This window comes from Cannabis sativa, chromosome 6 (genome assembly GCF_029168945.1).
Source record: "Cannabis sativa cultivar Pink pepper isolate KNU-18-1 chromosome 6, ASM2916894v1, whole genome shotgun sequence".
Lineage (NCBI taxonomy): Eukaryota > Viridiplantae > Streptophyta > Magnoliopsida > Rosales > Cannabaceae > Cannabis > Cannabis sativa.
Genome location: NC_083606.1, coordinates 66,035,621 through 66,179,799, shown reverse-complemented (window position 1 = coordinate 66,179,799; position 144,179 = coordinate 66,035,621). Strand labels below are relative to the sequence as shown.

Below are 144,179 nucleotides of genomic sequence, written 5' to 3'. Positions count from 1 at the left end.
TTCTGAAAATAGCAAAAAAAATATATGCTTCCCACATCTTGAAATGTTCACGTTGAAAAGTAGATCGCAACAGTATTTTGTAGGCTCATTCCAATAACGACCTGATCATAAATTATTTTTAAAATTTTAGAGAAGAGAGAAAAATAAGAAAGAGGGAAAGAAGAAGGAAAAAAAGATAGTAACGTAAGATAAGGAAAAAAATGGGAAAAAAAAAAAAAAGTAAAAAAAAAGAAAAAAAGATATAAATAAGGGTAATGAAACATACCCAACAAATAAAAAGTTGTAGAAATTTGACCAAGTCACTTTTGACAATTAGATCAAAAACAAGTCATTTTAGACAATTTCCCTAATTAATATGAAAAAAGACACCCAGTATCTCTTTATTTATTTTTTTCAAAATCAGATAATACAAAAAAGTTCATCTATTTTAGTTAAATTTCAATTTGGATCATCTGTTTAAAGAAATTATAAAAACGATCTTATATTTATTAAAATAGTAAAGAATAGTCCCTTGAATACAATTTTAGTCAAATTTTGTTTAAACATTTTTTTTTAATTTAACTTTAATTACATTTTAGGTGATTTGAAGAATAAATTATTAAAAATGAACAACACTGTTAGTCTTTTTGAAAAAAATTACCAAAAATATGTTAATGGAACTATTTTTCACCATTTTAATTATGAGAGGGTTATTTTTATTATTTTTTACGATATAGGATCTAAAATAGAATTTAACAATAAATACATAATGAAATGGATCATAAAATGATGGACTGATATTAATTATTTGTTTTGGAAAATTTGAGATTTTTTGTTTAGTATTTTTGGCTCAATAATTTAAAAGATGTCATGATATAATTCCCATATGACAATGATATATTTTTTAGTCCAAAATTTCCCCCATTCATAATTTTTCTTGTCTCTCACTATGTGAGAGATTTGTTTATCTTCCCTCTCTAATCCATCTCCTAAGTTGAAATTCCAAAACAACTCTAAAAAAACTATTAAATTAAAGGTGCTCAAAATTTGGAAAACCCATTGAAGCAACAGAACCATAGATGTTGTTGATGCACTATTGTCAAGATTGTCATTGACAAATCGTTGAAAAGGTACAGACTATTGAAGTTGCCAAAGACAGAATTAGTGATTGGAATGAAGTCATAACAAAATAGTTGTACTGAAAGGCGGGATCACCTCCTTTTTAGGAAGAACTTCGATTTTTTCTTATTTTTTTTATTTAAATTTTGTCTTTGTTAGTACATTTGAGATTTTGGTAATTTGATTCTATTTTGTATATATACATGGCATTGAGTTTTTTTTATTTTTTTTTTTTAATTATGAATTTGGGTAGTGTTTTGAATTGTTAAGAAAAATTTATTTTAATTTTTATTTATTGTATGTGTCTTGAGATTTTGCTCAATAGAGTTCAATAATTATTAAAGAATACACTTAACACTTAACCTCTTGCTCTGTTCTTCTCTGTACTAAGTTTCATTGTATTCTTTATTCTCTTCCCTAATTAGTTAGATTCTTGGCAGTCTTTCTAAGAATATGAAGGTTGTTAGAAAGTTGGTTAAGACCGTTGGTCCTTTCTTTCCCTTTTCAGTTGTAACCGTTTGTAGTTGAGCCTTCACTATTTAAGGCTTTCTTTCTCTTCATTATTTATGTACTATATTTTTCATTAATTGATAATAAAACTCTTTCTTCTTTTCTCAATATGGTATCAGAGCAGGAAAGATAGGCTTTTCCGTCTGATCCTCTTTTCCAGCCTATTGTGTTGTCTTCTCCGGCGAGGCTGTGTCTTCTCGTTTCATCTACGGTTGTTCTTCTCTTCTTTGCGTTCTGTCCTTTGCATTCTTGCAATGGCAAGATATGATAATCAAACCGAAGTTCCAGTTGTCACTACAGATCTTGGGAATCTTCCTAGTCAATTCAACCAAGGTCTTGAAGTCGCTCCAATTAAAAATCCACTCGAGGATCCTGCAAGTCCCTACTTCCTTCACCATGGAGATAATCTAGGGAATGCATTGGTGTCTCAGCTACTTATAGGACAAGACAATTATGTCTCTTAGTGTAGAGCTATACATCTCGCAATTTCTGTGAAAAACAAGATTGATTTTCTTGACGGTTCTATTCCTAAACCTTCTATTTCTGATCAAAGTCTTTATAATGTTTGGTATAGAAATAATAAAATTGTTATTTCCTGGATTTTAAACTCTGTGTTAAAAGAAATTTCTTCAAGTATCCTTTTATGATGAATGTGCTTCTGCTATTTTGAATGATTTAAAGGTTCGGTTTCACCAGAAAAATAGTCCACGTATATACAATCTAAGAAAAGATCTTATGAACCTTAATCAAGAAAATCAAACCATAAGCATGTACTTTACCAAACTCAAAACTATATGGGAAGAACTAACCAATTACAGGCCATCATGTACGTGCAATGGATGCACATGCAGTGGAGTCAAGAAGCTCCAAGATCACTATCACATGGAGTACATTATGGCCTTCCTAATGGGATTCTCAGATTCATATTCACAAGTTCGAAGGAGTATCTAGCTTATGGATCCCTTACCAGAAGTCAATAGAGTGTTTCATCTTGTGACCCAAGAAGAACATCAAAGAGGTACTAGTACTATTTCTAATCCAAATAATTCTAGTCAAGCTATGTCATTTGCTTTTCAAGGTAACAAAAGTGGAAACCAGAAAAATGACAATCAAGCTCCAAAATCTCACCCACCAAGAAGGAATAGGTCGTTTTGCACCCACTGCAACATTCTTGGACACACAATCGAAAAATGCTACAAGATTCATGGCTACCCTCCTGGTTTTAACAAATAGAATAAACCCAAAGATGTTGGTGCAAATCAAGTACAATTTGGGAATGAAGACAACACTGACACTACGAAATCCCATACTTTCCTTCCACAATTGTCTACTGCTCAATACTAGCGATTGTTGAACTTACTTGCCCCCAAAAAACTGGTACTAATATCAAACTTTTCCAATGCATATGTAAGATTCCTTCAACTAAACTCATTCTTCCAAACAATAACTTTCTGATGGTTAATCAAGGTGGAACAGTTAATCTTGGTAACAACATTGTTCTCAACAATGTTCCATATGCTCCAACTTTTAAATACAATATTATATCTGTTAGCTACCTTACCAACAATGCCCCCATTACAGTACACTTTACCTCTAACAGTTTCATTATGAAGGACAGTGCCAGTAAGATGATGATTGGAAGAGGCAGTGCAATTAAAGATCTCAATATCCTTGAAACTGCATCAGAAGCCCCTCCAATCCTCTCTATTTTTGCTAAAACTTGGGACTCACGGCTTGGCCATCTACCTCATAAGCGTTTGGATTTACTCAAGGATATTTTAGATTGTAACATTACTTATTTACACAAAAATGAACCCTGTTATGTCTGTCATGTTGCTAAACAAAAGAAGCAACCTTTTAACAATAAAACCAAGTTTGCTAATAAAATTTTGATCACATTCATTGTGATATTTGGGGGCCATATCACATTGCTTCACACACGAATCACAAGTATTTTCTCACTTTGGTTGATGATCATTCTAGATTTACATGGATTTACTTAATACAACACAAATCTGATATGTCTTTTATCATTCCCCAATTTTTGTCATATGTGCAAACTTAGTTCAATAGTGTGTTCGAGACATTTAGATGTGATAACGCTCCGGAATTAGTTTTCAAAGAACTTTTCTCTAAACATATGATTTCACTTGTGTTGAAACACCCAAACAAAATGCTGTTGCTGAGAGAAAGCATCAGCACTTACTAAATGTTGCACGTGCATTGTATTTTCAAGCCAAAATGCCAATAAAATTCTGGACTAAATGCATACTTACTGCTACCTATCTGATAAATGGAACACCTACTCCTCTTTTGAAAAATTAAACTCCCTAGGAATTTCTCTTCAAGAAATAGCTAGATTACCATCACCTTCGTTCTTTTGGTTGTCTCGCTTTTGCCTCTACTTTGACAGCACATAGGACTAAGTTCTCTCCAAGAGCTCGCACTTGTATTTTTTATGGAATACCCCCAAGGAGTCAAAGGATACAAACTTTACGATTTAAATAACAACCAATGTTTTATTTCCCGTACTGTTGTATTTCATGAGAATATCTTTCCCTTTCAAAAACTAAACACTAATAATTACGATATAGACCCTTTCACTCAAGTAGTTTTACCTCATTCTATGTTAATAACACTCCTATTTGTGAGTACTCTGCATACCATTCAGCCAACATCACTCCTACTCCCCAGGTGCATGAAACGAACGAAGGATACACACAAGAACAAGAGATCCCATGGCTACAATACCTGCAGAAGCTTCTACTACAACTCCACAAAATCCATCACATGATGCACCATGAAGATCTCAAAGACAAACTAAACCTCCACCCTATTTAAAGGATTTTGAGTGTTATTCATTCATCCAAGACATCTCCTCCACCCTCATCATATTGACAAATTTGTTTCTTATTCAAACTTATCTGATACATACAAAGCCTTTATTCTTGTAGTTTCTTCTGTCAAAAAACCAAGAACATACTTAGAAGCCATACAAATTGTAGAATGGTTGAAGGCTATGCAATGCGAACTAAAAGCATTCACAAATAACAAGACCTGGACTATAGTCCCACTACCAACACTACAAGAAATGTCATTTTTACCAGCACAGTTTGCTACTGTGCTGGTAAAAGTTATTCGCAAACTGTGGTGGCAAAGAGGTCAAAGTTTTACCAGCGTACAATTGCAGTGGCTAAAATCTAACTTTTACTAGTGCATTTATGCGCTAGAAAAAGTCATTTTTGCGAGCGCTTTTCATTTTATGCTGGCAAAAGTTCTAATACCAATGTTGATTTGCCAACCCCCTTTTGCACAAGTAAATTCTATTTTACCAGCGCAATACCAACTTTTGCCAGCATAAAAATGTGCTGGCAAAAGTGACATTTCTTGTAGTGCAACAAACAAGAGAGTTATAGGGTGTTGATGGGTCTAGAAGATCAAATACAATAGTGACGGTAGTGTAGAACGGTTAAAAGCCCGTCTTGTTGCACAAGGATATATGCAACAAGAGGGACTAGATTTCTTTGATACCTTTTCCCCTGTTGCAAAAATGGTTACTCTTAAGTTGCTACTTGCTATTTCTACTATCAAGAATTGACATATTTTGCAACTTGATGTCAATAATGCTTTTCTTAATGGGGACCTCAATGAAGAGGTCTACATGTCTATACCTCAAGGACTAACCCTTCCTTCCTCTCTTAATGCAGAAAATAACCTGGTATGCAAGCTACATAAGTCCATATACGACCTCAAGCAATCTTCCAGGCAATGCTATAGGAAACTGTCAGACGCTTTGATGCAAGAAGGCTTCAAACAGTCACAAGCAGATTACACCTTGTTTCCCAGAGGAACCGAAGATACTTTCATTGCTCTTCTTGTATACGTGGACGACATCGTGATCATTGGCCCCAACATCTCTATACTCCACGAGTTACAAAACTCTCTACATCACAAATTCAAGCTCAAGGCCCTTGGCAACTTTAAGTACTTTCTCAGTTTTGATGTTGCCCGTGCCCAAGATGGACTGTTTCTCTCTCAAAGAAAATATACACTTCAATTGCTTGAAGATTCATGGTACATGAGCAACAAACCCATTAAGCATCGATGGATCCCAAGCTCAAACTTGACAATGAACATGGAGAAGCGTTGGATAACCCCTCTCACTATCGACAACTTGTTGGAAAGCTTATGTACCTGACTTTTTCCAGACCTGAAATTACCTTTGTCGTGAATTCCCTCAATCAATTCATGGCTAATCCTCTCACCACACATCTCTAAGTTGTGCACCATCTACTTCGCTACCTCGAAGGCAGCCCTGGACAAGGACTCCTTTATTCGAAGTCATCAACATTACACCTCTGCAGGTTCTCTAATTCAAATTGGTCATCGTGCCCCATTACAAGGCCATCTACCACTAGTTTCTACATCTTTCTAGGAGATTGTCTCATTTCCTAGCGCACGAAGAAGCAGCCTACCATCTCTAAAAGCTCTGTAAAAGCTGAATATCGTGCCTTGGCTACAATCACTAGTGAAATAACATGGCTCCAATACCTTCTACATGATTTTCACACACCACACAACCACATCTTGCCTTCATCTACTGTGACAACAACTCAGCTATCCACATTGCAAACAACCCAACTTTTCATGAAATGACCAAACACATAGAGCTTGAATGTCACTTCATTAGAGACAAGATAACCAACTCTTCCATCAGGCTAATTCCCATATCCAGCACACTCCAATTGGTCGATGCTTTCACCAAGCCACTTACTTCACCAATTTTGACTTCACATGTCTCCAAGATGTTCGTGTTTGACATATACGCTCTCTCTTGAGGAGGGGGTATTAAAGAATACACTTAACACTTAACCTCTTGCTCTGTTCTTCTCTGTACTAAGTGTCATTGTATTCTTTATTCTTTTCCCTAGTTAGTTAGCTTCTTGGAAGTCTTTCCAAGAATAGGAAGGTTGTTAGAAAGTTGGTTAAGACCGTTGGTCCTTTCTTTCCCTTTTTGGTTGTAACTGTCTGTAACTGAGCCTTCACTATTTAAGGCTCTCTTTCTCTTCATTAGTTTTGTACTGTATTTTTCATTAATTGATAATAAAACTCTTTCTTCTTTTCTCAATTATAGTGGTTACTATGGAAGTGTTCGATAGGGCTTAATGGATGCTCAATAATTGGTGATTCACAATTAATTGAGCCATCAGGAGCATTCTTCTTTGGGATGTACGCATATTTGGCCTATCAAAAGCCCGAAAACCAGAGTCGTCTTTAACTTTTATGGAGTAGTTTGGCAATAATTTTCTTAAAAAAAATGTCTTTTATTTTAAAATTAAATAAAATTCAAATTAAACCTCTCAACAACATATTTATTTTAAGAGTTTATTTTTAATATTGTCCCATAAGGTCGGCCAGCCGTCCCATCCTAAAGACAACTCTTTCAACAATATATTATCTATACTTTGATAAAGTTTATTGTTGTTTGATAATTCATAAAACAAAAAAAATGGATTATAACAAATTTACTAAGCAACTGTTATGTGAGTTGGAATACTACAGGTTGGTTCAATAAAATTTGTTTAAAATGCTGTAATATTGTGTTAAATTAGTTAATTAGTGTACCCGGTAGTTAGTTGAGTATTTCTTTTGCCTATTTAAAGGCTTCTAGTCATTCTGGTATTATACACAATTCATGCTGAATTGAGAAAGAGTGAGATCGAGTGGGAGAGAGACACCGAAAGAGAAAGAAACAAAGTGAAGAGAGTTGGGAAAACTAGACCAAGACCAGTGTTCTTGGAGTTGGAACTCGAGTTGAGTTTCAAGAGAAAGTCATCTGTAATTGTTCTCTAGGGTACATTTAACAATTCAAGCTTGTAATTCATCATCTTAATGGAGAAGAGCTTGTAACAAGAAGTAGACCCTTTTTTTGGCACAACCTGTATAATATTGTGTTCTTTACTTTATTTTTCTGTAATTTTTCTTCTGGTTTAATTTTTTGGTTTTAATTGTTCATTATTAATCCAGTTTTGATTTGTTTGTTTGATTGTTGGTTCGAGTTCTATATTGCGAATTAATGTCTCATACTCTAAATTGAAGTTTTGTGTCCACTTATAATTTTGAATTTTTTTATTTTTTTTATTTTTTTATTTTTTATTTTCTAGTTCAATATTACTTGGCATTCAATTAATTTTAAAATTTTTTCTCCTAATTCTTGATGTTCCATTTTTCAGATTATTTGTCAATGGTAATGGAAATTCATTTACAAATCTCTCTAATTTATATTTTACAGTAAAGCGCTATTTGATAATTTTTTTTCTTACTTTAGAAGATTATCACTAAAACTAACTCAATGATAAATATGTGTTTAGATTTAATTTCATTATTCAACTATTTATCTATATATATATATACATGTCTTATGTCTTAATTTCTTTTATATATATCTACTAGTTTTTTATCTCTCCATTATACTCTCTCTTAAGCTTAATTATCATGAGTTTGAATCATCTATTTTGATCATGAAATTTGTCTCAATAATTTTTTACTTAATCTTTCATTTAGGTATATAAATATATAGAGCACATATATATTATTTATATATTTTTACTATTTTAGTGAACAATGCTCATGTATATAATTATTCTCAACTATTTCTTATTTTAATCATGACATTGATTTACATCATTTTATTATAAGTTATATTATATTTGAAATCTTTCAAAAAAATTAGATCATTTGATAAATAATAAAATCTTATATTAAGGTAATTTTTTTTGCAATGCCATAATTTTGTTTCAATTTATTTTTCTTATTGTGATATATTAAAACTTAATGGTCTACTTTTAAAAAAAAAAAAAAAAAAAAAAAAAAAAAAAGCCTTGTGGTCTATGATTATATGCAGAAATTGATTTCGAGCAAGACTCTATGTGTCAAGACAAAAACTACAAGTTTTATGCTGGCAAAGAGAATATTGATGTTCACATATTCTTCTTGTTCTTTTTCTTATTATGAATGAAAATTCTCTTCTCTAATCTATTTATTATTGTTATTATTATTCAATTTGGAATATTGTTTTATTTTTTGATGAATCCTTTTTTTTCTATCTCAATTTTACTATATATATTTTAATATTTAGGTTATATATTTATATTATCAACAATAGTGATAAGAATCACTGTAAAAAAAGAATAATAATAATAATAATATTTCATAGTGTTATACTTATGTAAAAAAAAGTTTTTCTTTTCATTCTTTATTTCCTTTTTTTTTAAAAAAAAAAAAATATAGAAAATAAGAGTTTAGACTTTTAGACTTTCAAGTAGTAATTAAATTAAATTTCATTAAAAAATGAAAAAAAAAATCAATAATAACATATATTTATAGACTTTGGTTGTATTCTTTTATACATTTTTTTAGAGACATGTAATTAATAATTCAATAATCCTAAGAAAATACAAAATAAAAATTAATAAAAAAATAAATCATGTATTTTAAAGTTAAATATTATTCAAATAATGCCTTTAATTTTTTTAAAAAGATAAAAAAAATTAATATGAAAAGTAAAAAAATAAATCTACCGTGAAATTATTTAAATTTTAAAAATAATAGAGAAAAATATTATCCCAAACCCAGAATTCATTGAAAATGGAGTTCTTGGTACCGGTCAAGCAGAAATAATATGAATAGCGCACTATATTTATTGATTGGAAAGAAAAAACTCTCCAAAGAGACGCCCGAGCGGAATGAAGTAGTGCTAAATGAACGCACCATTTAAACTTATAAAATGAATACTATGATCAATTAAAAAAAAAAAATTCAATCAATTAATGAGACTTAATTTGTATTTTAATATACTAAAATTATAGTTTTTACTATCTTTAATTGTACATTAATATAATTAATTAAACTAATTTTTCTTTTAATATATTAAATATAATTTTCTTATAAAATAAAAAAAAAAGTATCAAGATTGGTTGAGTTAGTTGTGAGTTAGTTGGGATTCGGTTAGGATGTTAGTTAGCTTAGCTGTCACTTTTCTGTTAATTGCTGTATCATTTTGCTTCTTTGTTACTTGGTATAAGTAGCAAACATTGGTGTCTTGTAATGGATTTGATCATTCAATACAATTGCTCTGATTTCTCTGTTTTGCTTTCTTCTTGTTCTAGCTCACTGGAGCTGTTATGGTATCAGAGCAGGATTCATGTGCTCTTGTCATTCTTCATCTTGTTTCTCTTTGATCTGTGATTATCTGTTTTGTGGAAATGGCTCGAGGAGGTGGAGCTCAAGGTCGTGGCAATGGAGTCCATACTCGAGCGAATCGTGAAGCTGAAGACAACTCTCTTAACTCGAATATGTTCTCAGTTCTTAGAGAAAATTCGAGATTAACAACTGCTAATGATTTGTTGAATCCCTACTTCCTTTCGAATGGAGATAATCCAGGTGCTGTTCTTGTTCCTAAAATTCTCAAAGGCAGTGAGAATTATAGCACCTAGAGAAGATCGATGCTGATTGCCTTGGTTGCTAGGAACAAATTTAAGTTCGTCAATGGAAGGTTACCACAGCCTGATGAAGATCACGATGACTACGCTAGCTGGTGTCGATGCAATAGCACCGTGATTTCATGGATCTTGCACGCGATTTTCTGATGAGATCGCTGACAGTATCATGTATCATGATAATGCAGCAGAAATTTGGGCTGAGCTGCACGAACGATTCAATGAGAAGAACGCTCCTCGCATCTTTGAAGCCAAGAAGACGATGCAAAGTCTTACTCAAGGATCCAATACTGTTACGACGTATTATACTCACTTGAAATCTCTTTGGGATCAGATAAGAGAGTTTCGTCCACCACCTGTTTGTTCTTGTGGCGCAATGAAGGTGATACAAGAGTATCAAGAAGAGGACATATTACTTGAATTTCTGGTTGGATTAAATGATTCATACAGTCTGGTTAGGTCACAGATTCTAATGCGTGATCCTCTTCCAAGCGTTAACAAGGCGTATGCTGCTGTTATACAAGAAGAAAGACAGAGAAATTTGACTAGTGGATTCAGCAATTCCACTGAGTCAGATAAAGGAGCATCAGGAAGTAATGGACAGTTTGTTGGAGTTGTTCAACCTTTCAGATCTAAGTACAATTGTACTCATTTTGGAATGAATGGTCACTCGATTGAGAGATGCTACAAGCTGAATGGATATCCTCCTGTACATAAGTACCATGGAAAATTTCCTAATCGTGATGCAAAAGGAAATGCTGGAAAACCAGCAGGAGTTAACTTTTCAGGTGCTGATGAAGGAAAGACTGAGGAGCCTTCAATGGAAAGAGATCTTATCTCTAGTTTGTCGAGTGTCCAGTGCCAAAAGTTGATGGCTATTCTTGCTCAAAAGGCCACTGAGAACAACACTCAAAATGCCTCTGAAGATTAGCCTGTTGTCTCCCACTTTTCTGGTATGAAAAACTCTACTCATAGCTCTTATTGGATAGTTGACACAGGATCAACACATCATGTGTGTTATGATTTTCATTTGTTCAAAAATACCACTATCAATACCAAATTAAAAATTGTTTTGATGCCTAATGGATTGCATGCAGAGATTTCTTGCATAGGAACAGTTCACTTGAGTCCTGAACTTATTCTTGAAAATGTTCTATATGTGCCTACCTTTAAGTGTAATTTGTTGTCTGTCAATTCATTAACAGCCACAACTAATTGCACTTTCTTGTTTTCTGATGATGATTGTGTCATTCAGGACACTTCCAAGACTAAGGTGATTGGGATGGGTAGAAAACTTGACAATCTATACTACTTGAATTGTGATCAAAGCTGTAATAAAAATCTTGTTTTTGTTTCTCCATCCTTTTCAGATTCTAAGATGTCTAATGAAACCGTTTGGCACTATAGATTGGGCCATCCATCTTGTGTAAAAACTCATCCATTGAATAAAGCTTTGAAATTTCATGTTGATTCTAATTCTTTGTTTCATTGCTCTATTTGTCATTATGCCAAACAAAAGAAACTTCCTTTCATTTCAAATCATAATATTGCTGAAAAGTGCTTTGATCTTATTCATGTTGACATTTGGGGCCCTTATAATACTTGTACCATTGAAGGGTATAAGTACTTCATTACCATTGTTGATGATTGTTCCAGATATACATGGATCAAGCTCATCAAACAAAAGTCTGATGCTCAGCATGCTATACCCCAATTCATTACTCTTGTTCAAAATCAGTTTGGTAAGACCATTAAGGGTATGAGGTCTGATAATGCCAAAGAATTACAGTTCAAAGACTTGTTCAATGAACTTGGGATTATGCATTATCATTCTTGTGTGCAAAGACCTCAACAAACTCTGTTGTTGAGAGAAAGCACCAGCATTTACTCTTTCAATCCTACATTCCTTTGGTGTATTGGGGAGATTGTGTGGCTACTGCAGCCTATTTAATCAATAGAACACCTACACCTAATCTAAAAAATAAGACACCTTATGCTATTCTTCATTCTAAAGAACCAGCTTATGACCATTTAAAAGCCTTTAAGTGTCTAGCTTATGCCTCTACTTTGAGTCAATCAAGGTCAAAATTCTCACCTAGGTCTGCCCCTTGCATTTTTTTTAGGATATCCTCCAGGTGTCAAAGGTTACAAATTGCCTGATTTGAACAAAAATCTCACTATTATCTCTCGAGATGTTTATTTTTATGAGCATATTTTTCCATTTGTTTCCACTGGAGGTATCCCCCCTGCCTATGAGAATTTTTTTGCTCACTCACCACACACTGCACCAGAAATGGCAGATTATTCGACTGTTCTTGCACCAGGTGTTGCACCAGATGTTACAGAACCTTCGAATTCTTCTGCACCAGGTATTGTATCAGGGGAAGTCTCTCCACTCAACTCTTCTAATCATTTTTCTGATTAGTTTTTGTCTCAATCTTCTCCTGTTCCTACATCAGGTGAGTTGTCTCAACCTGATTTTGTTGAGCCGATTGTTCCTACTGATCTGAATGTTACACCAGATTTGTCATCTAATATTTTTTCTCATACCAGATCAGGAAGAGCAGTCAATAAACCATCATATTTGAATGAGTATCATTGCTATCTTGCTTCTACCAATTTATCTAAGTTTGCTAAAGTCTCTTTTGTCACCACTCATCCTTTGTCTCAGGTCATTGGCTACAACAAGTTGTCTTCAGCATTTCGAGCTGCTGTTCTGGCCATTTCAAATCATTTTGAGCCTGAGTTCTTTCACCAAGCTCATGGAATCCCTGTTTGGGATAATGCAATGGACACCGAGATAGAGGCTCTTGAAAAGAATCATACATGGATTATTGTCTCTTTACTTGAAGGACACCATGTCATTGGTTCTAAATGGGTTTATAAAATTAAACTCAATGCAAATGGGAGTGTAGAAAGGTTCAAAGCTCGGTTGGTAGCTAAGGGATACAATCAACAAGAAGGGATTGACTACAAAGACACTTTTGCCCCGGTTACTAAGCTTGTTACTGTGAAGTTAGTTCTCTCTCTTGCTTCCATTCAAGGATGGCATTTACATTAATTGGATGTAAATAATGCCTTTCTACATGGTGACCTCCATGAAGATGTGTATATGTCTATACTTCATGGGCCCGTTTGGTACGCAGGATTGGACTGGATTGGACTGAAAAGGATTAGACTAGACTGGACAAGATTGGATTATGCTGAAAGTAATCCTATGTTTGGTTTAAGAATAGACTGGACTATTTTATTTATTTCTTTTTAGAAAAAAAAACTTAAATGAAAATAAAAATATATAATATTAAATTAAAATTAACATATAATAATAAACAAATAAAAAATGAATGATCCACAACAAAAAAAAATAATAAAAATAATTAAATTATAAAATTAAATAAAATAATATATCCTATATAATCAAGTATATATCATAAATATATAATAAAATAGTTTAGCATATTTTTTATTTAATAAATAAATAAAATAAGAAAATAAATTACTTGAATAATATAAAATTGTTTATGTTAAACACTAATTTAATCACTAATTTAATAAAAATATTAATTTTTAAAATATTTATATAAATTTTCTAGTCATTTAAAAATAATATATAATTTTATTGTCATATTGTTTCTCTTAGAATCAATTTAAGTAACAATTGTTTAATTAACAATATTTTAAATTTTGAAAACTTATGTATAATAATTTAAAATTATACATTTTCACTAATTTTAATGAATAAGTTTTTCATAAAAAAATTTATAAATAAATGTATGATAATTCTTGCATTTAAATTCTTATTAAATTTAAAATATATTAATAAAATCAAAATTAAAAAAACGATTAAAAAAATCTCATATGCATGGGATTATTTATCCCACCTTACTGAATGGGATAAATAATCCCAGACAGATGAGATTAGCTGGATTAATTATCCAGACTTCTGCCATGCCCAAACACTGGATTGGACAAATTAGCCTGGCTAATCCAATCCAGTCCTGCGTACCAAACGGGCCCCAAGGGTATAGACCTAAGGGGGAGTTACCACCAAATGTAGTCTGCAAGTTGCAAAAATCATTGTATGGACTGAAGCAAGCTTCAAGACAATGGTTTGCCAAGTTCTCAAGTGCCTTAACTGATGAAGGATTTCATCATTCAGCAACTGATCACTCCTTGTTCATCAAACATTTCAATGGAAATTTCATATTTCTATTGGTTTATGTTGATGATGTGATTCTTGCTAGCAACAATCTAGTGGAACTTGAAGCTCTCAAAGCAAGGCTACATACAATATTTCAGCTAAAGGACTTAGGAAATTTGAGATATTTCCTAGGACTTGAAGTTGCTAGATTTGAGAAAGGAATCTTTGTTTCACAAAGACCTTATGCACTTCAATTGTTGGAAGATCTAGGCTATCTAGGTTCCAAACCAGTGAGTACACCAATGGAAGCAAATCTCAAACTTGGGCTAGATGAGAAAGAGAAGTTGGCTGATCCAACATTATATAGAAGAATAGTGGGAAAGCTACAATATTTGACTACCACAAGGCCTGATATTTCCTACTCAGTGAACAAGCTAAGTCAGTTCTTATGCACACCTAGAGTCATTCATCTACATGCAGCACAAAGAGTTCTTCAATATGTTAAGGGAACTCCTGGACAAGGAATTTTCTTTGCTGCCGATTCTGAAGTGAAGTTACATGCCTATACTGATTCAGATTGGGCAGCATGTCCAGATACAAGGAGGTCAACAATTGGCTTTTGCATTTTTGTTGGAACATCCATCATCTCTTGGAAAAGCAAGAAACAATACACGGTTTCAAGGTCCTCTGCAGAGGCTGAGTACAGAGCCATGGCTAACACCACTTGTGAAGTGGTTTGGCTTCTTTCTATCCTCAAAGAGCTACAGATTGAACATGAAGGACCTGCTTTATTCTACTGTGATAACAAGTCAGCCCAACACATTGCAGCAAATCCAGTTTTTCATGAGAGAACCAAACATATAGAGATTGACTGTCATCTAGTTAGAGAAAAGGTGCAACAAGGTGTGATAAAGACAGTCCATGTTTCCACAAGAGATCAAGTGGCAGACATCTTAACTAAGCCTCTTTTTCCCAATCAATTCAACAACTTGAAAGACAAGATGGGATTGAAGAACATATTTTCTCCATCTTGAGGGGGAGTATCAAGATTGGTTGAGTTAGTTGTGAGTTAGTTGGGATTCGGTTAGGATGTTAGTTAGCTTAGCTGTCACTTTTCTGTTATTTGCTGTATCATTTTGCTTCTTTGTTACTTGGTATAAGTAGCAAACATTGGTGTCTTGTAATGGATTTGATCATTCAATACAATTGCTCTGTTTTTCTCTGTTTTGCTTTCTTCTTGTTCTAGCTCACTGGAGCTGTTAAAAGAGAATTACCTCATATACTGTCTTTTTAACTTTTTTTCAAAAAAATTTACGGTTTGAGTTTCTAAAGTGGTTGCAGCACTAGTTGCAATAGGGGTTTCTATGTAGAATTTCGTAAAAATGCAAAAAAAAAAAAAAAAAAAAAAAAAAAAAAAACTGTTTTGAAGTGAAAATGAAAAAACCAAAAAAAAAAAAAAAAAAAAAAATCAAAACAACTGTGTTATAATAAAAAATCTAAACAATTGCGCGTCACGCAGTATCGTTGCCTTATATAGATAGATAGATATATAGATTGGATATTCAAGTACAATGGATTAGATTGTATGTTAAAAGTTAGATTTTAATTGAATTTAATTGATTATTAGATGTTAATCTCAAAATCTAATTAAAAATTAATTCAATCCAATTAGATATGTAAATATATTAAAATTGTGTAATTAGATATCTAATTGAACAACTAATGGATCAGATGATGCTTTTATAAATCGAATTACTAACAATATTTGATCAAATTATGAGCAAAATATTAAATTAAGTCGAATATTAATGTGGAGGTAGCCTAACTTTATTAAAGAAGAAATTATAATCCCCGTAGTTAATGAGCAACAATGATAGTCGTTTCAAGAGGGTTTGGTAAAACCCAACACACTAGACCTTGGGCATCCTACCAAATCTTGTTCGCCTATGCCACTGCCAAGTAACTAGATTCTAGTCGCCTAGATATGATTGTTGCACCAAACACCAAACATGGCAATGAAATCCCAATTACAAGATTGCACTTCAATGAAGCTTGTTCACCAACTCTTTTGCTTAAGAACCATTCGTAGGTTCTCCCAAAGAAAGTGTTAAATCCTAGTTATCCTAATTACACTACAAAAAATCTTATGTTTAGTCACAACAAAACTTGTGACTAAATGTAAAAAAGTTGTAACTAATTATAAATTTTTATTCTTACATTGTCACTAAAAGGTCCGTGGCTAAAAGTATTAGTCACAAAAATTACTTTGTTATGACTAAATGTGTTTTTAGTCACAATACTTGTTGTGTTTTTAGTCACAAGAAACTTTTTTGTTGTGACTAAAAGTCACATTTTGTCACAAAATTTTTTTGTTGTGACTAAAAGTTTGTCACTAAAGGCAGTCTTTTTCTGTAGTGTCACTAATTTCCAAGAACAGATCATAGTATCCATAGCTCCTCACAAACCCATGGATGGATGAAACTTGCTAGTCGCGGAAGGTGAAGCACCAACTCTATCGGGCATGCAATTGTGTTAGTGTAGTCATAATATTGTAGGCTCGTTTGGTATGCCATATTGTATTGTATTGAGTTGGATTGTATTATATTAATATTATTTAATACAATGCTATGTTTCGTATTGACTTATATTAATAGATTGTGTAAAGTTATATATTTTCAATAAACTCAACCCCAACACTGACTACGTGTTGGGTCTGGATCCAGGTTTTGAGTCTAAGTACGAGTCCAGGTCTAGGTCCGGGTCGGATCTTGGGTCAGGGTCAGGGTCAGGTCGGGTCCCCGATCCAATTATGGTTTGTGTCCGGGTCCGGTTTGGGTCTAATCCGTGTCCAGTCTAGGTCTAAGTCCCTAGATCTGGGACCGAGATTGGAGTTGACCCTGAATGCTTTGTAAATATTTTAATACAAGCTAATACATATCATTTGTTATGTATTAATTAATACAACTTATATTGTATTAAAAAATTTAGCTATAATAATTAATACAATAATTATTTTATTCAAACATAATATTATTTATTATTCAATATAATACAATTTTTATACAGCGTAACCAAACGAGCCATATGTATGTAATATTCTTTAGCAAACGTTAGCTTTAAGCCCACAACCATAATGTAATCCAAACTCTTAAATATAAATAAAAAGAAAATGGAACCGAAAAATGGAGAGACAGCTCTTAGTGCGAAACATTCAAAAGCTCCATTATTTAGAGAGCTCTTATGTATGATAGTGTAATCAAAACTTAAAAGCTTATATGTTAATACAAGTGGTTATTTAACGTATGAGTTTTATTTATTTATTATTTTGTTTATGGCATTAAGTGAACTTATAATTTTTAATAAAATGAAATGGGTTAATCTCTAGTTTTATATTTGTGGTATAGTTTCTCCGGATAAAAAAAATCTCCAAAAGTTGTTTTAGTTATGAAAAGTTAAATATCATTCAGAAGGGTGTTCTCAGAAGTCTAATTTGTCCACCCGAAAGGAGTCTTGTAGAAAGATAGATGTCATCCAAAAAGGAGTTCCCAGAAGTCTATCTTGTCCACTCTAGAAGATTCTTCAGGAAAGCTAGTCTTCCTCCGTAAATGAGTTCCGAATGGCTAGCTGTTACCTCTTGGAAGGGAGTTCCGGATAATCGACTCTAGTTGTTGCTTTTCCTATCTAGAAAGTCCCTTCAGTGTAAGCTTTGGTCTTTCTTCTAGGAAGCGCAAGTCCATTCAGAAGCACTTTAACTTAAGCTAACATAGAGATATTGTTACGAGGAGTTTGTTATGTTTGTTAAATCGTAACTAACTTAACAGCTTTAAATTCGCAACCACCGACTTTGAGATCTATATCCTTAATCTATAAATATCACCTACCTTATCATTTTGATGCAAGTGATCAAAAGTTTTGTGAGATGATTTTGAAGAGAGGGATTGAGAGGTAGAGAGAGAGAGAGGTACAAAGAAAAGAGAGAGATTAGGCTTGAATTTTGTATGTAGAATCTTCTCTTGATGAAGACGATTTTTGGATAAGAGTGTGAGAGATAAAATACTTTTAGAGGATCCAACAGAGAATCGATCTCGACTGTATTGTCGCTACTATTGCTTAATCAATAAAGAAGAATTGGTGGTGTTCAAGAGCTGGAGTAGAGCCATAGATCATATCAATTTAGAGGACTTGAACCAATATATATCTTAGTGTTGATTTTATTACTTTATTGTTTGTGGTTTTAATACTCTGTTCATTCATATTTTTTTTATTTCCTAGTATTGTTTGTGTATTGTTAATCTTGTCATTGCTAATTGTTTGTTGTTGATTAAGTTTTAGTTGTTTTGATTCCGCACATTAGTTGTAATTTTCCCATAAATCAAAGCTTGGCAGTCGATTAAGAATGCAAAATCAAGATTCTTTTTTACTGCAATTCCTAAGATCTTCGTCAATGGCGAGATTCAAAGTTCGATGGAACAAGAAATTTTGCGCTATGGAGAGAAAGATTTAAAGGAATACTAGTGCACCAGAAGATCTCCAATAACTAAGAAAATAAAATTTCTATTCTATTCTATTTCATTCTAACTTTTATTACTATCCTATTTTTATTTTGTAACCAAACACCAAGTCCAAATATTTTATTTTATTTAAGAGTATAACGTGAGCAAACATCCTGAGAGAGAAATTGAGAATCCAACACAGCCTCACATAAAGAATAATATTATATTTTTTTTTTGATTGAAAATTAAAAATAAAAATAAGTAAAGAAATGAAAGAAATAAAATGATTGAACTCATCTTGCCTCTTCTCCTCTCCTCTCCTCAAAATACACACAAAATAGCAATTGATTTTTCCGTTGCTTTCTCTGGGGAGCTCCGCTCCTACTAACTACTCACTTAACACTCAGCCATTATAATTTGCAGAAAAACCCTTTCTTTTTCTCAAATTCTCACTCACAGTCCCTTCTGAGTCATTTCTTTTTCTTCCAAGTCCAACCATGGGGAGTTTCGCTCTTCACTCTCTCTCCTCTTCCACTTCTACCTACTCTCTCACTTCCCGCTCCACCTTGCTTCGTAATCATCGTTCTCCTCGACCCGCCATCTCCAAATCCCAACTCTCCATTTCCTCTTCTCCTTCGATCTTGACCCTCCGATCATCCACTCTCTTCTCCCCAACCAAACCCATTGTCTTCTCTCCCCTCCGCAAAACTCATCTTCAGATCCAAGCTGCTGCTGCTGCGGCTGCTTCCTCTTCTTCTTCTTCAGCCGCACAGCCGTCGCCGCCGGTGCCTGTTCAAGGTGCGAAGATTGTTCCCCTGATTCTTTCCGTTGCCATTGGAGTCGTTGTTCGATTCTTTATTCCCAAACCCGTCGAAGTGACCCCTCAGGCATGGCAGTTGCTCGCGATTTTTCTCTCGACGGTGGCCGGTCTGGTTCTGAACCCCTTGCCGGTCGGGGCTTGGGCGTTTCTAGGAATGACTACGTGTATTGCGACAAAGACTCTGCCTTTCACGGCGGCCTTCGGCGCCTTCACCAGTGAGGTAATGTGGCTGATTGTGATTTCGTTCTTCTTCGCTAGAGGGTTTGTCAAGACCGGGTTGGGCGATCGAGTTGCGACTTTTTTGGTCAAATGTTTTGGGAAGAGTACGTTGGGATTGTCGTATGGATTGACGATTGGAGAGGCCTTGATTGCGCCGGCAATGCCGAGCACGACGGCAAGAGCTGGTGGGGTCTTCTTGCCTATAATTCAGTCGTTGGCACTATCGGCTGGGAGTAAACCTGATGATCCTTCGAAGAAGAAGCTTGGTTCTTATCTGATTCAGTCCCAGTTTCAGGTTAGTGTTCTCTCTCTCTCTCTCTCTCTTGAACTATTGTCATAGGATTTTTTGTTTTCTTCATTGGTTTAGTTCATGAAGTTCATGCTTTGCTGAAATGGGTGTTAGGAACACTTTGTGTCAAGACACTATCATAAAAAACCCAATTGAAAGTTGAAAAATGAAGAATTGAAATACCATTAAATAGATTCAACTTGGTTTTAGCCAAGTGGTTTGTTTTCATGAGTTTGGGGTTAGTTTACTTATGGGAACTTCTGCTAGTGTTCTACTGTTCTTTTCTCTGTCAAATAGTACAGTGTTTAGTTGAGGATCTGCCGTATTGATAATATATTTGCACTAAATGTATCACATTTCACTGCATGGTTGCTTATGATGTGAATGAATTTGACAATGTAAGGAACCACGAATCTGTTAAAAGTTGAATGTTTTCTGTCTTATTAGCATATAGGTATGAAACTATAATATGCCGGCATTATCTAATGATTGTGTTACATGTATTGATGTTGTTATGATTTTTGATAGGCTGCCGGTAGCTCTAGTGCGCTTTACTTCACCGCTGCAGCTCAAAATTTGTTAGGCATTAAATTGGCTGAGAAAGTTGGGGTGGTAATTCCCAACATTTGGATGACTTGGTTCAAGGTTGCCAGTGTACCTGCCATTTGTTCACTTCTAGTTACGCCACTAGTTTTATACTTAATTTATCCTCCAGAAACCAAGGACACTCCTGATGCCCCTGCTATGGCTGCCAAGAGACTGGAAAGCATGGGTGCTGTTACCAGAAATCAATGGATTATGGTTGGTACAATGCTTCTTGCGGTATCCTTGTGGGTCTTTGGGTATGTTCTATCATTTTTAACCAACTTATCTCTGTTCATTAGATGATTATGTAAATATACCATCAATCTGTTTTGTGTATTCTGTGCGTGCATTATAGTTATTTACCTCTTACCAGTGAATTTCATTTCCCCTTTTCATTTCCCACCTTAATGGTGGTTGGCATATTTTATTATTATAGGCATGAATTGACTACTTAAATCTCTCAATATATGCTCTTAGATGACAAAATGCTTTATATTCTTTCCCTTTTAGTTTCTGATTCATGAAGCTTATCTGTTATTCTTGCAGAGAAGCTATTGGCGTACCAAGTGTTGTGGCTGCAATGATTGGTTTATCTATACTTCTTTTGACAGGAGTCCTTGATTGGGGTGACTGCTTAAATGAAAAATCGGCATGGGATACCTTGCTTTGGTTTGCTGCTGTAGTGGGTATGGCTAGCCAGTTGACAGACCTTGGTATTGTATCTTGGATGTCTAACTCCGTCGCCAAGTTACTTACCTCCTATTCATTGAGCTGGCCAGCCGCATTTGGTGTTCTTCAAGCAACATATTTCTTAGTCCATTACATCTTTGCAAGTCAAACCGGTCATGTAGGTGCTTTATATGCTGCTTTCCTTGCGATGCAAATTGCAGCCGGGGTGCCTAGCGTGATGGCAGCATTGACTTTATCTTACAGTACAAATCTTTTTGGTGCTCTAACACATTATAGTAGTGGGCAAGCGGCTGTCTACTATGGAGGTATGCCCCTCATTCCCCATTTTAAGCATAAGTAAATCAAGTTAATTTCCAGCTTTAGGCTAATCTCGAAATTGTCTTTATTCTGATGGGTAGTGACTAATGTCATTCCTTTTGTTTCAACAGCCGGTTATGTAGATCTTCCCGACGTATTCAAAATAGGGTTCGTGATGGCTGTGATTAATGCCGTCATCTGGGTGGTTGTTGCATCTTTCTGGTGGAAATTCTTGGGACTCTATTGATTGATTCCAAAGTTGTATAATAATGTCATTTTTCAGGTCAGTGCTGAGATCATCAATTTGTCTCACAGAAAGTTTTTTTTTTGAGTTTTAGCCTTCATTTATTGCCTTTTTCATAGTTGCATTGGTTGCAATGACATTATTCAATTATGAATTTTTCAATGAAAAGCCAAAAAGTAATAATAGATGAATTTTTACATATTTTTTCTTTGGTTCTCTTACATGAATCTAATATTTTGTACCCTTAGAGCCGTTTCTGGCTAATTTTTCATTTCTGTTGTGAAACTCTTCCGCTATTTATTACGTGGCACTACGTGATCAATCCAAATAATTGAATAAATAAAAATACTTTGTTGTAGAAGTTGTGAAAAAACGAATGTTTAACCTGCTCAAACTGTTATAATTTTCTTTTAAAAAAATTATTATGGTTAGTTTTTAGTGTCCAAAATAATTAGATTTGACTTCATAAAAATACATCATTTAAATATTAGATTCTAAACTATTATTAAAAATTAAAAAATGAGAAATATTATTTGAGTTGACATCAACATAAAGTATTAAACAAACACGCATCCTTCAATATTCAATATAATTAAAATCAATAACTATAAAATTTAAATTTTAAATAAGAAATAGTTTAATTATCAAACATATTATGTAATGTATTTTATAACTAAAAAAGAATATATAAATTGGTTGACTCGGTTTAAATTGGGCGGGTTGAATTAATATTAGACCCAACCAATATATTAATTTGGTTGTTTGGGTTAGCATTCGCTTCGCTATAAACTAAATACTAATTTTACACGAATATAATCCTGGATTTAGTAGCAAAAGGAAAATGATAAAGTAAAAGGTTTAAAGGAGTAGTTATTTGATTTGAATTCTTGGGGTGAAGGAGTAGTTATTGATGTTCATTTCCAAACAATGATTCTTCAAAGCATTTTTTAGTCAGCTTTAATTGGAATATTATAATACCAGAAATATGAAGGTGTTATTCTATATTTTGTTGAAGAGATGCTTATTTATATTTTAACTTTGTAATCTAGAAAAACAAGTGCTAATTATAACTTTTTTATTCGTAGTGACAATATTATCTGTAGTTTATCTGTACCACTCGTGTTTAAAAAATTCAGATCTATTTTCAGATATAATATTGTGACTATAAAAAACACCGCCATAAATAAAAAATTAGAAATAAATATTGTGAAATTTTTTCTTCCTAGTTTGGGTAAATCTCTAAAGGAGGCTATTATTGGATTCAAAACCTTGGAAGTGATGCTCACTTTTTTTTATGGTAAGTTCTTAAGTGGGTCAGCACCCAGCACCAACTAGTTATTGAGCTTGGACTTAAGCTCTCCTATGTTGTCTGTAAATTGATATTAATAAGTCAATCTCACAACATCATTTTCCTGGCAATTCAAGTCATAAATGAGTCGTTTGGAAAACGGAATCAGCATGGGAAGACTTGTAAGGTTGACTGACCCAAATAAAAAGTTTCAATCTTTCTGTGATATAATTGCTACTAAAAGTTCTTTATCTGTTTGCCAATTGAAGAGCCACACCATTCATTTTCTTGCACCCAAAATGGGGTTTTCTAACTTTTGTTTGGCCTTCTTGATTCTTGTTCTTTCTTTCAAGGTTAGTATTCTAACAAGTCAAAATCTTTCATGCAATATGAATGACTTGGAAGCTTTGAGTGGTTTTCAAAGTTGTTTAGGGTCAGCCATTGAAGGATGGGACAAATCCACTTCCTCGGATTGCTGCACTTGGACAGGAGTTACATGTTCGGATGATCATTTGCCTATAGGCAGAAGGATAGTTGGCTTGGAACTTGACAACAAAAGACTCACTGGGAAAGTTTGTGAGTCCTTATCTGGTTTGGATCAGTTAAAAATCTTGAATCTTTCTCACAACTATCTCAGTGGAAGTCTGGAAGACGAGGATTTCCGTTTTTATAATTTGGAGATTCTCGACTTGAGCAACAATGAGTTCACTGGAACTATAGCTGCAAGTATCTTTGAAGTTTCGACCCTCAAAATTCTCGATCTCTCACAGAACCATTTCTATGGAGAAATACCAAACATCTTTGGCAATAGTACCTCTCTTCAGGTCCTTTCTCTTCAAGGGAACGACCTATCTGGAAATTTGCCCGAAAGTGTTTTCCAGCTCCATAATCTAACTGAGCTTCAACTTGGAGATAATAGCTTTTCAGGAAAACTTAGTGATGGAATTGGAAACCTTTCTAACTTGGTCAAATTAGATATTTCGTTTAATCTCTTTTCAGGTAGTCTTCCAGATATTTTTAACAGCCTTGGTAAGCTTGAGCATCTTTATGCTGCTTCAAACAACTTCACTGGCCACTTACCTCCTTCTCTGATCAACTCAAAATCTCTAATGATTCTCAATATCAACAACAACTCGCTCGATGGTCTGATCAATCTCAACTGCACTGCCATGGTTAATCTGATCTCCATTGATCTTGGCTCCAATTTCTTTCAGGGTCCCCTCCCCGAACAACTATTCACTTGCTGGAAACTGATTAGTATTAATCTTAGTCGTAACAAGTTTAATAGTGTGATTCCAAGTAGCTATAAGAATTTCCAGTCATTGTCATATTTCTCTATATCAAATGCAAGCATCTATAATATATCCACAGCCCTTGAAGTCCTTCAACATTGCAAGAATTTGAGTATGGTTTTTCTCACAATGAATTTCGCTGAGGAGGAGATACCATATCAGGTGAATTTTCAGTTCAAGAGCCTTGAGGTGTTTGTCATGGCCAATTCTCAACTAAGAGGTAAGATTCCAGATTGGTTGAGTGGCTGCACCAAGTTGCAGCTATTGGATCTATCATGGAACAACTTGTGGGGAACCATTCCTCCATGGATTGGTAAGCTTGATTTCCTTTTCTACTTAGATTTGTCAAACAACTCTTTGAGCGAAGAAATACCAGAGACCTTAACCGAATTAAAGGAATTTAAGAAAGAGTTTAACTTCTCAGTAGTGCCTATTCTAACCTTCCCAGTTTATACTTATCGAGAAGGTTCAAAGGGTTTCAAGTACAAAAAGATGTCAAATCTTAGACCATCTTTGGTTCTAAGTGACAACAATCTATCTGGACCAATCTGGCCAACCTTTGGGAACTTGAAAATGCTTCATGTGATGGATTTGAAGAGGAATAGTCTTTCCGGGATCATTCCTAAAAGCTTTTCGGGTTTGAAGAACTTGGAAAAATTGGATTTATCTGAGAACAAGCTCAGTGGCTCTATCCCTGATTCATTGTTAGAACTTCATTTTTTGTCCAATTTTAATGTGTCATACAATATGTTATCTGGAAAAATCCCTTCTGGGGGTCAGTTTGATACCTTTCCATTTTCAAGTTTTATTGGTAATAAGGGTCTTTGGGGTTTTAACTTTTTCTCTTCTGGTGTTCCAAAACAACATCACTCTACTTCTCAAGTTTATCCCAATATCAATGGGCAAATTATAGATTTTGGTTTGGTATTTCATTTGGGGACTGTAACTGGTTTTGTCATTAGTGTAACGATTTGTTTTATATCTGGATGGGTGTTTCAAAATGCAGGAAAAAAAAAAAAGGAAAGATAAATGAGGAATGGTTAAATTGATTGAATATGGATGAGATAAAGTCTTGGGTTTGTGTTCATATTATGTAAATGTGATGTATTCACAATGTTCATTCAACATAATTGTTATGTTATATTTAATTTAGTTTTTAGATGAAATATTTATGTCAAAAGGAGAATTATGAATATATGTAAATGTATACTTCTATATTTTTTTTTAATAAACTAATGGAATTCAATGACAGTTTCTTTTCTTGCATGATTTTTTTATTGTGTCATACATGCTTCATTCTAGTTAAGAGAATATATAACCTAATAAATAAATGAAAATGAATCTCAATTCTGATTTGTTAATTATCATTAATAAAAATAAATATATTGTTTGGAAAAATAATAAATAAATATAGATGTCCAAGAAGAATAGGAAAATTGCATTTATTTTATATTTTAAAAAAAGATATGAGAAAAATCATGTATTTTCATTTTAGGCCATACATATAATTGTGGCTGAAAAGGTTGAGTATATCCTAGGTGTAGTTGTATTATTTTTGTCCTACTTCAACGAAGGGATAATTATATCATGAATTTTTTGTGCCCTTCATGCATGCACAGCATGGTAGAGATTTTCTTATATTTTTTTTTTTTTTAATTTAAGCGTTTATATATTACAATCATGTTTTAACTGGGACTCAAACTCAGAACCTCCAAGACACACACCCACCTACGGTGGTTGAGATTTTCTTATATTATAACCTTATAATCCTACTTTAAAATGTGAAATCATTTTTAATAGAGAAATGCTTAAGAGCATACCATGCATAATATCCTATATCGTTATATGAATAAATAATGGTATTGCATAATAATTATTGGTTTTTGTTGAAAGACTTTAACTTAGTTTTGTTTTTCTTTTTACACCAGGTTTCTCATACTTTAAATTTTTTTTATTTATTTTAAATGTATTGTAAAATAATGAATTTTAATTAGTTTCTAAAATTTAAAATTAATTAAAATAGTTTTTAAAAAATAATTATGAATTGACCCAACAATTAGATTGTGACACTTGTTATATTAGTCATCAGCTAACAGATCTTAACAGAATTACATTTTAGAAATTTTGGGTACTGATTTTTATATGCAAAGAAGAGTAGTCAATATAAATTTCAAAATATTGTATAATATATAATTGAAATTACTGTTCTTTCAACTTCTTTCTAGAATTTCTGAAAGACAACAATGTAATTCAAGAATATAAATTTGCGACCATGGAAAAATAGAATGAAAATTAATAATGCATGAGTAATGTCCCTCTGTTTTGAAAGCTATATTGAGATTAACTATGCCTTCATAATTTTTTGAGAACAAAAAATAAAACACTGTAAAGACTGTGTTAAAGCGTATCTATAAAATTTTTTTAATTGTTGATGTATTTGCAATTCAATATCTTCTATAAATATAATAAGAGAACAATAGATTAAATGATCCGATTTGATTTAGTAGGAGTAACTGATCCAATTAGATCAAAAGTTGATAACTTAAAAAACTTTTTATTTATTCTTCTTTAAGAAAATAATAACACTAATTAATATCTTTCTAAGAATAAGAAATAGAATGTCCTGTAAGTGTAGAATCTTTAAGATTGGCTACAACTTAAACCACATCAATTTTGTTATGAAAAAGTGATGAATAAATTGAACACTTTTTTAAATTTATATACACGAATAAAATTTACAATATTACTGATCACTTGAATCACTTCGTTATTAGTTAAGGATTGAAGCAACAATTTCTTATATTTTATGAAAACCAATATCTTATTAAAATACATCTATAAAAAAAGGCAAAAAAGTAAAATATTACAAAGTCGTCATAGAAAATTGAAATAGAATACCATCAAATTAATTAGAGAACATTATGTTCATGATCTCTATTTGGAGAAGAAACACCCCAAGGAAGCTAAGATTACAAAAAAAAAAAAAAAATAGCTCTACACAATATCGATTCCATCACTCGACCTTAAAAAATAAATATAATATTGTAACTAACTGGAACAAGAACAAAAACATTGTACATAGACCAAAACAAAATGGCCTTGAATCCCAAACACAATAACAATACACTAAATCCTTAACAAATCTTACACATACTTTAGATTCACAATTTTACGAAAAATACAATTACCTCTTTCTTGTTGATCTCAAGCACATTCGATTAAATATGTAGAAACATTGAGGTACATATCCACTTTCTTAGTTCTGCATTTTGAATAACATGATCGTGTTAACATGATTGATAGTGAGTCGTGCAAAAAATTTACATCCAAACATACTCTTCTACAAGTTCCTTAAAAATTAGAGCTATATCACATGGGAAATAGAACAAACAAGAATAAAACATGCCAACACCGGTTTTTCCTCATCTCTGTCCAAAAAAAAAATGAAAGAAAAGAAGTAAAAGATTGTATAGATCTAATATATAATAATATCAAAACACCATTCAATCAAAGTGTAGATGTTTAGTTAGCTTATTAACTTTTTCCCATATAGATTTTCTTCTGCTTGCCTCTGTCTATTACTATAAAACAACATTAAATCATCATCAAGTAATTAAAGAAACTTTTAAGTTCTGTTTGATAATTGGATAGGCCTTCTGCAGCATATTGGTTGTAGTAAATACTTGAGCTAGTATTACGGATCAAGGGACTCATCAACATAGTCTTTGTGATAACGCTGGAGCAAAACTACATCATTTTTATTTCGGCTTTCAATAGCATGAATTAGCCAGAGATAATGTGCTCCAAGTGACCAGGTTAAATCCTAAGAGCTGACAGACTTAATTTTGTCTAAAAAGTATCTAATACAACACCAGAAACTTAATAATAACATATTATATTAGATTTTTCGATCAAAATTTGTAGATAGCACCAAAAAAATAAAATCTAATTGGAGTAATATCTCTAATGGAAAGAGCTAAAAATATATTTACATCCAAAACTCCAAATAAATATATATATAACAAATCACATAGTTTGATTAATTGATTCAAACAAGAATTATTCAAACATATATACTTATTTGTATAAAGTCAATGAAATAATTTGTTTGCATGATAGCCTTTAAGCTTAAGCAAATACAAGGATGTATAATTGAGACATATTAAATATTCAAAGTCAAATAGAGTGGTGTCTCCTAAAAAAATTTATTCATGAAACAGGATATATGGTAAACTTTTATTTGTAATAACATTTTTACAAGTGCAATGCATGACCAAAACATATAATTTGATGAGTTTTGAGTAAGAAAAGACTTGTCCATGGGCTGCACCTATTTCATTAAATCATTTCAAGAAAGAAACTAAAGATCACATGCATATACAAGGAAACCAAACGGAATAACACACAAAAATATTAAATTAAAGGGTTACATGGTATTGCAAATATGGTTTTCATATAAATCAATGTCAATGACATTAATAGAACTCTTATATTTATATAAACACAGAAAATATAATTATAGAACTTATATATATAATTGTGTTGTACAAGTATTTTTACATGCTATATATCATCATAAATTTATAGAAGAATTCAAAGACATAAATTAAATCACATTTCGTTTGCAATTGAACTATTAAGTAGAACAAAATGCCAAATCATTGAACGAAGTATAAGAAATTAAAAAAAAAAATACACAAATTTGGGTAAATAGAGAAAATAAGGTAAATGATAGTAAGAAGAAAACACTAAACAATGTAAACCTGGTTTTTCATACAAGCTAAGTGAAAAGAATTTTTCAGAAAAATATTCAACTAATAGAAATCTGTAGAGTTGAATTAATTTGAAATTTTAGGTCTAATAATAAATATAAACTAATTACCATTGAATCAGCATGGCCCAAACAACTTTTAATTCTTATAAAACCCTAAACTCAGATCAAAGATACTCTACACAATAAATAAAATTAAACATGACTTTGAAAAATAAATAAATCAATATAAATGAAAGTAAAAGAAAAAATATCAGAACCTTTTGATATCCATGATCAAAGTAAGCATTAAGGTAGCACAGATAGCTAGCGTGAGATTTGAGAACAAGAGACTTTGGGTTCGAATGCGTGTCAATTTTTTAGAGAAAAGTGGCAATGAAGTAGGTGAAGCAGGATTGGGGATAAGTGAGGAGAAGATAGGCGGTGAACAAAAAAAATATATAATTGTATGAAAAATACAATAAACCCACTTCAACCAGCTGCAATAGAAGGGCATTATTGTCCTTTAAGCAGGACGTGAAGATGAGTCTTATTATATATAAGAAATACTTTAGCTGCTAAAACAATTATTGAATTTATGATAGTTATAAACTTAAAATTAAGTACTTATGTCATTATTTACTTATGAATTTAATAATATAAGAGAAAATTTATAAAGCATGCATTACAATTTACCCCATATCAAAAAAGCGCTTAATAATATTATACTAATATATACTTAAGATTTACCAAAATATCTATTATACCCCTCTAGAATAAAAATAAATCTCTCTCTCTCCCTCTCTCTCCTCACCTAAGTTCAAAAGTCATCACCTTATCAATCGTCAAACCCACCATTCCAGTCACCACAAGATTGGAGGATCACACCATCCCAAATGTAACCCCATCCGCCGCTATCGCACCCCAACTGCTGTCGCAGCTCCTCCACCGTCAATCAAAGGTCGAACCACGTGGAATAATGGGATAAGTATTTTTCAAAGCATTTTATTATAAAATTGTAAAAGTATAGTTCATTTTCATTAGATCTGTGTGGTTGTTATTGTATTGGTTTGACTTTGATATTTTTTTCGTTAAAATCATGAGATCTAGTTCTGGTGTGTTCTAGATTTTCGTATTGTTTTCGATGTTTTTTTGATATAGTGTCGACGAGTTCTTAATTTTAATGAAGTAATGTCAGGGAAGATCTTTATCGATAGTTTACAATATGTTTTCGATGGTTTTTTGAGCTTATGCATACTTTTGCTTTTTAATTTTTCTTGGCCATGTTATCGATGATTTATCGATTATCTGTCAATACTATCTCGATAGATGTATGTAACTTGATCTATATTATACTTCATAATGGTTTATTGATAGGTCTTCGATATTTTCTCGATTGTTTTGCCTATTTTCAGTTTTTGTTATTCTGATTCAGTTGATTTTGGTTTGTATTGAATTGCAGTACAACTATATTTTCGATTGTTGAATGATGGTGTTTGGAGTGTTGAAAATTTTAATTGGGTTTATAAAAGTGAAGAAAGTATGACTTGATGGTTGAAATTGAGACAACCTTATCGAAAAATTGTGACATTTTATTCGAAGAATTAGAGGTTGACAAAATATATAAATATCAAATGTATATAAATAAAATTACAGATAATATACACAAAAAAATTAAAAATATTTACATGAGAAGAGAAAGAGAGCAAAAAAATTATACTTACCGGTGATACAGGATTCGGTGGTCCGGGAACTTCGCGAGCGACTTTAGTTGGTGGTCCGAGTCGGAGCTTCGGATGGTGGTCTTACGAAGAGGGGGTAGAATTTCAAAGAGAATGTGAAAAAAAAAATGAAATGATATGGTAAGAGGATCGATTTGGGAATGGATTAGAGAGGATGGTGGTTTCTTCTTACAAAGAAAAAAAAATAAATGAAATGAAACAAGGAAGATAAAATGAAGAAATGGATCGGGCTTTAAAATTGATTCTACCCCAACATCAGTGATGATAAAGTCGTCACTAATGGACTGTTCACTGACGACCTGTCAGACCATCAGTGATGAATTTGTCGTCAGTGATGCTTTTAGACGAAAAAATTCTAGCCCAACTCCATTGGTCATTTTCTTAAAAATGCAATTACTAACAACAATGTCGTCATTGAAAATGGTATGTCGCAACTAATTTTTAATTTATAAAAAAAATTGCTTTATTAGTATCGACTCATCAATTTCGTCACTGATATCCTCATCATGAGTGAGGACTTTCGTGTGACACTAATAGTGTCGTCACTAAAAACTATGATTCTTGTAGTAATCATTTAAATTTAAAATATTTTTTTTTATTTTTGATGAAATTTTATGTAAAAAAATGTAGATCTTCATACAAGAAATAACATTTATATTCATACTACCAAAAAAAATATTTATATTAATACCAAAATAAAAAAAATGTATATATTATAGTTATTCATAGTGTTAACTTAGAAACTTTCTTTGGTGACGTGGACATTAATATTTGACACGTGGCAAGAAAAATAATATATCGGAGTTGAGTAGTCTCGAGTTATAGCGGTTGACTTCGGAGGGGTCCCTAGCCCTACGCCAAGTTGACTCCGGGAACTCTAGAATGAGTGTTCATATTTCGATAAGTCATTTCCAACTCACTATCTTTTAGTATTAGTACCATGAAAACATGCAGCAACCAAGTCCAGACGTCGAGCTAAAAATACATGAAGCAGCATATCCAAAATCAACCTGGGTACCTAGAGTTTCACGTAGCGCCCAAGTTGACAACCCCAACTAGGGTTTCAGTTTATGGGACCGTCTAGTGAAAATGAGTCAAACTTTGTATTGGGACATGAACTAGACATATCACAAACATATTTGAGGCATTAGAATCAAATTCAGAGAACTTTTATTTTTGAGCACACGGACACTTGGTGCCCGAGCACCCTAGCGCCCAAATTAACAATCAGTCAATTTGTGCTACTTACAAGCATCAAATAAAATATATGACTCGTTCATCTTCTTTGTCTTCATCAAAAATGGGAGAGTAAGTGCTTTTGGGGAAGAATCAGCTCATCTTGGGTGCCAGAACAAGGGACTAGCGCCTAGGTTGACACCTGGTGCTGGCCTAGCGCCTAGGTTGACATTTTGTCAACCTGTGCCAATTTTCAATGAGTTTTTTCAAAAATTCTTTCGAGCATATTCTCCGTTTTCAGCAAAGATGAAGATTCAACTATTTTCGAGGACCAAAAGAGAACTTCCAAGTGGCCTGAAACTGGACCAGCACCCAGGTTGACACCTGACACTCGGCCTAGCGCCTAGGTTGACATATTGTCAACATGGGCCATTTTCAATCCATATCTCGAAAAAGTATTCTGGGCATTTTTTCCATCATAAAAAATAACAAAGATACAAGAAAACTTGGGGAGAAAACCACAATCCGAAGGGCATCAAAACTGAGCCCAGTGCCCAGGTTGACCTGGTGCTGGGTCTAACGGCCCCCAGGCTGACAATCAACCTGGTGTGCTGGTTTTGATCTCTCAAATGTAAATTTTACTCCAAGCATTCTCTCTGAAATAGTCAAAAATGGGGTAGGAGACCTCGCCCTAAAGTTTAAGAACCTTGGAAGTGCCAAAACAACATCACAAAAGCTCCAAAATAAGCACCTAGCGCCCATGTTGACAAATGGCTTGGTGTGTTTGGTTCTGCTAATCCGATTCTGATTCTGTCTCGATTGTTCATTTATTTTTTCATAGTAACTGAGATCCATGAACTTAAAAGAGTCAAATTCACAACTTCATATTTTCATTTTTTCGACAAGGTGATTTACTCAAAAACCAGATAGTTTTGAGTTTCCTGTTTCTGCAAAATAATATCTTCGAGAACTAGTAACCAGCTTCGCTAGAACACAAAAATGGACTAAGTGATGTCAAAATATTACTTAGGCATCAAAAAATACATCTCGGTGCGTTTTCTCACTCACCCAACGTCTAGGTTGACATCACGTGTAGTTAAGTACGTTAAAATTAAATCCTTACTTCTATTTGGCTATATAAATTTTAAGAAAAATTTAAAACTAGGAAACACTAAATACAGTGAAAGTAAGAAGCATGTAAATTAATAAAAGAAGTGATAGTGAATAAAAGTTAGAGCTTTCAATTTCAATTGTATCTATTGTTTATGGCTTAATATGATTATCTTCCTATTACCGATTTCTATGCAATAGCAGGTTTACTAAGGTAATTTATAGTCTTCTTAGATATATAAATAATTAACCTCAATTACATGAAAATTTTCTACTCTCGTGATAAATTAAACATGTAACAGGCATTAAACACAGAAACTCTATAAGCTATCCAAACCATATAGGTACTCTTGTTCTATATCAAAATTTAGTTTTATTTCACTATAGCATAATCGACACTCAATTCTCAGATCTCGCATCAAAATCATAGACATTTAATTGGTGATCAGGCAATTAAAAGTAATTAACTACGAATGAAATAGAATATATAAAAATTGAGAGAAAATTAAATCATATTAAAACCACATATCAATAACAAACAATCTCCATCTAGACCTTAAAGAATTGTTTAGCTACTCATGTTCATTGTAGCAAATTCTCACATATTAATTTCAGAAAAGAGAAGAAAAGAATGCTGAAAATCCTCTGAAAAATACCTACAGTATTGAATTCAATCTCCCAAATTCGTACTCCGTTGACTGCTTTTGATTTCCTTTTTAATTGCTTGTCGAAATTAACTGAAGTTCACTTCTTATAATGAGGAATGAAAAAGATAGCATAAGATAGCACATGCAGAAAACCTATTCAGCTTCGAATTAGATAGGAAAGATAAGCCCGCGCTAAAAGTCCTATTTCTCTTTGAATTAGGAGGGCAGGTCGCGGCATGCTCTCCTTATGCTGCGACCCGTGTTGAGTTTTCACACGCGGATTCAAGCTTAATTTGACACGAGCCGTGGCATGCTCTTTTTCATGCTGCGGCATGGTCCTCATCTTGTGGACACTTATTCTTTATTTGATCTTTTTATCTTCTTTTTTTCATTTTTTTTTTCGATATTTTTTATGCTTCTTTTATTTTAAATCTGCAAAAATAAAAAATAAAAAGCGTAAAATTACTCTAAACACGAGTAAAAATAAATTAAAAATACATTAAAATCAATCTAAAAATAATACTAGAAACAACCTAACACATTATTATAAGACATTAGTGGTGTCTAATATATACTTTCATGGGGTAGGACCTTACAAATAGTTAACGATAGTATTCCATAAATATTATTATTTTAAATTATATGGAATTTAATACTGGTAAAACATCTTAAGTGGTGTTAGGCCATATTAGTGTCTTATTATTGCATTTTGTAGGATTCCCATATTTTATACTTTCTTAGAGATACAATAGTTTGTAAATATAAGATTTATATCCATAATTTAGAAATAAGTATTTTGAGTTTTCAAGGAGCTAGTGTTTAAATTTTTTTGTTTATTAATCACATAAGTTGTGACATTGTAGTGTTTCACACAGTAAAAATACCTTATAATATTTTTTTTGACATATACTGATTAGAATCACTCATGAATTTACGATACAAATATCTACATACAGTGCAGAAACCTCCTTGAACCTGAATAGCTTATCGTCTAATCGAAGAGCATACTTTATCAAACCAAAAATTAATACCTTAATTTCAATATTAATTTCTCATATAATCTAGCCAATTATAGAATTATTAATATATAAAATGTATGTGGTTGAGGCAACTACATGGAGAGAAAATATTAATTTGTCATGCACGCCCCTTGCTTTTGTCCAACTCGGTACTTCCCATGCTGTCCAGGTCTTCGTTTCTAGTTGAGATTTAGACTATAAAACTAGGTTAATTAACCTCTTTTCATTATGTCAATACACACTATCACGTAAACTATTCATCAACTAATTATTCCCTATTGACAAATATGGAGCTCTCTCTCCAAATATTAACACCTCTTTCTCTATTCACATCTTTACTAGTGGTTTTTCTCTACTACGTTTACACTCTACTCAGATTTAAGACACAAAAAAAGAGCCCAACAACTAAACATCATGAGGCCCCAGAGCCATCCGGAGCATGGCCAATCATAGGCCACCTTCACCTTCTCGGTGGGGAGGACCAACTTCTCTACCGAACCCTTGGTGCCATGGCCGAGAAACACGGTCCGGCCTTCAACATCCGGCTAGGCACTCGTCGTGCATTCGTGGTCAGCAGTTGGGAAGTGGCGAAAGAGTGCTTCACCATCAACGACAAGGCGCTGGCCTCGCGCCCTACAACCGTGGCAGCCAAGCACATGGGCTACAACTACGCAGTCTTTGGTTTCGCACCTTATAGCCCTTTTTGGCGCGAAATGAGGAAGATCGCCACGTTAGAACTCCTCTCTAACCGCCGTCTAGAGATGTTGAAGCAAGTGAGGATTTCAGAGGTTGAAGTAGGGATTAGAGAGCTCTACAAGTCGTGTGAAGTTGTAGTTGAGTTGAGTCGTTGGTTAGAAGATTTAACTCTTAACATGGTGGTGAGAATGGTGGCTGGAAAGCGTTATTTCGGTGCACCGGGTAGCGATGATCAGAGCGGAGATGAAGCAAGACGGTGTCATAAGGCAATAAGTGAGTTCTTTCGTTTGATTGGGATATTTGTTGTTTCGGATGCGGTGCCATTTTTATGGTGGTTGGATTTGAATGGCCATGAGAAGGCAATGAAGAAAACGGCTAAGGAATTGGATACAATACTTGAAGGGTGGGTTGAGGAGCATCGTAAGAAGAGGGCTTCTCTTAGTAAGGCCACCAAGGAAGAAGAAGAGGAGGATTTCATTGATGTTATGCTCTCTCTTCAAGACCAAGGAGCCTTATCAAATTTTCAGTATGATCCCTCTACCAGTATCAAGTCTACCTGTCTGGTACGTATAACGTTTCTTAATTTTACAGAAATTTTAAAATTAAAAATATGATGGGCCACGTTGCATGCCATTTATTAAAGAAGTATCATGTTTCATGCTAGCTATTTAATGTTAACATTGTTTAATTAATATATATATCTTTATTATAAAAAATAATTTGTTTTTTTAGTCTTCGTATAAGTGATTATTTATAAGTTTGCGTTTATCTTTTGTTTTTATTATTTTTATAAAAAAAATATAGGGTGATTCTATAATAAACCCATCAAAATGGGTGTACGAATGCAACCGATCGTGACTGTTTCAGTATCTATAAGAATTTTTTAGTCTAAATTTTTTTATACTCGTGTACTTTCAGAAATTTAAAATAATTTACAATATTGAAATTATTGTTTAAACCGTCTATTTCACACGCATATAAAATAAAAAAGTCATGCGTCCAATAAACTCTTTGAATACTATATTCGACGTGTTAAATTTTTCTGAATTTCTCAAAATTTTATTAGATATCTTAAATAAATATAATACATACGTACGACTATAAAAAAAAATGAACCAAAGTAATTTTTTAGATATCGAAATAGATAAAGGTAAATCAACACTCATTTTTAGGGGATGTATTGTAGAATTTTCCAAAAATATATATTATTTTTTAGGGGCGTTCATCCAATCCAATCCGCACTATTTTGCTCATAGTGCATCTCATCCGCACTAAGTGCAGATTTCATTTTTCGGATCCAATCCAATCCGCAAAAGTGTGGATTGGATCGATAATTTTGGATTGATTACTTTTTAATATTAAATTATTTAATATTTATGAAAAAAAATTATTTTTTTTCATATAACTAGTAACAAAATAAAACAAATTATGGTTATTTTATGTCTTCAACAACACATTAAAACAAATAAAATAGTAAATAATAAAAGGAAGAAAAAAAATTGTATGTATAAAAAAATGTTTAATTTTATTTTAAATTGTATATAAAAGAATGATATGTAAGAATAGAATATACATTTGATTTATTAAGTTTTGACATATAATTGTATTATATGTATTATATTTTTAAATTACTATTTTCTTTACATTAAAATGTTATTTGTATATATAATTTTTAATATTTTATAAATATGTGTGGATTAAATTGGATCGGTTACTTTTACATATCAATCAATATTCAATCCGCGCAAGTGCGGATTTTGAATTTTCCAATCCAATCTAATCCGCACAAATGCGAATATCCACACTTTGCGGATTGGATTGGATTAGATCGTGCGGATTGGATTAGATTATCATATTTAGCATGTTATATTTTCGTTTATTTAGATGAGTCTCAATGATATATAGAGTAGGGTAAATAGTTTAGTGATATTTTATAAAAGATATTAAATTAAATTATTTAATATTTAATTATTCTAATAACGAAATAGAAATAACGATATAATACCATAAGTAATACTAAGTACTAAAATACCTTTTAGTGATCTTATAGTAATTTAATAAGGACCCTATTTTAAGGGAAATTTACAATATTAATATTTTTGAGAGTAATTTATATTAATTAAAATTTGCTATAATATATACATAGGCACTTATACTAGGAGGGGGCGACACGACAGCAGGGACTATAACATGGGCAATCTCATTACTCCTCAACAATCCTCAAGTTTTGAAAAAAGTACAAGAAGAGCTAGACCTCCACGTAGGTAGGGATAGACAAGTTGATGATTCCGACATTAAAAACCTCGTCTACCTTCAAGCCATTGTAAAAGAAACCCTCCGTCTATACCCAGCTGGGCCCCTCCTTGGCCCCAGAGAAGCCTTGGAAGACTGCACCGTAGCAGGTTACCATGTTCCAGCTGGCACGCGCTTAGTGGTTAATGTGTGGAAGATTCAAAGAGACCCAAGAGTCTGGTCAAACCCTGAGAAATTTGAACCTGAAAGGTTTCTCACAAGCCATGCACATGTGGACATGAGAGGCCAACAATTTGAACTCATTCCATTCGGGTCGGGTCGTCGGTCTTGCCCTGGCGCATCTTTTGCAATCCAAGTGCTCCACCTTACACTCGCCCGTTTACTTCAAGGGTTTGAGTTCAAAAACTCGGTTGATGGGCCTATTGACATGAGTGAAAGCCCGGGTTTGACTATTCCTAAGGCAACCCCACTAGAGGTTCTTTTGACACCTCGTCTCTCTTCTGAGGTCTATGGACTTTAGTAATTGAGCATTGCAATTTGGTAGTGCTCAATACCACATTCACTAGGCATCTTATAATTAGTTAACGGTTTCCTATATTATTTATTAAATTGAAATGTGTGGAACCTCATATTAATATACACCAACAACGATGTGTCATGTCTTGTGGTATTGGCACCCCCTTAGCTATTAAGTAAGGGTTGGAAATGAACTCCATTTAATAATACTTATCATTTTGGTTATTTAGTTACTTATCAATTACTGTTATGCAATAAAACAAATTCTGTTATTTTGGTTGTTGTTAGGGGTTCATTAGGTTCAAGTTAGTTATTCTGTTATGCATACTTCTTGTAACAAGTACATATAGCTATACAAAGGCTAGCTTGATATTCAATAAAGATAAATTTGCTTAGGCAGTTTTCTCTTTGGTTCTACTTTCTCTCTTTTTTTATTTTCCTAGTTTTTAGGTCTTTTAAACTTTGCCTAGATAAGTTTCTACATGGTATCAGATTACTTCAATGGATTCCATATCTTTTGATTTTGTCAGCCTTCATGCTACTGCTAAGTTCCTCCACCAAATGCTCTACTTCGTAATCCATTCTCTAGTTCTCTTACATCCTCACTCATACTCAAGCTTGATCGTGTGAATTTTCTTACATGAAAACCACAAGTGGTTCTCACCGTTATCTCTCATGATCTTGATGAGATCTTGTTCAGTAGTGTTCCTCTACCTAAGAATGTTTTCACCAGTGAAATTAATTTTGCATATACTCAATGGCGCAAATGTGATCAACTAGTTCTCTCTTGACTGAGATCCTCTATTATAGAAGGTGTTGTGACACCTTTGAATCATGATATACCTACAATTAAAAATAAAATAAAATAATATAATATAATATTATTAAAAAATTATATATATCATATTAATAAAATTATATGCAACTATAAAATAACTATACTATACTTATTAAATTATATACCACCTTTATATATAATAAAATATAAACTAAACATGATCTAAAATAAAATGATATATATTGTACAATAAAACTTATATATTATATAACAAAAAACATACATCTTACAAAGTTACAATAAAAATATATAAATGCACATAATAACAACAAATAAAAATAAAAATATATATAGCATACTAATAAAATTATTTTTCAGTCAACAAAAGTACAATAAAATATAAAACTTAAATATTATTTTAAAAAAATAATATACTGTATAATAAAAAAATATATATATCATTCATCAAAACAAATATATACTAACTATAATAATAAAAAAAAACATATTACTAATATATATTTATATATACCATACTAACTAAATTATATACCATAATTAAAAGATATATCATGACAACAAAATTTTATACCACCATTTTATATAATAAAACAGAAACTAATTAAATATTATTCAAAATAAATAATATATCATACAATTAAAATATATAAAAATAATAATTAAATATAAGTAGCATGTCAATAAAATTATATACCTACATTAAAATATTTGTATTATGCGAACAAAATTATATACTTCTATTATACATGATAAATTAAAAATAAAAAATCATCTAAAAATAATAATATAACATACAGAAATATAATGTACAACAAAATATATATATACCAACAACCCACAATATAACTTATAAAAAATTAAATAAATCAACAATTTTAAAATAAAAAATATTTTAACAAAACTAATATAAATATAATTTTTAAGTAATTTGTTTTTAATTTTAAAAATATATATAAAATAAAACATTAATTTTTTGTAGAAAAAAAAATATAAATAATAAATAGTATAAAAAGGTAATTTCTCTACAAATTTTGAAATGAAAATATTTACTTATATAGTGTTATAATTTAAAATCATTTGCTATAATTTCCGCTTATAATATCTTGACTGGCCAATTTCACTACACAAACTCCACACCATTAAAACATTCTAAAAGCTTCAAAATGCCAACAAATTAAAAGTGAGGTATACTCCCAAATGAATTGCCACTTTCCTCTCCTGAAGCATAGAAACAACAACTTTTGAATCCACCTGAATCATTACCGATTTCCATTCCCTACTTTTCGCAAGAACCAGAGCCAAGCGAGCTTCCCAACCTTTTAACTCTGCTTCAAGCACCGTCCCTCCCCTAGTCACCGCATAACAGCAACACCGAGACCCCCATTTCCCTAAAGTTCTAAATATATCATTGTTGATGAGATCCATCTCATCAGTTTAAGTTGTATGGAAGCCATCTCTTCTTGAGGTCACTTGAGATCCTATGTCAAACTCAAACAACATTATGTTCCTTTGCCCAACAATTATTCAGAAGATTCAGAAAATGATATTAGCTTTTCAAGAATCAGTCTTTCTTGATTGATATATTATCTATAAAGTTAACAACAGTTAAGGAGCTGACCAAGAACATGTAAACTTATGTATAAGATTTTGGTTATCTGTGAAATTCGAGTGTAGAGCATTCCCAACACTGTCTACAATAGCCGAGGTAGCCATGGAAGATTCGATGCATAAAATGGCTGTAATGGCATCTAACCATGTCACCCCATTTCGGAACATTAGTCTTGAAATGTGCTGAAAGAAACATTGACAAAACCAAAAGCTTAGGTACCCTTGTCCTATAGCTGAAACACAAAAATACATATCTTCTGTGTGAGAAAAAAAAGTTAAATTTAGTTTGAACCTGCATTGTGAGTTGCAGATGTTCTTTGAAGCTGGTAATAGTTTGAGATAACTGTTTCAGCTTCTTTTGTTAGGATTGGTGTGAAATGTAAAAACCATGCATATTAGAAAGAGACAGAAAACCATAGAAGACACTATAAGAAATCAAATCAGGGGAGAACACAATTAGAACTCCTATTTTACTTCCCCTCCACCACCGAAAATGAGACTTAGATACACTTTTGTTATGACTATAACCAAGATGGAACACTATCATAGGCTGCAGTTTCAGTTAAAAGTACAATTTATTATCAACTTCAAACAAAATTTCCTAAGAACATGTAGTACTCATAGATCATCAAAGATTGTTACCTTAGCAACACTTGTAGTTTGTTGTTCCATTGCTTCATGTATGGTTGCTCTATCATGTTCTCTCATGCTGTTGAAGAAAGTGATATCAAACTTGATATTTTCGCATGAACAAAATAACTGATAAAATTTATGTAAAGATTAAAATAATATCATAAAATGATATATTCTCTGTTCTATAATGATTTTGAAAATATCTGTTAGAGAGTCTCACATTAATAATGTGTGGAAACTAAATACCATACATAAGATGCATGAGTTATTCCTCTCATTGCCAATTTGTTTTGAGATGGAACCCCATGCACCTTACTGTACACTCTATTCATACTTTCTCAACCATACACTTTTGTAATTCTAACATGATATCAGAGTCAAGCTAAATATGAACCAAAAAGAGCCGCTTCTGATTCGGGGATATAGTGAGCCAAAAAGCGCCACTTGTGATCAAGCCAATTAGTTTTGAGATGGAATCTCGTGCACCTTACCATACACTCACCTATTCCTACTTCCTCAACCATACACTTCCGCAATTCTAACAATATCATTTAGATTGACTGAGGATTATACAATCCAAACTGTTCTGTGACTGGTGACATTTATGAAGACCAGAAAATCACTACTTTCATATCACAACCATCTGATGATCAGATTATTCACAACCATTGGGGAAAAATGGAATTTTATGATGAAATATTTGGTGATCACAACAAAGATGTTCCATAGGTACAAGTTTAGGATGGAGAAATAGGAAACATACCTGTATCCTTGACTGCAGTGATAACAGATCTGTTGCTTAACTTTGCAGCAAATTTGAAGAATTGAAATTTCCCATTACCTGAGAAAAGCCTTAAGAAATCTTACTATTTTTCATATAATAATTTAATGATTACATATAGATTTGAAAATCTGAACTCATGATAACTCCTTGACCAATGATTGCTAATACATATTAATATATATTACTTATATTGAAATAATAAGATAACACTTCTAAATTTCTCTAGTTACAATAAATGTAGAAAATGCATGTGTTACACCAAAGAACTATCCACTATTCTAACCTCCTATACTATGGGTATGATCATATCATATGTCCCAACAAACACAAAAAGAACAAATGAACATGCCAAAAACACCAATACCAATATTTTACAGGGTTTGGCCAATATTGCATTCATCCATGGATCCAACCAGCAAAGAAATATCTTCTATTGAGAAAATAAACCCCTCAACTTCTTTTCTTCAGATTAAAACGATCAACATAACATTTTTCAAAATGACCAAAAAAATATGAAAAAAAAAAAAAGAAGTCACTTTCTCTGTTTATATATAATTCTGATATGAGTGATTTAATAAGGAGGAGGTGGTGGCCGAGGAGGAGAACCCCAAAACATGTCATGAGGCACCTGAGCATTATTAGGCACCAAATTTGGTGGCAAATTGAAAATTGGAACCGATGGCTGATGATCATGGCTACCACTAGGCATAGGATTTACTCCACCTTCTTGCTCTTCCACTACTTGAGTCCCTTCCTCGAGTGGCAACCGCTCAAATGTAGCATTCATAAACGTTGCACCAATCACAATCACTGGCCCAGAAGCCACCAAAGCTCCGGTCACCGTCCCACCAACCACCTGCCCCTGCCCGCCAGCCAAATAAACGGTCAAACCGGTTGCACCAGGTGGAGAAGGACTAGGCAAGAATGCCCCATTAAGCGATAAAATCTCGAACCTCCCTTCCAACGTGACGACGCCACCGGGAGCAGCCGGTTGCCGGAGAGTGACGTTGTTGACGATGCCGCTACCGCTCAAGACAGAAACCCCACGATGTCTTCTTTGAGCAAAAATGGCTATGCTCTCGACTATGTCACTTCCGCTACTGATTTCCAAAACGTGGCTTCTTAGAGCATTGGGGCTCTCTTTTGTTATCACTACCGGAGGCTTTGGCTTGTTCTTGGAACCTGGGGGTCTGCCACGTGGCCTGCGGTTGTTGCTGCTGCTTCCTCCTAGTCCGAAGCTTTCGTGGCCGGTTGAATTGGGGTCGTCGTCGTCGCCGCCGTTGCCACTGTCTTGGTCGTCATCTTTGTTGGGATCTTCATCTGTGTTTCTGAGCTGAAGCAATGGAGGTGGTGGTGGTGGTGAAGATATGGAATCCACTCCTCTCATGGCCACATTACCAGCCCACCATCGATTTGTAGTCATATTGTTCTGAAACAACAAATTCAAAGTAGAGTTGATCTCTTTCTTTAGCTTCTTAATTAGCTTATTCTTTTGTCTTTTGGACTCTTTCTCTCTCTGTCTTAAGAATTTTTTTAGTGAGAATAATGACAAGATACCAAACAAGGAAATAATAATGATAACAATAGAGATTTTCCTAATCTGGCAAGCTATATCTCTCTTTGTTTCCTTTTTTTCATTCTATCTTCTTGTTTGTTTTGTTTGGGTTGATGTTATTTATGATTGAGATACCAAATAAGAACACTCCCCCAAATCTATCATAATATAATAAATCCAAAAAATCTTATCTTTTTTCTAGTACTCTCTTTTCATCAACCAAAACTAGTCAAGAGTCTATCTTCTTATTATGACACAATCTGACATTTAAAACATGGGTTACCTTGTTTTGTCATCAAAACCCTAATCTTCTTTCCCAAAATCCAAATACTCAGATCAAACAACAAAAACGCCGCACTAAACCAAAACAAATAAAAAAGAATTGATATATAGATTAGCCTGTTAGGCACTGTTGGTGCAGTTAAAATTAAAAGTAATTTTAGTATTATATTTATAAAAATTATTATATTAAATTATATATATATATATATAAATTTTAATATTTAATTACACTCCTAATAATAAAATATATATTAAAAGTGTCTTTAATAATAATATATCTCCACATTATATAAAAATATAATATTTTATTTTATCTTTTTTATTAGTTCGAATAAGCTTGAAACAGAATAGGAAAGAAAGAAACAAAGAGAGAAAATAATCAACTAAATTGTACTTCATCAAATCTGAATGTTACAATATGTTGATAGTAGCTGAGATTACAAGAGAAATAAATACAACAACAAACTAACTAACCGTGATTGAGCTAACCATCTAACTAACTTTCTAACTAACTAATCAATGCACTAATCAAGCTTAATACTCCCCCTCAAGATGGAGATGGACTGCAAATGTCTTTCAATCCCATCTTGTCTTTGAAAGTATTGAATTGATTAGGAAAGAGTGGCTTAGTTAGGATGTCAACAATTTGATCTTTTATAGAAACATGAACTGTCTTGATGATGCCTTGTTGTACCTTTTCTCTGACCAAGTGACAGTCAGTTTCTATGTGTTTGGTTCTCTCGTGAAACACTGGATTAGCTGTTATGTGCTAGGCAGATTTGTTATCACAATATAATACTGCAGGCCTTTCATGTTCAACCTTCAATTCCTTCAAAACAGAAAGAAGCCAAACCACTTCACAAGTGGTGTTAGCCATTGCTCTGTATTTTGCTTCTGCAGAAGACCTTGAAATAGTGTGTTGCTTCTTGTTCTCCCATGAGATGATGGATGATCCAACAAAAATACGGAAACCAGTGGTTGATTTCCTTGTATCTGGGCAGGCTGCCCAATCTGAGTCAGTGTAGGCATGTAATTTGACTTCTGTATTTGTAGCAAAAAAGATTCCTTTTCCAGGGCAACTCTTGACATATTGTAGAACCCTTTGAGCAACATGCAAATGTGTGACTCGAGGTGTGGATAGAAAATGACTCAGCTTATTCACTGAGTAGGAATTATCTGGTCTTGTGATTGTTAGGTACTGAAGTTTTTCAACAATCTTCATGTACAATGTTGGATCAGCAAGTTTTTTCTTTCTCATCTTGGCCAAGTTTGAGATTGGCTTCCATTGGTGTATTCATAGGCTTACTTCTTAGATAGCGAAGGTCTTTCTAACACTTGTAGTGCATAAGGTCTTTGAGAAACAAAAATTCCTTTATCTGATTTTGCAACTTCCAACCCCAAGAAATACCTTAATTTTCCCAAATCCTTTAGCTGAAATTGAGCATGCATTCTGACTTTTAATGCTTCAAGTTCATCCAAGTTATTGCTGGCTAGGATGACATCATCCACATAAACTAGTAGGAAAATGAATTTGCCATCAAAATGGTTGATGAATAAGGAGTGGTCTGTGGCTGAATGATGAAATCTTTCTTCAGTTAAGGCACTTGAGAATTTGGCAAACTATTGTCTTGAAGCTTGCTTCAAGCCATACAATAATTTTTGCAATTTGCATACTGCATTTGGAGGTAACTCCCCCTTAGGTCTACCCTTGAGGTAGAGACATATACACATTTTCATGGAGATCACCATGTAGGAAAGCATTGTTGACATTTAATTGATGTAGATGCCAACCTTTGATTGCTGCAAGGGACATAACCAGTTTGACAGTAACCAATTTAGTTACTGGAGCAAATGTGTTTGTATAATCGATCCCCTCCAGTTGGATGTAACCCTTAGAAATCAACCTGGCCTTAAATCTCTCTACACTCCCATCTGTTGGAAATTATTTTACTAGGATCTTAGATCTACTCACAAGTATGTTTATTAACATCCTAAATAAGAACTTTCTAAAACGATAAATTAAACACATATAAAGTTTAAGAAACTTTACATTGAGTGCAGCGGAATTAAATGACTCCTTCCGTTCAGATCTCTAACCCTTGAATCCTTTCTGTAGCAGAGTATTATCAAGATCTGAACCTGGATCTCTTTCTCTGAATCCTTGATGCTGAATCTCCTTTGCTAATGATCTTTCTTCACGATCTTCCTCACTATGATTGAGGTATTGCTTGTTGTGTGTGGGCACTACTCTAATCACTAAGGTAGGTTCGAAATATGAAGGAAGAAGAGAGAGAGAGAGAGAGAGAGAGAGAGAGAGAGAGAGAGAGAGAGAGAGAGTGGCGGCTAGAGAAGAGAGAGGAGGCTCAGGTTTTTCTGATGTAAAGTGTGCAATTTTCCTGAAGCCTTCACTATCTATTTATAGCATTTGATAACTCTTGAGTAAAGAGTTATTTGATATCACTTTAAGCATGTTTTTTATGTAATTGTGTGTCATTTAAATTATGTTTGTCTCTTAATTTGTGAAAATTTCAGTGTTTTATGTCTTTTTGTGTATTTTGAAGTTGTTAGTTAAAATCAATAACTCTTGTGCATAAATTGGAAAAGAAAATAGCAAGTTAGTCATGTTCTTAATTTTGCTGAAATTCTGTGAAGTTTTTGCTGCAAAGAAGCAGATTTGTGGCTGATGTGTTTTATTTTCTTAGAAAAAGGGTGAGTTGGCATTTCATTAAAAGAGGTGGCATTTGTGGAGATGATGTGGCAATATAAGAGTGGTGGCTGGAGCCATTACATGGAGAGGCTATCTACATGACATGTGTAGGGTTTATTTGGGGCAAAAAGGTACAAAACCTAAGGAGAGAGAAGAAAAAAGGGGGCCTCCATTTAGAGAAAAGGGCTAAACGAAATTAGAGTTGGGGGCTGCCATTTTTACACAGAAAAAAGAAGATTGAAAGAAGAAGAAGAAGGAGGAGGAAAGAGGAGAAGCACAACAAGATTCAACATCCATCCTTTTGGAAAAATCCTCCATTATTGTTTGCTATTACTTTCTTCTCTCTTTTAATTTCTTCTCTCTTTTAATTTCTTTAACTTAACATTCAAACTCCATGTCTAAGTTTTATCTTGTAATGGTGGTTCTTGAGTTAGCTATGAGCTAAACTTTTTAATGGTTTGAACTGTTGAAGAACCCTATGTTTAGTTGAGTAATTTTCTTATGCAAATATTTAGTAAAAATTCTCATGTTCATTCAAGTGTGTGTATTGCTAATTTCTTGATATTGTTTGGCCACCAATAGCTTGATTATTGAGTTATATTTAATTCTGGAAAGGTTAAATGTAATGGACTTAGCTTGAATGACACAAGTTCTTAATCTTTTTTAGGTTAGATTTGAAATAACATAGGAATATGTTATATCCTTGTGTAACAATTGAGAACTATGCTTGAAATGGTATTCTTGAGCTTGCTTGGCATAGGAATATGTTTGAACAGGTCCAAGGATTGATTGCATAAAATTTGGAAGAGTTTTGTGCACTTTAATGGAGTTCTTGTTAACCTGGGATTTTTGCTAAAGATTTGCTAACTTTTTGCTGCAGCAAAAACGCACAGTTTTTGCTAAACATAGGGGGATTCAATAGTTCAAGCCTTTCACATTTCAAAAGCTTACCACTAAATTTTATTTTCATCTTGCATCTACTTTTGAGTTAATTTACTTATTTTCTTACTCCTTTAGTTGATTCATTAATCATTTAATTTTAGTTTTTAGGCTTGTTGCTTGGTAATTAATTTTTGCAATAGAAATTTTATTTTCACAGTCCCTGTGGAGACGATACTCATTACTTATCACTGTATTACTTGTTTGTGACTACGTGCACTTGCGTATCTAATTTTTAACACAACAAGTTTTTGGCGCCGTTGCCGGGGACTGTAAATATATTTTATTGTAATTGTCAATTAGCTTGCAATTTAGTCTATTATTTTGTACTCATTTTTGGTGACTCTTGTGCATTGGCAGGTGAAAATTTTTATGAACGAGTACCAAGAATTTGTTAATATTGATCTATATCCTATTGATCCTGAAATTGAGCGCACATTCAGAGAGAGAAGAAGAGCTCAACATAGGGCTCAAGGGGATATAGAAATGATGGATGACCAAGGAAATGGACGACGAGCTCAAGGGGAAATGGCCCCTAATAATGGTCAAAATGCAGTGATTATGGCGGATGATAGAGATCAAATCATCCGACAATACGCAGCACCTCTTTTCAATGAGCTCAATCCGGGCATTGTTAGGCCAGAAATTCAAGCTCCACAGTTTGAGTTGAAGCCAGTTATGTTCCAGATGCTTCAAACTGTGGGACAGTTTAGTGGCATACCCACCGAAGATCCTCACCTTCACCTTCGTCTATTTATGGAGGTGAGTGATTCTTTCAAATTGCCCGGAGTTACGGAGGATGCCTTGAGGTTAAAGTTGTTCCCCTATTCTTTGAGAGATCAAGCCCGAGCTTGGTTGAACTCCTTGCCTTCTGCGTCGGTTACAACTTGGCAAGAATTAGCGGAGCAGTTTTTGATGAAGTATTTTCCTCCCACTAAGAATGCCAAGCTCCGGAAGGAAATAACTTCCTTTCAACAATTTGAAGATGAGTCTTTGTATGAGGCATGGGAGAGGTTCAAGGAGTTGTTGCGGAAATGTCCTCACCATGGTATTCCTCATTGCATCCAAATGGAAACATTTTACAACGGTCTCAATGCTCATACTCGAATGGTGGTTGATGCTTCGGCAAATGGTGCTTTACTTGCCAAGTCCTATAATGAGGCCTATGATATTATTGAGAGAATTTCCAACAACAATTATCAGTGGCCCACTACTAGAGTACCTTTGGGGAAGAAGGTTGTCGGTGTTCTCGAAGTTGATGCCATTACTGCTTTATCTGCCCAAGTTGCTTCTATGTCAAATATGATCAAAAATATGAGCATGGGTCAACAAATGGGTCAACAGAATGTTTCCTCACCTGTGGGACAACTTGAGGAGGTTTCTTGTGTTTTTTGTAGTGAGGCTCATACCTTTGACAATTGCCCATTCAATCCTGCATCTGTGTTTTACATGGGAAGTCAGAATGCCTACAACCAAACATACAAGCAACACCCAAACTTGGCATACAGAAATCAAGGGGCTGGTACTAGTCATTCATCCATGCTTCCTAGATCCAACTTTCCACCTGGTTTTTCTCAACAAGCCTTTCAACAAAGACAACAACAAGGTGTCCAAACAAGTTCTCTTGAGAGTATGATGCGTGATTTCATGGCCAAGACAGAAAATTTCATGACAAGAACTGAGAGTTATATGGCGAAGAATGACACTGCTATCCAAAGTCAAGCAACCTCCATGAGAACTCTAGAAAATCAAGTTGGGCAACTAGCTAATGAGCTTCGAAATATGCCACAAGGTACTTTGCCTAGTGATACTGAAAATCCAAGAAGAGATGGAAAAGAGCATTGCAAGGCGGTAATCTTGAGGAGTGGTAAAGTTCTGGAGTCAAACGAGGAAGAAGCTAAGGATAAAAATGAGCCCACTTCAATCCAAAGTCGAGTAGAGAAAAATGTTGAACCTTCTAATATGGCAAAGGAGCAACCTGAAGAAAATGCTGCAGCAATTCCTCATCAAAATGCAGCAGAAAAGTTACTTAGCAAGCCACCCCCACCATTTCCTCAAAGATTTAAAAAGCAGCAAGAAGATGGTCAATTCCGAAGATTTCTTGATGTTCTAAAGCAGCTCCACATCAACATACCATTAGTGGAAGCTTTAGAGCAAATGCCCAACTATGTAAAGTTTTTGAAGGACATTTTGACAAAGAAAAGGAGGCTAGGTGAGTTTGAAACAGTGGCTTTGACGGAAGGGTGTAGCGCCATGTTGAAGAGCAAAATTCCTCCTAAGTTGAAAGATCCCGGAAGTTTTACAATCCCATGTACCATTGGCGGAAGAGATGTGGGTAGAGCCTTATGTGACTTGGGAGCTAGTATTAATTTAATGCCCATGTCTATTTTCAAGAAGTTGGGAATTGGAGAAGCAAGGCCAACCACCGTCACTTTGCAATTGGCCGATCGTTCCATGGCCCATCCGGAAGGAAAAATTGAAGATGTCTTGGTGCAAGTTGATAAGTTTATTTTTCCGGCCGATTTCATCATTCTTGATTATGAGGCGGATAGAGAAGTTCCTATTATTTTGGGAAGGCCATTCCTTGCTGCCGGGAGGACCTTGATTGATGTGCAAAAAGGGGAACTTACTATGCGGGTGAATGATCAACAAGTGACTTTTAATGTGTTCAATGCCATGAGGTTTCCGGATGAGATTGAGGAATGCTCTCGCATAAGTGTGATTGATTCTATTGTTGCTGAAAAATTTCACAAGGAAGCTTCGAAAGAGGAAAAGATGATAAGTTCTCTTGAAGAGCTTGAAGCTTTAAGTGAAGATGAAGAAACCAAAGTTACTTGGGTAGAGTCAAAGCAGCCTTTCACTAAGTTTAGGAGGCCATTTGAATCTTTGGAGTTGTCAGAGAACAATTCCAAGCCTCCTAAGCCTTCCATTCAAGAACCACCCGAGTTGGAGTTGAAGCCGTTGCCTAGTCACTTGAAGTATGTTTATTTGGGAGATGAAGAGACCTTGCCGGTAATTATTTCTGCTATGTTGGGTGCCCAAAGAGAATGCTTGTTAGTTGATGTCTTGAAGAAATACAAAAGAGCCATTGGTTGGACCATGGCGGACATCAAGGGTATAAGTCCTTCGATTTGCATGCATAAGATTCTATTGGAAGATTTGTGCAACCATTCTGTAGAGCAGCAACGACGGCTAAACCCCATCATGAAGGAAGTGGTTAGAAAGGAGGTAATCAAGTGGTTAGACTTTGGCATCGTTTACCCCATTTCAGACAGTTCTTGGGTAAGCCCAGTTCAATGTGTTCCAAAAAAGGGCGGAGTCACGGTGGTAGCTAATGAAAACAATGAGTTGATCCCTACAAGAACGGTGACAGGATGGCGTGTTTGTATGGACTATCGGAAGTTGAACAAGGCCACGCGGAAAGATCATTTCCCGCTGCCATTTATTGATCAAATGCTTGATCGTTTGGTGGGAAAAGAATTCTATTGTTTCCTTGATGGGTATTCTGGCTATAATCAAATTGCCATAGCTCCGGAAGACCAAGAGAAAACAACATTCACTTGTCCATATGGTACCTTTGCCTTTCGGAGAATGCCATTTGGGTTATGCAATGCTCCCGCCACTTTTCAAAGGTGTATGATGGCGATTTTTTCAGATATGGCGGAAAACATTCTTGAGATCTTCATGGATGACTTCTCGGTATTTGGGGAGTCTTTTGACACTTGTTTAGTTAACTTGGAGAAGGTTCTAGCAAGATGTGAAGACACGAACTTAGTTCTCAATTGGGAGAAATGCCACTTCATGGTTCAAGAAGGAATTGTTTTGGGTCATAAAGTTTCTAACAAGGGCATTGAAGTGGATAGAGCGAAAGTTGAAGTTATTGAGAAGCTGCCACCTCCTACTACTGTCAAAGGAATTCGAAGTTTTTTGGGGCATGCAGGTTTTTATAGGAGGTTTATTAAAGATTTCTCAAAAATCTCCAAGCCCCTTTGCTCTTTACTTGAGCAGAATAGATCTTTTGAGTTCACCAAAGACTGTCATGAAGCTTTTGTGACTTTGAAAAAAGCTCTTGTGTCCGCTCCCATTATTGTAGCTCCCGATTGGTCACTTCCTTTTGAGCTAATGTGTGATGCTAGTGATTTTGCAGTTGGTGCTGTTCTTGGTCAAAGAAGAGAGAAGGTGTTCCACTCAATTTATTATGCAAGCAGAACACTAGCTGACGCCCAATTGAACTACACTACTACAGAGAAGGAGTTATTGGCTGTGGTTTTTGCCTTTGACAAGTTTCGAGCTTACCTTGTTGGAACCAAAGTGGTGGTGTACACGGATCATTCCGCAATCAAGTATCTCATTGCCAAGAAGGACGCCAAACCGAGACTGATTCGTTGGGTGTTGCTTCTTCAAGAATTTGATTTGGAGATTCGGGATAAAAAAGGAGCTGAGAATCAAGTGGCCGATCACCTTTCTAGACTAGAAGGTGATGATGAGATAAAGAAAGTTGAGCAGCCAATTAAAGAGATGTTCCCCGATGAAGCTTTATTGATGGTGAGCTTAGTAAACCAAGACTCCACTCCTTGGTATGCTGATTTTGCCAACTACTTAGTGAGTGGGAGGACTCCATCTGATTTAAAAGGGCAACCGCTCAAGAAGTTCTTCCATGATGTGAGGTCTTATTATTGGGATGAACCTTTTCTTTATAAACAGTGTGCTGATCGTGTAATAAGGCGTTGTGTGCCGCAAGAAGAGGTTCAAAATATTCTTGAGCATTGTCACTCATCACCTTATGGGGGGCATTTTGGAGGCCAAAGAACAGCTGCAAAAGTACTTCAATCGGGGTACTATTGGCCTTCCATGTTCAAGGATGCTTATGAGTTTGCTAGACGGTGTGATAGATGCCAACGGGTTGGTAATATTTCTGCCCGAAATGAGATGCCTTTGCAAGTTATCCTCGAGGTAGAGTTGTTTGATGTTTGGGGCATTGATTTCATGGGACCCTTTCCCCCATCCTTTGGAAATTTATTCATTTTGGTGGCTGTAGATTATGTGTCAAAATGGGTGGAAGCAATTGCAAGTCCCACCAATGACTCAAAGGTGGTGATGAAATTCCTACACAAGAATGTCTTCACTCGTTTTGGGACTCCAAGAGCTCTCATTAGTGATGAGGGAACTCATTTTGTTAACAAAGTGTTGGCGGCTCTTTTGGCTAAGTATAGTGTCAAGCACAAGATAGCTACAGCTTACCATCCTCAAACAAATGGCCAAGCGGAGATTTCCAATCGAGAAATCAAAGGAATTTTGGAGAAAGTGGTGAATCCTACTCGAAAAGATTGGTCTCAACGGTTGGATGATGCTCTTTGGGCCTATAGAACCGCTTTCAAGACTCCTTTGGGCATGTCTCCTTACCGTTTAGTTTATGGTAAAGCTTGTCATTTGCCCGTTGAATTGGAACACAAAGCTTATTGGGCAACGAAGAAGTTGAATATGGATCTCCAAGCGGCGGGGGAAGCTCGAAAGTTACAATTGAATGAGCTTGAGGAAATGAGGTTGTTTTCGTATGAGAATGCCAAACTTTATAAAGAAAATACCAAGAAGTGGCATGACAAAAGAATTCAACCTCGAGTGTTTGAGAAAGGGCAGCGAGTTTTGCTTTTTAACTCGCGGTTGAGGTTATTTCCGGGCAAATTGAAGTCTCGTTGGTCGGGCCCATTCACCATAACCAAAGTTTATCCTCATGGAGCTGTGGATGTTTGTAATGAGCAATCCGGAAAGGAATTCAAAGTGAATGGGCAGCGTCTAAAGCATTATTTTGGTGGTGAGGTCGATCGAGCAAAAACCTCAATCACTTTGGAGGATGCATGAAGCGGAAGGTGGTTGGGTTGCCTTGTGTTCAAATTGTCAATTCTATTTTTAGGCAACCCAATGTTGGAAGAAGAACAAGTATTGTAAATATTTTTGAAAAAAAAAAAAAAAAGTAAAAGAAAAAAAAAATGAATGAATGAAAAAAAAAAAGGAAAAGAAAAGAAAAAAAAAGAAAAAATGAATGAAAAAAAAATGAAAAAAAAAGTATATATTTCTTCATTTTCCTTTATTTTTATTTTATTTTATTTTTTGTTCATTTTTCTTTTAGGTGTTTGGGTGGATTTTACACTTGGTTTGATGTTTCAGGTGGTTTTGGAACACAATTTGGAGCCTTGGAGGTGATTTGGAAGTTTAGAGATTTTGCTAAATTTTTGATGGACTTTTGTCAAAGCATTTACGTGAAGCACAAAAGGAAATTTTCGTTCATGTGGAGAACTTCCGCCTGCTGCAGCATTTTTCTAGCAAAAATTTAGCAAAAGTCATACTTGTTCAAAGAGCACTCAGCAAGATTTTTGCTGAACTTTTGTGGAAATTTTGCTACAGCAGGCGTAATATCACTCACATTACGAGATGAAAGGTCCATCTATTCCATATTACTCCTAGAAATTATTATTATTATTAATTTTTTTTTTATTAATATTATTTTTCTTTTAATCTATCCTATTATAAAAAAAAAAAATTATATATTAACATTGTTTTTATTTTAATATATATTTTATTTTTGCATTTAAAAAAAAAAAAAACGAATTTTTTTTCTTAATATTATATTTATTATATTATATATTATTACATAAAACAAAACAAAAAAAAAAAAAAAAAATTTACTTTCAGCCCTAACCCGTCCACCATTTTACTCGACTTCACCCCTCCACCTTCATCTTCAGCATTCGAACTCCCACGCCCATCAACCCAGAAAAAACCAGAACCCAGTCCGACGAACCCGACCTCCTCCCTGTCCGACGAACTCCCGCGCCCATTCGCCTCTGTCCCCGTCAGAACCCAAATCGACCACCTCCGTCCACCTACATTTCAAGCCGCCTTCAACCTCCATCACCACCACTCTTCCTTCTGCCCAGAAAACCGAACCACTCCATCGCCTCCTCGCCACTCCCCATTCGACCCCACAACCGAACCCAGTAACCCCACCGCACCCCCTTTCGACTCTGCCACCACCAGTCAAACCCAGCCCCTCCCCAGGCCGACGAACTCCTCGCCTACACCCAGGAAAAAAAAAAAAAAAAAAAAAACCACCTTTCACCTCTGCTGTGCTTCGATTCCACATTGTGCCGACTTTGGCATTGCAGTCTTTGGATTTTTGTTGTGGTATGTTTATTTTCTTTTGTTTTGGTTGGTGATATTGTTGGGATAGAATTCTGCTCTAATTTATTGTGACAATAATGTTGAAAGTGCTGCCCAAGTTTGCGTCATGATGATAATTTTAGTGTTGGGTGATTGCATTTTGAGACTCTATGATGTTTAGAGGATTGAATATTCTAGGGCTCGTTGTGCTTAATTCTTATTTTGCGTCTATTGGTGAATATTCAAGCTGAAAGATTGTTATTGTCACTAAAATGTGTTGATAGGATGCTGAACTTGATGTGATTAACTTTCGTTACTAATGTTCTGTTGAGTTGTGCATTGTTTAGCAGATATTTTCGAGCTTATTATTGTGAGATTGAGCCATGGCAACCACCAAATCAAAATCTCGTAAACGTAAAGCTCCGGCCAACACCTTGCCCAAACCGCCACCACAACAACCAACCCACCCAAACCCACCAACCCTTGCCTTGCCTTCCTCCACCACACACTCACCACCCCGTACTCGTCACCGTAAGGCCTCCTCACCTAAACCCAAAGCTCCACCCGCCAAAGCCCCTCCCTCAACCTCCAAGGGCCAACCCAAGCCTAAGCGCACCACTTCCACATCTCCACCACCTAAACAGAACCCCACTACTCGTCCTAGAGCCAGAGCCGACCCCGTCCGTCATCAAGAGCGGTTTGAGATCTTACGAACCCGCAGCCAGTTGGCCGAGCGCGGCTTTCTCCCTGCCCCGGAAGCTTTACCTGCATATATTACCAATTTGATTGCGGAGCACAAGTGGGAGAAATTTTGTGCAGTTCCTAAGCCCGCTGTGGCCTCGGTTGCCCCTGCATTTTATGCTGCTCTTGATCCAAAATATCTTGATGTCGTTAGAGTGAGGGGTCAGAGTGTCCCCTTTTCTCCTGATGTGATTAACGACTTATATGGATTGAGAGCTCCGCTTGAGGATGAGTTTGCTCTTTGGAGGATTAACCCAGCTTCTATTCCATATGACGCCGTGCTTCGTGCTGTTGCTCACCCGGGTTCTGAATGGTCTATCTCGTCTTCCGGCCACCGCACCTTGTTACACTCATCTCTCCGGCCTGAAGCGAGTGTTTGGCTTGCTTTTATTAAGTGCTCTTTGATGCCCACAACACATGACACCACAGTGCGCCAAACACGCCTCTGTTTATTGTATTGCATCCTGGCAGGCAAGAAAATAAATGTGGGCAAGATCATTTATGAGGAAATTTGGAAGTGTATTCAGAAAAAAGGCGGCAAGTTATTTTTCCCCGCTCTCATCACTCAGATTTGCCTAGCGGGTAATGCCGCTATTGGGGACGATGAAGAACTTCTAAGAGAGCGGATCAGCATTGATTTGGTCTCGATTCAGCGTGTTGCCACTCATTGCACACCCTCGACTGCTCCTCCCAAACGTCACCAGCCATCTAGCAGTCAGACGACTTCCGCCAATCTTCCTCGCACTCAGCACGAACAAATCATGGATCGCCTAGCACACCTTGAGGAGAAGCAACTTACCTACTTTCGCTATGTTCAGGCGCGTGACACTGCATTAGCAAAATCTCTAAAGCGAATGGCGCCAAGGCCGATAGTTGACTTCCCAGTGTTCCCACAAGAGGTGTTTGCTCGATGGGCTGATCCAGAAGCTCCGGAAGACTCTAGCGCTTCAGAGGATGACCCCGAGGGATAGACAGAGGGAGTACTTTTTCTTTCAGCTTCAGTATTTATTTTTCACTTGTCTTTTCTATTTGTGTTCTTGTTTTTTCTGTTATAGTTGTTGTTGTTTGTCTTGTTGTTTTATGTTCGGGTTGTATCTTGTCTTTGTTAGTGTGCCTAGGGGGGCTCGATGACGATGTCGTGTTTCCACTTAGTTCTTGAAACTGAATGTTTTTCTTTTTGAGTTTTAAGCTGCCTGTTTTAAGTTAACATGTTGGTTGCCCTTCGTTGTTGAAAGTTTGCCTCTCTTGATTGTGCTCATAGCTTGACTAAATGGTTTGTGTCACTAATTAGTTTGAACTAAACCTTTGTGAGAGTTTAAGTCTCTAGAATTACTTAGCAATTTTTCCTTGAGGCGAAATCCTAGACATCCCTACCCCGAGGAAGTGATATAGGCCATGTTTGGAACGTTTGAACCTTGAAGCCTACCCTTGAATATTTTATCCCTAGTTTTTCCCCTTTGAGCTTGATATTCACATTTTCTTTTCTTCGCCACTACATAGCCTAGCTAGACATAACTTCTCTTTTTCACCTCACCCCAAGACGCATTGGTCTTTATAAGATACTAATTTTTATTGCATATTTGGGAGTTGTGGGGAGCGTAGTGAGTGAGTGTCAATTGGGTGAGTATTTGCCAATTTTCTTTTTCTCTTTTTCTAAACATTGAGGACAATGTTGTTCTTTAAGTTTGGGGGGGGAGTGGTTCTCACCTTTATTGTTATCTTGCCATCTAGCTAGTTTATGTCATCTCTATTTAGTTTATATAAGTTTATTATTCAAAAAAAAAAAATGAAAAAAGTTTGTACTTAGAATTGTCCCCCCTTTCTTGAAAAAAAAAAAAAAAAAGAGAGATCAAAGTCAAAAATAAGTTTGGGGGTACCAAAAAAAAAAAAAAAAAAAAAAAAGAAAAAAAAAATGCATGTAGATATATATATATTAGTAAAGAATTAAAGCTAGTGGCAAGAGTTATATGTGGTTTGTGGGGTTTCTTAAGGGAAAAATTTATTGTGCATTGCTTAGGTCCTATAAAGATCAATGTGTTTAGGGTGGTTCGAACCGAAACTAATTTTCCTTATCTTACCTTCACCCTAGCCTATCATTACAAGCTTGGCACAGTCCTATTGATCCTTGGAGTGGTGTGTGTCTACATTAGTGGAGAGGAAGTTGTTAGGTAACCTATGGAGACATCATTTGAACTTGAGGACCAATGTTTAGTTAACATGTTAGTTGATCGAAATTGTTTAGGAAAAGCTATGTTTAAAAAACAAGAGAGAGGGGCACTTGACACCTATTTTGTGCAGCGACATTTAAACTTAAAGAATTTGGTTTAACACTTGAGCAAGATCTTCATTCAGTTGCCTTTTGCAAAACATTATTCCTGAGAGCTATTTCCCCTAGGTGTGTGCATTGACAAGACAAGTTGCATCCTGTTTTTTTTGTTTTTGGTTGAATATCTTTGTTCAGTTCAGTGACGTTTGTTTTGAAATTCTGTGAGCTGTTTGTTGTTCTAGTTTGTGTGGTTTTGTTCTCATCACTCGAGGACGAGCAATGTCATAAGTTTGGGGGTATTTGATAACTCTTGAGTAAAGAGTTATTTGATATCACTTTAAGCATGTTTTTTATGTAATTGTGTGTCATTTAAATTATGTTTGTCTCTTAATTTGTGAAAATTTCAGTGTTTTATGTCTTTTTGTGTATTTTGAAGTTGTTAGTTAAAATCAATAACTCTTGTGCATAAATTGGAAAAGAAAATAGCAAGTTAGTCATGTTCTTAATTTTGCTGAAATTCTGTGAAGTTTTCTTTGCCGGCAAACAGATTTGTGGCTGATGTGTTTTATTTTCTTAGAAAAAGGGTGAGTTGGCATTTCATTAAAAGAGGTGGCATTTGTGGAGATGATGTGGCAATATAAGAGTGGTGGCTGGAGCCATTACATGGAGAGGCTATCTACATGACATGTGTAGGGTTTATTTGGGGCAAAAAGGTACAAAACCTAAGGAGAGAGAAGAAAAAAGGGGGCCTCCATTTAGAGAAAAGGGCTGAACGAAATTAGAGTTGGGGGCTGCCATTTTTACACAGAAAAAAGAAGATTGAAAGAAGAAGAAGAAGGAGGAGGAAAGAGGAGAAGCACAACAAGATTCAACATCCATCCTTTTGGAAAAATCCTCCATTATTGTTTGCTATTACTTTCTTCTCTCTTTTAATTTCTTCTCTCTTTTAATTTCTTTAACTTAACATTCAAACTCCATGTCTAAGTTTTATCTTGTAATGGTGGTTCTTGAGTTAGCTATGAGCTAAACTTTTTAATGGTTTGAACTGTTGAAGAACCCTATGTTTAGTTGAGTAATTTTCTTATGCAAATATTTAGTAAAAATTCTCATGTTCATTCAAGTGTGTGTATTGCTAATTTCTTGATATTGTTTGGCCACCAATAGCTTGATTATTGAGTTATATTTAATTCTGGAAAGGTTAAATGTAATGGACTTAGCTTGAATGACACAAGTTCTTAATCTTTTTTAGGTTAGATTTGAAATAACATAGGAATATGTTATATCCTTGTGTAACAATTGAGAACTATGCTTGAAATGGTATTCTTGAGCTTGCTTGGCATAAGAATATGTTTGAACAGGTCCAAGGATTGATTGCATAAAATTTGGAAGAGTTTTGTGCACTTTAATGGAGTTCTTGTTAACCTGGGATTTTTGCTAAAGATTTGCTAACTTTTTGCTGCAGCAAAAACGCACAGTTTTTGCTAAACATAGGGGGATTCAATAGTTCAAGCCTTTCACATTTCAAAAGCTTACCACTAAATTTTATTTTCATCTTGCATCTACTTTTGAGTTAATTTACTTATTTTCTTACTCCTTTAGTTGATTCATTAATCATTTAATTTTAGTTTTTAGGCTTGTTGCTTGGTAATTAATTTTTGCAATAGAAATTTTATTTTCACAGTCCCTGTGGAGACGATACTCATTACTTATCACTGTATTACTTATTTGTGACTACGTGCACTTGCGTATCTAATTTTTAACACAACAGCATTCCATTAGGGTTAGGTTTGAATTATTTGGCATTAAAATAATGAAAATATCAACTTAAAAAGCCTACAAAGGTGGCCGGCCATGGCTTAGTGGAGTGGGTCTTGCTTTTTGCAATTTTGCAATTTTAACACCTTTTGTATCTGATTTTCTCAAAAATGCTAATTTCCTAATTCAACCATTTAAATGCCAATTCTAACTATTTAATAACTATAAATAATTATTAAATAATATTATCATTTATCATATTTATTAATTGAACCATATAAAGTATCATAATTAACAAATATGCCCCTATTAACTCTTTCTTTACAATTTCGCCCTTACTTAGTGAAAATTTCACAAATAGACATAGTCTAATTTGTGAATTATAATTGATTAATCAAAACCAATTACACGAGTCTTACAAACAATATTATCTCAACTAGTGGGGGGACCATGGGTCTATATAACCGAGCTTCCAATAAGTAGATCAAGAATTTAGCACTAAAATTCACTAACTTATTAATTCTTCGTTGAATCCACGCATAGAACTTAGAATTGCACTCTCAGTATATAGAATGCTATATATGTTCCACCATATAGACACATCATTAGTTATCCATTGTTATAATCCTAATTTGATCAATGATCCTCTATATGAATGATCTACACTGTAAAGGGATTAGATTACCGTAACACCCTACTATGTATTTTATCCTTAAAACACTTGACCCCGTATAAATGATATTTCAGCTTATGTGAAATGAGATCTCCACCATTTATTTTCGTTTGGTCAAGCTCGAAGGAGATCATCCTTTGCTTACTATTCGCCAGATAGAAGCTATAGATTCCAATGCTAGCGCTCCCACTCAATTGCACTACCGTGTTCCCAAAATGTACGTATCACCCTGACCTAAAAGTAGGCTTAACTAACAAATCAAAGAACACGAATAGCCTTTCAAGATTGAGCCTAATCATAACAGGATTAAGATCATTTGATCTAGGATCAACTTGGCGATATTGACTTGAATAGATTTTACGGTAAATTTAATTAAATCTAAATCAAAGTTCAATATCGGTCCCTTCCGATACATACTCCATGCATCCAACCTGAGCTTTACTTTAACCAATGTTCTGGAAAGAACATAGTATTTCTCCAAATACAAGTAAACTCTTGTTGTAGATTATCATATCAGTAAAACCCTGTGTCTGATAAATCTAGGAAACTTTATTCACATAGTCATGTTTACTTTCCAATGTGATGACAGCACAATAAACATGATCAAGTATGTGAAAAGGGTTTAAGATGAATTTATAAATCAAATAGACAAGCAATTGATAAAGTGAACCAAAACATACACAAACGAATGAAAAATACTTCTGTTTCTTTATTGATGTTGAATAAAATAGATTACATTGAAATGAAGTTTTATTTAGGGCATAAAACCTAACACCATCAGCATTGATTTTGATCTTATAGACCCATTTGCAGCCAAAGACATGCTGATCAGCAGGCAAAAAGACAACTATCCATGTGTGATTTTTCTCCAAAGCTTTTATTTCAGTATCCATAGCTTTGTCCCATTCAGGTATTCCTTGGGCTTGACTGAAGGTTGTTGGTTTAAAATGGCTTGATATAGCTAGAACATTAGCTCTGTGGGCTAAAGACAACCTGTGGTACCCAAGAACCTGAGACAAGGGATGGTTAGTAACAAAAGAGGCCTGAGAAGAAGCAATAGTGTTGTTAGTGGCCATATAACAATGATATTCATTAAGATAAGAGGGTTTAGTGACTTGTCTTCCTAATCTAATATGAGGAGAGACATTATAAGTAGTAAAAACATCAGAAGAACTAGGCATGACAGATTCATTAACAGGTTGGGAAGTACATGCATCCTGGGAATTATTTGACCCTACTATATGAGAAAATTCAGAAAGATGCATAGCCTATAATGTGATGATTCTTCAGGATCTCTTGAAGAATTATAATAGAAAAAATGTTTTTCGTCAGTGTGCCATCAAAATTGATATTAGCAAAGCCTATGACACGGTAAATTAGGACTTCCTTGAAGCTCTATTGAATGCTTTCAATCTTCCTCAAAGGTTTGTTGAATTAGTGATGATATGTGTTAGATCTTCCCATTACTCGGTTATATTGAATGGTAGAATCCAAGACAGTTTTAAAGGAGAAAAAAGGCTTAGACAAGGGAACCCCTTATCCCCTTTGCTTTTTGTTCTAATCATGGATTACTTGACAAGTACTCTCTAGATTGTTGCCCATAATTCCTTATTCAGGTTCCACCCTATGTGTAAAAGCTTAAAAATCATTAATATTTGATTTGCTGGTGATTTAATGGTGTTTAGCAAAGGGTCTAGGCAGCCGATATTGGTTCTTAAAAAGGCTCTTGATGCTTTCAGCTCTTCATCAAGATTTCATATTAATATAGAAATCTCAAATTTACTTTGGTGGTATGGAAACTAATGAGAAGCTCAATATCCTCCAGGTTCTTAAACTGTCTGAAGGAACCTTCCCTCTCAAATATTTGGGAGTTCCTTTAAGACCAACTAAATGCAAGGCTGAAGACTATGATGTTATTATCAAAAAGATAAGATAGAGGTTGCATTCCTGGTCTACTAGATGTTGCTATATTTTTAAGCGCTACGCAAGTATACGCAATCAAGTAGTAAAATCTCACACAGGTGAGGTCGATCCCACAGGAAATTGGATTAAGTACCACTAAATTATACTTATGATTCTATTCGGTAAATCAAAAGTAATTATGGTTTAAAAACAGTAAAATTTGAAAGAAATTCAGAAAACTTAATAACACAGTTTAAAGTTGAGCAAGATGAGACAATAGGGAGGAGAATCCTGTTGTTGTTTACCCAAATTGTTAATGATTAATTACTATCCTATTCTTGGGGTGAATGACAGATTATAAAATAACCTAGCTCCTTTCAGATCTTCTAGATTCTAAATCACATGTTATCTAATTAATTCCTTAATTAAACTAACATGAAATCAGCATTAAGCAATAATCTACTCGTCACATAAGTCATGTAAATACTTTCGTTTCACATAGAACATCGATTATCTTAATTTTAGCATTCTCAATTCTCACTTTTCAGATTTTGAATTGAGATCATAGAGCATGCACAAGGTGATCAATCTTAAACATGAAATTAAACACAAATTAAGATAATTTCACACACACAAGAATTGAGGAATGGTAATTAAACATTAACTAGGAAAAACATTAAACAACAATCATCATCCTCCCTAAATGGGAAATTTAGTCCAGAAATAAATCCATAACCATTCCTATAGCAATATTCAACATAAATAAATTAAAGAGGAATAAAGAAAAGAACTGTTGGAGGATGAATTCTGGATCTTCACTTGAATCTCTATGCTCTTCCTGCCGCTCTCAGCTGTGTTTTAGGGTTCCAAATCGCTCTCCCTGACTTCCAATCGCAGTTTTCTATTTATACTTGAAATTTAGGGTTCGATGGACGAAATTACCCCCGGTCCGTACGGGATCTCGCCGCGGCCACACTTCCTCTCGCCGCGGCGAGAATGTGCCAAATTTTGCCTCTTTCTGTTTCTCGTATCTCGCCGCGGCGAGACTCTTCATCGCCGCGGCCAGATATGCAAAAACTCAAAAAAAATGAAGTTTTTCTTCGGCTCAGCACGTTTTTCAGTGAATTTATGCACCCGAGACCTCTTTTACTCCAAAGAACCTGAAAACATAGAAAACAAGCGTAATTCCGTCCCAACACAGCTAAGAATGCACATAAATCGGATCCATAACATAGGCTAAAAATAGCCTAACACTAGACATCTCTCTTTTGCAGGAAGAGTCCAATTGATTCACTCTATTCTTCTTGGACTTTGCAACTATTGGATGAAACATTTTTGTTCTTCCCCAAAGCATCATTAAGGAGGTAGAGAAATTATACAGAGGGTTTCTTCGGGGCCTAACTGGTAACAAGAAAAAAATTCATGTAGCATCTTAGGAGAAAGTTTGTCTTTCGAAGGCTTAAGAGATCTTGGGTTCAAAGATGGAGCTAAGTGGAATCAAGCCAACCTTGCAAAGTATATTTGGGACATATCAGCAAAGAGATATATTCTTTGAGTTAAATAGATTATTAACATTCATCTGAAGAACATCTCCTTTTGGTCCTATGAATTGAAACAAGACACGAGCTGGTATTGGCGCAAGCTTTGCCGTTTGAGACTTAAATTTTTGGAGGTTGAAATTGCAATATTTGCAGGTAAACTCAAAACAAGAAGACTATATATAATAGCTCTCTTCACCGGCAGCAAGTTCCCTACCATAGAGCTGTTTGGAACTCTTTGACGCTACCCAAGCATCAATTTGTTTTATGGCAAGCTGTGAATCATCAACTTTTAACAAGAGTAAACTTGTTAACATTTTAGGTTGTGATGGACACCATTGATTGTCCGGTGTGTGCTGATGGAATAATAACTCATGAACACCTATTTTTTGAGTGTTCTCTGTCTCACAGGTGGTCAGACTTGTCTTTGATTGGCTAGGCAAAAATGCTTCGCCATTGGATTACTTGGGATGGTTCAATTGGTTATCTCTGTCTTCTTTGAGTTTACTGTAGGCTACAGATATTTCTATATTTGCAGCTACTTATTATAGCATTTGGGTCAACAAAAAATAAATGTACTTTTTAGGGCTTTCTAATAGGGAAATTTGCGGTAAAAGTCCTCAAAAAGTTCAGTTTGATACAAATATATCCCGAACCTCGAAAAATAGCGGTAATAGTCCTCAAGGTCATGTTTTTTATTTGTCCGTTAGTCCTAATTTTAACTGAGCCGTTTATTTTTTCAAAATTGCCACGTGTAGAAATATTATTGGTCCAAATTATTATTTTAATTTTAAAAAATAAAATAAATAATTTAAAAATAAAATTTTTTCTTTTTCTTTTTTTCTTTTTCTTTTTTTTTTTCTTTCTTTTCTTATTCGTCTTCTTCGTCGTCTTTTCACTACCAGACAAGATTCAACCATATATGGTGGATCAATGATTCACCACCCTACAAGTTCAACCATATATAATCAAACAAGATTCAACCATGGAAATTCCCCCCATAGAATAAAACTAGTAATAGCCATTTAGATATATACCAAACATTCAAAGGATTAGTAACCGTAAGCCCGACAGATCTTAACGGCGTGATGAATTCGAGAACGGAGGCGTCGCTAGTGATGAGATCTTCGATGATGAGGCAGATTTGGTCCGATTTGAAGTGTCCGATGGCTTTGGCGGTGCCGTAATCCTTGACCTCCTTGCAGCGCATGAGCATGGGGATGTTATTGGAGATTGAAATGCAGGTAGCGATGGGAAGAGCTATGTAGGGAACACCGCAGACGACGTCGTATTTGGTGGAGGAAGGGATTGAGGGGATTAGGGTTTGGGAGGAACGTCTATGTAGATTGGGGAAGAAATGCCTGATTTGAGCTTGAAGTTATCAAATTTAACGGCTAAGATTTCGTGGAGCTTTAGGATGAGAGATTCCATTGACGGTGGCGATGAAGGTAAAGGAAAAAGCTTTAGGGTCTAGCAGTGGAGAGACGACGAAGAAGACGAAGAAGAAAAGAAAGAAAAAGAAAAATAAAAAAGAAATTATTTTAAAATTATTTATTTATTTTTATTTTTTAAAATTAAAATAATAATTTAGACCAATAATATTTTGACACGTGGTAATTTTGAAAAAATAAACGGCTCAGTTAAAATTAGGACTAATGGACAAATAAAAAACATGATCTTAAAGACTATTACCGCTATTTCTCGTGGTTGGGGACTTATCTGTGTCAAATTGAATTTTTTGAGGACTTTTGCCGCAAATTTCTCTTTTTAATACAGTGTCTCATTTTTTTTTGATGAAATATCAACTTCATTAAATTAACATTCTGAGTGCAAAACATCCAGAATAGCAACTGGAGCATTAGACACAGAAATACTACGACCAGATAAGTACCGTGACATCCTAGCAACAGTATGTGCTAGACGGTTTGCTGATCGTTTAACAAAACGGACTTTTATTAAAGGCATAGAAAGCATAAGAGAATGACAGTCTTGAGCTAGATTTCCAAAAATGGAACAAAGAGGCGAGCGGCTACGAATAGCTTGGATAGAGACTAAACTGTCAGATTCCAGAACAACATGTTGCCAACCTTTTCGTTTGATCCAACTTAGTGGCCTCTTTGATACCCGTGATCTCAACAACCTCTGGTGTGAAGGCACCATTAAAACAATGAGTTGTAGCATCAATAAGAGAACCAGAGTCGTTTCTGGCAACCAATCCATAACCATATTGGTTTTCACTAGCAAAGATCGCAGCATCAACATTAACCTTGATTTTATTTATTTCTGGTTTAGTCCATAGCTCAACTCCGTCATCAGAATTACCATAATAGATATGAGATAGAGAGGTGTTATCCTGAGCTTTACGCTAGTGATCAAGAGCAATGCGGGCTGAAGATAGAACATTTGCAACAGTAAGAACCTTATCTTTCCAAACAATTGAGTTTCTTGCTTTCCATAAAGACCACGCAACCATACCCAGTGAACAGACTCGATCAGTATCAAGAGACTGAAAAAGACTATCCAACCAGCTAGCAAAGGAGAGATCAAGAGAGACCCCGGCTGGTAGACCCATATGGTGCCAACAAGAAGAAGCAAAAGTGCAAGAAAGCAGGATATGTGAGGTTGTTTCAGGAGCAGCTCGGCAGGCAGGGCAGACAGATGGAACATCAACATGCTTGATTCTGAGATTTACACAAGTCGGCAAGCTCCCAGATGTAGCACGCCAAAGGAAATTACGAACCTTCGGTGGGATTTTTAATTGCCATAGGTTTTGTCAAAAACCTGAATTGTTGCTACCAGTTCTGGGATCTTTTGAAGCTTGAAGGATACGATAAGCACTTTTGACAAAGAAATGACCAGAGCTTTCATTAGACCAGGACCAGAAATCAGAAGAAGCTGAGAAGCTAAGAGGGATACTAAAAATTAGATTAGCATCCCTATCATTGAACATATCCCGAACCAAATGAGTATCCCAACTTCTTTCATCAATAGAAAACAGTGAGCTAACATTATGACCAAGAAGGCCAACATGGGAAGAAGTGATATAAGGATGACCAGGGTCAGGGAGCCAAGGATGGTGCAGAATGCTAGTAGAAGAGCCAGTACCGATTATTCTTCTAATCCCTTGGCGAAGAAGATCCATAGAGCTCCAAATACTAAGCCAAACAAAACTAGGATTTCGACCCAACCCCGCAGAGAGAAAGTCATCGTGGGGAAAATAACGAGCTTTATATAGTCTAGATACAAGAGAGTCCGGATAACACAGCAACCTCCAGCCTTGTTTAGCTAGCATAGCCAAGTTAAAATCATGGAGAAGGAGAAAGCCTAAGCCACCTTCATCTTTTGGACGAGAGAGACGATCCCAATTCATCCAAATGATTCCATTGCCCTTACTACTATAGTAGAACCTCTATCCAAGAATACACTTGGGACCAAGAAAATAATATTCTAATTGAGAGGTTATAACTAAATAGAGTTACACTTGAAAAAAAAAATTAAAATATCAAAAAATATCAATGTAATAAAATTACCAATAAATAATTCTTAATACTATATTATATTAGAATTATTTTCGAGTACATATAATATTTATACATGTACTATAATTTGAAATAAAATTATTAATTCTACATAAATAAATTTATAAAATATATGTATATATTTTTTTAAGATGTAATTATTCTTATATAGAGGTATATTTTATTAATACGGGACTTTAAAAATGTATAACTAATTACAATATAGAGGTTATTCTTATTTATAACTGGCCCAAATTGGGACTTCATTTTTTTTTATAACAAATGAGAGGTTATTCTTGAATAAAGTATTTTTAAATAGAGGTTCTACTGTAGTTGTTTTCCACCAGAAACGAGCCATTAACTTCTCAATTTCATCACAAGTACAGAGAGGGATGAGGAAGACACTCATAGCATAAGTAGGGAGAGCTTGAACCACAGTCTTTAAAAGAATTTCCTAACCCGCGCTCGACAACAACTTCCTAGTCCAGCTATTGATTCTATTCAAAATTTTGTTCTTGAGGAAACCAAGAATAGCTTTCTTGCTTCTCCCAATGATGTTGGGGAGTCCCAAGTAAAGGCTATTTTCAAGAGCTTCAGGAATATGAAGGATGGAACAAATGCTGGCCCGAAGATGATCATGGACATTGTGGCTGAAAAAAACTGAAGATTTGGCCAATTTAATTTGTTGTCCCAATGCATTTTCAAATTTCCGAAGGAGAGACAAGACACTACCAGCAGCACCATTATGAGCTTGACAAAAGACATAGCTGTCATCAGCAAACAGCATGTGTGAGACCATTGGTGCACCTTGAGCAACACGACAACCTTGGAGTAAACGCTCCCTCTCAAACCGAGATATAAGAGCTGAGAAGCCTTCAGCACAGATTATAAACAAGTAAGTAGAGAGCGGATCACCTTGACGGATGCCACGAGATGGAGTAATCGGTCCCATGACATGACCATCGTGGAAAATAGAGTACCGGACACTAGTAACACAAGCCATAATCAATTTGACCCATCTGTGATCATCAAAACCCATTTGAAGCATAATAGCTTTTAAGTAACCCCATTCGACACGATCGTAGATTTTACTCAATACAGTGTCTCATATAGTTAAAGAGATTAAAAGTTTAATGATATATAGATTACAAATTATTAAATACAAGAATGTTTCTAGAGTGAAAATATTATACTAACATAATTCATTTGTAATAGGGTGACTGTTAGGCTTGGAGCCGTATTTTTCGTAGTGTTTTAATTGATTGTAATTGTTTATCGATTAAAGAATATTATTCCATTTTTGATAAATAATAATAATTTATTCAAAATAAATAAATAATAATAATAATAAATTTTAATGGGACTATTTTAAGAAATTTTTACATGAAAAATCCATTTTACACAATTTATTACAAAAATACTCCTACACGCCTATATCAACTTATTTACTTACCATGTTTGTTTTATTACACAAATACCACTTAGTCATCATTTCATGCACATACACGTGTGCTATCCCCATCACTCATCAATCAAATCCCACTCTCTTCCCTCTCTTTTTTCATTTTCTTTCCATTTCATTTTTGATTTTTCATTTCTGTTTCTAACTTCATTTGAATACAAGTAACCTCCCTTCATAAGATTAACCACCCATTATTGATCACGTTTTTCCCTCTTCTTTTTTGTTCATCCACGAAATTTCAACTCCCTCTAAGCCCACGATTTATCAACTGTTATTCCGTCTCTGTTTCAGTTTTTTTCAAATTTATTTATAAGATGGCAATCACTCGTTCATCATCATCCCCTTCTCCAGTTCTCAAAAAAAAAAAATCGAAAATGGGCAAGAAAACTTTGGCCAACAAATCCAAGGGTAAACGCCCGATCCTTGAAGATTATGATTCTGATTTTGATGCTACAATGCCCAAGCGTGGGAGACCCCATTCTTCGAAGAAAACGAAGCTCAACTTGGAGGAGCACACGGTTCCAGAAATTTCTAGGAAAAAAACTCTTGCATCTGCTGAAGATCGAACTCAGGTTGGTTTTTAGTTTCATTATCGTTTCCCCCCTTTCCTACATTTACACTTTCCCCAGATTTTGGCATTTTTTTGTTCATCCTGCTTTGTGTAATTTTAGGGTTTCATTTGCACATTTCGTTTTATGTTTTTAAATTTTTTAGTTATTTATTGTTGGTTTTGAACACTTCATTTGGTTCTTCTCTGGGTGTTGTTCTTTAATTTGGTTTTGTTTTCTTTATTTTCAGTGTTTTTTTGTGCTTATAGGTTCTGTGTTTTGTTTTCATTTTTAGTGTTTTCAATCAGTCGTTTGTAGTTTCTTATAAGTTTTTTAATAGTTTATTAATGGTATGTTTGATGTGTTTTCGATTTTCATTAGGTTTAGTTGTTTGCTGTTATATTTTAGGTTTCAAAACGATTTTCAAATCTTTGCTCTTTATTTTTCTATAGTTGTATCTGTTTTGTAGTTTGTTTGTTGTTTGTATATAGTTTTATTGTTCTTTTCATACTGTATTTTTCACTATTAAAAATTTATTGTGTTGTTATGTTTGATGTGTTTTTCGATTTCCTTTAGGGTTAGTTGTTTACTGTTTTTTTTTTTACGTTTCAAAACGATTTCAGGTCTTTGCTGTTTATTTCTGTGTAGTTGTATCTTATTGGTAGTTTGTTTGTAGTTTGTTTATAGTTGTATTACAGTTTTCATACTGTTTTATTCACGATTAATAATTTATTGTGGCCATTTTCGTTATGTTGCAGGTTTGGGACTACAAATTTAGTCCTTCTGATTTTTATAGATCTAAGTGTGTATGCACCAGTGTTTTTTCCGTGATAGATAATATTAAGAACACTTTATCTGTTAATTTGCTTTCTTTGTTTCGTCAAACTCAGTTTGGGCATTTTCTTGATATGCCTGAGTTTGTTTTTCATCCGCAAGTCGTACATAGTTTATTACTAAGGGAAGTTTTCCAGCCCAATCCTAAAGAGTTTTGGGCTAAGGTTGCTGGTCGTTGCATACGGTTTAGTGCCGAAGAATTTTACTTGATTTCTGGATTAGATTGTTTCGGTGATTGCAACAAGTTGTTGTTTTCACAGGAAACAAATCAATTGGTAGAAACATGTTTCCGTGGTGTAAAAACTTTTGACCACAAAGCCATCGAGGATGCTTTTTTGGGTAGTCGGTGGGGTTTGGATGAGTCTCTTGGTTTGAAAATGGCTGTTTTGTATTTCATTCAGTGTTTTCTTCTTAGCAATACTCCTGACAAAGAAGTGTCTAGGTTTGATCTAGATGTAGTGGATAGCGGTCGGTGGGACAAGTATTGTTGGGGTAGGGAATCATTTGAATTGACAATTGACTCATTCAAAGGTAGGATCCAGCATGGGATTATTATGAAAAATAGGAAGGCAGAGAAGGGAGGCCAATATGATGGCTGGTATAGGTCATTGGGATGTCCTTGGGTTTTTACAGTTTGGTTTTATGAATGTTGTCCTACAATGGTGAACTCTTTCTGTAAGAGAGTTTCATCTTCTATTCCAAGGATTCTGAACTGGAGCAACACCATCGTCACCAAAAATCCAACTCTTCGAGACTTGAAGGGCAAGATTTTTGATTTACCTTTGGACAAGGTAATTTACAGTTTCTTTACTGTTTCTTTTCAGTTTTATTTATGTTGTTAATTTTTAGTTTTTCCAATTGTTTTAATTTTTTTCATATTATGTTTGATTATGCTGTTCAGTTGAAGATAAAAAACATGCGTCCTACTGATGAAGAGAGGCAGCAGCTTCAACTTGACGATTTATTTCTCGATGAATCTATTGATGACCGTGGTGTAGCAAAGCAATCCTTTGAGGGTGGGTCATCTTCAAAGAAGTCTGATTCAGCAGATATTGATTGGATGAAATCTAAGTTGGAGATGGTCATTTCGAATCAATCATCATTGGCCGAGGACTTCATATCCTTGAGGTGTTTTGTTGATTTTAATTTCAAGTCCGTAATGACTGTAATTAAGGATATCCAGGAGAAGGTTAATGTCATTCATCGTCGTCCTTCTGATGAGGTATTTATTCATATTTTATTGTTTAGGTTTTTTCATATTTTTTTTAAGTTTCTTTACTGTTTTATTTAAGTTTCATTTATGTTGGTTGATACAGGGAAAGTCATCGGATGAATTAGTAACTCAAGATTCTGATGATGATGCTGCTGATGATGATGATGATGCCGAGGATGATGAGAAGCAATTGCCTGATCTAGAAAATATTGATTCCGACTCCGACGATGGTGGTGATTTGGTTAAAGTTGGTGGGGATGTTGATGATGCTGACAATGTTGTTACTGCTGTTCCCCCTGCTGATGTGAATCCATCTGAGGCTATTGGAGGGAGTGATAAAAATGTTAAGGATGTTGAGAAGCCAAAGGGCGATGAGTCTCGATTGAAGGGGGATGATTTCTTTGATGGGTTAAGCCAGCTTGAAATAGATGATGATCAAGTTGTGTTGGCTGGCTTGGAGGCTGTTGGTAAAATCCATGTAAGTTTATTTTTAATTGTTTGCAAGAAAATTAGGTTTCTTTTTGGTTGCTCAATAGTTTCTAGTTTGTTTTGCAGCTGTTTTAATGCATTCTTTCTTTTTTAGGTCCCCGCATCCAATCCAGATGTTGTTGGTCAAAAGTCAGATGCCCTTCATACTGATGAAGAAACTGAGGACACAGTCTCTGATACACCTCTGTTGGATAAGAGGAAGCGTGCTCCGGCCTTGAAATCTCCTTTTGTTGATTTCGGATCTGCTGATGTGGGGAGCACTCCAATGGAGCTTATGTCCTCAGGTTCTCAATCAGCTGGGGATGATAGGGATTTCAAAATGGTGACTTATGTGAAGGGCCTTTATGCTCTTAATGATGCGTTTGCTGATCCCGTATCTACCGAGATTGAGGCAAAATTTGACGCTTGGATTGGTGAAGGATTGCTTAAACATCCTAGGTGACTGTTTTTATTAAATCTGTTTTTATATTATGTTTTATTTTTCAGTTTTATTATGGTGTTAATGCTATTTTTTTGCTGTTTCTTTGTTGTTGTAGGCATTATAATTGTTATGAAGATGGCGCAAAGAAATTTACCCCGGGTTTTAGGCTAGGTGTTGATTATGTTGAGGATAAAACTTGGTTTTATCATTTGGCTACATGCGACATGTTTATGAACGACTCGGTAAAGTTTCCAATTTATATTGTAGTTATGATAGTTTGTTTTCAGTTGCTTTATAAATGTTTTTAAGTTTTGATACTGTATTACAGTTTTCTTACAATTGTTCAACCTTTTCATTTGTGTTTCTGTGTTGTTTTTTTTTTTAGCATATGAACACCATATTCTATTACCTTCGGAAAAAAGGTAAATATTCTTCCGCTGTGACGTTGAATTTTGCAACTACTGATTGTCTCTTTGATGATTCCATCCAAGCTTTGTACCACAAATATAACAAGGCCAAGTCAATGAAGACTAAGATGTCACACATTCACGCTGCCCACCCAATAGCGCATTACATCCGAGGTATGCGCATTCCCTGTTCCAAGCCTTGGTATGAAGCCGATCATGTGTTATTCATCATCAATCTAAGAAGGGAAAGTCATTGGGTGTTTGGTCGTCTTGACTTGAATGAAGGGATTCTGTTTCTGTGTAATTCTTTGAGGACTGCGAAGATGAATGCTGCAGCTAGGAATGCCATGAAGGCTTATTCTGTGTTGCTGCCTTTGTTTTTCGATTTACTTGGTTTTTGGAAGAATAGGTCACAAGCTCCTACCTCAGGTTCTGACCCTACAGCTCCCTTAAGAATCGCGGAGATTAGTGGTCTGCCGTCTCAGCAGAATAAGTGAGTGTTTCTTTTAAGTTTATTTTATGTTGTTTTTTAGTTTCTAAACTGTTTACTTTTCTTCTGTTTTTATAGTGATTGCGGAGCATATGTTGCTGCATTTGCCGAATTCTTTATCCACGGAAAGGATGTCCCTGCGGACTTTGACATCGAAGTTTATCGTATGGCCAAAGGAAAATTGATGAAAGCATTGATAGCGAGGATGAGAAGCAAAGCAAGTCTTCTAAGGCATCTAAATTGAAAAAATAGGATCTTTTAATTTGGTGACTCTTTTCTGTTATTTGTTGAATCTATTATCAGACAATAGTTAGTGTTATTGGTTGAATGTAGGTATTATATTTGATTTTATACTATGTACCTGGTTTAAAACTTTTAGGATATTTGACATTTACTCCTTATAATATGTTTATTGTATAGGTTTGTATTTCCCAAAGTTGTTTGTTTTTTTAATTGTTCAAGTTCTTATATACGGTCGCACAACTATGGAGAAACTATTAACCAACTGAATACAAACAATGTTTTTATTTTTTTCTAAATTTTGCTATGAATGTATTTTTATTCTTTGTATTCCATTACTCTTTTTTCCTTTATTTTAGTTATGTTTTATCAATTCTTGACTGACTGCCTTTAAAACTGTAAAGAAGAAGTCATTCCGGTACTTAATATTTACAAAGGTTCACAACTGTAACAAAACGATTTTGCAACTATTAAAAAACTGTTTCAAATTTCATAAAAATGAAATCCCATGTATTTAGAACATCACAGAACAACCTGTTTGAATTTGCACACAGAATTAAACAATTCAAATATTTCATATGTATCTATTTTATTGCTTGATTGTTGCATGTCTTTCGATTGTGTCCGTGTTGACCACATTTGCTGCACCTGTTATGTTTTTTTGTATCCCATTCAGATAAAAACCTTCGTTTCCTTGGTCTTCCAGATCTTATCTTTTGGTTTGGTGGCAGAACAATGATATCTTTTATGTTTTGTGGCACATACCATGTTGTGTGATTGTGTACTGGATATGTTGAGCCGCTGTATGTTTCAAGCCATGTTCGTGTGGTGTAATAACCTGAACAGTAGTTGTAAACATTCAAGTTCATCTCTTTTATAACAGCAAGTGCATGAGCACACGGTAACTCGTCAAGTTGGAATCTGTTGCAACTGCATGTTTTCTCCTTGAGGTTGATGACCCATGATCTGGTTAGTTCAACGACTTCGAACATGGTCTCGTTTATTGGTTTTACCTGGGGATTAAGTGTAAAACTGTTAATATGTATAACAACGGCAAACAAACTATTAAGAAACTATAATGCAACTAAAATATTAAACATTTCATTACATTTTCTGTCAATGAGTCCACAAAGTTGTCGACTAATTTCTTCTCTGCTGTAGGTGTTAAAAATGTTGTTGTTTTCTGTGCTTTTTTGCTGTTTGTGTATGTCCATTGTTGTATCAATGCTCTCAATGACTCCATCAGTGTTGTGATTGGTAGCTCTCTAGCTGCTAAGTTTGCTGCATTTAGAGATTCAGCAATGTTTGAAGTCATAGTTGAATACCTGTTGTTTTTGCAGTGGTATCTTGACCATTTGTGGTATCCAACTTGTTGTAAATATGGTCTTACACGGATGTCCAAGCTGTCCAACTCTCTCATATGGTATTCAAATTTCCTCTCTGTGTATGCTCTGGCTGCAGCGAAGAATGGTTTATCCAGCTTGCTTGCATTCTTCTTGAAGGTTGCTTTTAGGTTGCTTAACAGGTGGTATACACAATAGCAATGTGTGATTTCTGGAAATACTTGACAAGCTGCCTTACTTATGCTCTCATGTCTATCCGAGATCAAGCACTGTTCCTCTCTAATCCCATATGTTTCTCTCACTTTTGTGAAAAACCATTGCCATGAGTTGTTGTTTTCTGAATCCACAACAGAAAAAGCTAGTGGAAAAATGTGCCCATTTGCATCTTGTGTACAAGCAGAGAGCAATGTACCTCCATATGTTGATTTAAGGAAAGTTCCGTCAACAACTATTATAGGTTTGCATTTCTTCCATCCTTTTATTGATGCATCCAGTGCGACAAACAAGTACTTGAAGCTGTTGTCATCCTCTGTTTGCATGTGCACTATTGTTCCGGGATTAGTTTTTTGCAACATGTGCAAAAAACCGGGCAGCAACCTGTATGATTCGTTGGCTTTTCCTCGTAATTCTTCTTGCCCGTGCTCTTTGCTTCTCCATGCTTTCATGTAATTCATTCTCACCCCATACTTGTGTTTCATTTCTCCTCTGATGTCTTGTGGCGTTTGAGTTGTTTTTATGTTGGTGAACCGTGGCTTGATGTAGTTTCCAATCAATTTCGTTGTAGCTTGTCTCTTGTCGACAAATCTGATGTTTAGATCACAAGTGTGTATCACCTTTCTGTCGTACTTTCGAATGATGAATGACTTTGTTGGCCCGTTTCTGGATGCTGTTAGTGCCCACTTGCATTTTGGATCCAAACAACAAATCTTGTATGTTCTTGCACATGATTTTTTAACTCTGAATTGGAAGTTGTTCCTAATTGCATAGAAACCAAGCACACTCTGCAGTGTTTCTTTGTCTTTGTATATTTGTGCTTCTTCTATTTCAGGATGTTGCGGATCTGTGATTAGTAGTTCGTCATAATCTGTGATTTCTGGTTCCTTTTTTTTTGTTGTTTTCCAGTTGCTCAACCATCTCCTCTGCCACAAGTTTTGCATAGTCCATGAAGTCAAAACTTTCTCCCCCAAATTCTGGTACTGTAGCTTCAATTATATGTTGTTGATTTGTTGAGTCTTCTGTTGTTGCTGCATTGTATTCGATTGGTTGGAAGGCGCTTGTATGTGTAATTAATGAATTGTCATTTCCCAAGAATGATGCATCGATGGTTGTTGTTGGGTTGTTGATGACATTCACACACATTGGGTATGTTGTGAAGTCGGGGTCCTTCAGTTTGAGTTGTATGTAGAAATGCAGGCTTTGATCATCCTTTATCCTCAATGGTTGGTATCCTTCCTTCACTTGATATTTCAGTTGCAAAACAGTGTTATCTTGGTTGCACTCCAGGACATCTTTGAGTTTCTGTTGCAAATCTTCATAGTTACAATTGGCTGAAATGTAATGTCCACTGGCTTCATAATTTTCATAATTCATTCGATCATCGAATTGTCCATTGTAGAAGACTAGGAATGGAATGTCTTTCATTTCCTGTGTTTTTGCAATGGTTATTAGTCTGAGGCAACGAATTTTAAAACTGGTTTGATTCTGTTATGAAATAGAGTACAAACTTACTTCTATCTCTGTCCCTTTGTTCAAGCATTGTATTTCCTGTCCTGATTCCTGATTTTGCCATTTTTTTGTTGTTAATAAACTACAAAGAAACGAGAATAAAACTATTAAGAAACTTCATTTAAATTTAGGGAAACTAACCATTTCTCAAACTGTTCTGTCCTCTATCTTTTCCAAAATAAATTCCTGCAAAAAACGTAATGAAACTATTATTAAATGATTATGCAACTGTAAATCAACTTAAAAACCACAATTCTATCCCCAAAATTACATAGTTCTTACTCATTGTCATTTTTCATCATGCTTATTCGAATCAGATCGATTTACAACTATTATAAAACTAATTTGCTACCATTTACATAAATCTTACCTTGTATATATGCTAGCTCTTGGTACTTGTCATTTGACACTTCTTCATGATTTCTAAACCACTTTAAAACGATAATGCAACTGTAAGCCAACGCAAAAAAATAAAAAAACCTTATTAGTATCACGTGGTTCCTTAATTAGAATCAGTTCTTGTTTATTGTTTTTACAATCTGAATTTCCTGTTGTACACCAGTGAATCAACCAGAATGCAACTGTAAATGACGTGTATCATTATTGAAAAAAAATTTCACTTCATACCTTTTTTTTTGGATTTGAGGGGGAGCTCCAGATCTGTTCAATACAGATTTACATTGCTTCAATCTGAATTTTCGACGCTCGTTTGAGTGATATTGCACTATAAAAACCGAAATCAAATGTTTAATTTCAGTTTCTCCACGGTTTTCCTGGTCTTTTTTTTTTAAAAAAAATTTGTTTAGATCCTTGGATTTGTTCGTTTTCTATTGAAATTCGACGAAATTTATGGTTGTTCTACGTTCGATCTGGTTTCATTCTGGTTGGGTAGCCAACTGCATCGATGGAGGTTTATTCATCCTCTCTGTTTGTGACGTGCGGCTGAAGGTAAGGTCAAGTGGTATTTTTGTAATATTTTCAATGTGGGCTGTACAAATGTTGATTGGGCCGGCCCACAATATTGTTGTAATATTTTACCTTTTTTAGAATTTTTCTGTTTTTTTTCCCCTATTTTAACTTATCCTTGTGTGGATCCCCGGACATTCAATTAAAATTAATAGTACCACAAGAGAGGTCCTTTTAGTATTCAACGAACAAAACTGTTCTAGAAAAAAAAAATATATTAAATCTTAGTATTATATTATCCCATCCTTTTATAGCAAAATAATACATCACACATAGTTTAACAACAAAATAATCCAATCCAAAACTTTTGTCCGAAGTCTAAACATGTCCTTAAGGAGAGATAATTTTTCGAAAAGAGCATTCAATATTGAGAATTAGTGGTACTAAATATTTTTTTTATATAAGTGACACTTTATAAATTAGTTAGAAATATTTTTTAAAATTTATTTTCTTAAGTTATATGTAATCTTAACAATTCTTTTTTACAAAAACATAAGGCCATGAAACAACAAATTATATATATGCTGTGAATTTTTTCTCCAAAGACACACTATTTTGTACATCATTTTGAGTTTAATGCTACAGTGCACAATAACATTTGTCTTTTTTTTTTTTTTTTAATTATTGTTTATATATATTTATATTAGGGTAAATACCATTTTGGACCCTGTGTTTTGCTAAAGTTACTAATTGGACCCTGTGTTTTGTTAAATGACAAAATGGACCCTGTATTTTTTAAAATAGTAAAAATAGGACCCTGAGCTTAATTTTTGACAATTTTTTTTTTAATACAGCCAACTTGAAGACAATGCTTAATACGAACAGATACAAAAAATGTAAACAGTTTTGTCATAACACTTTTAGATCGGATTATAATTAAACTTTATTTTGATAAAAAATCAATTCAGGGTCCTATTTGTACTATTTTAGAAAATACAGGGTCTATTTTGTCATTTAACAAAACACAGGGTCCAATTGGTAACTTTTGTAAAACAGAGGGTCCAAAATGGTATTTACCCTTTATATTATTAGATGTATTTATAAAATTAAAAATTTATTTTGGAAAATTCTACAATATATTTTTCTAAAAATGATGTATTCCTATCTGTTTCGACGTCCGACTAACTTTTTAATTTTATTTTTTTATAGTCGTGTATATTATAGTTATTTAAGACATTCTGCAAATATTTAAGAAATTTATAAAAATTTAACACGCTGAAAACATTAATGTACCTATGCACTGATGTACTCCTGCCTATTTCGGCATTCGAGAGCATATAGTTCAAGAAAAAAATAGGAACTTTTTTATTTTTACACTTCAAACTAGTTTTTTTTTTTTTTTTGCATTTTTACAGAATTCCATATAGAAACCTCTATAGTAACTAAGGAACAACTTAAATCGTAACTAAAATCTACATAGCAACCTACATAAAAATTACTGGAGTAACCCAAACCGTAAATTTAGAAAATAATATACGAAATAATTATTTATAAAAATAACATTTTTTTTAGGACTCCTTTTTCTTATTACTACAAAATTAGAGGCCCTTGTTATGATGCGGCAGGGTAGAATTACTGGGTGGGTGCCTTAACGTAGGCAACGCTTAACTCACACTTAACCGCACCGCAGGTCTGGTTAAGCGCGGAAGTTCCGAAAACTGAGCTTGGAGTTGGAGGGGCCCCTAACTGAAGACGCTGCTCAGTTTTCCTCTGATTTTTTTCTTTCTTCTTATTCGCCCGTACGGACTACTGACCACACCACCTGATTTTGCATATTGATTTGCTCTACTGTTTAAAACTCTAAGTTTTGTACTATTATTACTGTTTAAAACTCTAAGTTTTGTACTATTATTAAACTCCAGTCCTGGAGCTTTCTTCTGTACTTTCTTGCTTTCAACATTTCTCTCTATAATTTTATAATCTCTATTTAGAAGACTTACCCTACCTTATCATTTGCATTAAAAGACACTTATTACTACTGAGAAATAAATTTACAGCTTGGTAGAATTGCACATATCAAACACATGTGCCGAATTTTAGTAGGAACATTTGACCTAATGTTTGGTTCATTCTAAATTTGTAATGTACGTAAACAGGAATGATAATCAGAATAGTAATAGAATATTGTAGACATTGACCCACATGAAATAAATAGTAAAGTATTGAGATATACATAAGAATATGGACTACTGCACTCATCACCGATAAGTTTTGAGATGGAAACCCATAATTTTCATCAGGGTATCAAGCCATAAAAAATAGTTGTTTGGTTTATTTATACATTAATTCATTCCTAAATAGTTTTTTAATGATAAATATTATTTTGGATACTGTATTTTACAAAAATTACTAATTGGACTCTCTGTTTTGTTAAATGAAAAAATACTCTGTATTTTCTGAGCTCAATTTTCAATAATTTTATTTTTTTTAGTATAATCAACTCTAAGACAATTTCTAGCACGAATAGATACAGAATATGTAACTAGTTTTGTCATAACATCTATAGATCGGTTTATTATTAAGTTTTATTTTGACAAAAAATCAGTTTAGGGTCCTATTTGTACAATTTTCAAAAAAATACAAGATCTATATTGTCATTTAACAAACAGAAGGTCCAATTAGTAACTTTGCAAAACACAAGGTCTAAAATGATATTTACTATTTTTTTAATTTTTAAAAAAATAAAAGGTACAAGTGTCATTTAATCTAATAGAGTATATAAATATTGTGTACAACGAGCATTGGGTAGCTTGGACAATTGCACAAAGTCCTCATAAAACTTTTTTTTTTTAGAAAGAAAAGGTTTATTTTTATTTTTTTTTTATTTTTTCGTTTTTTTTCTATTATACATAAAAAAAAATTATGACTGTATCTTAGACAAAAAAAAAAAAAAACAAAGAAAAACTTGCAATGGAATTATGGTCTTAAAGTACATGATTGTTTTTATAAAGGGCCCAATTTTAAACTTTTATACTAGTGTTGTCAAAATATATATATATATATATATATATATATATAGAATTATGTAAGTGCACATATCATAAGTAATGCTTACATAGGTACATAGGTGAAATCGAATTCACGGAAATTGAAATTGATTACTAACTAAATTAGACTTTGATTTTATTTGGTTGAAAAATAATTTAGAAAGAACACTATAAATTGACAGAAAATTAAAGAAATGATTAAAGTTGTTTAACTATATATAGATGTGAAATTAAGTATATAAAATTTTAAAGTTGTGAAATTATGTATAGTTGTGAAATTATGTATAGATGTTAAATTAAAGTTGTTTAATCATCTGCTTATTATTATTATCATTATTATTATTTTCGTTCAACATATACTATAGATGATTTTCTTATTAATTTACCTAATAACGCTCATATCGGTATGAATAGATCATCTGCTAAAAAAAATACATACATTATCCAATATTACAAAAGCAAATGCAAATGCAAATCTCACACCTCATTTCCCTAGAGTTCTAAATACATCATTGTTAATGAGAGCTGCCAAAAAAATAATTTACACTTAAAAGTATTGTAGCAGCCTTCAATTTAAGTTGTATGCAAGCCATCTCTTCTCGAGGTGGTCGAAATTAAGCAGCGAACATCAAACTCACTTGACGTCCTATGTCAAACTCGAACAACATCCCGTTCCTTTACCGATCAATTATTCAGAAGATTCATCAAATGATCTTAGCTTTTCAAGAATCAGTCTTTCTTGATTGATATCTATGAAGTAAACAGTTAAGAATCAGTCATCACACAAGGCAGTGTGACATTCTTAAATATGTTCTTTTTATAAATAGCTGACGAAAAAACATGTAAACTTATGTATATATAAGTAAAGTAGGAGGATACATTCGAGATCAGGGTTATCTGTGAAATTCGAGTGCAGAGCATTCCCAACACTGTCTACAATAGCCGAGGTAGTCATGGAAGATTCGATGCATAAAATGGCTGTAATGGCATCTAACCGTGTCACCTCATTTCTGAACATTAGTCTTGCATGTGCTGAAAGAAACATTGACAAAATCAAAATCTTAGGTAGGGATTCTCACATGATAATATTAATCTTAAAAGGTAACATACCCTGAGCTAAGCGTATCAAACTTTCAAGCATGCGCACCGTTGTCCTAGCTGAAACACAGTACATCTCCTATTAAAACTAGTAAAAAGGAAAAAATACCAATCTGCTATATGAGAAAAAATAAATGTTTAATTTAGTTTGAACCTGCATTGTGAGTTGCAGATCTTCTTTGAAGCTGGTAATAGCTTGAGATAACTGTTTCAGCTTCTTTTGTTAGGATTGGTGAAAAATGTTCTTTTACATACTGAATATACCTGCAAGATGTCACCAAACACTTGAAAATAATGCGTGGTTTACACTGAAATATAACTGTCATGTAAATATAGGATTGACAGAAAAACATCTTCAACTGCGGTCAGTATCAGTTTTAACTGGTATTCTTTAAAATGAACACCAAATTAGGGAGAGATGATACCAATAGGTCATTCCAAGGTCAAGAGATCTCATGATACTTGTGGAGGGTTGGTCCCTATTTCTCTGGACCTTTGTTAGACTCATCTATTCGGATCCTTGTTGCATTTGAAGACTTGCTAGTTGCAACAGTCAATCCAAGACTCAAGACTCAACTTAACGGTTTGTAACAGAATCTGTTAATTCTGTTACAACTTACCTTAACTCATCTACTCTCTCTCTCACCTTATTTATACTTAGACTCTTAACCTGATCAACTAAGAGTTAAAACATTAATTATACAGTGAGATTTCTAGAGAGAAGTTCAGAGAGAGAACTTGTATCAATGAGAGAAATGTGTAATGGGAGCTTGAGTGAGGAAGATCATTTCTGATCTGGGTGTGTAACACATTTCCACATAGTGAATTCGACTCAAGGCAATGCTTTGGCCTTGGAGTAGGACCAGTCTCATTGACTCGGATCTAAACCAAGTAAAACTGGTTGAGTTCTTATCTGTTTTACTTTTCTTGCATTTACTCTTTTTGATCACCCAGTGTTTGAATTGTGCTCTGTTTTTCTGGTTTGTGTTTTCAGATTAGATTGCTACTGGTTTTGTGTATTGCAGTTTGGGAATCCTAACAATACTCTTTATACATTAGCCATATAAACACACTTGGTGGCGTCAAAGAGAATTTACAAGAGAAATTTATGAGCTCATGCTCACAACCCTTGCATTTATCTTTCCAGATGATATTTCCATATGACAATCATCTACGAAAAATTATGTTTTGAAGGCAAGTCATCCCTCTGCATACATTGATGATAATTGCAATTAATGTAAAATGTAAATTTATAATATTTATTGGAACATTACTAATGCACTTCCTCCCATAATTTAATCTAAATTGGAAACTTTCATAAAGAAATATGGTTTGGCTGTGGTTTTTGAAAATGCAAAGTGAGGAAAATCACTTTTATTGTTTAGGATAGTGATAATCAAACAAGGCTTTAAAGAGAAGCCAGGATCTTGTTAAAGTTTAAGGGGTCTGAAGCTTTACTTGGAACATTATTTGGTCTTAAAGAGTCTTTCTTCTATGGATAATGTAGAAAATAGTGATTCGAATTGTGTGTTGATTTCATAGAATAATACATATTTATATACAGAGTTAGGAGACTAAATATCTACTAAATATCTACTAAATATCTAACTCACTTACAGCTAATATACACCTAATATCTAACACTCCCCCTCAAGCTGGAGCATAGATGTTAATCATGCCCAGCTTGTTACAAAGATAATCAACCCGCACCCCATTCAAAGCCTTTGTAAAAATATCTCCTAGTTGTTCTCCGGTCTTCACATATCCTGTGGAGATCAGACCTTGTTGAATTTTCTCACGAACAAAATGACAATCAATCTCAATGTGCTTAGTTCGCTCGTGGAATACGGGATTCGAGGCAATATGAAGAGCAGCTTGATTATCACACCATAATTTTGCTGGAATAGAAGTCTTAAACCCAAATTCAGTCAAAAGCTGATAAATCCATATTACCTCACACACAGACTGGGCCATAGCTCTATATTCTGATTCAGCACTGGATCTAGATACAACATTTTGTTTCTTACTCTTCCAAGAGACCAGATTGCCCCCAACAAATACACAATATCCTGAAGTGGATCGTCTATCTACCTTGGAGCACCGCCCAATACGCATCGAGAAAAACACTCAATCTGGGTATGTCCATGATCCTTGTAAACTATACCTCGTCCTGGTGCTCCTTTTAAATAACATAAAATTTGTTCTAATGCTGCCCAATGATGAATTGTTGGAGAAGACATGAACTGACTGATAACACTAACCGGGAATGCAATATCTGGACGAGTCACAGTTAAATAATTCAACTTTCCAACTAACCTGCGATATTTCTCAGGATCTTCAAATGGTTTCCCATCACGTGTAAGATGCACAGCTGGATTCATTGGAGCATTGCAGGGTTTTGGTCCCAATTTCCCTGTCTCAGTTAGCAAATCAAGTACATACTTTCTTTGAGACAGAAGAATACCTTGTTTACTCCGAGTAACTTCAATCCCCAAGAAATACTTGAGCTCCCCTAAATCTTTCGTGTTAAACTGGGTGTGAATGAAAGACTTAAGGGATGAGATGCCTTCGCATCACTTCCCGGTAATAACGATGTCATCAACATACACCACTAACAAAATGATACCAACGAGTTGATCTTTTATAAAACACGAGAATGATCCGACTTACTTTTCAACAAACCAAACTTCTCAACACTCGACTAAATTTACCAAACCAAGCACGAGGGCTTTGTTTCAATCCATATAAAGATTTGCGAAGATGACAAACTCGCCCTAACTCCCCGAGCAACAAACCCGGGAGGTTGCTCCATATATACTTCTTCCTCAAGATCTCCATGAAGAAAAGCATTTTTAATATCAAGCCGATGCAAAGGCCAATGATGAGTAGGTTTGCCATGGAAATGAACGGTCGAACGGATGTGAGTTTAGCAACGAGGAGAAAAAGTATCACAATAGTCCACTCCATAGGTTTGAGCATAACCCTTGGCAACAAGACGGGCCTTTAAGCGAGCAACCGTGCCGTCCGGATTGAATTTAACCGTGAACACCCATTTACACCCGATGGCCTGTTTTCCGGAAGGTAAATCAACCAAGACCCAAGTACCATTCGCAACCAAAGCATTCATCTCTTCTATCATTGCAGCAAGCCAACCAGGATGAGACATCGCTTCTCGAACAGTTTTAGGAATAGTGATAGAATCAAGAAAAGCAATAAAAGAACAAGAAGAAGAGGAGAGATGATTATAAGACACAAAAGAAGTAATAGGAAAAGTACATTGGCGTTTACCTTTACGTAGTGCAATGGGAAGATCATCCGAGATTTCGGATGCCGATGACGAAGATGCGGGTGCGGGACATGAAACGGGGAGGTGGAGGAGGGGGCGCCCGGTGTACACTATAGGAGGCCGAGGGAGTGGTGGAGGTGGTAGAGGTGGTGGAGGTGGTGGAGGTGTAGACACCGTGGGGGTGACGACCGAGGCGGTGAAGGAACTAGAGACCCGCCGTAACATGTAGCGGGCGCATAGGATGTGACGAGAATAAACCAACAAATCATCATCCTCCCCCGACTAGTAGAAGTAGTGGAAGATGAAAAATAAGGTGTATTTTCTACAAAAGTAACATCAATAGAAACAAGATATTTGTTGAGATCGGGACAATAACACCTATACCCTTTACGAAGACGAGAATAACCAAGAAAGACACACTTTAGTGCCTTAGTGGTCTAATTTGGTGACGGATGGACGGACATCGCGAGCAAAACAAACACTACCAAACACTCGCGGAGCAACCGGAAATAATGACTTATTAGGAAAAAGAATTTTAAATGGAATTGCACCATTAAGAACGAGAGGATGGCATGCGATTAATAAGAAAGCATGCCGTGGAAACCGCATCGGCCCAAAAAGGTTTAGTGGACTTTCATTTGAAACAAGAGAGCACGTGCGGTTTCAAGAAGATGTACGTTTTTACGTTACGCAACACCATTCGAGGTGCCGTATCAACACAAGAAGTTTCATGAAGCATGCCATTAGAGGTCATATAAGATTGAAATTGAGCGGACATGTACTCTTTGGCATTATCACTTCTCAAAGTACGAATAGATACATTAAATTGAGTTTGAATCTCAAAGACAAAAAGCACGAATATAGAAAACAACTCGTAACGATTTTTCATTAAATATAACCAAGTTACACGAGAATAATCATCCACAAAAGTAACAAAATACACGAATCCGGAGGTTGAGACAAAATAGGAGAAGGACCCCAAACATCGAATGAACTAACTCAAAAGGAACACTAGCACGTTTATTGACACGTGGACTCAAACTAACACGATGATGTTTGGCAACCGACATGACTCACAATCTAACGAAGATAAACTACTATATTGGGGACACGGTTTCTTGAGCAAAGGAAGGGATGGATGACCTACAACGACAATGAGCCTCAAAAGCGGAAGCAACACTCGAACAAGCAATAGAGGTTGGCGGAAGTGGGTCAAGAACATACAAGCCACCGCATTCATGTCTTTTACCAATAATCTTCTTCGTCACAAGATCCTGAAACAAACAATGATCGGGAAAGAATGAGATGCAACAATTTAGATTACGAGTGAGTTGACTAACGAGAAAGCAAATTAAAGGACAAATCGGGTAAATGTAAGGCCGATGACAAAGATAGCATAGGTGTAGGAACAATAGTGCCGGATCCAAGAACGAAGCCGTTGACCCATCGGCTAAGGTGACAACGAAGTGGGACTATGAGACCGAAAAGTGGAAAAGAGACGGGAATTACTGTCATATGATACGTGGCACCGTAATCAATGACCCATTTTGAGGATTTAGAAAGAAGGCATGCATTAGAGTTACCCGATTCGGCAATCGCGATGTGAGAAGAAGATGAAGACTTAAGTGTTTCACGATACCTTGAGAACTTGGCAAATTCATCGGCGAAATAAGGACCGATTTGTCGGATGCATCACTAGTGCTTGCAATATTGGCGAGTGTTGTTGTCGATTCTTAAATTGTAACTTCCTACACTCAAACTTGGTGTGGCTGGTTTCTTACAATAATTGCACATGATGCTCCCGAGAATTTGGTGTGCGGTTATCGGGTCCTTGTGAATTACCTCCTTTAAATCCACTTGGAGTAGAGTTTCTTTCCGTGCGTAATTATTACGACTCACCAAGGCGCTATTCGGAGGAGTTGAAGAGGTAGTCTCGTGCGAAGAACACGAGTAAACACATCTTGTAAAGAGGAGACATCGAGAACCGTAAAGAACTTGTGACTTTGCGAGTCAAATTCGGATGAGAGTCCCGCAAGAAAACTCATAATAGCCATCTGTTCTCGTTGGCGCTGTTGAACTTTTACATCAGGACTAAACGGTAATAGCACATTAAGTTCTTCATATGTTTTCTTGAAAGCCATAAAATAATTCATAAGAGACTTATCTTGTTTCTCCGCGCGATAAAAAGCTTTGCAAACATCATATATGCGAGATATGTTGTCTTTGCCAGAATACAAAAACTCCAAGTAACCCATTAGTTCTTTAACCAATTCACAATGATTAATCAAACTAATTACCTCATTATCGATAGAATTTCGAATTTGAAGGAACAAGCGAGCATCCTCACGGAGCCATATTTTCCTTGAATCGTTTGTTTCTTCAGGAGGATCGTCAGTCAAGTGATCATCTTTGTCAATACTCCTCAAATACAGTCGAATCGTCTTACTCCATTCCAAATAATTCGAACCAATCAACTTATGATCCGTGATTTTAGACATCACGGGAACAACATCAGAAACAACAACTGATTTTGAATCTAATCTTATCTCTGCCATAATCTCAAAAACAAACACAAAGGACAGAGAAAAAGAACAAAAGAACACCAAGGAATGAACACCCAAACACGAAGAAGACAAACAAATACCGAATTACAACCTAGAACAGATGCGAGTGGGCTTAGAAGAACCCAGTGAAGAATCGGCAACAGAACGCCGTCGAAGGCGCCGTCACACGCGCCTCCACGCGCCGGCGCGTGAGCCCCACGCGCAGAAGCTTCAGGCGGCGCGTGAGCCCCCCGCGCGAGGAATCCGGCGACCGGACGTCGGGGGGTTGTAGATCGGCGGGCAGGCGGTCCTCCCATGTGGGCGGTGAGAAAAGATGTTCACTCCAAATAGGATTTTCGAAAACAACCCTAAACTCAAACCCTAAATTTTTTTTTTTTTTTTTTTTTTTTTTTTTTTTTTTTTTTTTTTTCAGAACCCTAATTTCGAATTTCGAATTTTGAATCACAATGCTCTGATACCATGTAGAAAATAGTGATTCGAATTGTGTGTTGATTTCATAGAATAATACATATTTATATACAGAGTTAGGAGACTAAATATCTACTAAATATCTAACTCACTTACAGCTAATATACACCTAATATCTAACAGATAAGAAACTCAAGGTTTTCATTAACCAAAACTTCTTTTACCTCTTTCACAAGCTTTCTAGGAGGAGAATCTAAACCAAAACTCAAAGGAAATATCTAAAGAGATAATTACACAAGACACCATTATTTGTAAAAAAATTATATTTTTACGTTTAAAGAATTTTTTTTACATTTTTACGGTTTTCCATAGAAATAACATGAAAACAACAAGAAAACTACATAAAAGTACTGTGAAAATAACATTTAAATAACATCAAAATAATAACAAAAAATAACATACATATAACAAAAAATCAACAACAAATTAACAAGATAACAACATAAAAAGACTGTATTTTCTGTAAATAAAATCAAAAAAACCGTAAAAATGTTTAAAATTCCGTGAAACTGTATTTTTGTAATTTTTTTGGTTGTTTTTGTGTATTTGTGAAATTATCCCATATTTAAAATACCTAACTGGGAATGACAAAGAAATTGAAAAAAAAGAAAAGATTAAGCTATTCCTTCAAATGTTAATCTTGTACCTCTAAAAAATAGAAGTATATAAAATAGTGTTCGTGCTGTCATTTTACCTCCGAAGCAAAGGAAAGGGCCAGATTTTCGACAAGTCTTCAGCAGTCTCATCTTTTTCAGGTTTTCCCTGTAAAAGTAATAAGATAAAAATCACAATAAAGTCATGCAATGGCTTTATAGAAAACAGAGTGGTATTAAAGAGTTGAATACCTCAAAAAGAATGTGAGATGACACAACCCCATCCCATTCAGGATTTTTTGTATCTAAAAGGACAAGGACTATATCAAATCTGCTCAATAAGGGACCAGAGAGTGCAGTATTTACAGATAGAGCTAACAAAAAAGACACATAAAGATATCATTAGAAGAAAGAAGTTTGAACACAACTATCAAATGACTGACACATCAAAAAATCGTATTCATTAAAAATATTACATTAGAAAGTGCCGAGGTTATCTATTATGGGGGAAAATTCATATTTAGTAATCATACAAAATTAATAAAACCAATAAGCATATGTACATAATCAGAGCAATACATTGATCAGGATCATACTGTCCCTTTGGATTTGTTGCGCCAAAAACAATGGTCCTTGTACTTAGAGTTGTCACAAGACCAGCCTGGAGGAAACGGGAAAATGAAGAAGGAGAATAAAGGAAAGTATTGGGACAAGTATTAGAATGAGCTAAGATGGACATGGTAAGAGAATCACACAAAATACAACAAGAAAATAATAAAAGCTCAACTTCAGTAATTAATAAAAATGAAATGTAATTTATGAACTGGTATGTTAAGAGCATGTAACGCCTATCAACTTCAACCACCATAATAATATCTCTCAATTTGGTAAAAAAAAACAATAAATCTGATAACTGCAAGTCCACCAGACCATAAAGCTAGACATCAGTAAGTTGTTTAACTTGAAACAAATTGTGCTGTAATGTTGTTGATCAATTCATACAAAAACTTTGTATGATAAACTATGAAACTTGATTGGAAACGATTCAACTTCAGAAAATGAGCAGATATAAGACTGAATATGTAATTAGTAATTTGGCAGTAAATTACAGGAATCTTCTATCTTAGCAAACAAAATAACCCATCATGCAAATGTTCAAAACATTGAACTGTAAAAACCCTGGATATATAGGAGACACTATCATATATATATCAGAAATCCTCTTTTACTTCCCCTCCATTAGGACAAATGAGAGTTTCATTAACTTTTGTTTATGATTGTAACTAAGATGGAACACAATCATAGGTTGCCGTTTCAGTTAAAGTACAATCAATTATCTACTTCAAACTTAAATTCCTAAAAACAAGTACTCGTAGATCATCAAAGAATGTTACCTTGGCAACACTTATAGTTTGCTGTTCCATTGCTTCATGTATGGTTGCTCTATCATGTTCTCTCATGCTGTTGAAGAAAGTGATATCAAACTTGATATTTTCGCACGAACAAAATAACTGATGAAATTTATGAAAAGATTAAAATAATAAAATGATATATTCTCTGCTCTATAATGATTTTGAAAATATCATTTAGATTGACTGAGGTTTATAGAATCCAAACAATTTCCTGTTCTGTGACAGGTGAAAATACTCAAAAATTACAAAAAGAAACAGAAAAATAAAATAACATGGAGCAATCATAATTGAAAATTTTGAATGATAATATAAGTATTAATTTAATTCATACAATATTTGATTAACGAGTAGAAAATTGTAAGAACGCATGAAAAGATTAAAAAAAAAAGGTTAGGCTTTCTTAATGTATAAGCTTTAGAAAACATGTGAATATTATATTGGAATGATTTCTAGAGAATGTCAATTACACTTTTTTTGTTGTATGTCCATTCCTTTTCAATCTTTCCTTAATGCTTTTCTCTTTTTGATAAGAAATAGTATCATATCAATGATACTACTAACAATTATAACAAGAAAAAAGATGAAGAGATAGAGAATAAATTTAGTAAATACAGGTAGGAAAATATCATGACGCACATGATGTATGTTAGGTTCAGAAAATTGAAAGCGAGACAAAGTAGTTTCATCAAAACCCGATAAGCATAACAAATACCTATCAAATTCATCTATGCAGCAAAGTCCTCCATCTGCTAAAACTAGGGCCCCAGCTTCCAACATCCATTCTCCTGCATATTCCCCAAATATAGTAAAGCTAGTTACACGAAATATTACAAAAGATAATATTTATATTTTACATATGACATAATAGTCGATTGTTACAAGAAGCTTTGCAGAAACATATAAAGAACAAAGATGTAGTACAGGTACAATGCAGACAAGAAACTAAAACAATTTGTCGCCAAGAGAAAATATGAAAACTTTCTATCAAAGATAAATAAAACCACATCTATTTTAACATGCTTTTAAAATACTAAATGTGAAAGGGTACAAGCTTACAAGAACCCAAATTTAGCAAAAGATGAAGACCAGAAAATCACTACTTCACAACCATCTGATCAGACTATTCACACCCATTGGAAAAAAAATTGGAGTTTTATGATGAAATATTTGGTAATCATAACAAAGATGTTCTCAGTCATTGAGAGAGTTGCTGACTTGAAATGTGAACAAAAAGGGAGATATAGAGAGAGGAAAGTCAGAACAGAGACAATGAGGTAGGGGACAGCACTAGGTTGTGCAAGGTTATTCCTGATTCTTAACTGGAATGTTTTTCTGGTCCTTTTCTAATTGGGCCTAACACTCTGGAAATTAGAAATGCCAGAATAGGATAACACTTGATATTTATCAAAAATGCCCAGAAAATATCATATTCGCAAAGCAGAAAATAGACATGGAAAATATACCGGATCAGTCAATCCAAATTGACAGTCACAACTTCTGTCAGATTCCTAACTCCATAGGTACAAGTTTAGGATGGAGAAATGAGAAACATACCTGCATCCTTGACTGCAGTGACAGTTAGTCCAGCACTGCTGCTCCCTAAGCCAGTAGTGATAACAGATCTGTTGCTTAACTTTGCAGCAAATTTCAAGAATTGAGATTTCCCAGTACCTGAGAAAAGCCTTGAGAAATCTTACAGCATATACATTACATTTTTCATATAATAATGCATTGATTACATATTAGATTTGAAAATCAGAACTAATGATAACTCCTTGATCAATGATTGGTAATACATATAAATATACATGCGTATATTGAAAAGATAACTCCCACTGATATAGTGAGCAAAATAAAACAAGGGCCAGAAACCCCAAGGGAAAGGGAAAGCAACAAACAATTAAACTGAGTTACATTACTCAACCAAGACAAATCATGATGTTGGTGAGGATAAATTAACAATGACTAGAGAAGAATTTTGACAAAGAATCTATTTTTATTGGAAAAATTAATTATGATTGATAAGTTCTATTTTCAAGGAAGACTTCAGTAATTTCTAATTTTCTCCAGTTACAATAAATGTAGATAATGCATGTGTTAGACCAAAGAACTATCCACTATTCTAACCCCCCATACTCTAATATAAGGAAGAACACCTCCTATACTTTGGGTGTGACCATATGTCTCAAGTGTTGAAACCTATAACTATCCACTATTCAAACTTTAGAATAAAATTAGAACCCAACAAACACAAAAAGAACACATGAACATACCAAAAACACCAATACTGATATTCTACATGGTTCAGCCAATATTGAATTCATCCATGAGTCCAACCAGTAAAGATATGTCTTCTATTGAGAAAATAAACCCTGAAGTTTTGAACTATAAAGTCCAGTCCTGGAGCTTTCTTATGTACTTTCTTGCTTTCAAGATTTCTCTCTATAATTTATAATCTCTATTTTCCCACCCTTAGACTAGTTACAAGACATACACCGCCTATTATTTGCATTAAAAGACACTTATTACTAAAGATAATTTGTTTGTACTAGCCCAAGTTATTTTACAAGAAAATTCATACAGTCGACAGGCTTTTGAGTACATTCAAATATTATGAATAAATAAAGCTCCTCTGTAACCAATGTCTTTACACCTGGTGACATTGAAATAGACTCTCGTAACATATCGTATGATTCAGCTAGAAGAGTGGTGTTCTTATTCATCTAGATTTAAGTGATTGCTAATTTCCTTTCAGAATTTTGAAGAAAAGAAAGCTACTTCAACTGAAGCATAACATGAATGCAGTAGTCCTAAATCGTAAGAATTTTATTCAAGTAATGAAGCCTATAAGTAGGTACTGAAAAGGTACCTGGGTCACCAACCAAAAGTAAATGAGACTCTCCCCGTACCTTGGTTCCAGAAGCATCAACATGTTGCACACCTCCAATAAGTGTTAATGCAACTAAGTTGAAAAAAGGAAAAGTGAATGTAGTGAATTATTAAAAGGTCAGCCCATTCAAAATCTATGAATTTATGTGAGAAATCTATGTACCTGCTAGCTTTACAGTAAAGAGTCCAAATATTTGTGGGCAAACACCTCGTAATATTGCATTTCTCCCTGAAAAAAATTTCAACAAGACATTGTCATTATAAACAAAAATGAAGTAATAACAATCTTACTTAAGAGGGGGCCTAGAATCCAATATTTTATTTTATTTTAAAAAAAAGATCTCTAAATGATTAATGCTGAAGGATTGAATCTGACTAATAAAAGAGCACTCTTTTATAAAATGATGTGTGTGTATATTTTAATCAATGCGCCTTACCCTTCAAAGGGGTATCCTGAAACTCAGACCAAGTCAATTGAATTTCATAATAGAAGAACACTCATTTATGAAATATATATAGATATAGATATATTAATCAACCAGCCTTACCTTTCAAAGGGGTATCCTTAAACTCGGACCAAAATTGATCGAACTTCATAATGACATCATGAGGAATAGTAATATCTGATTTCAGCTCATTTGTTCTCCTAAAAATGTGTATACAAAGTACGTGAGCTACATATAGCTTTACCTAAATGAAAAAAAGAAAAGAAAAGAAAAAGAAAAAAACAGAACAAGACAGTCTCCCTTTTTTTTTCATCACCCATTTGTTTTCTTTCTTTCATTTGCCTTATTGGGAACATCTCACTTATTTAGAGCAGCATCAAATGGATGACATCTGCTTAGGATAGGTGATGATAAAAATGCTTTTCACTCTTGAGGCATAAAATTAAGTTCCTCACTGGCAGCAAATATATTTATATTTGAACAGGTGTTTTGAAATATCCACAGCATCAAATCTATGGTAGTATGTCAACTTTCATGTAATACTGGTTCCAAGATTTTTCTTTTTTTGTTATGAATGAGCTAAGTAATCTACTCAATCAACGAAAATCCTGAATTCTAGTTCTATTTTTCTAACCAAATTTTGATACTCAGATAAGATAAGTTGACATATAAAAAGTACTTCCTACATTATTGTTTTCGCCAAAAACTCATTTGTATTATTTTTAATATAGAAATACATTTGTAACAAGTTTGGAGTCTCTTTTCAGTATCTGTAGCTATTTCAATCTATCTGATATTACTTTCGCATCCCTTAAAAGAGTTACCACCAAATCCTTTTCTATCCCTTTGAATTAAAACATCAACTGACTGCACTAATGATATCCCTTGTATCATATGAAAGATGGGATTATGGTTCCCCAAGACCAAGGCGAGGTAATGAGCTAAACTAATTAGCTCCCTTTACCACATATGACTCCAATGGAACAATAACCATCTCTCTCAACAATGAAAAATATTTGTTCCTTCAAACAAAGCTGTTACATTTACCTCACATGATTAGCAATCAGCACAGGATCAAGGTCGCAGCGAACATCTTTTAAGTCAGGTGACCACCTTGCAGTTAAGACGCCAGTGACTATAATGTCATCTGTAAAGCAGCATATTATTACCACCACTATGAACATACTAGAATAAAAAAGAATACAGTAAAGCAAAAAATCTGATCTGGGAATTAAATGGAAAAATATCAAGCATATTCAAGAAACTTCACCTACAATATAAATGTAATTAACAGATAGATAGATTCAGTGCAAAGAAAGGCTTACAATATCAAACATGTTTTTTAAAACATCAAATTTCACACTAATAAAATTTTATTGATTTATTGTATACACTGCTACCGTAAATTTGGGCTGCACTTTGTCCAGCCGATGAAAAGTTATAGCTTAGATTTGAAAAGGCTGAATTTCATAATCTTATAAATCAAACTGGTAGGCACAAAATTTCATTGTTACTTCTAAAATTATATTTCCTTGCTTTTGTGCATGAAGTTAAAATTGTACCATCACATGTCCCTAAAATCATTAAATAACTATAATACTGTTCTTGGTCTAGTCTAGCAGTTCGAATATTCACATTATCGTCGTATTCAAACATGTGGACCAAGCACAGTAAGAGAAAGTTTAAAGATCATTTATGAAACGAATTGAAGTTCAGGGAGAAATTAAGAGAGCTAAGGAGGTTCTGTCTGCTGAATATAGATTATACTTTAATTTGTATGAATAAATAACTACAAAGCAAGAGAATGTGTCCAAATAATTCATAGATATGTTTCTAACAATGAAAACAGAAGTAATCTAATATGAAGTTTCTCTGCAAAGACATGAGAAATCAGTGATGATAGGAAGCAAATTCAAGAAACCGAAAATCTGAAATCCCAAGAATTTGGTACCTCCTGCTTTAACAATATCAACAAGATCATCTTTTAGAATGACAAGGATTGAACGAGGAATAGCCCCCACCCCTAATACATGTGTACTTTCTTGGATTTTGATTTCCTGATAATCGTGGCATGTTATGGAACCTTCTAAATATTTGAAATTTGTGCCACCACAGAATTTCGATCTCTGTTGTTCAAAAATACCAGAAGTATAATTAGACTCAAATAAGTTACTATTAGAAGAGATGTAGCACATAAGCAAAGAATACCATGTTGCAATATGTAAATTCTGAAGTGAGTGCTCTTTGAAATTGAAGTTTCACTCAAAATATTAGGATATTTTTATCTTTGGCTTGGAAAGATCTTATAAGTGACAATCACAAGGATAGGCCTCCAATACGCTTCACATAATAGTTGGCGACAGAAGAATTAAATATGGGCACTAATTGTATTTTGCTTTGGGTAGTGGTCCTTTGTCCTTGGTTGGTTATGTGTTTGGCATGAGGTAATCATTTTAGTTTGTTCGGGTGTAGTGGTAGTTTTGCATTTGTATTGTTCAATGGTAATATATATTCGGCTCTTTAATTTTGAGGAGAGATAGGCAATTAGTATTAGTGATTTTGAATGAGCTTCGACTCAAGTGGGGAGTCTCCAAGTTCTCTCAAACAACTTGGAAAGCTTGTACTCATGCTTTAATATATGACACAGCCTACTGCCATTTCTAATCAGAAGTACTGTTACAGTTACATTGAATATTGCTGTGAATTGTTTCTAATTTATCATTTATGGAGTATGACACACATCATAGCAAAATTAACTGGTTGAGCTCGTGATGGAGAATACATACCTGCATTGGACAATATGATGGCAACTGAACGGAGTTTCTAGTTTCTAGCTCAGGATAAACTAGGAAGCTGCACATAAACATAGATCAGCATCAAACAGAAACTAATTTTAATACAGACAAAGCAAGAGACATAAACCCCGGAGATGAATAAATAATTCACACTACGCAACACGCAGATAGTTTGTCAGTATATATTTCAAATTCAACCATCAGCTGCATGATAAAATATTTCATATTATCTTTTTCAAACTAATAAATAAGGCGTTGAACCATCTTTCAAGGCCATACACAAGCAGAAATTGTTGTTTCTAAACAAGTCACTTTTTAAATTCTAAAAGACTAGACATTTGATTATTCTAACTAATTACACACGCCAATTTTGAAATTTATACGCACTGTACCTGATACATCATTCATTTCAAGAATGTGTATTGGTAAATTATACAAGAATACAAAAAGTGTATGCAACTGCTAAGTGAAAGTGACTATGACATTGTGAAAACATGCATTACAAGTCTGCAACATAAACCAAAGAATCAAAGCTCTTGAAAGAATGTGCTATCAAGTATATCAACTGTGATACTAATAACATAGCCCCATATGTAATTATGTATTTCCCAACATTTTTCTGTGTCGACAAACCCATGATTAATTGCACAAATTTTAAAATGAAAGAATGCCATTTTGCTTATTTTAAGTTCTAAGGTTGTCAATTTGGCGAACTCGTCCTTAAGCCTGAACCAAAGACATACCTATGCTGGCATTTCTGGCATGAATACCACCTCTCCCCTTCATACATCTTGATCGCCCCGGAACGAATAACGGTCCCTTTAAGAGTAAGAAGAATCCCTCTATGCTTCACTCTCACGCACCCAATTCTTGGAAATGCATCTGTTCACAACCAAAAAAAAACTCAGCAATGGTATATGTATACATATATAAATATATCTATAGGCTACAACAAAAAAGAAAGAAAAGAAAACCGCCCATTTGAAATAAATTCCTCCGAATGATTAAAATAACATTAACAGAACATTACCAGATTTAGATAACTCGAAAAGAGAACCGTTGATGTCAATCCGAACATGAATGAACTCTTTCTTAACTCCTTTTTCAGAACCTTTAAATTCCTCCATTATGATTTTCTACAAACGCAAAATCGTCATTATAGTTACATTTCCATTGATACAGTCAAAACAATATTTACGTAGAGCTAGTGATAAAACTTCGCATAGGTACATGAGCCCAAACAGCCGCCTGGTCGAAGAAACGCAAGTACTCTGTGGGTTGAGAGAAGACGAGTCCAGCCAAAGAATAATCATCCTCCAATAACTCAGCAAACCTGAACACACACACAGAGAAAATTCATCAAAATTTCACCGAAAAAAAAAATCACTAACAAAAAATCATTAAGCTTAAATTTGGGGGTTTTACTTACTCAACGTAAAGAGGATAGTGAAGCTTAGAATCAGTTGAGAGAGCAATAGAGCGAAGTTGATCAGAATGGCGCCGTAAAAGGAACTGCGCCAACGATTTCACGTCGGCCGAAGAATCACTCATCGCCGGCGAATCAAAACGAAAGCGACGAAGACGACGACGACGATGATGATGAAATATGGGGTTTTGGCGGGAACTGCAAAAAATATATGCATACCCCACAGAGTTTCTTTCCTTCCTGGTTTTATGAAATGACGATTCTGTCCCTAATGGGAAAAGCTCTGTTCATCCATAATCTAGACTTTTTAGGTATTTCACTACCCCTTACCACCACGTTTTCCCTCCCCTCCGCTTCACATATATATTTTCTTCATTCATACAACAAATGAAGTAACAGTTTCTTCTTCAAAAATATTTCGAGGGCTCTAATCTAATCGAAGGTAAATTTTCTTACTCCATTCATTACATTAATTTATTATTATTATTATTTTGCCATTATTATCTTCATTAGCACGAATTTGAGTAGTTTATTTTTTTTAATGGAGGAAAGAAAATGATATTATAATGCTTTTGTGAACAGAAAAAATGTGTAAGATCCCAATTTTTGTTTTGTATGATGGGAAATGGGATGAAACCACAAAGAAGTTTGTTGATAACAAGTGCACAGGAATAGTAATTGAGAAGAATATTAACTACACTGAGTTGCTTGAGAAATTGTATAGTGTTTTAGAGTTGAATCCCACTCAAAGCAAAATAGTTTTGAAGATTGATACATCAATCCCAGTACCATGTTCTTCTCCATACATGGATCTTTCGAATGATAATGATATTCAGTTCTTCTTGTCCTTGAACGAAAAGGATAACAATCGTTGTCCCTTGTATGTCAGCATTGTTGGTCCAGAATATTCTAAAAAAAACCCACCACCATCTGTTTCTTCGGGCGGAAGCAACAATCGCTTTTCGAGGATTCCTTTAAAGGAAAAGCAAAATATTGAACAAGAAGCAGAATCTAAGAGCAAGGTTGTGTTGGGAGATAGGTGTGGTGGTAATGGTTCAAGTAATGGTAACAAGTCTTTTGTTAAAGATGGAAATGTAGGGAATGGAGTCAAAAGATTTGAAGATATTAAGGTGGGTGACTTGTTTTGGGACAAAGATACATTGAAGAAGAAGATATATCTTATTGGTATGGTAGGGAATTTTAAGATTAGAATTGTGAGGTCTACTGCTAAGATACTAGAAGTTGGGTGTTTGGATGAGCAATGTATGTGGAAAGTTTATGCAGGAAGGTTAAGCATTACTGAGTTTTTTGAGGTGAGAACTTATGATAATGTGCATACTTGTGATTTGGATGCTGTAAGAGGAAAATATACAGGATTGTCTGGTAAGAGAAACAAAAAGCCAAGGATTCTTCTTTTTGATGATGAAGATATCGTGAGGAAGTGTGGCAAATGTGGGAAACCTGGTCATAATCGCCGAAATTGTAAGCTTCTATTTGTTATTCTTAACTTTGATTCACATTTTACATTGTTGTTGTCATTTATTAGAAACTCCTTACCCTTTACCACACACTTTGATCTAACATAGAACTCATCACCAAAAGCTAGCCTGAGATTAGGGTGCTCGAGTAGTTATATACCACATACTAATATCACACTTAGTTGATGTGGGATCCCAACATAAGTGAGGTTTGTGATGTGATTTTGAGTGTGTTGTAAACACTCTGAATTTTCTCTTTCTACTGGAAAATCCGAAGCAGCCTGTGGACTCAAGCGCAAATTGAGTGCTTATGTTAATATTGTGTGTTGTTTTACACAATTGTTCACTTAATTAGGTTGATCATGACTAATTATTTCTGGTTTATTCTTAAATTTTTTAGAAACATTAAATGTATATTTTTCACAAATTGCTCTTACTGCTTTTATACCCATATCCTTTACTCTCATAGACTCATCTAACCAATGAATTGGCCTTAAGTCCTTATTGATATATTTGTTATTAATATTTTTAATGTTGACAACTATGATAGTTACTGATGACAGGACAGGTAGGTCAAGCAGTCATGCTTGTTTTCTCATCAAATATTGCACAATTTTGCACAAATACCAGTGTACAAAGAAAAATGGACACATTTCTTCCTTCTACATGGTTATTATTATACAATCAGTCTATCTACATATCTATTGACTGTTGGAATACTTAATAGTGGGTCTTAATGTGTAACCATAATGCTATCTATTGAATAAGCAATATGTTTTCTTGTAAAAGAAGAGAGAATAGTTATATAGTGTTCATTAGTACAATCTTAATTATGTTTTTGAATGATCAAACCTCATTTTTAGAAAGATATTTATATATTAATTAATTCAACTGTATTCTTTGATTTTAACATGATTAGGAATTCTAGACTTAGAAATTGTCTTTAAAATTTTCTACTTGTGAACAGATTGTCCTGCTTGATTTTTATAGCTTAGAATTTACCGATGTTCAAGGCCTTATGAAAATCTGGGAACCATGTTTGTTTGGACACTTCTAATGACAGGTTATCACGATTTTGATAATTCTAGTGGGGAAGAGACAGAGTAGTTCTGAAACTTCATTAGTGAAAATATTAAGGTAATATGTTCCTACCATAATTTGACACAAGTGTTTGATATGTGTACTTCTACGAAGCTTGTAAACTTTCTCAGTATAAAATTCTGTAAGTGGGAAATTTTCATTTAAAAGTAACTGGGTACCAATTTTGTAGTTTCAACTAGACAATGTTTGCTTATTCCTTCATATGTCAGGTGTTGGACAAAGATTAGCCTCAAGTAAAAGCTGACTTGGAAAATCTTGGGCTGTGACTTAAAGCTTTCATCTTAATGTTGGTATTAAATATGCGTTATATTGACAATTTATGTTGTGTTTTAGGAAGTTAAGACCTTTTCTTTTTTGCATTTATTGTTCTTGTGAATTTCTTGTTTTACATATTTCTCTGTTAATACAAAGACAAGGAATTTGAATTGATCATATGAGTCATTATTAATGTCATATACTGCTATACGAGACATTGTTTATGATGAAAGAAGAAAGAAATATGGGAGATAAACATACTTCTTTAGTATGGAAGATATAAGTTTGAATATACTAAAATAAAATATATCAGATTTGTGACGGTCTGAATGTTCATAGTGGTGTCCAGAAATCTCACTGTCTCGTTCTTGTGCGTCGACAAAATGGGAAGAGGAATCCATTGTTGGAGGATGTTGTCATGGACAGAAATCCAGTTCAGTAATATACATGTATTGGGGCCTAAGTTGTTGATTTATTTATGAAATGTAGTTTGAAGTTGTGGATAAAGGACAATGAAATTATAATATTACTGGGTTAGTTCCTACAGATTTTTTGAGTGAATTTACTGGAAGTGGAAATCACCTATTTGAAGGATGAATTCTTTGTTTTAGGACATGATCTGCATAATTTTGCTACCCACATTAAAAGTAGAAAGTGCATTATGAAATTGCCAACAAATTGAAAGAGGTTAAAATTGATAGTGTACTCTAAGGAGATGGATACACACAATGAGTCAGATACAAAAATGGGGAAGTAATATGAGAGTTATGGTGGAATTAGATCTGGGTGTATTTAGGGCTCGTTTGATACGTTGTATTATGTCGTTTGATACCATTAGTCTTGAAAAAGATAGAGGCTGAACTGTCATGAGTAAGGCAGCTCACGGAAATAATATTAAATTTGAATTTAGGAACATAAAGAACATCTTTAAGAGTTAGAGTATCATTAATTTTGACAGTACCACAATGATTAACGACAAGAACATCATTGTTTGGCAATATCAAATTAGTAGAGCTCACAGGGCATATGTATTGAAATAACTTTGCATTATTACAAATGTGTCTTGTAGCACCCGAATCAAGTATCCAAGATTGTTTACAAGCTGAAATAGTGTTGCAAGTTAGAACCATACCTGAGTTACCTGTCGAGGAACTCGGATCAGCAGGTGTAATACTCGATTGTTGGTTTGCCAATAGGTTGAGAAGTTGCTGCTGATATTGGGCAGCACTTAATTGGGGAAGAAGGGTGTTGTTGTCTTCAGTATTGGTGTTGTTTTCCTTGATGGTTTGCACCTGATTAGCAGCTTCTTCCTTTTGTTTATTCTTGTTAAAGCCTGGTGGATATCCATGTATTTTGTAGCACCTCTCAATGGTATGACCGAGTATGTTACAATGGGTGCAAAAAGGCCTTTTTTTTGTTTTTTTTTGGGTGGATGGTTCTTGGTTCTTTGATTTTCTGGTTTAGAATTGGCTTTGTTGTTTTGAAAGGCGAAAGCCATGTTTGAAGAAGGGTCGGCTGTACCAGCAGCAGTACTATTTTTCTGGTTTTCTTCTTGTGTCACAAGATGAAAAACGCGATTAACTTCGGGAAGGGGATACATGAGCAGAATACTACCACGCGCTTGAGAAAAGTGGTCAGATAATCCCATGAGAAATGAGATAACATACTCCATATGATAGTGTTTTTGCAATTTTTTTACACCTCCACAAGTGCAACAATTACAAGTGCAAGTTGGCCTGTAATTAGATAGCTCTTCCCAAATAATTTTAAGTTGGGTAAAGTACATACTAATACTTTTATTTTCTTGCCTTAGGTTCATGAGACTCTTTCTAAGATTGTATATATGAGGACCATTTCTTTGATGAAATCAGACCTTTAAGTCAACCCAAATGGCTGCAGCAAATTCGTCATAGAGGATACTAGAAGAAATATCCTTAGAAATCGAATTTAAAATCCAAGATATTACAATGTTATTATTTCTAATCCAAGCATTGTAAAGGATGTAATCGAAAGGTGAAGGTTTAGGGATACTACCATCAAGAAAGCTTAATTTGTTCTTGACTGAAATAGAGAGCTGCATAGCCCTACTCCAAGAAATATAATTATCTTGGCCAGTTAGTAATTGGGATACAAGAACATTACCTGGGTTATCTCCATGGTGGAGATAATATGGATTTGTTGGGTCTTCAAGAGGGTTCTTCACATTTCCAATTTGCAGATTTGGATTCATTTGTAGTGTGGGATTATGTGTTGCAGATGGAGTAGAATCTCTGATTTCTGTTTGAGATGGGGATTGATCCTCACTTGACATGGTGAAGACTCAAAAAGAATGAAACGTTGAACAATAGTATAGGTTGCGCCGAGTGAAGAGCTCGGGAAGAAGTTGCAGTGGTGATGGCGTCACCGGAGACAAGAACACGGCGAGTGCAGCGGAAGAATTTCGAATCGATCAGGGGAAAGCATTTATTCCCCGCTCTGATACCATAATGCGAAATAAGAAAAAAGAAAGTGAATTCTATATTAATTGAATTAATTATTACAAGGGAAAGAGAGCTAACAACTAACAGGGGAACCGACTAACAGGGGAACCGACTTTACATACCAAACATAACAACCTTGACCAAGCTAACAACCAAAACAACTAACAGCTAAATTACCTACTGACACAAATAACAGAAATAACAAAATAAACTAACTGATATTCTAATATTTTCATATAATACTAGACACAAGTTAATACTACATATAATTTTACATAAAAATATTGCATAAAATATAATTTAATATAAATATTATACAATATAATATGGTGTAATACGGCGTACCAAACGAACCCTTAATGAGTTAGAATTGATTAGCACGTTAATAACTGTATAATTCAAGGGTTTCAATTGTACTTGAATGTATTCATTACTAAAAAATTTCTATTTTAAATATTATTTTCGTATGCAGTTATTATTAACTATTTGTTAATTCAATATAGTAATTAATTCTAAGCTAATATTTGGTGGAGAGTATTTTATTTGATAAAATATATTTACATTTTGAGATTTATGAATGACCTACTAATTTTAAATTTTAATTTTTTTTAATGACATTTTACATAATGGATAACATAATAAAAAATAATGACATTTAAAAAAGTACATGTAAAAATATATTACTAACTAATACAAGTATCTTGTTAAAAAAAAATACAATTTTATCATTTCATAATAAAATAAATTAAACAAGTATATGTTTGTATGTATTAATGTAATAACTAAAAAATTAAAATTTAAACATTTTTTATAATGGTAATATAGTAATTTTACAATTAATATTCTCTCCATCCCACCCACAATCATTTCTCTCCTTCATAGCTCACCAAACAATATAGAGTATCACAATCCTTTCCATTCTTCTACTTTCTTTATCCTTCCTAAGTTATGCATCTTTCTCTTCTCCCTCTTTCTTTCCAAACATGCCCTAATACAAATACCTCTATTTACAAGCCCCCTTAGATTACATGAACATTGATATTATATTATTTATTAAATAGAACTTGATTTACAATTGTATCAATAAGAGTTTGACACATCTTGTTTGGATTTTACATAGGTTTGGATTGGACAGAATCGTACTAAACTCCAAATTGACCTTATTTAAACATTATGCTAACAGTATAAGGGAAATATATCAACAGTATACAGGTGTGCCAAAGAGATAAATAAACATAAAAATCCAGATAATTCATTCAACAAACAAAATGATCTGAATCACCATTTCATTACAACCAACCAAACAAAAACACAAACAAAAATAATAATAATAAAAATAATTAAACTCCTAATATTATTGAATAGCTAAAGAAATATAGCTTAAGCAACACTTTTTGCAGCCATTCATGCCAACAATCTGAAAGAGTTCAATTCTCTAGCTTGAGCTAGCACATCTTGGCTCAAGTACAAGGCAAAGCCTATAAATGCATACAAGGATATATAAAATTCCTACAAACTAGTCATAGATTTAAAAGGACCAAGCCACTTCTCCAAAATGAAACAAAGGAGAAGCAGAATACTCCTAAGCACGTGAAAGGCGGTTTTGTCGCTACTGCTCACCCTCTGGCTTAGCTGCTTCTTTTATCTCATCTGTGCCCTCATCCTACAAAACATGCCAGCAGATAATGCTCAATAACAAAATCAAAACATTAAGAATTTGCATCAAAACATGCCAGAAGAGTATAGATTCAATTCAAACCTGCATGTCTGAGGTCCACAAAGTGAGATTATCACGGAGAAGTTGCATTATCAAAGTGCTATCCTTGTAGGATTCCTCTCCTAGAGTATCCAGCTCGGCTATTGCATCGTCAAAAGCCTAAAGTAAAACATAAAAAAGGAAAAAAAAAAAAATCATGAGATGCTTAACAGAAATAGTTATATCATAGGGCCTAGAATAGAACAGAAAGAAAATAAAAACACTTAGATATGGAAAATCCAATAAATCTAACAGAAGACCTTTACAACAAATGGAATTAGAACCAAAAAAGAAATTAAGCAGAGAAATTCTTAAAATCCTAAGTTGTCAAAAAATAAAGAACCAAAACACTTTAGCCACTTTAAATGAGGTTATCCAGACAAAGTAGATTGTTAACAAAAAGAGCCAGCATCTAAAAGTGTGAATAATCCAACTAAAATAGGTCAGTAAATGGTCACATCAAACGACAAATAACAAGATCCCTAAGAAATACGACAGGAACCAAATAGCCTCCTGTCTTATCACAACTAAATCTCTAGGATGAGTTGGGAGAATAAAGCTATATTTTGTCTTCTTTATCATCCCACAGGAATTTGATTGTTTAATTATTCCAATAGGAACTTGGACAAACATGTTCAAAACAAAACCCCGTTTCACAAAAATTGCTATTTGAATTATATTTTAGATTTGGTTGTCAAATCGAATGTCAATTCAATCTTGCGATCGAATTTTCCCATGACAATCTAACTATGATCATCCCCAGATTTAAAGTCCAAAAGTTAATGTCATAAGAATTCAAGATCTAAACATGAAATAAAGTAACGGTTTAGAGTTTCGTTTCTTTACCTGCTTTGCAAGAGTGCAAGCCCGATCGGGAGAATTCAAGATCTCATAGTAAAATACAGAGAAGTTGAGTGCCAATCCAAGGCGGATGGGATGAGTTGGGGGAAGCTCAGTGGTTGCAATGTCCTGTAATTAAAAGAAGTTTAACAAAAACACAAAGTCAGCATATTTCAATTGGAAAAAAAAAACGGCATAATTTGTTCAAAATGTCATATTTTCATAATATTTGAATCTGAAGTAACAACATGGATTAGAAAAGTTACGAATCAGAAAAACCAAAAGTAAATGGATCCAAATGAAATGAATCGAATCGAACCAAAAGGCCTAACCTGAGCAGCCTTGTAGGCAGAAAGGGTATTTTCGGCAGCCTCCTTCCGATCGGAACCATTTTGGAATTCAGCAAGGTACCTGTGATAATCACCCTTCATTTTCAGGTAAAAGACCTTAGATTCAGCGGCAGTGGCGGAAGGTACGAGCTTTTTCTCAAGCAGATCGAGAATATCCCCGCATATGGAGGCGAGTTCGTTCTCGATCTTGGACCTATATTCCTTGATGGTGGAGACGTGTTCGGCATTACCGCGTGTCTCCTCCTTCTGCTCAATGGAAGAGACGATCCGCCACGAGGCACGGCGAGCTCCGACCATATTCTTGTAAGCAACGGAGAAAAGGTTTCTCTCCTCGACTGTGAGCTCACCAACATCGAGATCTCCAGCGACGAGCTTTTTCATGAAATCAGCCATCTCGTCGTAACGCTCGGCCTGTTCAGCGAGTTTGGCCATGTAAACATTGTCTTCGCGTGTGACCGCCATTGATGGAGCTCAAAGTTAGGGTCTGGGTTTGGTATTGGGAATTGAATCAGAGAGAAAAAGAAAGAAAACTGAAAAGGAATCCGAAACTGCTATGCTGGTTTTGTATTGGGAAATAAATAATAAATAGATAAATAAATAAAAGTTTAATTATTTTTAATTAATTTATTTAATATTTTAATTTTGTAATTCTTTTTTAAGCATCTTCTTCTCTACCGTTAATAAATAGAGTTTTTTTCTCAAAAATAGAAAGTCTAAATCTTAACAGTAGTTGATTTAATTAAGGGAAGCCCTAAACATATTACATGTGGTGTTTAAGATGTGTACTTTTCGATGTTACATTTAATATTTTAATAACTTACTTAGTCTTCCTATAATTATTATGTATTAATTAACTTGTTTTTGAACAAATTATTAATTAATTAATTGTAGTGTAACATAAATTTTATTTCTTTTTCTCAGCAGTTTGAGCATTAGCGGTTTTATCATGGGCGGACCTACATAGAGGCGAGATCGACCCTCTTGAAAAAAAAATTGAAAAAAAAAATATGGGAATTTTTACAAAAATACTGAATTTTAGATAAAAATTTATAATTTTTTTGTCACGGAATTTTTTATAAAAATACTCTTTTTATAAAATAACCGTAAAACAATAAAATAGAACAATTCAAACAACGGTGGAACAACTATAAAACAACCGTGAAAACTTAACACAGTATACAATATAAATTTACACAGTATTTTTTTCAAAAAAATCCACCCCAAAATAATAGAAAGTAAAATAATTTAAAATTTTAATATGTGATGTATAAAACTAAAAAAATTATATATTTTAATTAATTATAATATATATTTATAATAATAGATAATATTATAAACATAATATTAACTTTGAAATTAAACAATATTCATATATGGTTGAGATCAATAGTTCAAATTCCATAATTTTTTTTTTTTTAATTTTACCCCTTTTTTATAAAAAATAAAAAATAAAAAATTAGGCTCCTCACTTTAAATTCACAAACTTCTATTGATATTTTTTCTCTCTTACAAAATATCTTCTTAATTTTTTTTGGACACAATTGATACACCCTTTCTAATTCACAATTCCCAAATGCATTATTTTCTTAACGAAGAATATCAAATAATGATTTATTTTGCAAGATTACCTGTTTAGTTTCATTGTTTTGAGAAATATACTTTTTTACCCAGTACTAAAATAAATTTTCTAAGAAAGATAATCATTAGATCAAAGGATAGAATTGGAATCATCATCTAAACTAATTTCAACTTCATCTATTCCAAGAGTTGAGAAAGTAGAGGCAGGGTTGGGTCTTAACTTATAGAGGTCCAAGGCAAAGCATGATATTATTGAAACTATTATATATAAAAGTGAAAATTACACCAAATATGGAATTCTACAAAAAAGTTTTGAAAAATATGGCTTCTTTAAGTTTACCACCCTTATATGGCATTTATTTAAATTTAAAGTTATATATGGTATTTACTTTGCCACATTTTTGTAAATTCAAATTTAAATCCCATATTGTGTATTCAGCCCAATTTGAAAGGGTATGTTTGTAATTTTATATTATTTTTTGCCAACCGTTTTTTTTTCATGGGTTCTTTTTTTTTTAAGAAAAAAAATTAAAAAAAATAAAAACCAGCCTTTGTCTTTTCAACTTCTGCATGTAATGAGTACCTCTATTACTCATCTACCATTTTCCTTTCATATCATTTCAAAGTTTCTCTTCTAACCAGTTTGTGCATCCCATTTTAGGGTTTCTTTCTCTTTATTTTTTTCTTCTCTTCGTTGATATTCATCCCATTATCTTTGTTTTGTTCTTCTTTTTATTCCTTTTTCTTAACAGTTTTTTCCCTTCATATTTCGACGGCGTCATCCTCACGCAAGTCATCGGCGGAAACCGGTTTGCATTTTCGTTTGTGGTGTGGATTGGAGTTGCTATAAGGTTTGTTCATATTATCTTTTGATTTTTTTTTATGTTTTTGATTAGTGGGTATCTTAGTGTTGTTGTTGTTGTTACAAGTTTCAAATATGGAAGTGTTATATTATTTATGTTGCTTTATGGGTTCGGGTTATATTTGTTTTTTATGGGTTGTTTTAAATTTCTAGTGTTATATTTGAATTTATTTTTGTTGGTGGGTGTGTGGTTTTGTGTTTCAATTTTTGTTGTGTTTAATAAGGTGGTAAGTTGATGTTGTTCTCTTAATTTTTCAAGCCTCATAATGATGCTGTGAACCAAGTTTTGTGCTTTTGAATAGGTGTTGTTTGTCTTGTTTTTGCTAAGTTTATGTAGGTGTGTGTCGAGTGTTGGGGGAATGGGTGTTAGAGTATCGGTTGCTATTTTGAGTTAAAAATTTTGTTATCAAAATGTAGAGCAGAATGAGAATAAGTGGGGGACTGTTTATTAGCTTTTTTGATGTGTTTATTTTTTGTTGTACTTTTTTTTTTGGAATGGAAGCCCTTTTTAGTGATTTCTGAGGTAATTAATTAAAAAGTAAAAGAAGCTATTAGCTATATATCATAAACTAAAAACAGTGAATCTCTTAGTGATTTACAACATTGTTAAGCACTTTGACATTGTGTGAGATTTATGGTTGTGAGTTAATACAATAAAAGAGAGAGAGAGAGAGAGAGAGAGAGAGAGAGAGAGAGAGAGAGAGAGAGAGAGAGAGAGAGAGAGTATGGTAATGATCAATAGTGAAGAGTGTGAGTTTCAACGTTGAATGGGTAAGCGTTGTTAGATCTAATTGTTTTTCCTGTTTTATCTTCTTAAACATTTCTGACCCAAACTTTGTTATCTTTGTTTCAAAGTCTTATCTTAAGTTGGAAATTGTTCAACACTACAACTGTTGATTAGATTTCTGATCATTGTTTGTGTCTTTTGCATATTGCTTGATGTACCATGCCAAAATGTAGTTGCTTTAATTTTCTCATTGTTTTTAGGAACTTAATCTTGGTTGTCTACTAATGCTAAGAAATCTTGTAGACACAAACACTAGTTACTTGAAATTCGGAGCACGAGAGAATTACAGTCTTCACAAGTGGTTTAGTTTTACTACCCCTAGTAAAGATACAAGTTGGTTTGATTTAACAATTAGATTGATCACAAGTTGCTTGGGTGTGAGATTTATGGTTGTGTGTATATATATTCATATTGTACTTAATCTCCCCATGTCTGAACCAATCAAGCGAAGAGTGTACTCAATTAATGGTGCATCCTAATGATTAATTTGTTAGTATTGATGATATTAACTCAATAATTTTTTTTAACATATATATATAAAGATTTATTTACCTCATAGTGATCAACAAGCTCATGGAAGTAAGAGTAGACTTTATTACAAGTATTAGAGTTCCACACAAACTCATTGGTGGGATCAAGAATAAAGGTGAGCTTATCCATCTGGGTTTGATCGAATTCGCATGTAACAGGGTCTATATAAGATGCATAGATCCTCACATGTCGAGTCACACTACTCAACCATTGCCCACCATATTCTCTGTTCATGGTCTTGCTTTTGACATTTTACTATTTTACTCAACCATTACTATTTTTCATACTCTTTATTTTATCTTTTCTAGAAAAAGAATGTCTTTATTGTACTTGTTATAAACCGGTTTTATTTATTAAATTTTGGTAGCTATGGAAGAGCTCATAAACCAGTTTTAGACTTTAATTATTAAATTGTATTTATTTGTGTTTGTTATCATCCTTTCTATTTTATTTCGTTTTCACTTTGTATTTATGTTTTTTAACAGATGGAACAAGTTGCTGAAACTGGTTCAGTCGTTGGTGGTAAAAGAAAATCTTCTCGTAATATTAGTGGTATATCAAAAAAGGGTAAAGCAAAGAAAAATATGGTATGTTTATACATTTTACATGGTATGTGTTTGTATTATTGTATTAAGATATTTTTTTTTTCTTTTTTTTTTAATTTGAAAATGTTTCATTATTATTTACATTATTTTTTTGTTATTTTTTAGGAAAAGTTGTCTGATTCCATAGATGATGAGCATATTGTTGATTTTATAAGTAAAGATAAAAAGAAAACCCTGTTGAAGTCTGTGACAAGAAGAAAGCGCCCGACGGAACCGAGTGTTTCATCTATTCCTGCTGCCCCTACGGTAATTATAACAGGAAACTGGTTTCTTTTTGTCAATTGTATATTTTGTTATAATTTAGTTTTATTGTTGTGAAACTGGTTTTTATCCCTTATATATTTATTTGTAGGTTATATATTTCATTATTAAACTGGTTTTATGTACATCAAAGTTGTTTTGATTTTTGTGAAACTTTTTTTTTGTTTTTGTATTTGTTTGTTTATTTTTGTTATTTGATATTTTAAATTGTTTTTCTGTTTGTTTCTTGAATTTATATCTCAGGTGTTTTATTTTAAAATTAAACCCAAAAAGAGATTCGGAGGTGTTGCTCAATAATTTTTTTTAACATATATATATATATATATATATAAAACCAGTTTTTGATATTGTACCTTCTCTATCACCAAATGTTTCTCTTATCTTGTTGAAAAACCAATCCCAAGAGTCATCATTTTCTGAGTCCCCTATTCCGAATGCCAATATGAAAATGTTGTTGTTTGCATCCATTGTAGAAGCTGAAAATAAAGTCCCGCCAAATGATGTTTTTAAGAAGGTTCCATCTGTGACAATGACTGGTCTACAATGTTTCCAGCCTCTTATTGAATTTGCGAATGCTAGAAACAAGTATTTGAAACGATTTTTTGTATCTGTTTCCAAGTGTGTGATTGTTCCTGGATTTGATACTTTCAGCATGTGTAAGTACATTGGTAGCTGTTGATAAGAGTCATCTTGTCTCCCTCTTGCCAATTCTAATGCTTTTTCTCTTGCTCTCCATGCCTTTTGATATCCCATTGACACCCCATAATCATATAGTGTGTCCATTACAATGTCTTTTGGTCTATGTATTCTTTTGATATCTAGGAATTTTTTTTTTACTATTTCTCCAATGATATTGCTATTTGCTTGTCTGTGGTCTCCCATGATTACATCCAATGAGCATTTGTGATCCTGGATATACTTCCTCACTTTGAATGTTGTTGTATTCTTGAATTTTGATGCTCTAAGTAACCAGTTACAGTTATCATCAATACATGTAACCAGGTACTCCCTTGGTTCCGATCTCTTTGTTTTAAATTGAAAGTTGTGCAATATAGCATAAAAGCATAGTGCACATTTCAGCATCTTTTTATCTTTGTAAATTTGTCCTTCTTCAATTTTGAAAACCCTATGATCTGTTATAATCTCCTTCTCTTCTTCATTCCTTTTCTTCTTGTGTTCTTCTGTTTTCTCAATTATAAAATCAGCAACATTGTCAGCTACCTGAAATATGTTTGACATTGATAGGAACTGGTTATTTGTTTCGGATGCCTCATCTTCATATTCTATGCCTTGAAATGATGGCTGGTTTGTAATTTGTAAAATCAGTTGTTGAACATCGGTGTTTTGTGTTACTGTTCCAGTGTCAGTGAATTGTTGTGGATTTAGTTGCATTGCATGCTGTTCAATTCTTGTGATGCAAAGTGGAGAGTCGCTCACTCCAAGCTGCTTCTTTCTTAGTTCAATGTAAAACAATAGTGAGTTGTCACTTATGATCTTCATTGGTAATGAACCGGGGCTTAGCTGGTAGTTCATTTCAATTGGTGTGTTGCAGTTGATCTCATTCTTTACCAATTCAACTAATTCTTTCAGAGAACATTTTGTTGGTATTAGCAGTCCAGTCATTGTGTAGTCTTGGTAGTTATTGTCATCTGTCCAATATCCTCCATATTGAATAACACACATGATTGTTTCCATTCCTGAATAAATTACAACATATCATTAAAAAAAAAAAAACCAGTTTCGTATGCATCTTTATAAAAAAAAAAAAACCAGTTTCGTTTGTTGTAGTGTTATTATTTTAGTTATGGTAACTGGTTTTTTTTTTTTTTTTTTTTAATTTTCATATTTTGTTTTTTTTTTTTAAAGTTATCTTCAGTTGTTGTATAAAGTATATTGTCTAATAGTGTAGTTTATTAAACTGGTTTCGTATTTGATTTATTTCAGTATTCAATTCAAGTTTATTTGCAAATTTATTATTTTTTATGTGATATTATATAGTACTTATATATATATATATTTATTAAAAATTATAGTTTTACATTAATTTATATATACATTTTGTTTCTTTATAGGAAGATGATAATGAAACATGTTATGATAAAAATGAGTTGTTTTAAATTTTTGCATAATGCATATATATATAATCATTGAATATATCATGAAAAGATGATCATTTATTATGATTTATCTAACCTTGTAATATGTGTAGATAGGATGATGTGAATTTCTCTTGAGTATTCTTCAATTGTTGCTGCCGATGATGAACATTGGAGATGAGTTTGATTGTTGTTGTCAGATTTGATTTGTGCAGATTGTTTGCTGGAGAACTGATTGATCGGTGTGGAGAAAATATTAATGGATGCTTGCAGATTTCGATCCAAGAAAATTTGACTGCGATTTTGATCGCAGGTTGAATCGCTATGGGAGAGAGAAGAATTAACAGTGAGAGAGAGAGAAGCTATCGTGAAATTGTAGAGAGAGAAAAAAAGTAGAGAGTGTTTTTAGCTTTTCTGTTTTTGGTTAGTTTTTAAATTTAAAGGAGAAAAAATCTGATTTGATTTTTAATATTTTTATGGTTTTAGACATGTCATTTCCCATATTTGTTAACTTTTTTGTTTTGAATGCCATATTTAGTGGCATTAAGTTTTCTTGCCATATATATGTAAACTATAATATATTTTCCCATATTTATGTAAATAGCCCTATATAAAATGATATATCTTAAAAAATTTGGAGCTTTTATTTTTTTAAAAAAAAAAAATTAATAAAAAAGAGCTATTTTAACCTAGGTCTTAGGCATGGATCTAAAATTGTCTTAATTCAGGGTTGGTTGAGGAAATTACACTCTATGTCTTTTTTATACTATCACTTTTTATTTTTACTCTTTTTTTTAAAATATCATTTTTTACTTTTTTTTTTTTTAATATTGTACCAATTTTGTCATTGTCACTTCAAGATACTCTCCATGTAACTCTCTTATGTTAGGGTATTTTGGCTATAATACATATAAAAAGAGGTATGTTTCAATTAAATATAAATTTAGAAGTAAATTTGATTAATTGTTTAATAAAAGTAGTATTTTTTAACTTACCTCGGGTTGGCTTGCTTTGAGTTTAAGGAAGAATGAGGTTTTTAAGTTTAAGGAAGAATAAGGTATTAAAGGTTGTGAATATGTTATTTATAAAATGAATTAATTATTTCAAAAATACACAAAATAACAAAAAAAAAAAAAATACAAAAATACAGTTGTATATTTTAAATATTTTTATAATTTTTAAGATTTTATTTACAAAAGATACGATCTTTTGACGTTTTCATGTTATTTTTATGTTATACTCTTATTATTTTGTTGTCTTAGTTTTTTATTATTTGTATATTATTTTTATGTTGTTTTGATATTATTTTTTTTACTTTAATGTAATTTTCTTATTATTTTAGTGTTATTTTTATAAAATAACGTAAAAATACACATATATATATATATTTAAACAGAAAAGTGTAAATTTTTTTACAAAAAATAGTATTTTGTGTAAAAATTTTTTTTTTAAAATAAGTTGTAATATCTTTTTAAGAAAAATAAGTAAATAAGTTGTAGTACTCAAATTAGAATTATAATAACTGAATCGAAAATAGACCATTTCAAATGATCTCTTTATCTAAGCCTGATGATTTCCTAACTAGGTTGTGTGCTAAAACATTATCATCATTGAAATGTAGTTTAAGGAAACATTAGGAAATGAAGATAAATAGTTTTGCACCAATTGAACAAGATTCAAAAGGAAAGATTGGTCCTTCCATTTATGCTTGATCTTGTTAACTAAAGCTTGACAGTCTGATTCCATTGCTTTTAATGGGAAGTGCATAACTACGCCCCAGGAGAGGGTTGCCTGTAGGGCCTTAGCTTTAGCATAGATGAGAGTTGAGGCTCCTACAAAATGAGAACACAACCCTGTCACAATAGCTCCAACACCTGTTTTCAAAGCTTGAACATCAAGGGAAGCATCCACTTTCAGCTTAAACATCCCAGCAGAAGGTAATCTCGCCCTACTAAATGTTGGGAATATTTTACCAGGATCTAGATTTATTAATAAGTATGTTGAATTAACATCTTAAATATGAATTCTCTAAAACAATGAAATAAACACATAAGGGTTTAAGAAAACCTTACATTGGGTGCAGCGGAATAATATGACTCCTTCCGTTCAAGATCTCTAGCCCTTAATTCCTTTCTGTAGCAGAACATTATCAAGATCTGAACCTGGATTTATAATTTATATTTATAATTTTTCGTAAAATTTTTATTTTAGCAGTACATTAATATTGTAATTATTTTATTAAAATATGGGTTGATGAATAGTTTTTTTTTTATTATTTTAGCACATATATTTAGTAATCTATAATTAATAGACTGATCTAGTTAAAGTAGAAGTGTGAGATTTTTTAGTTAATGAAAGCCTTGATGATATGGAGGTCCAATCCAACTAGAATTTTGTTGTTAGGTCCCCTCCCTAATTTTATAATAAATATTGTCTTATCACAATTGTACACTTTTGTGATCAATTGATCTGCTTCAGTCTTAGAGACCTAAGGAGGAAAATCATCTAGCTTGTTAGTATTGCCCTATCAAATCTTTGTTATTGTTATGAACTAGTCAAGTAAGTTTTGTATATTATTGAATTTATCATTGTGTTTAAATTATATACAATTTCTTATCCTGGCATTTTATGATTTTCTAACATTTGTCACTTGAACTCTTGAATTGTACCAGATTAGTCTGAGATCACTCACTACACCAAAAGGGCTTTTGGCGTTAGTCAACGATATTCACCAACACAATTGTGTAGGATCGGATGTAGGCATTAGTTAATATCCTAACACAAGATAAATGTGTTAGGTATACAGTATCTCTTAGGGGTGTTCGCGGTGCGGGTGGTGCAGTTCTTGACCATTTTTTTAAACCAATCTGCACATGTGGTTTTTTTCAATTTTTCAAACTGCACCCGCACCATGAAACTAAAAAACTGCAGAAATCGCGCCGCAAAAAATGGTGCGATGCGGTGCAATTTTTGCAGTTTCTGCGGTTTAGATTATTACCAAATAATTAAACTATCGCAAATACAACAAAATTTGAGCAACACTTGTTAAAAATACCATAAAGCTTGAAAATTAATTATGAAAAAACTTTTAAGTTTCAACAATACAATAGTTAGTGGATTTTGGATTGGACATTCACATATTGGACCTAAATAAATATAAGAATTGGTATTTTTATAATATTTAGTGCAGTGCGATTTGAACCGCATATTAACAATTCAAAACCGCAAACCGCACTGCACTGCGCGGCTTAAAAAAATTCAAATTGCGACCGCACCGTAAAAAATTTCAAACTGCATTTTTTTGCAGTGTAGTGCAGTGTGGGCGATTTAGCGGTTTGAACAATTTTATTAACACCCCTAGTATCTCTTATGGTCCAATAGCATTATCAGTTATTATTTAATGATACTCATGGCCTAATATTAGGAAAAAAAAAATAAAACGCAAAAGCCCACATGAATTAAAGCTCATAAGACATCAACCCTAAGACCCTTCTTGTTTCTTCAAATATAACCACTAACTCTCACATTCTCTCATCCACCTCTCACCTTCTCACCATCTCTCACGGTTTCCATCTCGCCAATTTTCACATTCTCCTCTCACCATCTCTAACTGTCACATTCTAAAACTTGTTCTCACTCTCATGTTATATTTTAATCTCTCTTGCGTTCTCACTACATCGACGCCAAAATGGCCTAAAGGTCAAAGTTAAAGGCTTGGCGATGAGAAATAGGCAAGGACTGAGGTCGACGACTTCAAGCACAAGCATGCTTGAAAAGGTAACTCTTTCTCTGACTTTTAATGTTTGGCTAAAATATTTGGGTTTAAAAATTAAGATTTATGACATGATATTTGTTTTTTTTTTTTTTACATACTAGGGAGGCTATACGTGCTCCGCACGTGGATAGTAGGATATAGAACATTCACGTTATAATAATTCTAAGTGACAAAAAAAATTTATATTCCAGCACGACAGTAGTTTTCAAAGTTGTGGCTTATTTACATACTTGTTCCATCTTTAGTAGTGATGTAACCTTGAAAAGTATGCCTATTTACAAGTGTTCCAAAGTTGTGGCCTACTTACATATCCATTCTTACTACACTTTAGTAGTGATACAATTTCACATAACTTTCAAAAGTATAAGTTATTTACATGTTCTGAAATTGGGGCCTATTTATTTATATATCTATTCTATTTAGTAGTGATGGAACTTTCAAAAGTGGAAGCCAATTACAAGTGTTTCAGCAAGATAGTAAATTCAAAAGTGGTGGCCTATTTACATATCTATTCTATCTTTAGTAGTCCTGAAACTTTTGAAAGAGTAAGGCTATTTATAAGAAGAGTTGGTTGCAACCTTTCTAATGTATCTGATCTTCATTAGAAGCCTTGTGGTTCTCTTCATCTCCATCAAAATCTTCATAAGTAGCTTTATGTTTCTTCTTTTGATCATCAGCAGTAGGTTTTTGTTGGATTCGGATGGGAACTTAAAGTATTGGAGATTGATTCTTCATTTGAGATTGAAGTTGTATTAAGGAATGAAGTGATGTTAAATTTCCATTCTTCACTTGAATCTTATTTTACTGCCTTGATGTAAGCTGTTATTATCTCTTTGTTGTCATCGAGTTCAAAATATTCATTAGAAATGTTGTTACTTGCCTATAAAATAACAATTCAATTTATTAGTAAGAGTTTGTTGATGAAAAAGACTATAGGAGGCAGATTATTTTATTTTACATCAGAAAAAGGAGAAAATAAAAACGAGGAATAATTAGATAACTTTGTTGAACCAATTCATTTACTGTAGTTGAGATGTGAAAACAGTAAAGTAGAATTCAAAAGATATTTGTGAATTGAGTGCAGAAACCTTAATTTTAGCATTCATTAATGTTGTAGCATTGCATGAGAGCAATGATTCAGTAATTTCCCCAAACACAGTTGCCATAAGTCAGGCTGATGAATCAATAAATTCATCATCTATTCTGCATCTATAAGACCCAAGTATTAGTGAAAATATAATTTAAAATGAAAACTATGAAAAACGAGCAAGTTATTTAATTACCTAAGAACTGCTTTGAGTTCATTATTTTTGCAATATATACAAAAAAGTTTTACCATATTTGAATCCACTGATTCTGTTACAAAGGGGACATGCCATATCCCAAAATAGTTGAGCATGATTTGTGACTTTAGCATTTGCTTTGACCCAAAAGCTTATTTAATGAAATCAACGTTTGTAATGTGTAATACGTTATATTACAAAATAATCACATGCATCGCCATTTGAGCTACCAAGGGGTTTGTTTTTTTTTTTTTTATTATCATTGTTAACAAGGCTAACTGAGGCCAAGTAGGTACACAACTACAAAAAGAATTCAAAATAATTCTTCTACAAAAAAAATTAACTAATGAAGCTATCAAAAAATTGCATATTCTGATGGATGCTTGACCTGGAACTCCTGTATTTGCTTTTGTTGCTCAGATTGTTGTCGTCCAACTGTACTCAAAACCTCCCAACAGTTTATTCAATGCTCTCTTTTAAGGCTTCTGTTAGAGCTTTTTCCAAGAAAAATGCATCAACAACACTTCTGCTTCCAATATCACCTGTCAAAAGAAAATGATAAAGGAAAAACAAATGAGGGTCTTAACAAAAGAAAGTGGACAAATTACTATTAAAACAACTGACTCATTCTCAAAATATATTGCGTATGGTAATTGAATTAACTGACATTGAATTGAATATAAAGTATATATTTTGATCATACAACCAATGAATAGAACTGTGACCAAAGAATGTTTTGTAATAATAAACTGTCCTATGGCCACATCTTTTGAGAAAAAAATTCCTAACAAAATTGCTCAAGCTATAATTATATGCAGAAATGAAAATATGACCACACAACACTAATAAAATGTATTTACATGTATATATATAAATATATATATATATATATATATATATGAGAGAAAGAGATGCTTTTCTAACAAAAATATTTATTCCCAAAAATTTTTACACTCCACTTCACTAATTTAGCTAACAATTATCACTTTATCGTCATTCAAATTCCTCAAAGTCACATTAAGAGAGCAATAACAAAAAAGGGTAAAGTTGTAAGTATTATACTCGTTTTAGGGCTCTAGAGAGCTATGAAATCTAAAAGTACCTAAATCTCAAATGAGCTATGGAGGGAATCAAAGATATAAAAAAAATATAGAGAAAAAATAAAACCCAAGGAAAGGGAAAGGGTCTCTTATTAATTACCTTGAAGACCAAACCAGATGAAGCAAAACCATAGGGACCTGTGGCGCATAAAGGGGGGAAGAGAAGAAAGGGAAAGAGATAGAGAGAGATCGAGCTAAATATGAGCTTCTCTTTGATACCAAAAAATTAAATTGAAGACTATGTGTATGCATTCCAGAAAAAAAAAATACACAAATCTACCACCTGACATTAGGTAATTGACATCTGGAGTAAAAATAGACATGTGTCAAGAGTATCCTTTCTACAAAAGAAATATATTTCATTTCTAAAAAATATATATTTATTTGCATAAATTATCAAATAAATAAAGGCTATTTTTGTAAATTAATTATGAAAGACCGAAAGATGAAGTATTCTCTTTTTTATAGAAGTTATAGATTATAGATATATTTGGGTTAAAAATGACATAATATTTGAGTACATATTTTGAGATCTATAATCTCTAAGTTGTGTATATTTCTGATATTTAAAATTTGATTTTGTTTTGTTACTGGGATTGTGGACACTAGATTCCAATGAGATGGATGATATTTTTGCTTAAGAGTTTAAGTCTTGACAACAATTTGTAATTTTTAATATATTTTTTTTTACATTTTACGTCATTTAAGAACTGGGACAACCTCATTAATTAGCATCAGATACAAACTAAGGCAACCTTATATATTAGCATCAATATCAAATGAAGAAAAAACACTTTCTATTTTTTGAGGTTTATATAACATTAGTTATATGCATTGACGTTGAGGCTCAGTAGTATCGGTTACATCCTATAAGAACTAGTAAATTTTTTTATGACAAATTATGTCCAGCTATGTCTAGAGTCTTAAGAAGTCATGTATGGAGTTTACTTGTTTAATTTGTCCATGTCAGCTTATTTTAGATATTAATGGTTAGTTGGTTACAACTTTCAGTCTTTTGGTTGTTACCTATTTCAGCTAGGCATAAATATCATCTTCTTGATTCAGTTGCGACTAACCCTCTTACATCAGAGATTGAGATCGTATTTTACTCTTTTCTCTCTGTTATTCTTTGATTCTTCCAAGTACATGTGTGAAGCTCCATGAGTGGCGATTCAAAATTTCAATGCAAGACCTGACAAACCATGCATAGTGTCCAATGACATGGTGTCCTTCGGGTAGAGAGACAATAATCCATGTATAGTTTTTCTCAAGAGCCTCTATCTCGGTGTCCATTGCATTATCCCACACAGGGATGCCATGAGCTTGGTGAAAGAACTCAGGTTCAAAATGACTCGAAATGGCCAGAACAGCAGCTCGAAATGCTGAAGATAGCTTGTTATAGCCAATAACCTGAGACAAAGGGTGAGTGGTAACAAAAGAAACTTTAGCAAGCTTAGACAAATTGGTAGAAGCAAGATAACAATGATATTCATTCAAGTAAGATGGCTTATGAACTACTCTTCCTGATCTGGTATGAGAAAAATTGTTAGGTACCAAATCGGGTGTACCAGGCAGATCAGTAGGAGCAGTAGCAGATGGCTCAACAAGTTCAGGTTGAGACAACTCACCTGATGGAGAAACAGTAGTAGATGGATGCAAATATGGATCAGAAAAATGAGTAGATGAGTTGAGAGAAGAGATGTCACCTAAAACAATACCTGGTGCAGGAGAATTCATCTGTTCTGCAGCAGCAGGTGTACAATCTGGTGCAACAACAGATGAATAATCTGCCATATCTGATGCATTGTGTGGTGAGTGAGTGAAAAATGTCTCATAGGCAGGGGGGATACCTCCAGTGGAAACAAATGGAAAAATGCTCTCATAAAAATAAACATCTCGAGAAATGAAAATGAGATTTTTATTCAAATCAAGCAACTTGTAACCTTTGACACCTGGAGGATATCCTAAAAAAATACAAGGGGTTGATCTAGGTGAGAATTTTGACCTAGATTGACTCAAAGTGGAAGCATAAGCTAGACACCCAAAGGCTTTCAAATGGTCATAAGATGGTTCCTTAGAATGAAGAATAGAAAATGGGGTCTTATTTTTGAGATTTGGTGTAGGTGTCCTATTGATCAAATAGGCTGCAGTAGCCACACATTCTCCCCAATACACCAAAGGAATATATGATTGAAAAAGTAAAGCCCTAGCAACATTGAGTAAATGCTGGTGCTTTCTCTCAACAACAGAGTTTTGTTGAGGTCTTTGCACACAAGAATGATAATGCAAAATGCCAAGTTTATTGAACAAGTCTTTGAACTGTAATTCTTTTGCATTATCAGACCTCATACCCTTAATGGTCTTACCAAACTGATTTTGAACAAGGGTAATGACTTGAGGAATAGCATGCTGAGCATCAGACTTTTGTTTGATGAGTTTGATCCATGTATATCTGGAAGAATCTTCAACAATGGTAATGAAATACTTATACCCTTCAATGGTACAAGTATTGTAAGGGCCCCAAATATCAACATGAATGAGATCAAAGCACTTTTCAGCAATGTTATGATTCGAAATGAAAGGAAGTTTCCTTTGTTTGGCATAATGACAAATAGAGCAATGAAATAAAGAATTTGAATCAACATGAAATTTCAAAGCTTTATTCAACGGATGAGTTTTTACACAAGATGGATGGCCCAATCTATAGTGCCAAACAGTTTCATTTGAAATTTTAGAATCTGAAAAAGATGCTGAAACAGAAGCAAAGTTTTTATTACATCTTGGATCACAATTCAAGTAGTAAAGATTGTCAAGTTTTCTACCCATCCCAATCACCTTGGTCTTGGTAGTGTCCTGAATGATACAATCATCATCAGAAAACAAGAAAGTGCAATTAGTTGTGGCTGTTAATGTTGGAAGTTATTTTACCAGGAACTTAGATCTACTCACAAGTATGTTGATTTAACAACCTAAATATGAACTTCTAAAACGATGAAAATGAAACACATAAAAGTATCAGAAATCTTACATTGGGTGCAGCGGAATATATGTCTCCTCCCACTCAGATCTCTAACCCTTGATTCCTTTCTGTAGCAGAGTATAATCAAGATCTGAGCCCGATAGTCCTTCTTTGTTGTTTCCGAATTCTACACAGCCTTCTTCACTATGATTGAGGTATTACTTGATGTGTGTGGGCACTACTAACACTTATAGATTTCGAAACAGTGAAGGAATAGAGAGAGAGAGGGTGGCGGCTCAGAGAGAATTTTCAGAGAGAAAATTCTGTTAGAATAATGATTGAGGTATTGAGAGAAAATTCTGTTAGAATAATGTTGTGAATCAGAGAGAAAATTCTGTTAGAATAATGTTAGAATAATTAACCTAGCACAGTTATCCAAATCAGGCAAATGGGCCTTCACAATTGGGGTTGTTCATGTGAGGGGGGGCTGGGTCCAGTATGTCGTACCCACTTCTAAGGCTCCCAACTCTCACACAAGGCCCAAAAGAGAGGAATTTAACCTTAAAATGAACAACTGTTATTAATTGAATAGGCTCACTACTAAATGAGCCTAAATAAAATCTATCAGTTATGATATTTTATTTAGCAACAACAACCTATATGTATCTATAATAGAAATTAAACATATAGGCTCACACAGGCATACACATTTGGATGGATCCTATCATGTTACTAGGTCATACACAGATGAAAGAAGTTTGTAAAAATTACCTGTTACAAATTATTTACTTGATCTATCATCAATTGAACCATTGGTTAAAATTAGATCATGGGATCTAACAAGTTAACCAAGGCAATTTAGATCAAGCAATAATAGGTTTTAGAAAACTTACAAACAATCTAAAACACATACTCCTGCAACAAGGTTAGATTTGGATAGTTGGATGTAGGATTTATTTAATTTTAAACATATATTTCGAAAAATGAAATTTAAAATTAAACCTACCATTTTGAAAAATTAGGTTTTGGGTAACCTAAATGTCATTTCAAAATAAATTGCTAACTTTCCTTTTAAATTTCATGTTATTTAATAAATTAAATAATAAAATAGAGAATGGTAAATATATACCCTTTTCTTGTTTTACAATTTAATTTAAGTAAAAATAACAAAATTTAAAAGTTAACAAAAATACCTTATTTTCTCTTTTAAAATTATCATGATTATTTTGATCTTATTCTAATTAAGGTCAAGTTACCAAAAAAAAATTAATATCTGACCTTAAAAAAAAAAAAAAATCAAATTTTAAAGGAAATAAGAAAAGAGGTAAGCAAAACTTGATTTTTCCTATTTTCAAAATCAAATTACACTAATATCTAAAATTAATTTTAAAAAATAAAATTAATTTATTTTTGATAATTAGATTTGAAATTTGAAAAACAAAAATCAATATACAAAACTACACAAAAAATCAGAATTTAATTCCATGAAATAGCATGAAAAATTGAAAAAATTGAAAAATTGGATGAACTGTATGGATGGCATGCCATGCATGCTCATCCGCGCGCGTTCTAGGGGGAATGGCCGAGCTCACACGGCGCAGGGAGGCTGCATGCAGCCATTCCGCGCGCGTGTGATGAGGTTCATCATCCCGATTTTTCCAATTTTCAAAAATTCATAACTAATTCAAATTAAATCGAAATCGAGTTCTGTAAAAAGGTAAATTGCTTAGAATTTTCCAAACTATCCAACAAAAATAATTATAGAGACAGAAAAGTAACTATTTTCCCCAGAATTCACAAACAACAATCAAACATCAATATGACACACAAAGCAACATGATACCATCCAAAACACAAACAAATCGTTTTAAGTCCAAATTTCTTGCAAGCAAATCAATTACCATGGCTCTGGTGCCAGTTGTTGGAAGTTATTTTACCAGAAAATTAGATCTACTCACAAGTATGTTGATTTAACAACCTAAATATGAACTTCTAAAACGATGAAAATTAAACACATAAAAGTATCAGAAATCTTACATTGGGTGCATCGGAATATATGTCTCATCCCACTCAGATCTCTAACCCTTGATTCCTTTCTGTAGCAGAGTATAATCAAGATCTGAGCCCGATAGTCCTTCTTTGTTGTTTCTGAATTCTACACAGCCTTCCTCACTATGATTGAGATATTACTTGATGTGTGTGGGCACTACTAACACTTATAGATTTCGAAACAGTGAAGGAATAGAGAGAGAGAGGGTGGCGGCTCAGAGAGAATTTTCAGAGAGAAAATTCTGTCAAAATAATGTTGTGAATCAGTTGTATTGAAAACTGAAGCCTTTGCCTTCTATTTATAGAAGACCACCCAGGGCTATGATTGAATTAATTGACAGATAAAATTGAAAAAATCAAAGAGAAAAGGAAGCTTGAGTGACCGGCCTAAGCATTGTGGAAACAAGGCTTGCCACTTTTCCAACTTTCCTTTTCCTACACTGATAGTTTCCTGTTTTGTCAAAAACTGCCAATTCCTTTGTTCAACCACATAAATGTCAAATCTAATTATTTAATAATTAAAATTAATTATCAAATAATATATTGTCATTTATTTTATTATTAATAAAACTAATTAAAGTTTCCTAATTAATAAATATGCCCTTCAAAATCTCTATTTACTGTTTTGCCCTTAATAAGTGATAAATTCTCAAATAGACACAGTCTATCTTGAGAATTATAATTGATTAATTAAAATCAATTAAATGAGTCTTACAAGTAATATTATCTCAACTAGTGGGGGGACCATGAGTCTATATATCCGAGCTTCCAATAAGCAGATCTAGAATTTACCACTTAAATTCACTGACTTATTAATTCTTCGTTGAATCCACACATAGAACTCAGAATTGCACTCTCAGTATATAGAATGCTCTATATGTTCCACCATATAGACACATCATTAGTTATCCATTGTTATAATCCTAATGTGATCAATGATCCTCTATATGGATGATTTACACTGTAAAGGGACTAAATTACCGTAACACCCTACAATGTATTTTATCCTTAAAACACTTAACCCTGTATAAATGATATTTCAACTAAGTGAAATGAGTACTCAATCATTTATCTCGTTTGGTTAAGCTCGAAGGAAATCACCCTTTGCTTACTATTCGCCAGATAGAAGCTATAGATTCCATATTTATGTTAGCGCTCCCACTCAATCGTACTACCGTGTTCCCAAAATGTATGTATTGCCCTGACCAAAAATTAGGCTTAACTAACAAATCAAAGAACACGAATAACACTCTTGAGATTGAGCCTAACCATATCAGGATTTCGATCATGTGATCTAGGATCAACTTATGATATTGAATTGAATAGATATTTACGGTAAGTTTCATAAATCTATTTCAAAGTTCAATATCGGTCCATTCCAATGCATACTCCATGCATTCAACCTGAGCTTTACTTTAACCTATGTTTTGGAAAGAACATAGCATTTCTCCAAATGCAAGTAAACTCTGTTGTAGATTATCATATCAGTAAAACCCAGTGTTCTGATAAATCTAGGAATACTTTATTCACATAGTCATGTTTACTTTCCACTGTGTTGACAACACAATAAACATGATCAAGTATGTGAAAGGGGTTTGGATGAATTTATAAATCAAATAGACAAACAATTGATTAAGTGAACCAAAACATACACAAATGAATGAAAAATACTTCTGTTACTTTATTGATATTGAATAATCTGGATTACATTGAAATAGAGTTTTATTTAGGGCATAAAACCCAACAAACTCCCACTTGCACTAATATAAAACAAATCAGTACATTTCAATTAATCCTAAATTCTGATGGTGCTTTTCGAATGAAGTTATTGCCAAGACTTTGGTGAATGGATCAACTAAGTTGTCCTGCGTGTCCACTTTCTCCACCAGTACATCCCCTCTTGCCACATATTCTCTGATAATATGATACTTTCTTTCTATATGCTTACTTCTCTTGTGGCTCCGAGGTTCCTTACTGTTGGCTATAGCTCCATTGTTATCACAAAGCAAGACTAGAGGCTTTTCCATTCCAGGAACTACACCAAGACTGGTGAAGAACTTCCTAAGCCAGACAACCTCTTTAGCTGCTTCAGCCGCAGCTATGTATTCTGCCTCCATGGTAGAATCCGAAGTCGCAGTTTGTTTAGCACTTCTCCAAACCACTGCTCCACCCCCAAGAGTGAACACCAGAAAAATGTGAAACAACAGGCTGATCTTCAGATGCATTTTGAGTGCTGTTCTCAGTGGCCTTTTGAGCAAGAATAGCCATCAACTTTTGACATTGGACACTTGACAAGCTAGAGATAAGATCTCTTTCCATTGAAGGTTCATCAGCCTTTCCTTCTTCAGCTCCTGAGAAGTTAACTCCTGCTGGTTTTCCTGTATTTCCCTTTGCATCTCGGTTAGGAAATTTCCCATGGTATTTATGTGCAGGAGGATATCCATTCAGCTTGTAACACCTCTCAATCGAGTGACCATTCATTCCACAATGAGTACAGTTATACTTAGATCTGAAAGGTTGAACAGCTCCAACAAATTGATTGTTGCTTCCTGATGCTCCTTTATCAATATCAGTGGAACTGTTTGCTGAATTATTGAATCCACTAGTGAGGTTTCTCTGTCTTTCTTCTTGTACAGCAGCAGCATATGCTTTGTTAACACTTGGAAGAGGATCACACATAAGAATCTGTGATCTAACCAAGCTATATGAGTCATTTAAACGAACCAGAAACTCCAGCAACCTGTCTTCTTCTTGATACTCTTGTATCACCTTCATTGCGCCACAAGAGCAAACAGGTTGTGGGCGAAACTCTCTTATTTGATCCCAAAGAGACTTCAAACGAGTATAGTAGGTTGTAACAGAATTGGATCCTTGAACAAGACTTTGCATCGTCTTCTTTGCTTCGAAAATGCGAGGAGCATTCTTTTCCTTGAATCGCTCGTGCAACTCAGCCCAAATTTCAGCAGCGTTATCGTGATACATAATCCTGTCTGCGATCTCATCGGAAATCGCGTGTAAGATCCAAGAAATCACAGTGCTGTTGCAACGACACCAGCTATCATAATCATCGTGATCTTCATCAGGCTGTGGCAACCTACCATTAACGAACTTAACTTTGTTTCTAGCAACCAAAGCTATCAGCATCGACCTTCTCCAAGTGCTGTAATTCTCACTGCCTTTGAGAATTTTAGGAACAAGGACAGCACCTGGATTATCTCCATTCGAAAGAAAGTAGGGATTCGACAAATCGTTTGTAGTAGTCGATCTCGAATTTTCTCCAAGAACAGAATACATATTCGAGTTAAGAGAGTTGTCTTCACCTTCACGATTCGATCGAGTGTGTGCTCCATTACCTCGACCTTGTGCTCAACCTCCTCGAGCCATCGCAGAAACCAGAACAAAACACAGATCAAAGAAGAAGAACAAGAAGAGCACAGAAAACCTGCTCTGATACCATAACAGCTCTGATGAGCTAAACCAGACAAAAACAAACAGAGAAAAACAGAGGATGTATTGAATGAATGATCAGTTCTTGCAATACACAAGAACAAGCTACTTATACCAGTAGCTGGAAGCAAAAATACAGCAAAAACAAATAAAGAAAAGACAGCTCAGCATAACCAACTCCTAACTGAAAACCAACTAACTCAAAACAACTTCTAACTAATCTTGATAGCTAGGCATAAATATCATCTTCTTGATTCAGTTGCGACTAACCCTCTTACATCAGAGATTGAGATCGTATTTTACTCTTTTCTCTCTGTTATTCTTTAATTCTTCCAGGTACATGTGTGAAGCTCCATGAGTGGCGATTCAAAATTTCAATGCAAGACCTGAAGTCGAGTAGTGTGAGCTAAAGGGAGTTCAGCTGCATCTTGGCGAGAAGATATGAAGGTATTCAAATCTAGAGCTTTGTTGAAGGGATTTTAACGAACAAGAAGCAAAGGGATCTTGCTGATCTTACCAAGTATATTTGTAAATTATATAGTGGATGTTACTTATCTCGATTCAGGGAATTCCCAAACACTACCCGGTTTGAATTTTGTTAACGTAGATTTTCGTTAACCAAAATTTGAGTCTCACAGTGATAATTTCGCACAGAAAAAATGAAAGTAGTAAAGTAAGAGATATGAACACAAGGGATTTTTTACGTGGTTTTGCAGTTAAAATTTTGCATGGTCCACGAGTCAATCTTATTAGATTTCTGATAGTTTTCTCAGGGTCTCCCTTGTATGATTTTTTCGTTCCCCTTTTGATCTTACTTGCCACTATTTACAATCACATAGTTGGCAGTTAATTACAAAGTTGATTGTGATCTTTACAACGTTTTCCCCCTGAAATTATGGGATTTGATTACATATCACGTAGTGTAAATGCGGTTATTATTTGAAAATCATATAGCTGTGATTTTCCTGCTTTTACTGGGTCAAAATGATCGTGTATTTAAACACGTCTTTAATTGTTGCATTCTGAGATGTCTCGACAGGAGCTCGGTTCCAGTGACCATGATAGCGAGCGGGAACCTTTTTCCTTATCATTCCGAGGTCGACAATGTACACCTTGTTGCTTCTTTGTTTAAAAGCTTAATGCTTCATTTGTGACAATCGCGGTTCTTATTAACAGAGAGTTTCTCAAAGCTCATTTTGAATGTTAGCTTCTGACTTGTCAAGATTGTACGTCTTACTGAGAAGATGTTTGAAGTGAACTGGGGGAAGTTACAAGAATGAGCCTTCCTATAGCGAGATAAGCACCTCGCTTATTATGTCTCGAGTCCACTCGTCTATTATACTTAGTTTGCACATTATATGCTAAGCGTTTTCACAGTTGATATGCGTCGCTTTCGTCTTCCACTACAAGAAATGTTACTTTTGCCAGCGCATTTTTGTGCTAACAAAAGTTAGTATTGCGCTGGTAAAATAGAATTTACTTGTGACGTGTTGACAAAAGGAGGTTGGCAAATCAATGTTGGCATTAGAACTTTTGCCAGCATAAAATGAAAAAGCGCTGGCAAAAATGACTTTTTCCAGTGCGTAAATGTGCTGGTAAAAGTTAGATTTTAGCCACTGCAAATGTACGCTAGTAAAACTTTGATCTCTTTGCCAGTGCAGTTTGCAAAATGCGCTGGTAAAAGTTACTTTTACCAGCGCAGTAGCGAACTGTGCTTGTAAAAGTGAGTGACATTTCTTGTAGTGTTCCTAGATGTAACAGACTCGATGTCTCGCTATATGCATTCAATGATATATGGTTTTTCGTTAATATACTATAAACAACAATTTGTATATCTTTTCCTCGCATAAGACCTTACAGTCAGCGAGTTGTAAATATACTCTGCTACTTACGCAATTAATGAGTTATTCCATTAAAAGTGATTTTATCGATCCGTATTCCCTTTATCTTGATACGTGTCCTCTACTGAGATGGTAGCCGAATTTCGGGTATAACAAATGTGTTTTCAAATAATGTTTTTTATTTTAGTTTCAGCACTTTACAGCCAATAATTTTAAATGAAATTGAACTAATTGATAAATTGATAATCGGTAATAAATCTACTAGAACTTTGGTTTGACACATCCATTAGTGATAGCTTTGGTTGAAAAACAACGCTAAATCTATTTTTCTATTTTGTAATAATAGGCACAATATTTTACAATTATTTTTATAATTCAAAAGATCAAGAGATAAAAATTAATTCAAGAGTAAAAATCTTATTTATTCTTTTAATTAATTTGAGGTGAGATCATTATGATAAAATTTATATATATGCTATTATTATAATGAGTATAAGTTTATTTGCCCATCATTATTGATGTATAAAATCTACACTAAATATGCTTGGAAAAACACACATTATTAGTTTATTCCCAATTAATTGAAATGTCATTGTTATTCAAAAATAAAATATGAAACTCAAAAGAGTGGAAAAGCATGCACATGTAAGCTGTGTGTAAAGTGCAAGCTTTATAAACTTTAATCATAGGATACACACACAAAACACACACACATATATATATATATATATATATATATATTACATAACTGCAAGTTACACACCACATAGAACATATATATACCTACGGATTATTATTAATTAATTATATATGTTAACTTTTTTCATAATAATCGATATTAAAATTAAAAATTACATATAATAATTTCGATCTATATTTGCTTACCGATTCATTATTAAATCATCATAAAAAGACGTGTCAAAATTGATCAAGTCACCACCATCATCCAAACACACCTTTCCGGCCACAAACACCACAGCCTCATGCACTAGCCTCCCAACTGTGGCACCTTTAACAAAAGAAGATAGCCTCTCCGAAAGGCGGCCACCACTGCCAGGTGGCGGCGGTGGCTGCGGTTGCGGGGACATGTGGTGGTCATGAGGACAAAAGCCATGAGATGTTGGTCTCGATCCATAGTAGGGATATTGGTTGTGAAGATCATGATAGGGCACCATGTTATAATTAAATTCATATGGTGGATAATATGTGTAATTATAATTAAATGGGTTCATATTATTACAAGGAATATTGTAGTAATAATAATGAGGCAAAGATGGTGGTGGTGATGGAGGAGGAGGATACAATATTATTGGATTTTGTTGTTGTTGATAGGAATTATAAGCCATTGAGATTGATCTAGCTAGAGAGTATGTGAATATACTACTTAGATGAGAAGGATTATTTTTGGATTTGATAAAGTAAATCAATATCTATCACTACTTTTATATACACATATTAATTGCATGCATACAATAAATTACGTAAAAGAAGGGTTTAATTATATTGAATGTACAAGAATATTAGCTATTGATAATTCCAAAACATATGTACATCACATTTTGATGAGGATCCTAAATTTTTACTATTTGGGGCTTATATATTTATATTATTAAAAAATATTTACATATATTATATTGACTCTTATTAGATTTATTTAATTTTGTTGGGATTTTTCCACTATTTTAATCTATAATTATTAAATTAAAAAAAAATTAATTTTTTAAAAGACAATATTTTTATTAATTGATTTTGATGGGTTGTCTAGAGAATAATCTATACGTGTATTTTTAGAAGCTAATGAATAATGTGAGTAGTGGAAATACTATATTTGCAAACTGCAAACTCACAACAAAATTTAACTAAAAGCAAGAATTTTTTATGCAAATTGAATGATCATATGGGGTAAATGTTGCAACTGATCATTATAAATTATTAAGGATTGAATAAGTATTATATATATATATTTAGGGATATGATTTTATCCCGTGATTGTACTTTCACGGAATACATTCCGTGATGTACGACAGTCGTTAGATGAGAGAGTTATTTGATCTGAGGGCTGAAATTGATCTAAGGGTAATTAAGGTTAAAATAGTAATGTACTCTGACACTCATCTAATGTACCTTGAGACTCATCTAATGTACCACAGAATACATTCTGTAAAAGTACATCACAGTACAAAATCGTGTCCGTATATATTTATATGATAACAATTTTTCCATAAATGGAAGATCACTGCAATGTACCTAAAACTACAATAACAAATTTGGCAGTAATACTACTGTCCTTGTAGCCTTATTGTACACATTTTATTGTTAATTAATCAATCAATTTTGTTTGAATACCTTATTACACGCACTTAGGAAATTTTTATAAGAAAAAGTAGTACAAAAGGAAAAGAAAAGAGATTAAAAATATACATATCAATATTTTAATACTGGGGGTTGTTTTTCAATCGTTGCTTTGAGCTTTATAAAAGATTACTTTAATTAGTTTAGTGAACCTAACAATTGTTCGAGCACTTTCATGCATGCACATATTTATAGTATTTAAATAATGATTAGTGGACCTCATTGATCGATCGATTTCATGCACTCATGACATATATAATAATTTGTTCCAGTTAGCTAGTTATTAATTGTCACTTCTCCATTTCCCCACTATTATATACCACTATTTACAGTTTTTAAAACCTTTTAGCATTGATTTTGATTAAATTTACCACCGACATTAGTCTAAACGACGTTACAGGGTCAAATATAACCGACGCCATAGTATACACTATGACGTCGATTATTAATATATAACAGACACCATATACATTAAGAATTGACGGTAAAGGCTTAAAAACCAACGCCATAGTATTAAAAATTAATTTATTTTTCCAGTTTAAAATTTATTACAAATTCATAAATTTAATTTATTTAAATTATATATTTATAAATTTATAATAAATATTATTTAAACTAAATTAAATATTTATTTTTTAAAAGCTAAAATATATATTTATTTATTTAAATTAATTTTATGACTAGCCAATATACTTAAATTAATTTCATGGAAGCAATTAAAAAAATTACAATTATATTACACAAATATTTTAAAATTAGACCTCAAAGTATTAACAAGTTAATATATTTAATTAAACATATGAAAATTACAAGTTAACCTAAAAAAATAAGCTAGAGAAGAAAAATTCTTATACATTATAGCATCAATCGACCAAGCCTTCGTGAATCACCGCCAGTAATCTCTATCAACTGTCGTTGTAACGGTAACAATTCAGTTTTTGCATCGTATGTCTTCTTTTCCCCAAACTGTGAAAAGAAGTAAATATTTATATTAGTATATGTATATTATTGTTTGTTAAATAAAATAATTAACAATTAAAACTTACAACTTTTTGATTGTTTATAAACGGTTAGGGTTTCCACGTGTGAAGATGTCACTCATGTATTTCAATACATAAAAACTATACTCTTGGTTTTTAGGTTGTCTTAGACAATTTGCTAGTAAAATTTCTGGTCACGCCCCAAAAAATGCATTTGATACTCTTATAATCTCGTATACTCTGTTTTAAAAATTATATTAACATTATAATTTATTAACATATATATATAACTTAGTTAATAAATAGATTTGTTACATAAAGAGTAATTATATTATAATTACCTTTTTAATATTGCATTAATTTGAGGGAAACTTTATGGCTATGTATACGGTCTAAATGGATAATTTTCTCTGACGCAACAACCTCTAGCATCCAATGCGCACTAAAAAATATTTTGGGATGTATATAAGATAGTGTAAAAATAATTTCAAGTTATAGTATAGAAAATAATTTCAAGTTATAGTATAGAAAATAATTTTAAATTATCTCTTAAGTAGTGTTTACCTGATCTTCCAAGGACTAAAGAACATTTGGTGTTGGCTATTCATCGATGATAACTAATGAGTCAATCCTTCTGATGCATTCTTAAAAGACTTTGCCTTCTCTAAATTGTTCTGACCGTTCACTGCAAGAAGCTCTGGGCCGTAAAACTTGAAAACTCATCTCAAATCATGTAAGCCCTCCTAGATGTGCCTGCGTTAAATTATTAAATATTAGTATTTTATAATAATTTCAGTAAAATTTGATATATAAGGTTAATTAGATTAGAGAAGAGTATACATCATTCCAAAAAGTATTCCCTGGTTGCTGATGAAGTCACACACGCCACCTGCTACAAATTTTCTCTAGATATCGTGGTTTGGCTACGAGGTGCTATGAAACCACGTGGTACCCAAATTGGGATTATCGCATTTTCTCCTTGATTCTCAGAAATTCTTCAACCATCCATTTGAGTACCTTGGGGAATAGTGCCATGACCTCTGGTGTAATTAATAAACCTGCTTGATCACCATTGTCTTTTCGACAAGGCACGGGACCTTTTCCCTTTAACACATCAAGTCTTGATGGTGGTTGAGCTAATGGATTCTATACAAAACACCATATAATATATCAAAACTGATCCTAATTTTACCAAATTTTTGACAGCATAACGACTGTAATTGATCGTCTCCAAAAATTTTAAACATGCCTAATAACAAACAAAATCGATAATATAATTGATTATCCATCCATTCGACTGTAGTACATGTATTCGCAGAACCTACTTCACTATGGTTGAATATTTAAGATATTCAAACTCCACTAAGCATTGATAATTAACTAATAACAAAAATTACCTCGGGTGTTAAAATTAGGTATTTAGATCAAGGAAGGAACATGTTTGCTACTTCCTTAACAAATTAATATGCATTCCTCAATTGAGATTGGAATTTCAGCATCCTCCTGTAGCATTTATGAAATGAGAACCCAGGCATATGAATCATCGTAAGAAAAAGTGTGAACTGTGATTTAACCCTCATGTTCGTACAGATAAGCTCGGGCCACTATGTTGCCGATATTGTTTGAGCAGAGGAATATACTATCTAATTAGCTGCCCTCTGTTCAACAAAATTGTACATGATAGGTGGCTCATATAGGGAAACAAACTCCTAAGCATAATTTTGTGGACCTTCATCCTCCTGAGCATGTTATTATGAAACATACGCCTGATGAGCCACCTGTCCTTCTTCCACATCCTCATCCTCATTCTACTCTTGTTCGGCAACATTTTTCTTTTGTTTAAGGAATTCGATTTCTACTTTTAATTTCTTAATCTCATTTGTTTTAGAGCCACGACATCAGAAACTTCCCTTTTCCAAGTGCCAAATAGTTTAGACGACGACAAGGAACTTTGCAAATTAATAAATAAAGTTAGCTATAATTTATTTTGTATAACTAATGAAAAAAATATTTTTTAAGTACTAGAATACACAACAGCCCTGACACATCCAGGATGCTCTGGTGTCCCGAGCGCCTGCATCAGAATGTCATTTTGGCCATGGACCTGAACTTGTCCCTGACTAATTAACTTGCTCATCTAGTTGAGCCTAATGCACATATTCAAGCAATTAGTATATGATTTATATATATATTAACTCATTATTACTTAATCAATGATTAATATATACTTACTATCTTATCAGAAAATTCCTTGTCGTAATCAGTGACAAGTTTTATTTTCTTAGTCCGTGATTTGATCCAAACACGATGGCGTGGGGGATCCTAAACCTCAAGGTCCTTTTTCTGCATTATTTTACAAATAAATTTAATGAGTACTATTACATTTTGATGCACATTGCTAGAAAATCATTATATTAATTACTTACCACATCTTCTCTTACGTTCACCATTCTGCTCTGACCACTTTGATGTTTGGATTAGTTTTTTACCGATCGTTCTCTTTGTACTTTACTTAATTCCTACCATGGAAATAAAAATACGTCAGCTACTAGCACTTGTATTTAAAAGTTTTAGTACAAATATAATTAGTACTTGAAATTTAGGAGTTAGGCGACTTTGAACAAATTTCAACCAGTCATTTTTGTCGATTTCAGGATGCTTTTTAGGGATGTATGCCAACCGTTGCAAATCATTTTTTTTCTAATGCAAGCATAATGATGTCCTTGGTCATTCTGTTCTTGAAATCTTTCATTAACTTCCCACTAATGACCATGCAACTATGTTTGAAATCATCATAAACTATAAAATCTGTCTAGTTTTAAGGTAAATAAACATGATTGGAGTCAACATTTAAATTAATCAAACACAAATCAAAATTCTAGCAAATAACTGCTTACCTATATATCTTTCTAAATTTTATTTTTAAGTTCAGGGTTGACCTACTTCCAATTTTCATAGGACAGCCCAATCGTCATACGACTTCTAACTCCTAAAGTTAATACTTGATTGGCATAGTTTCTACCACAATACTCTCCTTTATCGTTGACAAGGAGAAGAAGCCTTTTTCCTTGGTCCATCAACTTACTAACTTCGTTCATCTCAATTCTATCTCGTTTAGGTATCGCCCAAGGATTCTCTAGTGCTAGGTCCAAATCTGAATCTGAGCCTGAACCTGCGTTTGTCATATCTACACCATTAACAAATAATATAAAGTTAGCTATAACAGAGCAACTACATAAAAAAAAAACAGTATCAAAAGTAAGTTATAAAAAATAGTAACTACATATCATCTACCCCCGCTTCCCTAATGGATATGGATCATTAACTAAGTATTTGGCATGCCAATACGAAGTAGCATAACTTCTATTGAAACTTCTTAAATACATATGATTCTTAATCATAGTAATATTTTCTTTATATCTATTACAACAATCTACACATGGATAATAAATACGTTTGGGATTTTTGAAATTCTTTAGGAAAAACTCTATTAATGTATCGAATTCTACTTGAAATTGCAGTGTGTCTCTCTCCTCAGACATTTATGATTTATCTATAACAAAAATTCTAACAATTTTTTTTTAGTATTTAGTAACTAATTATAACTAGTTACTACTTACATAATATAACTAGAATTCTCACAATTATTTTTATATTAATTTATATATTACTATAATTCCTGTTTTAGTCTAGTATCATATTTATTAAATTACTCATTTTAAATATTAGCATGATAACTAGTAACTAATTGTATATAGTTACTAGTTATATAAGTTGTAATTATTAACTAACTAGTTTCTTACAACTAGCTATTAATTAACTAATTATTTGTGTTATGCGTAACACTTTTTTTTTTTTTTTAATATTTATGCATTTTTAGTAAAATTTATCTTAATATCAAATTTTCAGCAACATAACGAATATAATTAGACCTTCTTAAAAAATTTAAACATACCTAAAATAACAAACAAAACAAATAAAACAATACAAAAAAAAAAAAACAAAATAACATTAACAATACAAAACCTATCCACCCATCCGACCGCAGTACATGTATTCGTAGAACCTACTTCACTATGGTTGAATATTTAAGATACTCAAACTCAACTAACATGTACATTATTCCACTCATCCGACCGCAGTATAATATATCGTAAATATTCAAACTCTACTAATATTGATAAATAATTAATAACAAAAAGTTAGTGAATGTATATACATGTATAACAAGCTAAAATTTGATCAACTCTAAATTATTCGAAAACCTTCAAAATTTGCTCACAATCTACAATATAATGAAATACAATCAAATTAAAATTTTAGTTATTTAACTACTTACTAGTTATATCATTTATGAGTAACTTGTTACTAATAAATAAATACTTAGTAATAAAATATATAAATATGAATGAAAAAAAGTAACTAGTTACTATTTAGTAAATTATATACATGAATTTTTTAAAAAATTACATATACATACATATATAATAAATTATATCTCACACTAACAAAATTTTAAAAATATCATTTTTAAACTAATTAAAACTCTCAGTACAAAATATATATACACACAATATATAAAATATATATACACACACAATACACAATATATATTGTCTAAACAATACATAATATATATATACACATATATTTAATAAAACACAAAATACATACATATATACTATATAAATTTTTACTTTATACTTATTCTGACAAAAATTTGGCCATCATGCACATACACAACAACATAATGTAATAAAATGAAAAAATCCCAAAAAAAATTACAAAAACAAAAATAAAGCAATGTACATTACTAAAATGAATAGAAATCATATTTATATTTTAATGGACGTTGAAATTTAACGTTTTCTCTACTAAAATCGGTGGTCGGAGTTATACCCACCACTTTTTTCCAATAGGTTCAGTTTACAGTGAAATAGGGGAAAAACCAAAACTTTTTGGGTGTATAAGTTTAGGCATCGAAAATAAAAGATTTAAAAAATAGAATAAAATGGTATAAAAATGGTGGAGATAATAGGATTTAGGGTGGTGGTTGGTGAGGGTTTGTGGTGATTTCTGGGCTGGTGTGGCTGCTGTGTATATCGTGGTGAAGAAGAAGACGAAGTGAGGATGATATGATGAAAGGGTTAGATATATACCCTTATGGCATCAATTATTTGAAATTAACCGATGCCATAGTGTAAAAAATTACACGTGTCAAGATTCTATTTGGCATCGATTATTTTTAAATAACTAATGCCATAGAGGGAACTTCTCACTCTTCACAATCCTGATTCTAAAACTGCCTCTAAATGTACTCCATAAATGATATAGCTATAGTTTTAAGAAAGCACAAAAGCAATACAAGAAAACATGAATTTCTTAGCACGAAAGCACGATATAAAATACAAATTTAAATCCATAAAATAATTTTTTATTTAGTAAATCATCTACTCTTTCATATACAGGTACTTTATTTAAATGTATTTTTATTTAGTAATGCATCTACTCTTTCATATTAAAATATGACGCGAACATAATTTTTCTTATTGAGATTATGGTGAACATTTCTTTTTTGCTTAAAAGAAATTATGTTGAACATTATGTACAACTCTATGTGAAAATTTAATAATGGACCACATTTATGGTGTTATTAATTTAATTATTAAACATGTAATTGTAGTTTTTTTTTAAACTAATCTGAAACAATCTATTTCTGCTTTAAAATATAGAAAGTAATTTAAAAAGTACAAAAAAATTGCATTTTTATAGGCATGTTTAGGCCTATTTGATAAATATGAGTCGTCCATTTCATAAAAAATAGGTTGGACCGTTTAGGCCCGGCACGAGTCCGACCCAACACGAATAATTTGTGCTTATGGGCTAGGCTTAGCTTACTTTGAAAACATGGGCTAGGCCCAGCCCAACCTATTTTATAAAACGGGTCGGTCCGAGCTCACATACAAAAAGTGGGCTTTTATAAAAATGGGTCGGGTCGGGCTACACGAATGTACAACTTTACTGGCATCTGCTTATCCAATTTCGGTTCCGCCTTGAGCATATGACTATTTTTCTATAGAAAATGAGAGCTACGACTTGTGACAAGTAAAATTCATACTTTGATACTTCACCTATTCGGCAAGGTGGAATATCGACAAATTAGCCACAAATCAGGAAGTTTTGAATCTACTTGATTTTGCGGAAAAGTGACACCTTCAAGAACCGGTGAACGACTTCACCAAAACTAAGAAATTGACTAGGTGATGTCAAGATATCACTTAGGAATCAAAAAATACAAGTTTGGGACACTTTTTCACTCACACAACTTCTAGGTTGACGTCAGTATGTCAACTTGGGCGCTGGGTGTTGAACAACCTTCATATAATAGTCATAACTCCCTTAATATTGATCTGATTGATTCAATTCAGCTTGACTTTTAAAGATCTTTCCAAGCTCTTTCAAGTCATCTATCACACCCATATATTAATTCAGAAGTTCAAGTCCAAAATTTGTCCCCAAGATAAGTGCAATTTTTTTCGCGAATTACTCGAAAACGGTCCAACGGACGAGATTTGAGCTCCAAAAATTGACAATCATCATCAGAAGTCATTTTTACCATTAGATCATCAACAATGGACAAGATCAATCTAAAAATATTTTTCCATATTTTAGTAATATTTTATCATTATTTTAATGGATCTCATTCCTTATAAAAGGAGAGCTCCACACTAGCTCTTTTTTCACATTCAACTAAGTCCTCATAAGGTCATAGAATCTCTCACTACTTTCTCTGTATAGAAATTTAACCTCTTTCCTTAGTCAATTCTCTTGTAATTTTCGTGAGAAATAAAAACTTGAAATAGACATAACTCCATTTCCTTCGCGATATGAGGAGTGAACTACTCTAAATTCTGCGTCTCTCTTCAATATTTACTTGAATCATTATTCATCCTGCCAATCTAGCAAGCTAGTGTTGGCCATTTTTCAGCATCAACAATGACACAACTCAAAAATATGCCAGCGGTGTCCCAAAATCTCAACCCTCCAAGCTTAGATAACTGGATATGTACAATCTTCATTAAGCTCAGCTCTCACTGTGGTTCAGCCTTGTCTTTGCCTTTAACTACACATAGGAACATATCTGTGAGTCGACAGACTCAGTAAGAAAAGCATAACATAATACAACATATATCTAACTTGTAATTAAGCGTCCATACACCCAATTACCATAAGTCTATTAACCACATTCAATGAGTATAACTGAGATCCGAACGGTTGTACCTAAAGCATGAATAACTATAATATTAACCTAAGCTCAACATTCTAGTCATATTGGTGTTTGTAGCATTAATTCATATTATTCACTATTGTCCAACATATTAGATATCATCATCTTAGTGCAACTCTAGGTACACTGATATCGCTATCTCCAATATGCTAGCTACATGGTAATATAACGTACATGTATATTAAACATGTGCATATGTGAACCTGAATACTATTCTTACCTCAATTCTAAATTCAGGTATGTCAGTCAACCTGAGTAAAAATTTGCTCGATGATCGGATGCCCTAACTCACATTAGTTGAACATTGGTAAGTATCTTGCTAAAACACTTTTTAGGACTAAAATTCATTATCTGAAGTTTTCCTATCGATAAATAAGGTGGAAATGTCCTAAATATATTAAAAACATAAAAATTGAGGTACCCCCAAGAATCCCTAACTGGGCATTTGAATTCCTAACTAAGAGCCCAAAATTCTAGGCACTAATAACGGGCAACCGATTCTGCCTAGATTTCTGCAACTCTAAAAATTTTCTAGTTCTAACATTTCAAACCTACACCGAACTAGCTATAACTTCCTAGAAAAATACATTTATGCATTCTAAGCATAGCCACAAGCTCAAATAATAGAATAACTCAATGAATCAAGAATCACTATTATGAGTAATTCTAATCACTATATATATATAAAAAAAATTCCCCTTAGAATTTTCGACAAATCATATAAGTCAGATAATATTGAAAGACCTTTTTTTTTTCGAAACAGAATACTAAAAGACCTTATAATACAAATATATCTTGTCCATTCTCAATCTATGTATCACTCTTTGAAATGTCCAGTAATCTCGATCTCTAGCACTCAAATTTATAAGAATACGTCCTTAAATAATTTTAATTGGAAAATTTGATTTTATATACTTACATATACCTAATATTTTATCCTTAAACTAATACATATCACCATTGAAAATATATGACCACTTTATCTAAAACCCAAAAATACCCCTCTCAAATTTCCCATACTTTTTTTAGTGCAAAAACATAAAAAAAAATTGGTAGTCCGATGGGGTCCGATGGTTGTCCGATCGTCACCTGATGCTACTTTTGTACGTACAAAAACATAAAAAAAAAAATTGGTAGCAGATCTTGTCCGATGGGGTCCGATGGTGGTCTGATGGTCACCTGATGCTATTTTTTTTATGTATAAAAACATAAGAAAAAAAATTGGTAGCAGATATGGTCCGATGGTGGTCCGATGGGTAGTCTAATGGGTGGTCCGATGGGTGGTCCGATGGGGGGTCCGATTGTGTAAATGGGGGTGATGTAAATGGGGGGTATTTTAGGAATATCATAAAAATTGTCATATCCTACAAATATTAATTATTATTCGTTTAGAAATTTTTTTTAACCAAAATGTAAGCATAAAAAATCAAATTTTCCTTTTAATTTAGCATTCCCAATAAACTTTGCAAAAAAATCCATCAAGTGAAAATTCCCCTAAATTATAAATGAAATATTGGTTATAGGCCTAAATGATTTAAATAGTTTTAAAAAAGAATTCTAAAATCAACTTAATAGCAAAAAAATTCATTGAAAAAGTGAAATATCACTTAAGTACAGCTATTAGTAATTAATGAATTGGTATTATTACCAAAAATAGAAAAAAAATTGGTACTTAACTGCAATTCTAAAAAGACTTGTTATTCCTTTTTCTAAAAAAACAAACAAACAAACAAAGACTTGGTATTATTACTGTTCAAGAAAATGGTATCTAAGAGTATTAGCAAAACATTAGTATTATTATGAAAAATATACCTCAAGCAAAATCTAATTTAAGTAACAGTAGTGTTTACAAGAGGGCAAGGCTGAGGAAGTTAAAATTCAATAGGATTCAACAAAAGTAAACTGAATAATATGAGAACATGTAGTTCTTGTTTTGGACATGGCATTATTAGTTGGGCCAAGCTTGAAGAATGAGTGAGACCTGGGCTATTGTCTTCTTGGTATTGGATGAAGTTGGATTGGACTAAGAGAGAGAAGTTAAAATGATCATGGGCCTACTCTACTTGCCTAATTTAGGTGTGAATTTACAATGAGAATTATTATTGGAAAATTAAAAAATATTAGAATTTGAGTTAACTTTTATAAAAAATATTGTCATACAATTGTTTTTTTTTTCAAAAATACTGTATTTCATAAAACAATAGTGGAACACAAAACTGAACAATTAAAAACAACAGTGGAGTAACTAAAAAATAACCGTAGAATAACATTAAAAACTTAATACAGTACACAATATGAAACTTACATTGTATTTTTGAAAAAAAATTCCGGCCTACAGTAAAAAAGTAAAAATTTCAGTATATGATATAATAATTCTTATTAGTAAGGGTTTTTATAAAAAAATACTGAATTTTGGGTAAAAGTTTACAATTTTACTGTGGGCGGAATTTGTTACAAAAATACTGTCTTTTTATAAAACAACCGTAAAACAACAAAACAGAATAATTAAAACAACAGTGGAACAACCGTGAAGACTTAACACAATACACAGTATAAAACTTACACAATATTTTTGAAAAAAATTCTACTTTACAGTAAAAAAAAGTAAAAAAGTTAAAAATTTCAGTATATAGTGTAAAATCTTTCACTTTTGGGCTCAAAGCTCAAGTTTCGTGTGGTGTCATGTCGAAGAGCTAGGATTCTTCAAGTTTTACACTCTTGCACAAAAATTTCAAATATGAAATAAACATATTTTGAAAACATTGTATGTAACGTTAACAGTTTTTTTTTTTGTTTTTTTTTTTTGAAATGATATAAATGTTAACATATTCCAAAAAGAGAAATTAGTGTTCCAATAAAATAAAAAAAAATTATGTGGTCATAAACATAACTTATTAATTTTACACTTTAAAGTTCATATTCTACCTTCCCTAATATAAAAAAAATTAAATAAATAAATAAATTCTAAAAAATTAGCTGATTTGGTAGGATAAGTCAGCCCATACCACGGTGCAAAGCATATTAAAGGGAGATATAAAAATATTAGAAAATGAGAGAAAATTTATAAAAATATTAAGACACGAAGATTGTTACATTTTTCCTGCATCAACTTTATAAAAATACTGTATTAAAGTTTTAAAATTACAAAAATACAGTGTTTCAGTAAAATAAGAAAATAGCTTAAAAATAACTCCAAAACAACTTAACAAACAACATGAAAACAACTATAAAACAACAAAAAGATAACTACAGAGCAATAGAAAAATAACAATATTGACCTAATTGCGATAAGCAAAATAATATCAACTCTTAAATAGGTTTTTGTATTGCGGTTTTTTCACTTAGTTTTGACAACTTGAATTGCCTTTTAATACTATTATATTATTTTTTTCATGGAAATTGTTGTTAAAATTTAATTCTTTCAAAAAAAAAAAAAAATCTCTTTTTCTTTTTGAGTTAATGATAGTTAAAATGTTATAAGTTAAATAAATAGTTATATTAATGTCTACTACTGCACACCGTATTAATTAATTAAAACAACAAAAAATCTTATCATTGTATTTTAAGAAAATGTGTCAAAAAATAAATTAAATGTATGTATCTACAAAGTGTTGCTATAATTTATTGAATGTTGTCAAGGATTTCGCCTCAAAAGAATAAGACATGCAAGTTCTAAGCTATCCAGTCAATCTTACCACAAACCATAGTAAAATAATTATAACATATTTCACAGATCATCAAATTGCATTCTTACTCATGTTATACAAGCATCGAAACTAATCCAAAGAGTTAACAGAATTAAGCACACAGTTATTTTGTAATTTCAGAGCACATTACATTAAAGAGCAGCACACGATTATCTTTTAGCTTATTGCCATCCTTAACTAAAACAGAAAAAAAAAACTAACACAGAAAATTAAAGTGCAGAAAATAAAATTTTTAAATCTCTCCCCCCAAACTAAATATGACATTGTCCCCAATGTGTTAAAATAAAATTGTGGTTGAGAGATACTTACCTGCGCACCACATCAACAAGCGGTTGACGCCCGTAATAAGCGTCATGCAAGACAACTTGAAAATTATTGTTGTACTCGCCTTCAAGCTTGGCAAGCGATGAGTTTGAACAAAAGTCAGCACCAACAGCATAAGACTTTGGATGATGTGCTTGGGGAGAAGCCTTTGGTAACTCGAAGAGAATACAATATGGAGAATGCGGCATTAGTGGAAAATAAGGGTCCATTGGTGGTTCATAATATAGTGGTGTTGACAACCTCAAATCAACAACTACAAGTGATTCTTCCACCACCAATGGCACCTCTTTCTTGCTTTTCTCAAATAACCTCTCAATTGGTTGTTCAGTTTCCTCGTGACCATCCACATCCTTGACTGTGATTTGATCTTCAATAATTTCATCATTGAGGATGGATGTTTCTTCATTCACCAAATTGAGATAATCATTTGTTGAGCAAGCATCCAATGTATCCAAATTTTCAACCACTTCAAAGGATTCTTTCTCTTCAATTCTAGGCTCAGTCTCTTCTATGTATTCATCTGATGGTGCTTCTACTATATTCAAACAACTCTCATAACTTTCGTTATTTGAGTTTTTATCTTTAAAACTCTCTGAATCCTGCGCCATTAAATTATCACATAGAGCTTTTACCATGTCTGCCAATCGATTAATCTCTTTTGGAAGTGATAGTATATCCTCCTCTTCTTCAATTGGTTGGGGTGAGTTTGGACAATAAGGAGGGTATTGATAACTCCAACCTTGAAGTGATGGATTCCAATG

At 33.6% G+C, this 144,179-nt stretch overlaps 10 protein-coding genes, 1 long non-coding RNA gene and 1 other non-coding gene across 14 annotated transcripts; 5 read left to right on the top strand and 7 right to left on the bottom strand.

The window, feature by feature from the left end:
* The first annotated feature begins 10,275 nt into the window (after window positions 1-10,275).
* Window positions 10,276-11,037, top strand: LOC133039353 (uncharacterized). Its single transcript, XM_061118227.1, has one exon. The coding sequence runs from the start codon at window positions 10,276-10,278 to the stop codon at window positions 11,035-11,037; it is 762 nt and encodes a 253-aa protein (XP_060974210.1).
* Window positions 11,038-18,919: 7,882 nt separating this feature from the next.
* On the top strand, window positions 18,920-22,085 carry LOC115725188 (dicarboxylate transporter 2.1, chloroplastic). Its single transcript, XM_030654623.2, has 4 exons — window positions 18,920-20,074; window positions 20,597-20,910; window positions 21,200-21,648; window positions 21,772-22,085. Exons 1-4 carry the CDS (start codon window positions 19,238-19,240, stop codon window positions 21,885-21,887), a joined length of 1,716 nt encoding a protein of 571 aa, XP_030510483.2. The 5' UTR covers window positions 18,920-19,237; the 3' UTR covers window positions 21,888-22,085.
* A 394-nt stretch (window positions 22,086-22,479) lies between these two features.
* On the top strand, window positions 22,480-25,715 carry LOC115695418 (phytosulfokine receptor 1). Its single transcript, XM_030622483.2, has one exon. The coding sequence runs from the start codon at window positions 23,316-23,318 to the stop codon at window positions 25,491-25,493; it is 2,178 nt and encodes a 725-aa protein (XP_030478343.2). The 5' UTR covers window positions 22,480-23,315; the 3' UTR covers window positions 25,494-25,715.
* A 9,375-nt stretch (window positions 25,716-35,090) lies between these two features.
* LOC115725723 (xanthotoxin 5-hydroxylase CYP82C4) lies at window positions 35,091-38,510 on the top strand. The gene is made up of 2 exons (XM_030655318.2): window positions 35,091-36,167; window positions 37,751-38,510. Exons 1-2 carry the CDS (start codon window positions 35,196-35,198, stop codon window positions 38,375-38,377), a joined length of 1,599 nt encoding a protein of 532 aa, XP_030511178.2. The 5' UTR covers window positions 35,091-35,195; the 3' UTR covers window positions 38,378-38,510.
* Window positions 38,511-42,635: 4,125 nt separating this feature from the next.
* On the bottom strand, window positions 42,636-44,154 carry LOC115695787 (AT-hook motif nuclear-localized protein 15). The gene is made up of 2 exons (XM_030622864.2): window positions 44,036-44,154; window positions 42,636-43,626 (listed from the first exon to the last, which is right to left on the bottom strand). Exon 2 carries the CDS (start codon window positions 43,618-43,620, stop codon window positions 42,769-42,771), a length of 852 nt encoding a protein of 283 aa, XP_030478724.2. The 5' UTR covers window positions 43,621-43,626; window positions 44,036-44,154; the 3' UTR covers window positions 42,636-42,768.
* Window positions 44,155-44,803: 649 nt separating this feature from the next.
* LOC133039352 (uncharacterized mitochondrial protein AtMg00810-like) lies at window positions 44,804-45,292 on the bottom strand. Its single transcript, XM_061118226.1, has one exon. The coding sequence runs from the start codon at window positions 45,290-45,292 to the stop codon at window positions 44,804-44,806; it is 489 nt and encodes a 162-aa protein (XP_060974209.1).
* A 3,333-nt stretch (window positions 45,293-48,625) lies between these two features.
* Window positions 48,626-48,732, bottom strand: LOC115715495 (small nucleolar RNA R71). Its single transcript, XR_004011364.2, has one exon. It is a non-coding gene; the product is annotated as a small nucleolar RNA R71 (small nucleolar RNA).
* Window positions 48,733-80,661: 31,929 nt separating this feature from the next.
* Window positions 80,662-97,617, bottom strand: LOC115695415 (probable DNA helicase MCM9). Its single transcript, XM_030622480.2, has 20 exons — window positions 97,337-97,617; window positions 97,138-97,240; window positions 96,938-97,043; window positions 96,651-96,789; window positions 95,899-95,965; window positions 95,064-95,238; window positions 94,160-94,259; window positions 93,215-93,312; window positions 92,830-92,895; window positions 92,647-92,739; window positions 91,332-91,448; window positions 90,490-90,562; window positions 89,760-89,826; window positions 88,945-89,026; window positions 88,618-88,739; window positions 88,467-88,534; window positions 81,609-81,718; window positions 81,467-81,514; window positions 81,236-81,388; window positions 80,662-81,106 (listed from the first exon to the last, which is right to left on the bottom strand). Exons 1-20 carry the CDS (start codon window positions 97,456-97,458, stop codon window positions 81,045-81,047), a joined length of 1,971 nt encoding a protein of 656 aa, XP_030478340.2. The 5' UTR covers window positions 97,459-97,617; the 3' UTR covers window positions 80,662-81,044.
* Window positions 97,618-97,685: 68 nt separating this feature from the next.
* LOC115695414 (uncharacterized) lies at window positions 97,686-100,365 on the top strand. 3 transcript variants are annotated; one of them, XM_030622479.2, is made up of 4 exons: window positions 97,686-97,775; window positions 97,916-98,815; window positions 99,875-99,948; window positions 100,122-100,365. In XM_030622479.2, the coding sequence occupies exons 2-3, from the start codon at window positions 97,921-97,923 to the stop codon at window positions 99,916-99,918; spliced, it is 939 nt and encodes a 312-aa protein (XP_030478339.2). In that variant the 5' UTR covers window positions 97,686-97,775; window positions 97,916-97,920; the 3' UTR covers window positions 99,919-99,948; window positions 100,122-100,365. The 3 variants fall into 3 exon arrangements, 2 of the variants coding, with proteins under 2 accessions (XP_030478339.2, XP_060973428.1); XR_009688482.1 differs by having other exon boundaries at window positions 97,689-97,775; window positions 97,916-99,948; XM_061117445.1 differs by having other exon boundaries at window positions 97,689-97,775; window positions 97,916-100,365.
* A 3,512-nt stretch (window positions 100,366-103,877) lies between these two features.
* Window positions 103,878-106,213, bottom strand: LOC115725269 (14-3-3-like protein 16R). The gene is made up of 4 exons (XM_030654725.2): window positions 105,576-106,213; window positions 105,250-105,372; window positions 104,407-104,523; window positions 103,878-104,310 (listed from the first exon to the last, which is right to left on the bottom strand). The coding sequence occupies exons 1-4, from the start codon at window positions 106,053-106,055 to the stop codon at window positions 104,257-104,259; spliced, it is 774 nt and encodes a 257-aa protein (XP_030510585.1). The 5' UTR covers window positions 106,056-106,213; the 3' UTR covers window positions 103,878-104,256.
* Window positions 106,214-110,324: 4,111 nt separating this feature from the next.
* Window positions 110,325-111,912, bottom strand: LOC133039351 (uncharacterized). The gene is made up of 2 exons (XM_061118225.1): window positions 110,571-111,912; window positions 110,325-110,329 (listed from the first exon to the last, which is right to left on the bottom strand). Exons 1-2 carry the CDS (start codon window positions 111,910-111,912, stop codon window positions 110,325-110,327), a joined length of 1,347 nt encoding a protein of 448 aa, XP_060974208.1.
* A 4,352-nt stretch (window positions 111,913-116,264) lies between these two features.
* On the bottom strand, window positions 116,265-118,888 carry LOC133039508 (uncharacterized). Its single transcript, XR_009688650.1, has 4 exons — window positions 118,572-118,888; window positions 117,760-117,913; window positions 117,177-117,297; window positions 116,265-116,968 (listed from the first exon to the last, which is right to left on the bottom strand). It is a non-coding gene; the product is annotated as an uncharacterized LOC133039508 (long non-coding RNA).
* Window positions 118,889-144,179: the final 25,291 nt, after the last annotated feature.

What these genes read in the sequence shown, in the direction of transcription:
- LOC133039353 (XM_061118227.1), top strand. Translation starts at nt 10,276, where the DNA reads ATGTATCATGATAATGCAGCAGAAATTTGGGCTGAGCTGCACGAACGA.
- LOC115725188 (XM_030654623.2), top strand. Translation starts at nt 19,238, where the DNA reads ATGGGGAGTTTCGCTCTTCACTCTCTCTCCTCTTCCACTTCTACCTAC. An exon ending in TGATTCAGTCCCAGTTTCAG is followed by an intron (nt 20,075 to 20,596) that starts GTTAGTGTTCTC and finishes GATTTTTGATAG; the next exon opens with GCTGCCGGTAGCTCTAGTGC. An exon ending in AGCGGCTGTCTACTATGGAG is followed by an intron (nt 21,649 to 21,771) that starts GTATGCCCCTCA and finishes TTGTTTCAACAG; the next exon opens with CCGGTTATGTAGATCTTCCC.
- LOC115695418 (XM_030622483.2), top strand. Translation starts at nt 23,316, where the DNA reads ATGAGTCGTTTGGAAAACGGAATCAGCATGGGAAGACTTGTAAGGTTG.
- LOC115725723 (XM_030655318.2), top strand. Translation starts at nt 35,196, where the DNA reads ATGGAGCTCTCTCTCCAAATATTAACACCTCTTTCTCTATTCACATCT. An exon ending in GTATCAAGTCTACCTGTCTG is followed by an intron (nt 36,168 to 37,750) that starts GTACGTATAACG and finishes ATATATACATAG; the next exon opens with GCACTTATACTAGGAGGGGG.
- LOC115695787 (XM_030622864.2), bottom strand. Translation starts at nt 43,620, where the DNA reads ATGACTACAAATCGATGGTGGGCTGGTAATGTGGCCATGAGAGGAGTG.
- LOC133039352 (XM_061118226.1), bottom strand. Translation starts at nt 45,292, where the DNA reads ATGAGAAAGAAAAAACTTGCTGATCCAACATTGTACATGAAGATTGTT.
- LOC115695415 (XM_030622480.2), bottom strand. Translation starts at nt 97,458, where the DNA reads ATGAGTGATTCTTCGGCCGACGTGAAATCGTTGGCGCAGTTCCTTTTA. An exon ending in CATCTCACATTCTTTTTGAG is followed by an intron (nt 88,535 to 88,617) that starts GTATTCAACTCT and finishes TTACTTTTACAG; the next exon opens with GGAAAACCTGAAAAAGATGA. An exon ending in TTTGATACGCTTAGCTCAGG is followed by an intron (nt 81,389 to 81,466) that starts GTATGTTACCTT and finishes TGTTTCTTTCAG; the next exon opens with CACATGCAAGACTAATGTTC.
- LOC115695414 (XM_061117445.1), top strand. Translation starts at nt 97,921, where the DNA reads ATGTGTAAGATCCCAATTTTTGTTTTGTATGATGGGAAATGGGATGAA.
- LOC115725269 (XM_030654725.2), bottom strand. Translation starts at nt 106,055, where the DNA reads ATGGCGGTCACACGCGAAGACAATGTTTACATGGCCAAACTCGCTGAA. An exon ending in CTGCCTACAAGGCTGCTCAG is followed by an intron (nt 105,373 to 105,575) that starts GTTAGGCCTTTT and finishes TTTTAATTACAG; the next exon opens with GACATTGCAACCACTGAGCT. An exon ending in TGTGGACCTCAGACATGCAG is followed by an intron (nt 104,311 to 104,406) that starts GTTTGAATTGAA and finishes CATGTTTTGTAG; the next exon opens with GATGAGGGCACAGATGAGAT.
- LOC133039351 (XM_061118225.1), bottom strand. Translation starts at nt 111,912, where the DNA reads ATGGAAACAATCATGTGTGTTATTCAATATGGAGGATATTGGACAGAT.